At 42.6% G+C, this 143,024-nt stretch overlaps 5 protein-coding genes, 1 long non-coding RNA gene and 2 pseudogenes across 9 annotated transcripts in view; 3 read left to right on the top strand and 5 right to left on the bottom strand.

Annotated features, from left to right (window-relative positions):
* Nucleotides 1–8,610, top strand: part of zmym4.1 (zinc finger MYM-type containing 4, tandem duplicate 1) — a 14,156-nt gene extending 5,546 nt beyond the window's left edge. For 2 of the 3 annotated variants that reach the window (XM_030740924.1, XM_030740923.1), the window contains exons 7-27: nt 1–97; nt 207–410; nt 705–864; nt 965–1,080; nt 1,168–1,347; nt 1,638–1,788; nt 1,869–2,041; nt 2,150–2,294; nt 2,914–3,012; nt 3,105–3,142; nt 3,288–3,432; nt 3,732–3,844; nt 4,119–4,344; nt 4,601–4,828; nt 4,999–5,105; nt 5,514–5,691; nt 5,805–5,956; nt 6,189–6,303; nt 6,384–6,632; nt 6,803–6,932; nt 7,229–7,475. The exon at nt 1–97 is cut by the window's left edge and continues 99 nt beyond it. In XM_030740924.1, the coding sequence (XP_030596784.1) occupies nt 1–97; nt 207–410; nt 705–864; nt 965–1,080; nt 1,168–1,347; nt 1,638–1,788; nt 1,869–2,041; nt 2,150–2,294; nt 2,914–3,012; nt 3,105–3,142; nt 3,288–3,432; nt 3,732–3,844; nt 4,119–4,344; nt 4,601–4,828; nt 4,999–5,105; nt 5,514–5,691; nt 5,805–5,956; nt 6,189–6,303; nt 6,384–6,632; nt 6,803–6,932; nt 7,229–7,475 (3,253 nt within the window). Of the gene's footprint in view, nt 98–206; nt 411–704; nt 865–964; nt 1,081–1,167; nt 1,348–1,637; nt 1,789–1,868; nt 2,042–2,149; nt 2,295–2,913; nt 3,013–3,104; nt 3,143–3,287; nt 3,433–3,731; nt 3,845–4,118; nt 4,345–4,600; nt 4,829–4,998; nt 5,106–5,513; nt 5,692–5,804; nt 5,957–6,188; nt 6,304–6,383; nt 6,633–6,802; nt 6,933–7,228 lie in introns of all 3 variants that reach the window. The other variant, XM_030740921.1, reaches the window with a different exon arrangement.
* A 690-nt stretch (nt 8,611–9,300) lies between these two features.
* Nucleotides 9,301–44,174, top strand: LOC115787927 (uncharacterized). Its single transcript, XM_030740728.1, is given in 49 exon segments — nt 9,301–9,384; nt 10,816–10,957; nt 11,511–11,670; nt 11,754–11,946; nt 12,922–12,993; nt 13,543–15,427; nt 15,514–15,591; nt 19,249–19,362; nt 19,613–19,769; nt 20,028–20,220; nt 21,267–23,109; nt 23,248–23,340; nt 24,354–24,920; nt 24,994–25,067; nt 25,167–25,304; nt 25,946–26,106; nt 26,855–27,014; nt 27,355–27,549; nt 28,017–28,173; nt 29,985–30,025; nt 30,109–30,365; nt 30,946–31,126; nt 31,328–31,531; nt 31,740–31,890; nt 32,000–32,070; nt 32,308–32,400; nt 33,356–33,588; nt 33,668–33,848; nt 33,926–34,120; nt 34,328–34,478; nt 34,659–34,774; nt 34,916–35,041; nt 35,411–35,561; nt 35,655–35,827; nt 36,108–36,243; nt 36,671–36,784; nt 36,859–36,896; nt 37,063–37,180; nt 37,351–37,466; nt 37,690–37,891; nt 38,245–38,489; nt 38,580–38,742; nt 39,210–39,361; nt 39,974–40,088; nt 40,158–40,205; nt 40,208–40,405; nt 40,477–40,606; nt 40,926–41,089; nt 44,149–44,174. Coding segments are annotated over 48 exon segments (10,620 nt in total). The 5' UTR covers nt 9,301–9,384; nt 10,816–10,848; the 3' UTR covers nt 44,157–44,174.
* Nucleotides 30,643–35,841, bottom strand: LOC115787934 (uncharacterized). Its single transcript, XR_004020554.1, has 3 exons — nt 35,639–35,841; nt 30,927–31,124; nt 30,643–30,714 (listed from the first exon to the last, which is right to left on the bottom strand). It is a non-coding gene; the product is annotated as an uncharacterized LOC115787934 (long non-coding RNA).
* On the bottom strand, nt 42,173–50,774 carry LOC115788219 (major histocompatibility complex class I-related gene protein-like). Its single transcript, XM_030741165.1, has 7 exons — nt 50,666–50,774; nt 48,174–48,327; nt 47,620–47,927; nt 46,918–47,220; nt 45,017–45,125; nt 43,820–43,837; nt 42,173–42,463 (listed from the first exon to the last, which is right to left on the bottom strand). The coding sequence occupies exons 1-5, from the start codon at nt 50,772–50,774 to the stop codon at nt 45,118–45,120; spliced, it is 882 nt and encodes a 293-aa protein (XP_030597025.1). The 3' UTR covers nt 42,173–42,463; nt 43,820–43,837; nt 45,017–45,117.
* A 23-nt stretch (nt 50,775–50,797) lies between these two features.
* Nucleotides 50,798–53,130, top strand: LOC115787928 (uncharacterized protein K02A2.6-like; annotated as a pseudogene).
* Nucleotides 53,131–74,452: 21,322 nt separating this feature from the next.
* Nucleotides 74,453–125,156, bottom strand: LOC115787933 (H-2 class I histocompatibility antigen, Q9 alpha chain-like). The gene is made up of 8 exons (XM_030740734.1): nt 124,968–125,156; nt 106,431–106,697; nt 105,850–106,128; nt 93,184–93,486; nt 82,571–82,666; nt 75,851–75,868; nt 74,726–74,794; nt 74,453–74,483 (listed from the first exon to the last, which is right to left on the bottom strand). Exons 1-7 carry the CDS (start codon nt 125,020–125,022, stop codon nt 74,748–74,750), a joined length of 1,065 nt encoding a protein of 354 aa, XP_030596594.1. The 5' UTR covers nt 125,023–125,156; the 3' UTR covers nt 74,453–74,483; nt 74,726–74,747.
* Nucleotides 125,157–127,937: 2,781 nt separating this feature from the next.
* LOC115787929 (major histocompatibility complex class I-related gene protein-like) lies at nt 127,938–135,747 on the bottom strand. 2 transcript variants are annotated; one of them, XM_030740729.1, is made up of 7 exons: nt 135,574–135,747; nt 133,547–133,813; nt 132,872–133,150; nt 131,607–131,906; nt 130,748–130,849; nt 130,272–130,316; nt 127,938–129,919 (listed from the first exon to the last, which is right to left on the bottom strand). In XM_030740729.1, the coding sequence occupies exons 1-7, from the start codon at nt 135,641–135,643 to the stop codon at nt 129,831–129,833; spliced, it is 1,152 nt and encodes a 383-aa protein (XP_030596589.1). In that variant the 5' UTR covers nt 135,644–135,747; the 3' UTR covers nt 127,938–129,830. The 2 variants fall into 2 exon arrangements, with proteins under 2 accessions (XP_030596589.1, XP_030596590.1); XM_030740730.1 differs by having other exon boundaries at nt 133,547–133,739; nt 135,574–135,708.
* A 6,063-nt stretch (nt 135,748–141,810) lies between these two features.
* Nucleotides 141,811–143,024, bottom strand: part of LOC115788217 (C-type lectin domain family 10 member A-like) — a 10,953-nt pseudogene continuing 9,739 nt past the window's right edge.

Below are 143,024 nucleotides of genomic sequence, written 5' to 3'. Positions count from 1 at the left end.
GAAAAATGCCTCCAGCTACAGGAAAGCTGCCATCACTGTAAAAGCTCCAGTGGTGACCCCACAGTCACTCTGCAGCATGTGCACTAGATACTGTGTCGTAAGTCAAACAGAACAGGACTGCAACTAACCATTCTCTCCATTATTGAATGTGTGATTATAGAAGAGCGAAGCCTCTTAACCTGTGCCGCTCTTCGCCGTCTCTGCAGAGCAAACACGAGGTGATCCTGGGCGGTTCTGTCCATAAGATGTGCAGCGACGCCTGCTTTAACCGTTTCCGTACGGTGAACAACCTCTCGATGGCGGGCTGCGCCAACTGTGGCTCGTACTGCCACAACAAACCGCTCATGCTGAAGATGGAAGAGGGCAGCAAAACTGTGTGTAATATGGAGTGTTTGGCCAAATACAAAGAGGTACGGAAACAGGCCCCACACATGTAACCTTGATGCTGAAGTCCAATAGGGTGCTCATGCAGAATGCATGTATTTCTTGTGACTCTCTTTTCATTTTATAGAAGATTTTTTTTTTTTTTCCCCACAATTATCAAGATCTTTATAAATGCCTGCAGCGAGTGTCGTAACGTGTGGAAATCAAAACCAGTAAACGATCCTGCCTCCTCCTCCTGCCACTAAAACAGTTAAAGCTGTTTGTGACACGCCTCTCATTCATTCATTCATTCATTCATTCATTCATTCATTCACTTCCAGAAAACCAAGATGGCCAAGATAACCCAGCCATGCACGATGTGTCGCACCACCCACTTACTTGCAGAAATGGTGGACAACAAAAACAGCGATGACTCGGTGGATCTGTTCTGCAGCAGCAGCTGCGTGATGGCGTTCAAAGTCCAAACTGTTAGTTCTTCAGGTACTCGACAGCACGTTCTCGCTGAGGACTAAACCTCGTGCCGTAGGACCGTTTGTTTATTCGTTAATGGTTGTTTATGATACATTTATTGTGTTCGCAGGTGCTCGGATAAACTGTGATAACTGTGGCAAAAACACTGTACCGTCCTACCACCTGGCCATGTCAGATACCTCCATCAGGAACTTCTGCACTCTCCCCTGTGTCATGGCTTTTCAGGTAGTTATCTACAAGCATCTAAAGACAAACTTAAGAAAGATTTTTGGATTTTTGAAGACTCAAATCTGGTGTTTTCCTGTGCTGTAGGAAAAGTTTAAGCAGTCACAGAAGCAGGTGAACGTTTTTACGAAGTTGCCGGTGGGATCGACTCAGATCCAGGCCGTCAGTACGACGCAGCCGCAGCAAGGCGTCAAAGCGTCGCAGAAACTGAGCTGCCTCCAGTGCTCCCGTGTCATCACTTTTAAACCTGAGCTCGTCCAGCTTAAGGTAACTTTGTGTGTATTTTGCAGCTTTAACCTACAGTGTTTAATGGAAACAACTTTAAGATGAGTAGAAAGTTTTGCATCTACACATCAGGCCCGGTGGCACGTCTACAATGATCCTGTGGCTCTTAATTGAAGGTCACAACAGTTCACATGAGCACCTGAAATGTTTTTGTCCTTACTGGGAAAGATTGTGAATATCACTGAGACTGTCAGCATTACCACAGAAAATGGCTAAACGTTAAAAACAGATGTCGTGCGTTCTCAGGATTTGTGCCGTCTGTGTGTGTGCAGGATAAGATCGTTTTTCTGTGCAGTGTGGACTGTTCCCACGAGTTCAAGAAAGCCAACAACGTGATGAGCGTGTGCGAGTACTGCATGATCGAGAAGATCACCAGAGACGTGAAGAGGGTCAACAACAAAGACTGTTACTTCTGCAGCGATGGTGAGGAGGCGCGGACGCAGCAGCTGGAAGGACCCGAGTTAGCTCTGAAATCTGTATTTAAGGCTTTCCTGTCTCTGCAGGCTGTAAACTCCTGTTCAGACACGACCTGAGTAAAAACTGGGGGAAACACTGTCACTCCTGCTCTTACTGCCACTGTGTCTCCAAGAAGCTGGTGACGGCGCAGTACGGAGGCTCCACGGAGGAGTTCTGCTCCGATGATTGCAGGTCCAAGTACACCATGCTCTTCTGCCACGTAAGCAAACCTCAGTAAAGTTATTAAAATCATAGGTGCGCTAAAGTGGCCATCTGTGTGATCTTGATCTCCTCCAACTAAACACGTTGTTTGTTTTTTGTTACTCAGGTTGCAAAGTGCGACACCTGCGGGCGGAAAGGGAAGCTAAAGCAGAGCCTCCCCATGCTCGGGGAAGTCAAACACTTCTGCGACCTCAGCTGTCTGCTGCAGTTCTGCTGCGAGAAAGTGGCCACGCAGGGGGAAGTCGTGAAAGGTGTGTTTTTATCCCTGTTTGAATTTTTATTAAATCAGTGTTGTCAGCTTTGAGTTGTGGTGAGTTTGTGGTTAGCACCGTCGCCTCACTGGTTTGAATGTCATGCCAGGTGGAGCGTTTTATGTGTCGAATTTGCATGTTCTCGTATCTGTGGGTTTCCTGCTGCTGTTCTACATGAACGTTTGGGTAAATCTGGCTGTAGGTGTGGATGTGAGTGTGTGTGGCTCCGTGTTAGCGAATAGCGTTTTTATTGTCACTGATAAAAAACAATGCAAGAACAATCTTATCCCTATGATGGAGGGGCAACCCCCCCCCCGCGCAGCCCTAAAAAAAAAAGAAACTGTAGTAGATCAAAGTACTACTTTCCACTTTGCTTGGGTGGGTCACATACAGCCCAGTTTGGTGCAGCAGAACAAAGCCTATCAGGCCTGATTGGACCCTTTGGCGGGCCGGTTCTGGCCCCTGGACTGCATGTTTGACACCACTGTTTCAGAACCAGCTGTGGCTGTTTGTTGTGCATTTACGTCACAAAGATCAAGGATGTGTCACTCGGAGTATTTTTGGAAAGTTTGGCGTAACTTCCTACTGAGACATTTTAAAGTTGTTGTTTTGCTTTCAGCCAGTGCAGGAGAGGCCACGCCCATCATCGCCAACGTCATCTCGCTTGCCGGCACGCCAAAAGGAAAACCTAACACTTCTGACAGAAGCACCCAACAAAGTATGAAACAAACGCAAACGCACACACGAGGGATTAAAAAAGAAAAGATTTCGGACTCTTAATCAGCAGCTTCATGTTTTTTTTTTCTGCAGGCACAGCATCAAACTTTCAGTCAAAGAATTCTGGACATGTAAGTTAGTATTTTTGTTTTAATACACACAAACTGAGTGAAAGCAGTGTCCTCGATGCCCTCATATGATCAGTAGTCCCTATAGTGTTACGGATTATTAATTTTGGAGTTGTTATAGATCTTTTTTTATTTTTCTGTCCTTCAGATGAGCATTCAGACTGAAACGGTGAAGACTCATCCTCCTCCACCTGCCAAAATACTGAAGAACAAGGCTCTGCTCTGCAGGCCGCTGGTGCAGAACAAAGGGGTCTCCTGCAAAACGCAGACGGTCGACGTGGAGGCACAGACGGGTAAAAGAAGCACCCAGACAGTTTCTGCAGGGACTCCTCTGCTTTACAGCGTTTTTTAAAAAAACTGCAGTAATATGATAGACGAGCACGCCACCTGCAGGTTGTTTCTGCACGTGTTCCACAGTTATTAATAAATTCTAATCAGTGGATATTTTTGCAATGTGTGTATCAGGGCTTGTCTTCTTATTCTTACTTTATTAGCCACTGATCTGTACAGTTATTAGTTACAGTTTGCTCTTTAAAAAGATCTGCCCTGAAACCTAAAATCTGTGCCAACGTTTCCTTCTTTCTCTCCGTAGACGAAATCTTCCCAAAAATGATGATCCTGCCTGTTCCTGTGCCGGTCTACCTGCCTGTACCGATGAACATGTACAGCCAGTGTACCCCGAAGCCCGTGGGCCTGCCGCTGCCTGTACGTCTATCACTGCCATCCACCTCAGGACCTGGATAATTGTTTTTAATTTCTTATAAATATAAAACATGCAACTCACATCATACATGCTTACCCATGAGCTGCAGTCTTACTGTCCTGATTCAGACAGGATGTTCAGACTATGGGGGGGGGCTCTGATTTTAAAGTATCCTCTCATGAACACTTTTCAAAATAAAACTGGAGCCGTTAATCTGGAGCTTTTCTGTCTTTACCGACTTCCCGCTCATGAGCTGCTGCTTCCGTTCTTCCTCAGCTTCCCGTGCCGATGTTCCTTCCTGTGACGATGAACAGCGCTGAGCGCATTGTGGAGACCATCCAGGAGATCAAGCAGAAGATCCCGTCTGATCCGTACGAGGCGGAGCTCATCCTCATGGCGGAGATGGTGGCCGAAGACGACGAGAATAACGACGAGCAGGAGACGCAGAAAGAGGAAAAAGTGAAGAAAGTGGCTGAAAAGCAGGACGCAGCGGTCACAGATGGTGAGAGAAAAGATATAACGAAGCCAGGAGCGTCCTGCTGTGATCCATCATATTACAGCATCAACAGAAGATGGTGTTAAACAGCAGGATAATAATATTCCAGTCTCTATAAATATAGTTTTTTCTCCAGAAACAAGTTGACCACAATCATTTGTCAGCCGCATCATTTTTATTTCCCATACAAACATTTTTGCTTGTTTTTTGATATTATTAAATTTATGCTGTGCTAACAGTTCCTCTGATGGTTGTCCTGCAGATCACGTCAGTAACTACAGCGACGACTTGGACACAGAGGAGCTGGCCACCTTCCTCAACACCTGGGAGGACGCCTCCTGTGACGCAGGGACCCTTTCACTGAGTAAAGGCTACGCCAGCGAGAAGCTCAACTCTGTTTTAGACGTTTCTGTGGGCACGCCCAGCGAGCCTGAGCCCGCACCACTTCCCGGCCCACCTCCCATGGACATCGAAGCTGACTTCACTGTTGGTGAGCTCATAAACACACATGCATGAAGATTATTTTTGAGTTTATCTGCACTGATGCCTTTAGTTCGAGGCTGCGGTGTTGCATAAGCATCTTATGACACTGTAACCCCTTCAGAGATCTGCTGCGGGCTTTTGCACCCTCTCTTATGCTCGATGTGGTGTCATTGCTAGAAACTCTGGAAAGAATGGCCCGACAAAGAGAGCAGTCCACCAAGTCCCCGAGCCCTCCGCCTGCTCCAGTGCGACGACAAGCTCACAGGAAAGCCAGAGAAAAACGGGTAACTGTCTCAGAGAGAGAGACTTTATTAGCAAACAGATGGCGCTGAGACACGCCTGGCCCCAAACGGGGAACATAGTAACAGCCAGTCATTGTTGCACTGAGTTAAAGGCTTCCAGCTGTTCATATTGTCATGATGCTGTGAAACTGTAGACTTTTGTAGGAGTGAAAAAAGGAGTTTGAACAGATTTTGCTGCAGATTGTCAAAGTTTTGAATCATTTATTTTTAAATTGGATTAAATTATGGATTCTTTTTAAGAGCAGGGGCTTAAAAATAACCAGCGAGGTTTGATCTGAGAAGGCTGCAGAACTTTGAGACTTGCTATTTTATTGCAGCTGAAAACATGAGGCCTTAAACATCCCGATCATATCCATAATAGAGCCTCTTTTCCTCTTCATGTTATCAAAGGGTCGTAAGCCGCAGCGGCAGTCTAAGGCTGCTGAAACATCTTCTGCAAAGGCTGCTTCCAAAAAGGCCGCAGAGGTAGAGATCCCAAAACTGAAGAGCGAATATGGAGTTGATGCCTGGAAGCGATGGATCCAGTGGAGACAAACTCAGCCCAACCTGGAGAATCCACGCTTCGGCTGTAAGTGAATGAGAAACACTAAAGCAGACCACATTTCGTGTCTCTGTTGTGACTGTCTCGTTAAAATCTCTTTTAACCGCTGATTATTTGGACCTCTTGAATCTCGATCTCAGCGCGTCCTCTGGAGCTGAAGGAGGATCTTCTTCGCTGCACCACCGCTGAGCTCAGCTACGGCCTCTGCTGCTTCATCGCCGAGGTTAAACGACCCAACGGAGAGCCGTACTCCCCTGACACCGTGTTTTACCTCTGCCTTGGCATCCAGCAGGCAAGACGTTTTTCTCATGTAACACGTAAACCTAACAGGTTAACAGGTGGGACCTCCATGGCTGGGTTAGGATCTGTGGTTGTAGCTGTCCACGCTCTTCAACCATGATGGAAATCTGCATATTTATACCGATTTTCTAGCATTTGCTAAAATAACACGACAAACGTGATAAAGTAGAGCATCGGCTTTACTTTTCGGGGACACTGTAACCTTTTTGTTTCTTTCTCTGTAGTATTTGTTTCAGAATGGCCGTGTGGAGAACATATTCATGGACCGCTTCTACAGCAAGTTCTCCATTGAGTTCACCAACTTGCTGCGAGGTTTCAAACCTTCGATCACAGCCAGCGGTGAGTTCTGCACCACTTTTGTCAGTTTTACACAAATCCACGTTTCTGCAGCTCTACAGCGGGCCCCTCTCCCTCTGCAGGCTACATCCACTCCCGTGTGGAGGAGGAGTTTCTGTGGGACTGCAAACAGCTGGGGGCGTACTCCCCCATCGTGCTCCTCAACACGCTGCTCTTCTTCTGCTGCAAGTACTTCGGCTTCACCAAGGTGGAGCAGCACCGCCAGCTGTCCTTTGCTCACGTCATGCGCTGCACCAAAACCAACCCGAACAACACCAAGACCACCTTCCTGCGCTTCTACCCGCCGCTGTCTGGAGCCGAGGCGGAGTCAGGTACCAACATGGCAGACGGTTCAAATCTAATGCACAGAAAAAGTTAAATTAAAAACATTAAGTTTAATATATTAGAAGGTATTTGTTCACTTATTGTATTAAGCTGCTTTAACTGGGTTCATATTGAAAATGAGGGGTGGGGGGGGGGTGTCCGTATGTGTCCTCTTTAGATCCAGAGGGTGTTCCATCGAAGAAGCGCAAAGAGGAGGAGAGTAAGGAGGACATCCTGGAGATGATGGAGAACACGGAGAACCCTCTACGCTGTCCAGTGAGACTCTACGAGTTCTACCTGTCCAAGTGGTGAGTGTTGTTTAAACACAGTTATGATCGCGATTGATCTGTGGATGATTCACTGTGATATGAACGTCTGCATGATAATCTCGCTCTCCCTTCACCACAAAAAAATCCCTGACTGGTTATTTTATGTCATGCTCAGTTTAATCAGGCAGCTTGATTTTAAACTTTCTGTGTGGAGCCTGCGTGTTCCCTGCTGCATGTTCCCCCCTGCGTGTTCTCCCTGTGTGTTCCCCTGCACCTGTGTTATCATTACTGCAGCGCACTGATCTAACTCCTTGTTCTCCGTGTCTTGCATCCAGCTCGGAGTCCGTTAAGCAGCGCACCAACATGTTCTACCTTCACCCTGAACGCTGCTGCGTCCCCAACAGTCCTCTGTGGTTCTCCTCCACCGCTCTGGACGACAGCACCATGGAAGCCATGCTCACCCGCATCCTCATCGTCAGGGAGCTGCATCTCGACACGAGGAAGGACGAACGGAAGCCGCAGGAGACGTCTGACGACCCGCCGTTTATACCCGAGGAGGAGGAGGGGGAGGATTCAGACTGAACGCGAAGTGACCTTTTACCGGTGTTGCAGCTAGCGATGTAAACGTCTGTAAATTAACGGGAATGGTCACTGAATACAGACAGGAAAACTTCACATTCATAACTGCAGAGTCACATTTCCTTAAAGGCACGTCGAACAGAACTTCAGACTCACAGCGTTTATTGAGGCGGGGCTGAGATGCTGGACTCAGCTCAGCGTTCAGACTGTTTACTGCTCAGCAGGGCACACAGCTGCCCTCCTGTGTTATGTGGTTGTCTCTTCTGGAAAATACTACTTTTATTTCCTTCCATGTGTTATGATTCCTGGCCTTTCTGTGCACACTGGACTTCCAAGTTTTTATAAAGCTAGCCATCCATCTTGGAGTGAAGGAGGGCCCCCCCCAGTAGAGAGCTGCAGACTTTTAGTTTCACTACAGTTAGACCCCAGAAGAATTAACACATCAGTGTTGTAGAAAAAATCACTAAGTCGTTAGAATATTTCTCTCAGTACTTTTGCACACCTTGTGGATTTTTGCAGCCCCACTTTCAGAATTTTAAATGATTCCGGGAAATTGATTATGCCAAAGTTTAACATGGATTTTACCTGATATCATGATTTGAGTTTTTTCTTCCAGATTGCTGTTCAGGTTATAATGCTAAAAGTTGAAGATTTACACAGATCACACTTGTGTTTTGTTTGATAATCCACAGATATTTTAAATGTTTGGTCACTTTTTAGCTAAAGTACAGAATCAAACATTTATGTCTTTCCCCACTGCTGAAACACGGGGCGTGGGAATCATGATTGGGGCCCGACCAAAGGTATTAAAGATGTTTTTGACTCGACTGAATTACATTTTAAGAAAAATTAGAGATTTAAATGTTATTTAGCTGCTACCCCTCTTGTGGCTTTCATGAAATCTGAAAAAAGGGAAACCTACAACTCTAAAATTTTAAACTAATTTTGGGATTCTGTTTCATACTAAAAAAAACCCTGAAAAACTGTGTTTTTGCATAATAAGCCCTGTTGAGAGCAGTTAAAGCTGCCCCTTTGTGTATGTCTCGGTCATTTTAACCTGCTTAGAGAATGGCTGCCAAGGATCTCTGAGGGTTTTCTATTATATGTTCATTTTGAATAAAAAAAACACTTCAAAACACTGTTGCTTGCTTTGGAGACTCTACAGTTGCACCCATGTCTGCCTTTCAGTCTAATGGGATCTGTAAGCTGTTTTAATTTGAACCCAAACCGTGATCCTTCAGCCTAACAGAGTAGTTGTGTTGCTGAAACCTAACCAGGGTGAATCTGCCTCCCTGTCACATCAACCCTGCATGCTCTCCATCACTACATCCATGAATCTTCTCCTGCCTGCCTGCAGCTCCATCTTCAGCATCCTCTGTCCAACACATCCATTATCCCTCCACTGAACTTGTCCTAACCATCTCAGCTTTGTCTCCAAACTTCTCAGCCTGAGCCGTCTCTGTGATGGACTCCTAATCCTGTTCTCTTCTAATCAACCAAACTTAAGTGAAATTAATACTCCTCTGGCTGAGAAACTGGGTGCAAATTCTGAGATAAGATGAAACTTCACAGAGTCACATGTTTCAGTGGCTCCAGAGTGTTTGGTTTGTTTTAGGCGGATTATGGGGACGCTCGTTGGCACCGACCCCGTTCCTTCCTGCCATGGCCTCGTAAACGACGGTCCTCCGCTGCTCCTGGTGGCCGAGGCGATCGCGACTGCTGATTCGCTGCTACTGCAGTCAATCACAAACGTTGCAGCCGCCGATTGGCCGGAGATGCCACCGCTCCTCCCAGATCGCGCCGCTTCATTGTCACGTGATCTCTCGCAGACGGAACGGAGGAAAGATGGCCGCTTCTGTGTTAGCTGCTCTTGCAGCTCTTCTCGGTTTTTCTTGGAGACACTGAAGCGGAGGTAACTGTTACTTGGCGTGAAAGCGATGCACATCGTGAATTACATGTAGCTAGGTCAAAAGCAGCGGGTAAAGAGTCAGCAAACCACTGCTACTCTACTCCTCACCTGCTAGTTAATATAAGGATGCTAGCAAGATTTGTGCAACTTCATCATGTAAACATGAGCCAGATGTAGAACAAACTTAGAAATTGACTGAGCAAACTGGGGAAAACTTCCACATACAGAGCTGCAATGTTATTTAATTACTAAATTACTATTAAAGTACAAGTTTAAGGTCCTTGTAATGTCTATAAAACTGACTTTGTGTCACTTTTTTCATCCTGCTGTATGCATAACTATGCAGCCCATTACATGTAGTAATGTAGAATAGTTAGCAATAGCATGCATTAATTTACACTACAGATTTTTATCTGTGCTCAGAAGACATGAACAGCTCGTACAGTACGATGGTCTGTTGTACATTTATCTATGCAAACAGCCCCAGATAACATATTAGGATCTACTTTCATACAAGCAGAAACTTTTAAGTTTGCAGATTTCCTGCTTTTCCTTCTAATAATTCACATTTATTGTAAACTTTTTGGGGTATTGGTTTGACAAAGCAGTGTTATTGTGTTATTCCACTACTTTCAGATTTATTTTTAACTTTTTACAGCTCCATAATTATGAAAATAGTAATTTATTACAGCCCTGCATGAAATAGGTTTTAATTACCTCAACCAAACATAAACTCTGGGTTTTATATCAGTGTACTGAAAATAGTAAAATGATTATCTATCCGAGAACTTTAGATGCATTTCCCTGCATGCATTCTTTTAATTACATATTTTTAACCTAGGGTTTGTTTTTTGAGTGTTTATGCAATCTTGTACCTTCATTTACAGTTAATTCACAGCTTAATTAATAAAATAGACATTTGAGTGCACAAATACTACACTGAATTTTGGAAAAGGTGTGCTTCAGGTACACATTTATTACAGCTGAGAATTTGTGTCGAACATATTGGCAGTAAGTACATTAAAGGGATGAGTGTAATGCATGTGACAAGGAGTCAGTCCACACAAGGGGCTTGCTTAAAAAATGTATTGAACACAAATTAATGAAGACACAGATATAAATCTGGATTGATGCCAGGTGGAGTCGAGGACAGAGGGACCGAGCAGTTTGTCAGGGTAGCTTTTATAGCCTGGAAGGCCCAGGTGAGCTGCAGTAGCTGACGACCCTCCCATGTGAGTCAGTTTTCAGTCAGAGCAGGATCAGACTTCCTTTGAGACAGTTGGAGGAGCGTAGCATTCTTTATTTATTTTAGCATCTCAGGTGTGTTTTGGTGTATATTCACACTGGAAACACACCTCGACGTCCCATGCTGTGCTGCTCTTTAATGAGAAATTTGAATATTTAAATAAAAATGACCCTAAGTTGTCTTTACAGAATTCCTGTGCTCAGCAGATTTTTCCAGCCGTCATGGAAAACCGGCACAAGCGAGTAAATCCTAAGCAAGATGCCCTGGTGCACATCGTGACTTGCAGAGACAAGCCCTTCCTGGAAGAACGGTTTATAGACTCATTTAAAGGTTTGTGGCACTTTTGTGAGATCGGGCTTTACACTGAAACAGTTTGGTGACAGATTAACGGTGGTCCCATTCACGTGTGTGTGTGTGTGTGTGTGTGTGTGTGTGTGTGTGTGTGTGTGTGTGTGTGTGTGTGTGTGTGGGGTGGTGGTGGTGGTGGTGGTGGTGGTGGTGGTTTGTGTGTGTGTGTGTGGGGGGGGCTCAGACTTTCAGAACATATATTTCTGATCTTAAGGAATAACATGAGATGTATTCAGAAGTTATCCACAGTGTATATATTCTGAGGTAAATATATGAATATTCCAGTAGAAAAACATGTTTGTGAAGTTTTGAATTTGGCAGCAAATCTCAGCCACTGATGGCCTGAAAAAACTTGGTTCCACTTTTGATGGATGGATTTGAAAGGATGACGTATCACTGAATTATTGATTGTCTCTAAATCTGAAAATGTTCTTCTGTATTCGTCACAGTCATGCAAATTACCACTACAGTGTAACAGTTTATGGAGAAATTGTTGAACCACCAAGTTTTTCTGTTCTTTTCCCCTTTTTTTTAGGAAGGGGCTTGTTTACAAACAAAACCATCAAACCGTCGGCCTTTGTGGTCGAGTATCGTGGGAAGATCTTTCCTCACAAAGACAGGAGGTCTGAGAAGAGATGCAGTGATGCTTTGAATGGTTTCTTGTATGAGTTTTCATGGAATGGAGAGCAGTGGTGGTGAGAGTTATGTTTATTTTATGTTTTCTGTATAAGTGGACTGTTTACCTGCAGCTTTTAAAAGTTCATTGTTGTACGTGCAGTGTTGATGCTTCAAAAGAGGACAAGACCCTTGGAAGACTCGTGAATGATGATCACATCAGTCCAAACTGTGAAATGAAGAAGATTGTTTATGAGGGGAAGCCACACTTGTGCCTGTTTGCAGTGGAAGAAATACCTCAGGGCGAGGAGATCACTTACAACTACGGCGACTCCTCCTACCCGTGGCGCTCCAAGGTGAGTTTATATTAAAGTAGTATTTGATTTTTATACACCACTCACTCACTTCCTGTGAACTCACTAGTCTTACCTGCACTGTTCTCCCTTAGGAATAATTGGACATTGCTTGGATGTTGTAGTTAGCTGGAAGGCTGAAGAGCCTTTTAGTGTTCGATGTTTCTGAATCAGACATTTATGTTTTTAATATCCCTCCATCAGGTCCAGGAAATTTTCACATGTATAAAAATAGCTTTCCCTTACAAACCTGTTACTAACAGTGTTTTCACACCTGTTTAAACAGTTTAAATTAAACCCGGGCTTGTTTCCCCCGTGGCACCTTTGTTCGTCTGTGTACTCTGTTGCAGACTAAAACGACTGCAGCAGGGCTCTTCAGAAGAGCTGGTCGGTCTCACTTTGGTTCCTAATGAACCTCAGAGCTGTTTGTTTGGAACTAGCAGTCCAAATGTGGGGAGAGCTTGTAGCAGCCAGCTATAAAATTAATGTAAATGTCATCTGCTAGTGCAGAACAAAACACCTGAGTTGCTCCCTCCACAAATACATCCAGCCCATAGGTGGGATGAACTTTCTGGTGAGGTTTGTAGTCACAGCTTTTGCTTTGCTTGGTGTTTGAAAAGAAACCAAACCAACCTAATCAGGACCAGATGGGTGTGAAAAAGCCTTTAGAGTGTAGCTTTCATTCATTAAAAAAATGCATTATGAAATCTAAACAGACTTGAAAGAAGAGTATATGTTAGAAAGCAGCATTCCAGCATAAAGTAAGAATGAAAAATAAAGATCTAAATTTTGTTTTATTTGGTTTCATATTTTTTTATTCTTCCTAAGACTGTATTTAAAAAAAAAAAAATGTTATAATTGTGAAAACTCAGTAATCAAGCCAGCACCTGAGCATCACCAGATTTACAGTTTGTTATGCAATAATTTTCAAATATTAATGTTTTTTATGCCTTTTTTTGTCTTATGTAACGTTCACAGAAGTCACACGATGGATCAGGTACTTTAAAGAGAAAGTTTCATCCAACTTCATCAACACCGAAGAAAAAAAAGGTACATAAATCAGTATATTTTTTTAGCCTTTCATAATACTCTTCACTATATTTGACAGTACTGCAGTATCAGCAGTATCTGCACACTACACCTCTAAAACTCTAGGATGAAAGCTTGTAGGTTTACTGTGCTGCTTTGTTTCTTTAGCCAGATGCAGTCGTCAGATAAACACTTGAATGGTTTGAACAGTATTTCTCACTGCATACAATTTTAGACAGCAATTAAAAAAAGGAAGTATATTCAACATTTTAAATATTCTCCTGAAAAGTTGCCTCATTATTGCCTTTATTTTTATTTTTATAAGCGCAGTTCACCACTGATAATAGGACTGTTTAGCAGAAATTTCCCCTCAGATGAAGTGCAAGCGACCTTTCATTTGAATCCTTAACAGCTCTGAAAATGCATTAAACAGTTCATTTTATTATTTGATGACATGGTTGCAAAGCAGCAGATTGCCTGATTTTATAAGGATATAAATACATTTACATACAACATGTTTGTTAGTAAACCAGATGTGGTGTGTCAAAAAGCTCTTATTTGTATCTTCAGGTTGAGGACTCCTGCTCTGATGATGACAGCGAACTACCCGGACCGAGTCATGGCGGTGACCGCTCTGTCGATCTCAGCAGCCAGCAGGATATCAGAGACAGCTCGTCATGTACAGAGTTGGATTCTCAGGAGACGACAGAAACCTCAATGTTCCAGTTGAACGATGCCTCATCCGTCCAAGAGGATGCCAAGCCCGGTTCGAGTTCTGAAGATCACGACTCGGACAGAGATGACAGATTCACCGAGGTTAAACTAAAAGGCAAAATACCGTCTTTCACAAATAAAAATTACTGTTATGTTTGTGGGAAAGGCATGAAGAAAATTGCTCGTCACTTATTAAAGCACATTGACGAAGAGCCTGAAATCGCCGAAGTCTTCGATTTACCCAAAAACTCAGCAGAACGTAAAAGTCTGTTGGCCAAATTACGAAACAGAGGAAACTACACACATAATCAAGAGGTGCTGAGGAGTAACACCGGAGCGCTAAAAGTGAGAAGACGGTTATCCCGTAGTGATGTGACGGTTAAAAAATTTGGGCACTGCCTCTACTGTAAAATAATGCTTTACAGCAGAGACATGAGTAGGCACGTAGCAAAGTGTGCTAAACAAGCATTAAGTGCTGCAACACGAGGCGAGACGAGCATCTTGGGGGAGATCACAGAGTCAAAGTTCCTGGACAAGTTTCCTTCTGAAGTCCGGGAGATGCTTTCAAGCATGAAGCAGGATGAGATTACGTTCTTAATTCAACACGATTACCTTCTCGTGAAGATGGCCCAGAGCCTGATGGAGAACTGTGGAAATAATTCAAGTAACCACGAGCGTATAAGACAGAAGCTAAGACAAATGGGAAGGCTACTTTTAAAGCTGCATGAAGTGGCAATAATAAGTTTTGAAGCTGCACTCAAACCCAGAAACTTCGACAAAGTCGTCGCCGCCGTCAGAGACCTCGCCAGTTTTGATGAAAACAAACAGAAGTACAACAAACCAAGTCTCGCCTCGTTTTTTGGAAGTTCTCTGAAAAAATTAGCAAACCTTGTCGTCATGCAGGGCGACAGCAATAAGACGGCTGTGAGAGACGCTAACACATTCATAACACTGTGTGGAAACGAGTGGAAGGAAACACCCTCTCACAAAGCCGCATCATCATCATCGTTGAGTGGGAGCAAAGTACACGGCCCCTCCACGATACCATTCACGCGTGACATACAGGCTTTCTACACGCACCTGGAAAAAACTTCTGCTTCTGCCATTGAGAGCATGAAGATGTATGAAAGCCCTCAGGTGTACAATGCGCTTTGCAAAGTGATACTTGCACAGGTGTCGGTCTTAAACAAATGCGCACCTGAAGTTTCAAAAGTGACTCTAAAGTCGTTCCAGGAGCGGGACGAGACCACCCAAGTGCTGTCCAAGCACTTCATCAGGATAAATATTCTGGGCAAGGCCGGCCAGAACATTGCTGTTTTATTGACGTCTCAGCTCATCAGTGCATTAACGCTGCTGGTGAGCAAGAGGGCGGCGTGCGGCGTACACAAAGACAATCCTTTCTTGTTTGCAAAGCCAGACGGTTCTTCTACAAGCCTCTACCATGGAGGGCACTGCATCCGGGCTTACTCAGGACTCTGTTCTGCACAGAACCCAGAGCACCTCACGCTGGTGCATTTTCACAAGCACATTGCAAGAATTTTCCAGATTCTGTATCTGGAGAACGACGAGCTCGATCACCTTGCCAAACTGCTGGGTCGTGACATCCAGAAAGACAGGGACTATTACCGGCAGCCAGAAGCAGCTGTTGAACTTGCAAAGATTGCTAAACTGCTTCTCGCAATGGAAAAAGGCTCTCTTGAAAGATTTGAAGGGAACTCTCTGGATGAGATCGAGATCGAAGGTTTGTGTCCAGTGTAATGCATACATTAGCACATGTCAGCCTGTCAGGGATGAATGAATAATTGATGTTTGTTTTGATCATGCAAGATGAACTGGAGCCAGATATGGAGCAGGGTAACCCTGAGGTGGACTGTGAAGAGTCCGATTTTCTCCCTCAGCAGAGTGGTATGTATCCATTAACATGTTTAACTGGTATTATGTTTTTGGGTTGTCCAAATTCTTGTGAACATGGTGAATCTAAAAAGTCTTAAGACTTTTATGAGGACTCAAAGGTGAATTTGATTTTGTCTGTCAGGGTCAAAGAGTCCATATGTTAAATGTGAAAATAAACTTTAAACAAATGTAGGTTACGGTAAACAAAGGATAACATTAAGTAAGATAGTAAGATAGTGTTTATTTGTCACATGCACAGTTATACACAGTACAATGCACAGTGAAATGTATTTTGTACCTGCAACCATATATACACACACATATAAATAAGAAGAATAAAAATAAAAAAAAGTAATTCACACTATACACTATACTCTATATACTATACACTATACACACTTTTATAAATTATAATATTTACATTGTGCAATAATGGTCCAGTTAGGGCTCAGAGTTGAGCAGACGGATGGCTTGTGGGTAAAAACTCTTCTTCAACCTTTCAGTCTTAGTCCTCAGGCAGCGGTAACGCTGGCCTGATGGGAGCAGGGAGAAGAGAGAGTGTCCAGGGTGGCTGGGCTGTTTTAGGATCTTCATGGCCCTCAGCCTGCACTGCTTGGTGTAAATGTCCTGCAGGTTGGGGAGGGTGGTTCTGATGGTCCGTTCAGCTGAACGAACCACCCTTTTTAGGGCCATGAAGTCCTGCTTGGTGCAGTTTCCCATCCAGGTGGTGATGCTCCCACGCATGATGCTCTCGATGGTGCAGGTGTAAAAGTTCCTGAGCACCTTGAGTGGGAGCTTGAAGTCTCTCAGCCGCCTGAGGAGGTAGAGACGCTGTCTGGCCTTCTTCACAGTGATGTTTATGTGATGAGTCCAGGACAGGTCCTGTGAGATGGTCACTCCCAGGTATTTGAAAGTGTCCACTCTTTCCACCTCAGCACCACTGATGACAAGTGGATGGTAGTCCCTCTGCTGCTTCCTGCTGAAGTCCACGATCAGTTCCTTTGTTTTGCTGACGTTGAGCAGGAGGTGGTTCTCCTGGCACCAGTTCTCCAGGCGGGAGACCTCTCTCCTGTAGGCTGTCTCCTCATTGTGAGAGATTAGTCCCACAACAGCAGTGTCGTCAGCAAACTTGATGATGACGTTGGACTCTGACGTGGCCTCGCAGTCATGGGTGTACAGTGAGTACAGCAGAGGGCTGAGCACACAGCCTTGGGGGGATCCAGTGTTGAGGGTGAGGGAGGATGAGGTGAGGTGACCCACTCGTACCACCTGTGGTCTGCTGGTCAGGAAGCTGTGAACCCACCTGCACAGGGATGGGCCCAGGCCCAGGTCCAGCAGCTTAGAGACCAGCCTTGAGGGAACTATGGTGTTGAATGCTGAGCTGTAATCTACAAACAGCACTCTCACATAGTTCCCCTTACCAGTGTCTATGTGCGAAAGGGTCTTGTGGAGAAGGAAGGATATGGCGTCATCTGTGGATCTGTCTGGCCGGTATGCAAACTGTAGTGGGTCGAGGGTGGTGGGCAGTGAGGAGGTGATGAATGTCTTGATGAGTCTCTCAAAACACTTCATCACCACAGAGGTGAGCGCTATGGGCCTGAAGTCATTGGGGCTGCTGGGGTGTGGTTTCTTTGGGACAGGGACTATGATGGACTTTTTAAAGCAGGTGGGAATCACACACAGTTTCAGTGAGAGGTTGAATATCAGTGTAAACACAGGTGCCAGCTGGTCAGCGCAGGTCTTAAGGACACGTCCACTAATACCGTCTGGTCCAGCCGCTTTCCTGGTGTTTACACGTCTAAACGCCCTCCTCACGTCGTGCTCCGTCACAGTGAGTGTCTCCGCCCCTCCGGCCGGGAGCGCAGCGGGCTGTTGGCTTCCCGACTCAAAGCGCGCAAAGAAGATGTTGAGTTCATCAGCCAGAGAAGCGTCGGCACTCACCGGGTGTGTGTGTGGTGCTTTGTAGTCCGTGATGGTGCGTAGTCCCTGCCACAGTCCCCTGGAGTCAGACTGTTGTAGTTGCTGTTCCAGTCTGCGGCCGTAGCGATGTTTAGCCTCTTTCACCGCTCTGCGGACGTTGTATGATGCAACCTTGTAGTCCTCCATGTTCCCAGAGGCGAGGACGGAGTTGTAGGCAACGGTGCGGGACCTCAGGGCGTCGCGGACAGATTTATCCACCCACGGCTTCTGGTTGGGAAAAGTCCTGATAGTCCTCCTAAGTGAAGTGTCTTCAACAACTTTCCCAATAAATCCCACAACAGTTTCCGTAAACTCCTCGATGTCTCCGCCCGCGCTGCTGCGAAACATGTCCCAGTCGGTTGAATCCAACGCACCCTGCAGAGCGGCCTCTGTTTGATCAGACCACCGTGTCACTTCTCTCACAGCAGGGGGTTCCTGCCTGAGCCGTTGGTTGTATTATGCATGAGAAGGACAGAGGTGTGGTCAGACTTCCCAAAAGGCGGAAGAGGCTTTGCTTTGTAGCCATCTTTGAATGGAGAATAGCAGTGGTCTAGGGTCCTCTCTCCTCTGGTGGGGCAGTCGATGTGTTGAATAAACTCCGGTATCAGCTTTTTCAAGTTTGCACTGTTAAAGTCCCCGGCTACGATGAGAGCCGCATCACGCTGGTTAGCCTGATAGGTGGAAATAGCCTCATGTAGCTCGGATAGTGCAGTGTGTGTGTCCGCCTGAGGTGGAATATAGACGGCGCTGAAGATGACCGAAGTGAACTCGCGGGGCAGGTAGTGGGGACGGCATTTCAGGGTTAGGAGCTCCAGGTTAGGTGAACATGATTGTTTCAGAAGGACAACATTCCTACTGTCACACCAGTTGTTATTAATCATTAGGCACACACCTCCTCCTCTTGATTTTCCAGACTCACTCGTTCTGTCCGTGCGATGAACACTGAAGAACTCCGACGGCTGTACGGCGTGGTCCGGTATGAGGGGGGTCAGCCATGTCTCCGTGAGACAGATGATGTTGCAGTCCCTTATGTCCCTCTGAAACTGTATCCTGGCCTTAAACTTATATTTATTTTGATATAAGTTCAATGATCTTTTTAATACCACTTAAAATCAAATTTAAGGCCATATTTGCAACAAAAATACACATTAAATGTGAAAATGTTCTCTAACCAAATAATAACATTAATATTTCATAATCTACAGAAAGATAAATTTGAATATAAGAATGTACAGATGTGTTAATTAATGCAAGTGGAAAACAAAAATATTGTTTATTATGATATTGATATGAAGCCTCTTTCTCATGCCTGATTGGCTTAGCCTAATCATGTGATCATATTGTGCTGTGTGATTGGATATACCTACATATTATTGACTGAAATAGAGAAAGTGGGATTCCCCATATCTGTCAGCTGACCTCAGTCCCTGAACAGCTGATAGTGAGAAGCTTCCAGGTAAAGATCCAGTCTGTTTATAGGAGCATCAGTTCCAGGCTGCAGCCTCATTGATTAGCCTGTGATGCTGACTTCTGATTGGCTGAGCATCGTCTAACATGTTGGTCAGGGATGACTCATGAACATAAATAGTACAGACTGTGACTCATCGCTGAGCAATATTAAAGCCATAGCTACTGCTCAGCAGTATTGCTCAAATGTAAACAACACGGTTTGTGTGAGAACAATCTTAGTTTTGTTTTTGGACTTTTCAGCTGATGTGGAACAGCGAGGCGGAAAGCTAACTCCCGAGCAGGATGCACTGCAGCACATAAAGGCTTGCAAGGACAAACCTTTCCTGAAGGAAAAGTTTATCGACTCCAGTAAAGGTTGGTGATGCACCCTCTGTGTCCCTGTTATGGTAGTTTTTGAAAACTGGCTTGTAGAGTCAGCTCCTGTGGACACTTGATAGAAGACATTAATATTAAAGTGTTGAATGATTTAGCAGCATTAACTGTATGAAACTGTAGGTCTCAATATATAAATGGAAGACATCAGAAAACCTGAGTTACCAGAACCCAGAAGATTAAATGTAAAATTTCAACGTCACACATGTGAGTTTTATTTTCATATTTACAGGGAGAGGCATGTTCACCAGTGAGGCCATTGAGCCGTCCACCTTTGTTGTTGAGTATCGGGGAAACATCTCCACTCGCAAAGAAACCCAGGAAAAGACACATAGAGACACCTTAAAGGACTTTCTGTTTGACTTCACCTGGAACGGCACAAACTGGCGGTGAGCTTTCTGCCTCTTTTCTGTTCTTCAGGGTTCTTCATAGAACGCCTCAGTGTGTCCTGATAGACTCTGATATCAAGCCAGGTTCAGTTTTTTTATCTTTATTTTCTGCATGAAGCATGTTTTTCTTTGACATCAGTTAAGTAAGAAGGTTAAGCGGGGATATTTTACCAAGTCACTGAACATGTGTCAGCACCTTTCGCCCCAGTCATTGTGATGACAGCGGTTGAAGGTTCATTGTGAGCATTTGTCCTGCAGCGTTGATGCTTCTGCAGAGGATGGGACCCTTGGCAGGCTGGTGAATGACGATCACACGAGTCCCAACTGCAAGATGAAGAAAATTGTTCATGAGGGGACGCCACATCTGTGCCTGTTTGCACTGAAGAAAATATGTCCGGGCGAGGAGATTACTTACAACTATGGACGGTCCTCCTACACGTGGAGATCAACAGTAGGTTTATTTTGTGAAATGTACCTTTTGTGTCTACCTCTGTTTATATATGAGGAAATATTCTGACATCTAGAACAGAAATTTAATAACCTTGAGTTGAATGAGTGTGTCTTAACAAAGTGTCAGCAATTACTGAAGGTTTTGTATATTTTGTTGTAGGATTTCAACGGGTTACACTGTTGTACTGGATACTTTTAGACATATTTAAATACCAACAGCAGGAGGTTTATAAGATGATGCTGTCAGGAGGTCCTGAAAAAATGTTTCTTTTTGACTTTTTGAAAACGAGGCACCAGAAACATCAGAAATGCAGACTGCAGCATCTTTCACAGCGGATAAAAGAGTCACTGTTAAACTGATTTTTCATGTTAAGCACCAACACCATAGACCTGACTGTCACTTTATGATGTTTCCAAAAAAATGGTTGCAGCCAGTGTTTTAATTTCTAATAAATAATTTTTTTCGTGTAGCTGAAAATATGGCAAAAAAATAAGAGATTAATAAACACTAGATGAATGCATTGCACTTTGTCCATTTATAGATATAAAAATGACAACAGGGTGCAGCTTCTTTATAAAACAGGTTTCCATCAGTGATTTTTAGCAGCACAGTCTCTTCTGCAAACCTGCTTATAATGACCCTGCTCTCTGTGAATGAAAACACACTAAATGCACGGTCATCTTATCAGTTATAAATTGATTTTCTGTCTCAAAATGCATTGTGTACAATGCATTTGTGCAGTGTTGCAGGCGGTGAAGACGGAGTGATTTGGTGTCTCTCGTCAATAACTATGATTCAAGTTTAAAGTTGTGGTGAAGCATTAAAAGCATTTAAAACCCATCCAAACCAAATTTTAGGTCTTATATGTCTGCCAGAGGTGAGGGAGTACTCGCCCTTAGAGCCTGAGACGTGCACATATTTGCATCATTCCATAAAAAAGTGGAGGGGTGAACTAAACTAAAAAGAGAGAACACAGGAGTCTGGACCATCTAATAAGTGTTAAGTAGTCTGTATACTTCATAAATTAGCTTTTTTCTTAATTACAGGTTGAGGACTCAGCTGAGGAATTCAGCTCTGCAGAATGCTTCTCCGATGAAGATTATGTCTGTGCAGGTGAACCGAGTAGCGATGACAGTTTTACCGACAACGATGACAAGAAACATCAGAAATTTAGAGAGAATGCAGATTCTTCCAAACAGTCCGATGATGCGTCCGACTCCGACGAGTCTGACTCCGATCCAAAGTCTAAAAAAACTTCCTTCACTAACAAAAATTACTGCTACATTTGCGGGAGACCTCAAACTAAAATTTCTCGCCACCTTTTCACGCATAGAACGGAAGTCCCCGAAATTGCCGAAGTGTACGCGATGCGCAGAAACAGCAAGGAACGCAAAAAGCAACTGGAGCTGTTGCGAAACAGAGGAAATTTCAAACACAATCAGGGGGTCTTGAAGGATCGCCAAGGAAAACTGAAAGTGGGAAGAAAATCACAGAGTTCCACACTTAAATCATTTGCCACTTGTTTATATTGTAAAGGCCTGTATGATCGTAAATTGGTGTGGCGTCATATGCAGAAGTGTCCGTCAATGGCCTCCGCAAAACTTCCAGAAGGTGTTCAGAGTCAAATCTTAACTTTGGTAGCTGCCACTGGGCTAACCGACCCCGAACAAATCTCATCGGGTGTGAAGACGATGCTAAAAAAAATGAAGAAAGACGATATTTCCTCTGTGGTTTGGGAAGATCCTTACATACTGCAGCTGGCGCAGTGTTTCTACTACATGAACGAGAAGAAACAAAATCAGGGTTACGTCACTCAGAAGCTGAGGCAGATGGCACGGGTCCTGATGGCATTAAGGGAGAAGTCCATAAATAGCTTTGATGAAGCAGCCAAGCCCCAGAACTTCAGCGCCCTCGTGGAAGCTGTCCGGGAGATTGCGGGCGCCAAAGAGGGGACGACGTCCTTCGACAAACCGTCTCTCATTTGGAAACTGGGAAATTCACTGAAGAAGATCGCTGACATTAAATACGCCCGAGCTGTGAAGGAGGATGCTGATAAAGAGGCGATAGAGGAAGCAGAGGCGTTTATTAAGCTGTGCGCAAAAGAGTGGCCCACCCACGGTCAGTTATCAAAAGTGGTCGGCCAGCCAGCCTTAGAGTTTACACGAGAGGTGCTGCTGCTCCACCAGTGTCTGCGCGGGACGACGGCTTCTGCGGTCGAGAGTCTGACTTTGTATGCAGTTACGCCGGTCTACAACGCGCTCATCAGGCCGACTCTCGCGTTCATGTCCTTCTTTAACAAAAATAATCAGGAAGTATCTATGGTAACACTGCAGTCATTCAAGGAAAGGGATTCGACAGAGCTGCAGGAAGAGCCTGCTGCTTCCCAGTCGCAGTTTGAGCAAATTCTGTCCAAGCACACCGTGAAGATCAGTGTTGTCAGCAAGAGTGGAAAGAAGCTAGCGCTTACTTTGACCCCTCAACTGCTCCATGCACTTACACTGCTCGTGGACAAGAGGGACACATGTGGAGTAGTTAAAGATAATCCTTTCCTATTTGCAAAACCTGGTGGCAAACCTTCAGACTTCTACCAGGCAAACTCATGTGTCGGGATGTTTATACGGCGCAGCGGTGCAAAGAACCAGGAAGGCCTCAGGTCTCAGCATTTTCGGAAGCACATTGTGCGGATTTTCCAGATTCTCAGCCTCACGAATGACGAGCTTGTTCAGCTAGCGCAGCTGCTGGGTCGTGACATTCAGACAGACAGGGAGTATTATCAGACGCCAGAGGCAGCTGGCGACATCGCAAAAATCCTAGAGCTGCTGTCAGCAGTGGAGAACGGATCTCTCGACAGATACGAAGGAAAGACTTTCGAGGAAATCGAGATTCCAGGTACGTGACCACATCAAAACTTCGGCAGGACCCTTCGGAGCATTTAGAAATCAGCATTGCCGGCTTTCATTTATCTCTTTTCTTGTTGTGTTCCCGTCACTTGTTGTTCAGCAGAACTTTGTTGTCTTTTCTTTAAAGACAAATTGCAGCCATTTGCAGCGCCCGTCACCCCCGGAAACAGCGATGCTGAGGAAGACAACGAAGGTCCAGAAAGTTCTTGTCAGCAGAGCGGTGTGTAGCACACAACACCCTCCTACTTAACCTGTGAAGTTTGATTATTTTCAGCTGTCTATACTGCTGATAAATCAGTTGGGCATTAGAGAAAGGACAGCAGTTGCGGGTCAATATTATTGGCTAAAATTAACTAGTTGCTGACCAATCAGCCAATGAAATTAAAGGAAAGTTTAACCCCTTAACTGGCCACGGCCCGCTGGCGGACTGTTTGTAGTTCCTTTTATATGGCAGGCTAGACCCTCCCATTTTGATTGACACCTCATTATGCCAGTCATGTAACTGGCCGCACCAAATCACCTGACAAAGCTATGTGATGCCCTCTGAGTATTATTGGCTCTGGGAAACCCATTTCTTAACACAATTGGCCGAATGAGGTGTCAATCAAAATGGGAGGGTCTAGCCTACCATATAAAATGCACTTCATACGGCCCACGGACAAGACGTGGCCAGTTAATAGGCTATGAAATGGGTTGTTCAGAGCCAATAATAACCAGAGGGCGTTATGTAGTTTTTCAGGTGATTTTGGTGCTGCCAGTTAACAGGTTAAAAAGCAAAGAGAAGACACAGAAACGCCCTCCAGCCATGTTACGAGTGTTGATGTTGCTTAGTTCGTCCTCCAGAGGGCAGCATCCCCGTTTGCACACGTTTTGGGGAAATCTGTGTTTCCTGTGTTCGGGGGGAAAAAAGAAAAATCGGAATATCAGATTTTTTTTTAATCACCAAATATCGATATCGGTCTTTAAAATTATAATTTGATCAGGTTCTGATTTTCTAATACTGGGACAAATTCATGCTCCAAAAAATCTGAACTAAGGTGTCAGCATACAAACACACTGCATGTTTTTGTACTAATAAGGTAACGAGACACACACGAGTGTTTGGGATCGGTGTCGTGACGGGTAAATGTGTGTGTTACTAAAGTGAATCATATTTATGTGGAGCCACTCAGTTTGACCTCATTTATGTTTGTTTAAATAGAATAATTAACTCTGTCTTTATCTTTTTAACAGGTAAGAAAAGCAAAAGCGCTTCTGTAAGAAAACGAGGTCAAAGGAAGAGCAGGAAGAAGGAGAGCGAGGAGGAGCAGCCTGAGGCAAATACTGAGAAAAGTGAAGCTGTGAACACAGAGAAAGAAGACAGGACAGAGAAGAGTGCCCCCACCAAACCTGAGGAGAAGCAGCCTCACAGCAACCTAATCGAGCCGAGCATTTCTTTCAGCGACGACGATGAGGACATGAATGTGAATTTCGACATTGACATAGACACTGATGGTGATGACGACAGACCTGAGGACAGTGTTGCAGATGATGACAGACCTGAGGACAGTGTTGCAGATGGCCGCTCTAATAGCTCAGCAGCAAAGCCCGAGGTAACAGGTGAAGACGTCACAGAAGAAGTCAAGAAGAGCACGGAGGACGGTGATGGGAGGAAGAAAGAAGGCTCTCCAAATGAGCACAGTGGTGACGGAGACCTTGAAGAGACCATGGACACAGAGGACCACGTGGACGAGGACTATGATGAAGATGATGGCTGGATGGACGTGGACAGTGATGGTTCTGCTCCCACTTTATGTACAGGTAAATTACTCACAAGGGATCATTTCTGTTAGCTGTGACAGAAACTTTTATTATTTGTACTCGTTACTCACAGAGAAGAAGACCAACCTATCAGTGGCAGCGACTGGGATGAAACGAGTGAAGATAGTAATCCCAAAACTCGATATTGTGAGTCTTCAGTTTCTTCATGTTTGGAAATTACGATATTAAAAGGTCTGAAAAAGCATCTCATGATTCTTTACAAGCTATTTTTTTCTTTACATGTAGCAGAAACTGCGGTATCCCATCCACATTTCTCAGTTATCATCTTTGAGTAACAAGCAGCCGGTGGAAGTTAAGCCCACCTGTGACGACAAGAAGGCTGAAGCTCCTCCCCCACTGACAAACAAGCCGAGCTACGCAAAGGTGGGAAACTCTCCTGACATCCAGCCAATTAGGATTTTTCACTGTAGAGCCATTTTTATGGTAAAATCAGCTGAACTGAGTGCATGAAATCTCTCATCTTGTAAGTACAAGGAGTTTTATTGTAAACAAACAAAGCCTTACAAACTGTATTTCTTTCTTTGCACCTTTGCAAGATGCAGTTTTTTCTTTTTCAAGCTATGATACCATTAAAAGGAATATGAATACGTATGTATCCATGTATCCATGTCCAGTTATGAGAACAGTAATATAGCATTAGTACAGGACAGAAACGTTGTGTCTTGTTTATTTTGCACACTGATTGGCTGCAACATTAAAACAGCCTGCAGAGTGTAGGGTGGGTCTCCCTCGAGCTGTCAGAACAGCTCAGACCCATCAGGGGAGTGGCCACAGGAGCACTAAAGGTGTCCTCAGGTGTGCATCCCGTACGCGCTCCATCAGGTCAGCGAGAGTTCGGAGACGGGGGTCAACATTTCCTCGAGCCGTCGCTGAACAGTTTTTGGGGCTGTAGGTGTCAGAGCCAGAGATAATTAATGTTTTACACAGGAGGGTTTTAATATTAGTGTTTAATATGTTCTTAAAAAAGGTTAATCAAGTCTTTGATTTACCCTCTTTTGTTTCAGGCAGTGCACATGAACTGCTCCCACTGCAGAAAGAGCATGGCGAGGGGACAGACTGCTTACCAGAAGAAGGGCTTTACAGACGTCTTCTGCTCCAAAAACTGTCTGTTTGAGATGTTTCCTCACAACAAACCGGCCACCAAGACCTGCCACTCCTGCCAGAAGTGAGTCTGAACTACAGCACAAGCATTCTTGTATGCAGTAGTCTGCTACAGAAACACATTTATGGTACTGGAACCTTGCTTGGTTCTTCCTCAGTAACGGGCAGCCACTGTTTTACTTTCAATACCAAACAGAGGAGCAGTCGTGGTTAATGAGCTCAAACACTGAAGAACACGTCTGTTGGAGGAGACCGAGACAAGTGCAGACTTTAAATCACTCTTTTATCCACTTGGGGGCAGCATAACCAAACTGTATATGTGCAATATATCAACATTATATAGTTTATAAGTTATAAACTGTATGACATGGAGAACTGTTTAATGAGTAAAGCAGCCACCACATGATTGCTCTCAGTTCAGGCCTGTATTTCATATCATCTTCATGTTTAGCTTCTAAATTTAGTAAAGGATTCATTTTGACCAGCAGGTGACGCTCATTTCCTTCCTGTTTGTGGCAGAGCGGGTAGCACAGAGTCATTTTATGTGAACGACACCACGAGAACGATGAAGGTGGGAAATATGGGTGTGAAGGTCCAGGCAGGCAGTTAAACAGGGAGTTCAGATAAGCTGAGGTGAAGTGCAGATGCAGGTCAGAAGTCAGATATAAACCAGAATGAGTAGCATCCATCCATCCATCCGTCCATCCATCCATCCGTCCGTCCATCCATCCGTCCATCCTTTTCAGGGTCGTGGTACCAAATGTTGTAGGATACATAAGTGTCTGTGTGTTTGTCACCTCCTCTTCACTCAGGGCGATATTGCAGCCTCTGGACCTCATCATGGCTGCTGTGGACACTAAAGGAACCATGAAGGACTTCTGCAGCCCAGCCTGTTTGTGCTCTTTCAAGTATAACTCTGCATCCACCAAAACACCAAAGTCAGTCTGCAACATGTGCGACAACTTCTGCAATGTAAGCAATTTTTTTCCCCATAACTTTACTATATTTGTTAAATATCTTCCCATACCTGCTTCTGCTTTTTGTTATTCATTTGTTTATTTGGTGTTAAGGTTTAATTTTTCTTTCTTATAGTGTTTTTTAATCTGATGATTTGTTGCCTGTTATTGCAAAGGCACATTCATAGTTTCTAATCTAAGAGCTCTGCTGTATTTGTCCACTTTGTTGTGCATTATGTTTTTATTATCCTGTTTTATGGCATTTCACTAATATTAATAACTAAGTAAAAACCTTCAAAGCTAACAGCAGTGTTACTTTTAGCCCATAACCTCACGTCCATTCTCACTGTCTTCAGACCAAATGCGAGCTGACCCTAAACGAGGTCGTCGTCAGGTTTTGCAGCCACACCTGTTTGGATGATTTTTGCAAGAACAACATGAGTGTGTGTGAGAACTGCAGCTGCGCCTGCCGCAGCAGACCGCTCAGTCTGAGGCTGGAGGACGCACCCCGGTCCATCTGCAGTGCAGAGTGTCTGAAGGAGTTCAAAGAGGTACAGAAACACCAGAGAGAGAAAATACAGAGACGAAGGCACAACGTTCAGAATCATCAAGGAAATGATGGTTAATATTAGCAAATCAGGGGTAACATACAGCTGAGTAATATTCAAGTACATGGCCTTCACACTTGTGGTGTTTTATATAAAACTGTATGGACAGCAGCATCTTTGTTGATAGTGTGTTTGTAATGATCAAAGCCTGCCAAATATTTACTAAACATTTAATCCTATAAACATAATAATTAAAATGAGCATAAAAATAATAATAAATCCCATTCAGCCACAAAATCATTGGTGAGGTCCATACTTCATGTTGGTGTGTCAGAAAAAACAAATGAAGCCTAAAAGCCGGATGCTGAATAAGTAAAGTTTTCCTTCCCTGACACTAATGGACTCATCCCAGAACATTCCACTGAGTGATCCATAAAAATCCGACCTTCTCGTGTTCTGTTGTTCTGCAGAAAACCAGGACACTCCAACGCTGCACCATGTGCCTCTCTTCCCGGCCTGTGTCGGACATGATTGACGTGAAGAACGATGAAAACGTGGTGGAACTCTTCTGCAGCCGCCACTGTGTGACCTCTTACAAGCTACGACCCACAGTCCAAACACTCCAAGGTACTGCGCAGAGAGGTTCCGCTTCTTTTTACTCATCGTAGGAGAGACGTGACACTCAAAGGATCCTGAACTGAAGTTCATGGACCGGCAGTGATCGTGGTAACAGGGTAACTTCAAGGGGCAAATAAGCTTTTTAAAACCAAACTATTTAAAGTGTTTTTGCTACATTTGATGGCATTTATTCGTGGTTGTGGCTGCTGTACACTTTGTGCTTTGAAAGTTTTCAGGCTTAAGTAAAATGTTGTGAAATCTTTGGTTGTCGTGAAGTTCATTCCAAGAGCCGTAGTTAGTTTAGGACCGACGCGTCTAAAAGCCAAACAATCATTTTCCAAAGAAATGTCAGATAATCCATCATAACTACTACAAACAGCTCAAAGTGAATTGGCCTTTGAAGCTGCACTCCTCTCTCTTCTTCTTCTTTTGATGCTTCCTGATGTTAGAAGTGGTAACATTGTGGTCACTGTTACACTGTTTCAAACCCACACGAACCAACAGCATCATAGCAGTACAGAGTAACCAGTACAGGCTAAATGCATTTCACACAGTGACTGTATCCAAAGATATGGAAACAATCTCAAGCTGACAAAAGGAGATTTAAAGTTTATTCAGCTGATGGACTCATTTATAGCCAAGACTGCATATAGAGATTCTTCTTTCTGCCGTTAAGGTTTTTAAAATTAATTTAGAGGCAAAATTATCTAAAATACCTTAAAATGATTCTGTGTAGTTCAGAAAGATGACACATACAGATCGTTATAATTTCTACAGATTTAATTATTCCCATGTCAGAGGGATGATTAAAAACAGAATCCTGCAAGTGTGGAGAAAAAAAAAAGGTCAAAGGTAAGTTTTCACAGGTCTCAGGTGCTTCTAAATTAGATGCATTTTCTTAACCGAAAGTCAGGACCTATACAAGCAGAAGTTTTGGCAGTTTGCTGGTCTGGAGCGTTCAGGTGTGTTAACACATTCCAGCAAATTCACCCAGAGGTCAGACCGTGCAGCGCTCAAAGAAAAACTCTGAGCCTCAGACACCACAGGCCTCAGTTAGCATGTTAAAGGTTAAAGTTCACCAAAACCCAAAGAAAGCCTCTTCTCTGGCAGCACGGGTTACATTTGCAAAGTAGCATCTGAACAAACCACGAGACTTCTGGGTCAGCGTCCTCTGGACAGATGAGACCACAGTGGAGATGTTTGTCCATAACGCACGGCAGAAAATTCAGAAAGAGCCAAACACGGCATGATGTGCATAAATAAATGCAATGAAGCAGCACTGTACAGGAGAGTGGACTAGAGGTCCTCCACACTGATGTGAAGGACTGATGAAGTCACACAGAAAACTGTTACTTCTACAAGTTACTGAGCCTCAGCTGTCACAGGACTGCATTTATCAAATCTCATATTTTGTAACAAACCATGATGTTATATGAAAATTTCAAAAGATTGTGATAAGATTATCAAATATTGATTATCTGCTGCAGCTACAAGTCCAAGTTCTGACAGGAAGTGGAGATCTGCGTCTCAGTTGCTTGTTTTAGAGTTTCTTTGACTTTGTTCTTCATCCATGTGCTCCTGCTCCTCCTCCTCCTCCTCCAGTGTGTGAATAAAACACTGTTGTTCATGTGGAGCAGGAAAGCTTGGACAGCACTGTTACTTATTTAATGATGTTTGACTCCTCTGAGATGCAGGTCTTACACCAAATTAAGATGAAATATGATTGTTAAATACTAAATAATGGGCCTTAAAATGTTACTGAGTCATGAACAGTGCCTGTATTTGCAGTAAAACTAATTACGCCTGTTTTCTCCCTTCAGTGAAAACCAGAACAGGCAGCCAGCCAAAGGAGACGAATACTGTGAGTATGCTTTGTGCTGATTTCACCTGCATGGGTTTCATTTATTTCTATTACCTGCACTCTAACTGAGGCTCCTCCCACAGGAGGATGTAAGGGTGCATTTGGCCTTGGCTGCGAATGAAAACGATGAAGCTGCTGTTGCCCTTGAGCCAGACAGCCCGGTGTTTCTCATCATTGCCGACCTGCCCACTTCCTGTTTCAACTGCAAAAAGAAGCTCGTGGAAGGAGAGACGCTTTTCAAGCTGAAGGGCACACAGGAGTGTTTCTGCTCCATGGCGTGCCTCCGTGAAAAGCATCGGGACATCAAATCACCCCTCAAAAAGTGCCACAACTGCTTTCAGTGAGTGCTGTGTTTATTTATTTTATTTTTTATGCTTCATCCAAACAAACGGTGGTGATAAATGCATAAAAACAAACACTGAGCCAAGAAAACAACCCACAACAAAAATGGTTTCCAGCCCAGCATTTTTATTCTTGGACTCTGTTAAAGCAGTAATGCTTAATTCACAGTTCAAAATAATAGGCTGGAGTCCATCCCATCCCCATCCTGCCCCTTTATTCTGCCTGCATGATGCTCCTTGTTCAGAATAGTGCAGGAAACTTCACTGATTGGCTCCTGCTGGCACGTCATTAGGCAGCGACGCATCCTCTGGGTCCCTCGATGATCCTGCTCGTCTGATTGTGGGAAGCTAAAATCGTGGTTGTGATTAAAAGTCTGTTAATTGTGCAGGTATAAGACAATGACCTCATTATTTCAAATATTGGCCATGTCTCATATAAACATCCATCACTGTAACAGTGTCCCTGACAAAATAAAAACTTTGATTTCTTTCATTTCTGGAGCTTCAGAGTTGCTGAAATGTCGTATTTAATGTTTTCCTGGTTGTGAATTTCCTCTCACCCTCATCTTACTTCTGCAGGGTGATCACACGGCCTCAAAACATCATCCTGGCTCCGGTGGATCATTTGGGAACTATGAAGGAGCTGTGCAGCAATGCGTGTCTCTCCTCTGTCACATCCAAGATGAAGAAGGCTGCCAGAAAACTGCCGCCACAGGAGGGCTCGAGTTCACCGTGCAGGATGTGTGGCAGACACAGTTCTGTAAGGAAAAGGAAAATTACTGTTATGGATCAGGGATTGTAACACACTGATCACTACGTTTTTAAGGCGACACTGGAGGCGATTATTTGTGACAATAATAAAACTGCAGCATATCGTCATCCCTTTGATTTAAAATGTGTTGTAGTTATCACATGTATACTATGTGTTTATATAAGTAACGTATTCTCCGTCCATCTGCAGTGCAAGTTCACAGTGACCCTGGATGGCGCGGTCCACAGAGTTTGCAGCGATGCGTGCTTCACGAGCTACTGCAGAGCCACCAACCTGCGTTTGCCTCTGTGTGACGTGTGTGGCGGCGGCTGCTCCAGCAAACACCTCGTGGTGAAGATGGAGGACGGCAGTAAAACCCTCTGCAGTGATGAATGTCTGGTCAAGTTTAAAGAGGTGCAGAAATTAAAAAATATGCTCCTTATCTCCATATTTGAAAGACACTTTGCCAAGGACTGCTTATAATAGACTGAAGGAGCTTTAAGCTGTGAGGTGAAGACCCGACAGCGTTAGGGAGAGAACCCCCAACTTTCAACAATCCTCTGTTAACAAAAGGGTGCAGAGGTAAGGTAATACTTTTTTTTCTCCTTTAATTTTTTTGCAGAAAGTCGATACTCCTCAGCTTTGCCCCATGTGTCAGACGTCTCATCGCCTGTCAGACATGATCGAAGATAAAAACGATGAAAGCAGGCTGGAGTTCTTCTGCAGCAACAGATGTATGATGGTGTACAAGTCCCAGACCTTCACCATGACGGGTATTCAGACCAGTTTATGCTCTTATGTGCACTGCAGTGGTGCCTTTGCTCTGAATATTACAGTTCCTAACAAAAGCAAAACCCCTTTTTCGTACTTGTGTCTTTATAGAAAAGAAAAGCTCTTCCTCTCCAGTTCATGATGTTACAGATGTGAAGCCATCTCTATTAAATCTAGACTGCGTAAGTTTCATATTTAAAACGTCTTCTTTAATACAGGATCTTAAACTCTGATTCAAACAGTCACAGAATGAATGCTTTAAAGATTGATTGATGTGTAACAAGTGTTTCTTCCTGAGGTGGATAACAACCATTCATGTCAGGCTCAGTACTGTGTTAAATCAGATCCCACTTCAGTTAAAGTCGTCACATATAAGTCTTTGTGTAGTTAATCGAAGTCTCTCTTCCCTCCTCATCAAGATCAAAGAAGAGCCCATCGATGAGGGGTACAGCCAGAGTCTCCTGGCCTCAGTTTCTCCTCAGGACATCAAGATTGAGCCGATTGTAGCAAAGGTAGGAGATCATGAACAGATGGCAATAAGCAGCACCATAAGGCTGATGCATGAGACCGTATCCTCTTCGTATAAACGAGTCTTTGGCCATAATTTAAAATAAGACACTGATGAGGCGAGCCAGATTTCCTCAGACAGGTGATTGGACCAGCTGAGGAGTCACTAATACTCAGTATTGATCCTTAGGTGGCAGCAGCAGACCCGGGTCACCATGTTTAAATGTTTCTCAAAGGTGAGATTAGACTCACGCCCAGGTCAGGACAGCTGAGATTTTTTTTTTTTTGACCAAGGGAGCGCTTAACCAATGATTATAATTTCTGTTTTATCTGAGTTTAATAATAATAATTAAAAAATCCATCTCTGAATATCAGTTTGACAGCTTCTATGGTTGGCGAGGTTTGTTGAATCTAAAAATGTGATTTTACTGTAAGATGGAGGTTTGTGTGGAACAAAATGTAATTTCTCTGTATATATGGGGCCAAAATCAGCATATATAAAAACAAAAGGACTCCACAGTTTAATACAGAGTAAGGAGAAACAACCTAAAGCATCGCAGAGCTGTCCCAGATAAACCAGCCCAGTGCTGCGGTGGTCTGTTGTATCAATGCTGCTAAAACCTGACTGAAAGGGATGCTGTTCTCATGGAGTGACTCAGTCTTCTCCAAAGGTTTGGCTAGAAAAGGAAACTCTGGTCTGTAATTGTTGTGGTCAGAAGGACCGAGGCCACAGTTTGGTGAGTGGCTGCAAATATGCTGTCTTTAAGTATTCTGGGATGTAGCCAAAAAACAGAGAAATGTTAAACATTGAAAAGTCTTTCTTGTTCCCCTTTAACTTAACCCATCACAGTGTTGTTGTTTATAGTGAGGAGAAAAACAGAAACAAGAGGCTAAAGCATCTAAATGTCCTGGAGGTCCCCTTCACCATCATGCATCATCTCACTGTTCTGGTTCTGACAGGAGGACTTGAAGATTGGGTCGGTTTTCTCTTTGACTGGAGAATCCAAACCTGCAGAGCCCTCTCTCACCAGCATGGATTTGCCTGCTTCCTGCTCCACCTGCAAAAAGGCCCTGATAGATGGAGAAACTGTTTACCAGAGGAAAAACCACACGGGCATCTTCTGCTCCACTTCCTGCCTTCTGAGGTTTTACCAGAAGAAAGCAGCTGGGAGGACGTGCCATTTCTGTCTGCAGTGAGTCTCAGGCTTTAAACTTATCTGTCCTTCAGCTCCGTTCATCTTCATCCAAACTCATCCCTCCTTGTTCTCTCAGGGTGATTGCACCACCTCAGAACGCCATCCAGGCCGTGGTGGATGATGAGGGGACAAAGAATGATTTCTGTGGCCATACCTGCCTCTCCTCCTTCAACTACAAGAGACACGTCTCCGTCAAAATACCCGTGCTTCCCGTCTCATCGCATTCACAGTGCAGCATGTGCAGCAGATACTGCATCGTAAGAGACGAGGTTTAAATTTAGCTTATTCATTAGCTGGATTTATACGAGCTAAATGAGCTGTTATCTTCCTGTAGAGCAAGCACGAGATCACACAAGACGATGTCATCCACAAGATCTGCAGCGAGCCGTGTTTCCTGCGGTTCTGCAGCATGAACAACATCGCCGTCTGTGCGAACTGTCACTCACACAGCAAAACGCCGCTCACGCTCAAGGTGGAGGAGGGCAGCTGCAAACTCTGCAGTGCAGAGTGTCTGGCTCAGTTGAAGCAGGTTAGAAAGATAAAGTGTTCCTCCTGTCCTGTTACACTGCTGGATACTTTATATTAAACATAATGTTTCAAATGATGAGGTCAGTGCGAGTGATTGTTGGCTGTGTGTGAATCAAGAAAAGAGGATCTCCTCACACCACAGACGTGCACAGACCACAGAGGTGAAACAAGCTGAATTCAGACCTCTTTGATTTTTATGATTGTACAGAAAATAAAACCATCACAGCCATGCAGAATGTGCCACAGCACGATTCCTGCATCCGACATGGTTGAAAACAAGAACAGTGAAAACGAGGTGGAGCTCTTCTGCAGCAGAGGCTGCGTGACGGCGTTCAAGATCCAGGCGGTCAGCACCTCGGGTACTCTGATTACTTTCTTCTTCTGTTTCCCTTTATTTTGTTCTTTTTGGGTCTCAAAAGGTTCAAACTTTGATTGTTTCAAATAATTCTTGTTTTTGAAGCCTGAAGAAAAAAAAACTGTTTTTAACTAGTAAACAGACTTCACCCCCCCCCCCCCCCCCCCTTCCCCCCCCCAAACAGGTGCCTCTCTGAATTGTGACCACTGTGGTACGACTGCAGTACCAACTTGTCACCTCTCCATGTCAGATGCCTCCATCAGAAATTTCTGCACGCTGAAGTGTGCCATGACCTTCAAGGTAACGTCTAATTAGTGCTATTAAAACAAAGCCACCTAAAGGAGCCATACTTTCTTTACAACCTGCTCGAGTCTCCAAGTGTTGTACCAAATGTTTTACAGTATTTATTTATACCTATTTTTTTTCTTTCCTGTTCGACAGGAGAGCCAGAATCAGTCCGGATTCGCTGATAAAACTCAAACCGATCTCCTCAAACCGCCACCGAAGTTGCTTTGCGCCCAGTGTCAACGCAACATATTAACCACACCCAAAGTCATCCAGAGACAGGTGCTCTTTTTATGTGGTTTAAACTGAAGGCTGTTCAATGTTTTCTAAGAAAGCTTTTGAGCTAACAGCTAACAGTTCCTCTTATCAGGAACTGTTAGCTGAGGGGGGAGCTGGGTCAGCTCCACAGTGACCCGAGCCCACTCGCCTCCGCTGGCTCCCTTTTTGTGTTCACTATGTTACCATCTTTTTTGAAATGGCAGCACCTTTGATGGCTGCGTGGCAGACCCTTATCTCCCCTGTTTGTTTGATTTGTTTGTCTTTTCTTGGATCGATGTTCTGGAACATAATTTCGTTGTATGACATAAAATGACAATAAATTCTTCTGATTCCCATTTAAACCTGTGAGCTGACACCTGTGTATATGTGCAGGAAAACATTTATTTTGCCTGCAGCGTGGCCTGTTTTCAAGAATTTAAGAGGGTCAGCGGTGTCACAGCCACGTGTGAATACTGCAGGAATGAAAGAATCATCAAAGACGTCAAGAGAATCAGCAGCAAAGACTGCTGCTTCTGCAGTGACGGTAAGGAGGGCATGTGGAGCTTGTACAGCATGTTTATAGTCCATTTAACATGATTGTGATATTTACAGAAAGCTCACCTTTCTCTCCTCACAGCCTGCAAGACACTCTTCTGTCAAGAGCTGGAAGGGAAGTGGGGTAAACACTGTCGCTCGTGTGCTTACTGCCTCTCGATATCCAAGACTCTGGTGACGGCACCGGGCGACGACGGCGACATCGAGTTCTGCTCTGCAGCCTGCTGCTCGAAGCACAAGATGCTCCTCAGCCATGTAAGCAGAGGCGGAGGCTCACACACTGCTCAGCCTGCAGGTGGAGCACTTCCTGCTACAGAGAATTTGTAGAAAGAAAATGTGTGTGTGCTAAAACCTCCAAGGATTGTTTAGCACACTGCAAATTTTATATACAGCAGCCAGAGTTCCTAAGACACGCACTTTTCTTACATTTAATAGATAAAATAATTAATTACCATAATGATTAGCTCCCTGCCTGTCTCTAAATACTGTAAGCCCGCCTTTAGTGCTTCCTACACCTTTACTCTTCTTCTTTCAGGTGGCAAAATGTGACGCCTGCAGCCACAAAGGGAAACTAAAGCAGAGGCTTCCATTGCTGGGAGAGGTCAAATACTTCTGTGGCATGAAGTGTCTCCTGCACTTCTGCAGTAACAAGGTTCAGATGCTCGATGGAGGTATGCTCGTTTGCTGCGTCATTATGATTATGAGAATCAAACCAGGCGTGTGCTGGATTTAACTTTGACCTTCTCCAGCCTTTAAGCAGCTAACACAAGTTAGGATCTCATTAAGTTTCTGCTGGTGAAGCAGCAGCTCACACTGGAATTCAGTTGAGGTCGTTGGTTGAGGGATCTGACTAGGATGCATAGGTGAGGTGTTTAAGGCACATCCTACTGGGAGGAGGCCCTGAGGCAGACCCAGGAGACAGTGGACAGGTCACATGTCTCGGCGGGCTTCAGAATGCTTCGGTGTACCTGGAAGAGCTGGAGGAGGCGTCTGGGGAGAGGGAGGTCTGGATGAGCGGGGCTCTGCATCAGGAATGTTATAGTTATGAGGTCAGTTACTAATAGCACTGACTGGCTCTCCTCCTCTTCCTGTCCACAGTGTCTTCAGCTCCTGGATCAGCAGCAGAGTCTGCTCCTGTTATTGGGAACGTTATCTCTCTGGCTGATGCTTTGGCCCGGCAGCGCAGCACCTCAGCAGCTTCTCCACAGCTTGGTACACACTCAGTTTATTAACACACATTATTACATTAACACTTTGTAACTGCACACTCACACTTTTGTCCACAGGCTCCATCACTGACATCCAAGCAAAGGTCATTGGACATGTAAGTCTCCACAGATATTCCATTTGAATCAGAGTGCTATATAAACTCACAGTTTAACCTGAATTATGAAAACCTGACGGTCTGTGTTAGAAGTGCAGCCGTGCTGTCTCTCTCATTTTGATGTGACTGTAGTTGAAGGTGTTTCAATGACCTGTCTTTTCTTCAGGTCAGTGTACAGACCGTCCCGAAGGAGCTGAAGAACAAGTCGATCACCTGCACTCCGCTGGTCCATAACAAAGGGGTCTCCTGTACAGAGCAGAGTCTGAGAACAGAGCCACAGAAAGGTGAAGCACACCTGCTCAGACAAATGAGCCTTTATTTTGTGATGGAAGAGAGGTGTAAGCTAACCTTAGTGCATCCTGGAGTTTATCAGCAAACGTCTGCAGTAAAATCTGAACATCTTCCATCTTTTCAGAGTAAAGTTTTGGTGTTGACTTAGTTTTTCTGATGTTAGCAGACAGCTGTGATCCCACAGTCGTGGTCCTGCCTGTCCCAGTGCCCGTTTACGTTCCTGTTCCCATGAACATGTACAGCCAGTACGCTCCACAGCCGCTGGGCCTGCCCTTACCGGTACCTAAAACACCTCTGACCCCTTTGACCCTAAACACATATCAGACCTCCACTGTAAGAGAAACGCTGTCATTCTTCAAATGTACAGATTAGCTTAAATGTTGCTGTGGTTTAGATTATTAAACAGATTATTGAAACAACCACATTAATCATCTGCTGAGTTTAACCTTTTTAAATGAGTCCTGATATCAGCAGCAGAGTCTTAAACCTGTGTTCCCCTCAGCTGCCTGTGCCCGTGGTCCTCCCACATGGATCTGAGCCGACAGTGAAATCCATAAAAGAGAGTTTGCAGCCTGAACAGCTGGAGGGAGAGCTCAACATGAGGCCTGAGACCGAGCAGAGGGACACGGAGGAGAGAGAGGATGGACAGGAGGAGGAACAAGGGACAGAAGAAGAAGAGAGAGCAGAACCTTCATCCCCAAAGGGTAACAAATGCTTTTAATCACATCAAATAGTTACACAGTTATATTTTTGATCAAACAGATCAAACAAACTGAAGCTGCTTTTCTCAATATCACAACAACCATGTCTGCTCCCTCTGCTTGTATCATTGCTTCAGTATCATCAGCCCTCGACATGGATGTCTCAGTCAGTCTGTTACAAAGTTCTTATGTCACCAGAGAGGCTGATTGGGGTCATTTCCTGTATAATTATTTGTGGCATGGATTTTCCATCCTGATTGGTGCACACATTTGTTTTATAAAGACAAAACTCTCCGGTATAGAAACATTGTTTCTCCCTCCTGGTTTTGTCCTGAATTCATCCTCATTATTTTCAGACCACACCAGCAGCTGCAGCAACGACTCGCATACAGACGATCAGGCCGAGGACTTCTTTAACACCAGCGTCGGTCTGCTGAGTCAGCCACAAGACCACAAAACCTCGCCTCCAGTCTCAGGTGAGGACATGCCCAGCAGTCCTCGTTCTGACCTCTCACCTCTTTCAGCTCTGGGGATAAGAGAGACTCCCCAGAGGTCGCCCGTCCCTCCTCCTGATCCTCCCTTGGACAAAGACAGGAACAAGGTAACAAAGCAGATGAGAAGTGGCAGGTTAGACTCTATCTGCTGCTTCTTTTTGGTGTCCTGACTCTTCTTTGTGTCTCATGGTTGTGAGCTGGAGCAGCTTTCAGAGAAAGCAGAGGAGACGACGCCTGAAACCACGAGGTCTGAGGTCACGTCTGCAAAGAAAAACACCCTGAAGAGTCAGTGTGGAGTCGATGCCTGGAAGAGGTGGATCAGATGGAGAGGGTCACACACCAGCCTGGACTCTGTTTCCTGTATGTTTTTTCTTTCTTTGTCTCCAAGCTTTGTTTTTCCCTTTGAATCAAACTCAGAATTCAGGTGGAACAAAAATATATGAGGTGATGCACAGTTTCCTGCCTCGTTCATGGATACAGGAATGTTTGACTGCTTGTAGCGTCTTTGTAAGCTTTACATGTTGGTCTAATTTCACCTGGCTGGATCTCTGTCACCTCAGTGTTTGTGGCGGCTCAGTCTGACCTTCAGTGTGTAGAGACCATTCAGTCAAAGACGTCCTCCCTTTCCTGTGAGAAACTCCCGACTGAAGGAACAGATGAAGCACAGATGTAGCTTCATTATGAGCATTGATTTCCACCCCTGGGATGGTTATGGGGGCAGATGGATGAGATTTGAGTGTAACTTTATTACTTTTTGTATTCTGTCTCATGAAGTCATTGATGTCAAAGCTAACGCACTAAAATTGATCACTCTGTCCGTCTGTTAGCTCATGCTGTGACACTGAAGGAAGACCTCCTTCGCTGCTCTGCGGCTGAACTGAGCGACTGCCTCTGTTGCTTCATCAGGGAGGTGAAGCAATCGGACGGAGAGCCGTACTCCCCCGACAGGCTGCTCTACCTCTGCCTCAGCATTCAGCTGGTAAGACCACAAATAACAGTTTATATATTTATAAAGGGGCACAAAATGCTTTAAATATTAATATTTGGGATATTTATATAAGTTACATGTCAAATGATCATCAAATGCTTGGATGCTGCACTCACACCGGCTTATTTCTCAGCCAACAACAAGATTCAAAGTAGTGTTTATTACCATCCAGCAAGCCTGTGAGGGTCCTGAGGGGCTCCAGGGACTCGGTGCTGCTGTTGGTGGAACTTTGCTGCGATGCTTTGGGTCCACTTGTCTTCTCAGAGGGACGTTTGACTGCAAATCTGTGCAAAGTTTTTCTATGGTCAACAACTTTATTTGTCATTCCAACTATATTAAAATACCAAACTGTTCCTCACAGACACCTGCACGCCCTCCAGTTTGACCTTCAGTTTGGGGTGTGTGTGTATGAATGAGTGTGTGTTTATGAATGAGTGTGTCTGCACCAGCATCAAAACACCACATGAGGGCGTCTCTTCTCTGAGAGAGGTGCATCCATGCTGTTCTGCTGGTCCAGCAGTTTTTCTTTTAATCTGTCACCTGCCTGTGGATCATCGTCACATCCTGTGTTCAGTATTTAATGAGTCATATTTGTTTTTGTAGCATCTGTTTCAGAACGGCCGGCTGGAGAACATCTTCAGTGATCTGATCTATCACAGGTTTTCCTCAGAGTTCACTAAGATCCTCAAACAGTTCAAACCTGCAGCCACAGCTGGCGGTAAGTTCTCCTAAACATCTGTCTGTGAGTCTCTGAGCAGGTCCTTCAGCTCGCTGCTGTGTTCTGCAGGTTGGACCCCCTCCTGTGTGGAGGAGGACTTTCTGTGGGACTGTAAACAGCTGGGGCGTACTCCCCCGTCGTCCTCCTCAACACGCTGCTCTTCTTCTTCTGCAAGTGCTTTGGCTTCACCACGGTGGAGCAGCACCGCCAGCTGTCCTTTGCACACGTCACACTCTGCAGCAGAACCAGCAAGAACAACAGCAAGACCACCTTCCTGCGCTTCCACCCGCCCAGTCCTGCAAACCAGGAAGAGTCCGGTACCAACACGGTCCTTTATTCCATTTTTACTTTATTTAAGTTGTGTTTGTGACTCTTGTGTGTTCTTCAGACACGTACGGCGTCCTGGCAAAGAAACGCAAGAAAAATGAGTCTGAAGAGGATTTCCTAGAGATGGTGGAGAACCTGGAGAACCCTCTCCGATGTCCAGTCAGACTCTACGAGTTCTACCTTTCCAAGTGGTGGGTGTTTCTGTTTGGGGATTTCTGCTTTTTTAGTTGAGCCGTTTTCCTCTGTCAGCTGTTTTTATTCTTCTATGTTGGGATTTTGAAGTCAGAGAATCTAAAATAGTTTGTTCTGATGTCGGTTTCTGTTCTCTTTTATTAACTTTCTTCAGTGCCTCAGTTTTCTGCTCTCATTAGTGTTTCTGACACCTTTCAGCACATTAGGACAGAGCTTAGTTTATAGTTATAAGTGGCTGTTATTTGTATATTCACCAAAAATCCCCCTGTACCCATTCATTCATTCATCCATCCATTCATTCTTGTCCCCATGTTTCAGTCCGGGGTTGGTGAGGCAGCGCAGCGATCTGTTCTACCTGCAGCCCGATCGGAGCTGCGTTCCCAGCAGCCCTCTGTGGTTCCTGCCCACCCCCCTCAATGACACCACCATGGAAGCTGTGATGATGCGAATCCTCGCTGTCCGAGAGCTGCAGGACGGTGCAGGTATGGCCCCGCGGGCACCGGATGACCCGTCATTCACACTCAATCAGGACGACTCGCAATGATTTTTATTTATTTAAATGCACTTTTTGAAGGACTTTTTAAAGATGTGCATCAAGATTAATTAAAAATCTATAAATAGTGTAAAAAATATGAGGAGAATTCATTCCATGAAAGATAAACGAGTGTTTAAAACACTCAAAACGGAGCTGAGAGAGAATCAAGCTGGACCCAGATTCAGCAGCTGTCCACAACATGAATGTAAATAAATCATAAGAGTTTTCATCATGCATACTCAGTAAGTCGCCTCTTATCAGCAGTCTGCTTCAATTGTGGCTGATTTCAGTCAGCAGGCTTCTGTGGTACAAGAACCTCCCAGCAGTATGAGATGTGAGCACAGCAGAGAGCTGAAGCACAGCTGTGCAGATGTCCCGTCTTTATTCGTTCCACATCAGGTCATCAACCACGTGTTGTGTTTTTGTGCCGCTGAAGGTCAGAGTTCAGAGTTGGTCTGATTGTTTTAGGCTTAAAGTCGAGTCTTTATTTTTGTGAAATATTCAGACTGAAGCTGCAGACCAGCCTCAGATCTCTGTTAAACAAACACACTGTTGCTTTAAACTGTTTCTTTTTGCTCCTTTGACTTGTTCAATTTTGTAAAGTTTTTTGTTAATTATTAAAATATTGGAGAAAATAAAGTCTCTGTTATCTTGTTACAATCTGATCACCACCAACAAAGCTGGCTGCTCTGACATCAGGACCTTGAAGCTCTACAGATAAGAGTTTAGAGAGCAGCTGGATGGTGTAGTGGTAACATTACTGTCTTTGAAACAGAAGGTTGGGGGTTCAAATCCCGGCCAGAGGATACATCCAGTACAGATACAGGTCAGTGTTCTAACATGACTAGACTAAAATGCTACGGCAAGGGGGAGCCAGGACGACAGGTCAGGGGTCATAGAGTTTATCATCCCACCAATAATGATGTACAAATAGTCAGTTTATTATATATAAAAAATACAGACATAAAATACATCATTTCCTCTTCAATCCACACATAACAAAGGGAATTCTCCATCCATTTGTGCTTCTTGTTTCAGTGCAACATTTATCCATAAACCTGGAGAGAAAAAAAATAAATTTGGACTGTTCAGCTCCACTGAACAGCTCCACTGTTGTTAGCTCCACTAACAACCTCATCAACACCAAGTATCCTGGTTTCAAGTATCTGCAGGAAGCTGACATTGCTTAATACTGGTTCAACTGGTGAAGCACTTCATTCTGGTTACAGAAGTTTTACATTAAAACATGATAAAATTCTGAAGCTGTTGGTCATTCAGGCTGCAGGACTCGTAAGTTTCTGGACTTCATGGATCTCCACAGCTGCAGGTCACAACACACAGTTAGAGCACATCCTGCTCTGAGCTCTCACTAACAGCTGAAACAGGCCTGAAAAAGACGGTTTAGATTCAAATACAGAAAAACAAGATTTAATGCAGAGTGCCATGGAAATGTATTTGTCCTTTTCTTTTTTGCATGTTTCAGATCATCAAACAAAGTTCAATATAAGACAAAGAACACCAGAGTAAAATGCAGGTTTTAAATGATGATTTCATTAATTAAGGAACAAAATCTATCCAAACCTTCCTCCCCTGTGTGAAAACTAATTACCCCCCCTCGTTAAATCATGAAGTAACTGATTAACCACATTTTTTGTAAAAGTTCAGCCTCACTGCCACATTCAGGCCTGATTACTGTCAGACCTGCTGAATCAGTAAATGCCTTAAATAAGAAGCTGACAGACAAAGTGAAGCAGCCTCAAAGATCTCAGACAGCAGCACATCATCCACCATCTACAGCACTCACTGACATCTATCAGTCTGAGAGGGTTACATTTCTGAGGCTTTGGGACTCCAGAGAACCACGGTGAGTAAGTAGTAAAACTTTATTTATATAGCACATCTCAAGGCAGCTGCACAAAGTGCTTCACAACAGTAAAAAACAGTACAAAGAAAAAACTTTAAGCAAATGCAATAATAAAAAGATGAGTTTTTAACCGTCCTTTAAAGAGACGCCACTGAATCCACCGCTCTCAGGGAGACAAGGAGAGAATTCCACAGATGGGGGGTCCACAGAGGCAAATGCTCTGTCTCCTTTTGTTTCAGTCTCGAAGGATGTATATCCAGCAGACCCTGATCACATGATCTCAATGAGAACCGTTATCCACCCATGGAGAGAACCTGGAACAGTGGGGAACTTTCCCAGCTACCAAAATTCCTCTAAGAGCCTCAAGGACTCATCCAGGAGGTCACAGAAGAACCCAGGAACAACATCTAAAGAGCTGCAGGCCTCACCTGGCTCAGTTAAGGTCAGAGTTCATGATTGAACAATCAGAAAGAGACTGGCAAAGATGGCCTCCATGGGAGGAGAAAAACCACTGCTGACCAACAAGAACACAAAGACTCATTTCACAAGTTCCTCACAGTGATGACAAAGACTCACTTGCCAGTTATCACAAACACTGGATCACAGTTCTGCTGCCGAGGGCACAACCAGCTATTAGGGTTAGGGGGCAGTTACTTTTGCACACAGGGCAGGCAGGTTTTGTATTTACTCAGGTTATTTTTGTCTATTATTTAAAATCTGTTTGTGACAAATATGCAACAAACTAAAATCAGGAAGGAAGCAGAGACTTTTGCACAGCTCTGCAGAGATGAGAGGAAGACAAGTCTAACTTACGAGCTGGGGGCAGTTTGCCTGAAATAAAAAGAAAAAATATAATTTATTAGTTCAAGTTCTACATTTTTACACATTATGTTTGTCATAAAAACAATTTCATGGTTTCTTTTTGTAATCTGGATAAAAGAAAAATCATCAAAACATCAAAAACAACAATGTTTACCCTCTAATATGTTCATAGACGTGCTGTTCATCATTAATTATAGTCAGATAAGGAAAACATTTGTACTGGTTCATTTTGCTAATTGTGCGTTTGTTCTTAAATTAAAATCAGATGAATGAGCAGTTTTTCTAACAGCTGACTGATAAAATCCATTTTTCTTCATAAGGAAACTAATTTGAGGAAAGTTGTTGTAAAAGTGAAGCCGACTGCTGAGGAGAGAGATCAGAGGAAGTCTACGAGCAAAACACCTGAACCAACTGTGTCCAAGACCCGCCCCTCTAATGCAGGTAAAGGTGTGCCATGGCTGTGTTTCCTCAGCAGTTGATAGTTATTAAAAATAAATAAAGTTTGGGCTTCAATAACTGAGTTGGTGGTCAAGGTTCAAGTTAGGAATACAGCAGGAACACCAAACTACAGCTACTTCTGGCTGTTCCCTTAATGCAGTGGTTCTCAAATCCAGGCCTCGTGGCCCAGGTCCTGCAGGTTTTAGATGATGTCCCTGATCCAACACACCTGAATCAAATGGCTGAATACCTCCTCGGTATGCAGTCAGGTTCTCCAGAGTCCTGCTAATGACTTCTATATTTGACTCAGGTGTGTAAAGCAAAGACACATCTAAAACCTGCAGGACACTGGGCCACGAGGCCTGGATTTGAGAACCACTGCCTTAATGACAGGAGGTCAGCACAGAGGTCACCACAGAGGTCAGCTCTGCATGTTTGATTTGGCAGTTTTTACACTGGACGCCCTTTTCTGACTCGACCCCACCGTCACCAACACAGCTCGAGGCTGTTGTTGGGATTTGGTGTATAAATAAAATAAAGTTTCAGCCTCAACATTTCTTGGCTGTTTCATTTGTTTCCACATTCTTACTTATTTAATCCTGTGTGTATTATTATTTATTGTCTGTTGGAACTCTAAATAATGACTGTAATTAATGATCATTATAGTTACATCATTATTATTTGTTTGCAGTGTGCAGCCAAATCCAGGTTAAAATGAACAAACTTATAAATCATGTTTTGGTCTCTCACCTGTTCTCTTTTTTGTAAATAATGGATCCAATCACAGCGACAGCAGCGAGAACGACCACAGCAACAATCACAGGAACAACCACTGGATCAATCACCGAGGGTTAAAAACCTGTAGATCAAACAACAAACAAAAAGTTTAGAAAAACAGAAAATAAAGATGGTAAATGGACTAGTTCTTATATAGCGCTTTTCTACTCAGATATGAGCACTCAAAGCGCTTACACAACACGTTTTACATTTACCCATGCACACCCATTCATACAAGCACTTCCATGATTAATTAATTAAGCTAAGTGCTTTAATTATTTAACATTCACTCATATTCATACTCCGACAGAACGGTCGGAGAGCAACTTGGGGTTAAGTATCTTGCCCAAGGATACATTGGCACGCAGCCTGCAGTAGCCAGGAATTGAACCACTGACCTTCCGATCAGTAGGTGACCTGCTCTACCTACTGAGCTACAGCCACCCCTAAGCTACAGCCACCCCTAAAGAGAAAACAATCCTGTACAACTGAGTCTGTTTATAGTCACTAAATGTTTGAATCATTAATTTCTGTGTTGATCCCAACAATGAAACGTCTGACATTAATTAGACATTGTTAGTCATGTTTTTATGTTTTGTTTCCTGCATGCTTGTTTTCTGTGCCAAATCCTGTTCCTGTCTCCGTGCCTACCTGCTCCCTGTGTGTTGTCTTGTCTCACTGGTGTCCTGTGCACCTGCCCTCCCCAGCTGTTCCCACTTGTCTCATTACCCATGTGTATTTACTGTCTGCATTTTACTTTTGTCATGTTGTCGTTGTTGGCTACCCCTGCTGTGCACCCTTATGTCCAGGTTCATGTTTATGCTTCATGTCTTAGTTTAAGCCCATCCATTCACTCCTGCTTATCCTGTTCAGGGTCATGGATGGGGGGGTTGGAGCCTATCCAGCTGACATAGGGTGAGAGGCAGGGTACACCCTGTACAGGTCGCCAGCCTGTCACAATTTAGAGTGCCCAGTTAACCTAACCCCAGTAACCGCATGTCTTTGGACTGTGGGTGGAAACCCACGCAGAGAGAGAGAGGGAGAGGCCTTGGCCAAGGTGGAATAAAACCCAGGCCTTCCAGATGGTATTCTAACTGTGAGGCAGCAGTGCTAACCACCGTGCTGCCCTTAGTTTAAGCCCGTGTATGTTTATTATTTTGCTCTGAGTTCTGGTAATAAAGCTGAAATCAAGCTGATGCCTGTAAAGAGTGCACTGGGGTCCACACTTTGCCTGCCTGCCACAGCACATTACAAATGACACAGAACATGTGATCAGCTGTTTACTATATAATTCTGTCTTAAAAAAAAAATACTGATAATGCATTTTATTTGTGGGCGCCTTTCAAGACACTCAAGGTCACCTTACAGAATAAACATAAAACAATAAGAACAATAAAACAAAGTAAAACAAATAAAACAAGTACAAAATAAGCAGCAGCAATAAATGAAATCCTTGGTAACCATCATAATTAGATTCCAAATGCTTGTTTAAACAGGTGAGTTTGTACAGGGGATTTAAAGAGGGAGACTATTGATGCCCTTCAAGGATGGTGGGTGTGAGTTCAAAGATGAGCGGCTGTCTAACAGAAGGCTCTAGACCCCATTGTAGACAGACGGACAGGAGGTGTGGAGAGAAGCACGGAAGAAGAGGAACAAAGTGAACGTGATGTCACTGTGGAAAAATTGTGGTGGAAACTTTGGGACAGATGTTATTGGTGTGAAAATAAGTTAGTGTTAGAATTATACTTTGAAAAACAGGGACAGAAACTGACACTAAGGAAACAGCAGTTATCATCCAACACATAAAAACTCATGAGCTGCAGACTGTTACAATAAACTAAGAGTGTGTTTGTCTCCTCTGATCTCAGTCTCACCATAACAGGTTATGATCTCTGGTTCTTCCAGTTTGGTGGTGATGTCCTCGTTCACACCTGAGAGCTGAAACACACAGCTGTACCTGTCCCAGTGCTCAGATCCAACTGCTGAAAGGTCCAGATCAGCACTCATCTGGAAGGTCCCGTCATTGTTGGGGAAGATCTCTCCTTTGTGCACACCTTCATGAAGCTCCTCTCCATCTTTCTTCCAGACCAGCTCGGCTCTGTTGGGATAGAAACCTGTAGCGTGGCAGGTGATGGGAGAGGAGGAAGACCTCTGGAGGAGAGACACTGAGGGAAGAACTGCAGAGAGAGCAAAATGTTACTGCTCATCTTATTTATTATTTTATTTTTATTATTATTGCTGATAAATCTGCAGCAGCAGTAACATAAAGATGAACTATAATAACCAAAATTAAGTTATGCAAATAGTTTAATTTTAAAACTGTATTAGAAATAAAACAATAATCACTTTCTTTCTCCATAATGTACAACAAAAATGATCAAAGATGCCAATAATCAGACCCCCCCCCCCACCCGTTGCTTGTTTAATTTTTATATCACAAGAACAGTTTTACAAAATTATTTTTTCAAACAGACAAAATCATTTTCTTTGACAGTTTTTTAGCTCCAAAATGAGCGTCCTAAAATGAATAAAACATTCCTTCCAGAATCTGAGGAAACAAAATCAAATTATTATACCTGTTCTGTTCAAACTGTGTTGACCGTAGTTCACGTATTTCTTCAGCCAGCCAACACAGTCCTCAGTTAAATATTTTTTTGTCTGCATATTTAAATCATCATCACGATCCCACTTCAGTTTGGTAATGACAGCCTGTTGTTTTAGAGGGATCCATGTTTGTGTGTTTGGATTAAACCATATGAAATCTTCTCCATCATAGCCATACTTAAAATATCCTCTTGTGTATTCATGCTCATCGTTCCACTCACAGCCATAAAACAGCTGGATAACGTGGACACCTGAGAGAGAAAGAGGCAGAATCAGCCAACCATCATGTGAGGTCCATGATGAGACAGTGGAGGTCAAATGTCACTTCATCTCTGTTTATTACTGTGTCTGAGACAGGCCGGCACATAATACAACTTCACATTATACATGATCACAAATGAAGCAAAACATGCGAGCTAACGAATACGGTCCTTTAAAAAGTTCCAGTTCTGACGGATCAGATGGTAGAAACTGCTTTGCAGTTTCAATATTATTATTGATCCTTTGAGCTTCTGTGTCCCAGTACTGTGGATCATCCTCTGTGACTCTGATCATCCAGTCCTGTGTGGGCTCTGCTCTCCTGCTGCTGCTGTCATAGTGAATGATCTGAACATCATTGATCATCCCGACTACCACAAACTCTGAAGATCCAGTGTAGAAATACTGCAGAACATGATTCTCTGTAAAACAATATATTACATTTAAAATCCAAAGTTTCACTTATTTATACATCAGCAACACATGGTAGACTCTAATAAAGTCTATAATGCCAAAATAAACACTCACTAATACATCAATGGTAACTTATTTATAAAAAAGCTTTTTGATCCTGAGGTGCTGAAAATTGTTGAAACACATACAGTAACTTAAACTTCTTACGAATACCTTTATTAGTCCCACAATGGGGAAATTACAGTTAACAGAACACCATCCAAGAGAAATGCAAACAACAGAAACAAACAGAGGGGACAGGTGTCTGAGGTCATGCAGCCGTTTTACCGGCACTACCTTTAGCAGAAAAACAGAAAGAGATATACTGGGATAGGTAGGTTCAAAAAGATCATCTGGTACTGTGTTCATTATGAACACCTTACGAGGTTCCAAAAAAACACCTACGCAAGGCAGCAGCACATTTAAAGCCTGGAGAGCACTAGTGTGATGTATGAACCTAGAGATGTCCTACCAATACTTACCACCAGAGGGGCAGACCGCCACTAGGGCATACAGGGGTTCTGAATGTAACCATAGCAACAGTAGGATAATAAATAAAACGAGTGAACCAGCAAGAAGTTGTCCTCCATGCTCTGTGTGTCGAGTAATAATGTTTACTTAGTGACACTATAAGGGAGCAACATAACATAAATTGGCGACGAGTCGTGTATTTCGGAATACTTTTCATCGACTGGCTGTGAAAGTTAAGTCAGCTTTGTGCAAGTTTTTGGACCGAAATGAACACCCGCGTTTTTGGATAGCTAATGTGCTGATCAACTATGAGCCAACCATCATCGGAGGACCCGAGTGCAGCTAGTGTTACATCTGCGGATACGAGGACATCGAGTGCTTCGAGTTCATCTACGGTGCACGTAATCCCAGAAAGAAGTATGATGGCTGGAATATATGGACATATGGACATTTTCGATGAGTCTGGTGAGCAATGGGCAACGTGTATTGAATGTTTTGAGCATTACGTGGTGGCTAATGACATTCATGAGGCTAAGAAGGTTTCAGTACTGTTCAGTGTGATGGGACCTAAAACGTATGGACTGCTTCGTAGCTTAGTAGCTCCCGTGGCACCTGGCACAATGACTTACAAACAGGCTGTGACTGTGCTTAAAGATCACTTCACACCGAAACCGCTCGTTATAGCCGAGAGGTTCAGGTTCCACAAGCGAAATCAGGGGGAAGGAGAAACGGTAGCACAGTATGTAGCAGTGCTCAAGAAGCTATCGGAACTCTGTGAGTTCGGGGCTTACCTAGAAGACGCTCTGAGGGACAGATTTGTTTGCGGATTGAAATGCGAAGCTGTGCAGAAACGCCTTCTGACTGAGGAAAACCTCACGTTCAAGAAAGCTGTTGAACATGCAGTGTCAGCAGAGACAGCAGCACGCGACGTACAGCAGTTAAGTAATTCCCTGAAAGTAAACGCAGTGTTTTCGCAAGGTGAAAAATGCCGCCGCTGTGGGAAGGGAAATCATAGTGATGATGACTGCTGGTACAAAGACCGCGAATGTCACCAGTGCGGGAGGAAGGGCCACACGAAACGAATGTGCAGGAGTAAATCAAAAAGCAGTCATGAAAGAGAACATAAACACAAAGATATTAAGCCTGAACAGAAAAGCCATGCACACAAACGCAGCGTGAAAGATAGAAAGAAAACGATCCATCACGTCGAGGCGAATGAAAGTGAAAGTGAAGGAACGAAATCGGATAGTGACAGTGACTTGGGACTGTATGCAGTGTCTCAGAAAGGGAAATATTCACGCATATCAGTAGTGCCAACAGTTAACGGAAAGAAAATGGAGATGGAATTGGATACAGGGGCTGCAGTGTCATTGATTCCTTGGGAACTGTACAAACGAAAGCTGCATAAGTTTCCTCTGCAACCCACTGATATCATACTAAAGACATACACAGGAGAGCCTTTGGCACCAGAAGGAGTTGTTAAAGTGCAAGTGGCATTGAACAAGCAACACGCTGTCTTGCCACTGTATGTGGTGAAGGCGGATGCTCCACCATTATTTGGCAGGGAGTGGCTGAGAGCCATTCAACTAAATTGGAGAGACTTAAAGACTGTACATGCAATTGAGTACAGACAGACAGACAGCTTAGAGACAGTGTTAAAGAGACACTCCGCTGTTTTCTCGATAAGTTAGGCACCATGAGAGGAGTGAAAGCCAGGCTCACTCTAAGACCAAACAGTGTACCCAAATTCTGCCCCACCACGCAATGTGCCATATGCTCTTCGACCGCGAGTGGAAGCTGAGCTGACACGCCTCACTGAGCTTGGCGTCATCTCACCTGTGGCGCATAGTGACTGGGCTACGCCAGTGGTGCCCGTGAACAAGAAGGACGGCGCCGTGAGACTCTGCGGGGACTTCAAAGTCACCATCAACCCAGCCCTCTGCATCGACAAGTACCCAATTCCACGTATTGAGGACTTGTTCGCTTCTCTCGCTGGAGGTCAACGCTTCAGTAAACTGGATCTATCTAATGCATATCTACAGATGGAAGTAGAAGAGAGCTCCAAGAAGTTGCTGACCATCTCAACACAGAAAGGACTGTTCTGCTTCAACCGCTTGCCGTTTGGTGTAGCGTCATCGCCCGCCTTGTTCCAGAAGGCAATGGACCAGGTGCTCCTCGGACTGCCACACACTCACTGCTACCTGGACGACATACTGGTCAGTGGTCCTGACAAGCAGACACACCTGAAAACTCTGGATGCAGTACTCAGCAGGCTAGAGGAATACGGCCTGCACCTCAAGCAAGAGAAATGTCTCTTCTTCCAGGAATCCGTGGAATACCTGGGCCACATCATCGATGCTGCTGGGCTCCACAAGTCACCGGAGAAGGTACGTGCCATCGTGGAAGCACCAGCACCAGGCGATGTAAGTAAACTTCGATCTTTCCTAGGAATGCTTAACTATTATGGACGCTTTATCCCTGATCTGGCCACTGTGCTAAAGCCGTTGAATGAACTGCTGAACAAAGAAAAGAAATGGCAGTGGACGTCAGCCTGTGCATCAGCGTTCCAGAAAGCCAAAGCACTCCTGGTATCACAAGAGGTGCTCACACACTACAACCCTGAGTTGCCTCTCCGTCTCACTTGCGATGCTTCACCCTATGGGGTCGGAGCTGTTTTCTCGCATGTCATGCTGGATGGCGATGAAAAACCCATCGCCTATGCATCCAGAACTCTCAGCAAAGCAGAACAAAACTACGCTCAGATTGAGAGGGAGGCGTTAGCGATAGTCTTTGGAGTACGCAAGTTCCACCAGTACCTGTATGGCAATACATTCACGCTACTCACTGACCATCGCCCGCTTACAACCATCTTCAGTCCAGTGAAAAGCACACCATCCATGGCTGCAGCTCGCATGCAACGCTGGGCGCTCATGCTTTCCGCTCACAATTACACCATTGAGTACCGCAAGGGGGCCCTACATGCCAACGCTGATGGACTGTCAAGGTTACCGCTCCCTCATGCCCCCAGTGAGAAACAAGGTGCAGTGGAGGTGTTCTACACGTCACAGTTGGACACATTGCCAGTCAGCAACGCCGAGATCAAGCGTCACACCATGTCGGATTCCACCCTGTCCCGTGTCATGGAAATGGTCACAACTGGTCGTTTTCCAGCTGCAAAGGACGCAGGTGAGCTGTCTCCCTATCTCCAGCGCCGCCATGATCTCACTGTGCAGCACGGATGCCTTATGTGGGGGTTGAGAGTGATTGTGCCACCCAACTGCGCCCCCGGGTGCTGACAGAGCTACACTCAGCACACCCAGGTGTAGTAAGGATGAAGAGCTTAGCTCGTAGCTACGTTTGGTGGCCCAGCATCGACTCCCAGATCGAGCACCAAGCAAAATCATGCCACTCATGTCAACGAGTGCAGAAAGACCCTGGCCTAGCACCCTTACACCCGTGGATGTGGCCATCCAGTCCTTGGGAACGGATACATGTGGACTTTGCAGGTCCATTTGAAGGGCACATGTACCTGGTCATAGTGGACGCACACTCCAAATGGCCCGAGGTGCACATCATGGATAGCACCACATCCAGCAAAACCATCCAAGTGCTTAGGGGACTTTTTAGTCGCTATGGCATTCCACACAGTCTTGTAAGCGACAACGGCCCTCAGTTCTGCTCTGAAGAATTCAGCACGTTTCTGAAAGCCAATGGAGTCAAACACGTTCGCTCAGCACCATACCACCCTGCCTCCAATGGCTTGGCAGAGCGATTTGTGCAAACCTTCAAGCACGCTCTGAAATCTTCCAGAGGAACTACACCAGTGCAGCAGCGTCTGGATACGTTCCTCCTGACCTACCGTAACACCCCCCATGCAACAACCAAGGAAAGCCCTGCAATGCTGTTCATCGGACGCAAGCTGCGTTCTCGACTGGATTTCCTGAAACCAAGTATGGCTGGAACAGTGCACCAGTCACAAGAGGCTCAACAGCAACGACGCCAGCTACACTCTAAACAGAGACAGTTTTAACTTGGTGAGCCAGTGCTCGTGCGTGATTATAGGAGGGGGGAGGATAAGTGGACGCAAGCTGTGGTGATCAAGAAGACCGGACCAGTGTCCTACAAGGTACATGTGGGAACACAAGGGGTCTGGAAGCGTCATGTGGACCAGATGCTGACTCGGCCCGAGTCAGACCCACCAGAGACTGCAGGGAGTTTTCCTGTGAGTTGTCCGCTGTCACTTCCTCAGACAACCACACCTGACCCAAATACACCTCAACAGAAGGAGGATACTGATACAGTGCCACACACCACATGCACCACCAAAAACACCCAAAACACTCAAGACACCACAGTCCACAGAAATGACACACACAGAACATTCAGAGACAACAGGGACTGTACGACGATATCCTGTGAGGATCACACGTCCGCCGGTACGTTACAGGGATCAGTAAACTTAACAACCACAAAAAAAAAAAAAAAAAAAGAGTTGAACAATGTTGACATTCCAAGATGTTGTAAAAAAAAAAAAGAAAAGAAAAAGTTGAAGAATGTTTAAGAATGTTTGCTCTTGTAGAATGTTGTTAAATGGTTCTGAGTTTTGATATTTGAAGTGATTATAAGCCGTGACATAACTCTCCTATTTTCTGGTAATGTTGTGGAGAAGTAAAGAAAGAAATAATCTCATGTAGTTTAAAAGGGGATATAATGTCTTACATTTGTTTCCTAAGAAATGTTTTGTTACTGACAACAAATCTTAGTGGGAGGAGATATGTGATGTATGAACCTAGAGATGTCCTACCAATACTTACCACAGGGGGGCAGACCGCCACTAGGGCATACAGGGGTTCTGAATGTAACCATAGCAACAGTAGGATAATAAACAAATAAGTGAACCAGCAAGAAGTTGTCCTCCATGCTCTGTGTGTCGAGTAATAATGTTTACTTAGTGACACTATAAGGGAGCAACATAACAACTAGGGTGGGTAGGGGAGGGGCTGCCAGCGGAGACGAGCAGGATACTGTGATGGACACACAGCTTCCAGACCAGCAGTTCATGATAATGTTCATGATAAGATGGTACAGTCAGCCTTGGTTGCCAGGATACCAGTTCATACAGGTCACAACACAGGGCGGGGGTGAAGAGCATCTGTTTACAAACATCTCCAGGAGGCGATTTAGACAGACAGCATCCAAGGCCGTCTGGGAGCCAAATTCCAAATACTGCAATTGTTTTGGTTCAGGGCGTCATAACTATTTGCTGACAGACCTTACAGTTTTCTGGTTACCTCTCAGAAATCCAATCATCCAAATTAGGTTCTACTCCACCACGCAGAACAACCGCGGTTGTTCTGTGTTATTCCTCTATTCCTCCTGCCTGACAGCTCCATCTGCAATGTCCTTATCTAATGTACTTGGAATTCCTCCACTGTAAATCTGAAAATCTTCTGATCGGTTAAATAGGCATGTGCCACTGGCAGAGAAATAGCTGCGTCACCTCGAACAGCGCTCCTATGAATACAGTTGAAAAATACCAATAGAATACATTGCTGTACTTGGGATTTTGAAAGCAATTTTCTCAAAAACCGTACAGTTATTTGAGATGAAAGTCAGTCCATATACAGTGGGGGTCAAGGTGAGCAAGAATCAGGCGAAAGCTCTGCGTCACCTCGAACAGTCCTCCTATGAATACACCTCAAAAATGTCACTTTGAGTAAAAAAGTGGAGTATACATGAATTCATTTTTTTTTTTAAAAGATTGAGATGATAAATAATTACACCTTTACAAGCTGAGTATTTAGAGGCTTGACAGTATTTTTTTAATGAAAAATGCATTGCAATGGTGTACATTGAAGGATAACTGTAGAGGCTAATCTATAGTTTCTTTCGATCTTCTGTAATTTCCATTTAACCTCTTCCTTTGAATGACCAATACAGAGCCGGTTTTACGCGTGTGACAACATTCAGCCGCAGCACGGTAAAACTACCGTGTTGCTCCATCGGCCATCTTTATTCTTCTACATCTTCAAATACAACAACATTTTATTCTTCATGGGCCTTAACAACAGAATTGCGCCCTCTGTAGTTCAATCACATAAAATACATCTTCTTAACAGATGTTCTCAAATCCAAATGTTACAAATGAAATACATTTCCCTTTAACTTACTTATACAAATATGAAACACAAAAGGAAACTAATATATGACATAAATCAGTTATAAATTTATAAACTCTACAAAATGGTGCTTACATTCCGGCCCCTAATTGTTCTTGCTGAGGCATGACAATTACCAAAATTACATAAGCAACATTTTCAAACTCTTTTGTTACTGTACCAGTACTCTTAACTGTAAACAACATCATAACACAATGGCTTTAAACAAAAACACATCACTCATCCATTTCCAGTAAAAGACACAATTTGTCCACTGGTCTTTCCAAAACACTGCTTTTTGTCTTAACCAAAACTCTTCTCACATGACCATTTGCATCACAAATTGCCTTTTCAACCTTTCCCATTAACCATGAACCTCTTGGTGCACTATCATCCACTATAAGAACAACATCACCAGGTTTAGGTTTCTTTTCACATTTAACCATTTCTGTCTCTCTTGTAAAAGTGGTAGATACTCTTTGGTCCAACGTTTCCAAAAATATCAGACAAGTATTGGACCTGACGCCATCGTCTTTTTGAGTACAAATCCTCCTTTTGAAATAAACCAGGTGGCAACACAGGTTGTTTTTTCATGAGAAGCAAATGATTTGGGGTTAATGCTTCTATATCATTTGGGTCATTAGAACTCTTGTAATGGGTCTATCATTTATAATAGACTCTACTTCACAAAACAAAGTATGAAGATGCTCATCATTAAGAGTCTGTTGTCTCAGTAGCTGGGTAAGGATTCTTCTGACAGAACGTATCTGCCTTTCCCAAATCCCACCGAAATGAGATCCAGCTGGTGGATTGAATGTCCATGTAACACCTTTCTGCAAAAGTGACTCAGCAATTTTAATCTCATTCCAACCTTTGATTGCCTCGCGCATTTCCTTTTCAGCACCTACTAGGTTTGTACCATTGTCTGAACCTCATAACAGACACTTGACCTCTCCTGGCCACAAACCTTCTAATGCATTAATACAAGAGTCTGCTTAAGTGAGTGAGCGACCTCTAGGTGAATCGCTCTTGTGGTGAGGCATATGTAAACAAAACACCGTATTTTTACATAGCTTCTGCCACATTTAACCTCAAAAGGTCCAAAATAATCTATCCCTACATTTGTGAAAGGGGGTTTGTCGGTTTCAAGTCTGTCTCGTGGCAAGTTTGCCATTCTCTGTTCACCAGGCTTACCTGACAGCTTTTTACACTGTACACATTTTGACAATATTTTCCTGAGAGCTGCATCAGCTTTTGGAATCCAATATTTTTCTCTCAGTTTAGACAGCACAAAATTTCTGCCACTATGACCTGTTTGTTTATGAATATGTCTGAGAATCAATGTGGACACATGGTGGTCCTGATGAAGTATCACAGGGTGTTTCACATTGGATGGTAGAGCAGCCTTATCTAACCTGCCACCAACCCTTAAAATACCATTGTTCAACACCGGATCTAGTTTCACAATGTGACTAGTCCTTTTAACCTTTTGACCCTTCTGTAGAGTAAGATCTCATCTTTGTAACTTTGTTTTTGACAAAACTTAACAATCTCCATCTCTGAATTTTCTAATTCTGTGACTGTTAAATAACCATCTTGTTTGATTTCTGCACTTTCTTAGCCATTTTCTTTTGACATTGAGTATCGCTGGCTGACAAGGATTTGCGTTCACGTGACAGCTCTTGGAGGAGCCGTTTAAATCTCAGCATCCAGGCAAAGGCCTTTTTTAGTCTGTACCAATCTGAGTAGTGACAAATGAGTTGACTGATAGGATCAGTTTGCATGACATCAACATCAACACTCATAACTTTCACTTCTGCATCATCATGAATGTTCAAGGATATTATCGGTGACGCTGGCCAGTGTTTATTGTCCTTTACTAGAAAGTCTGGACCTTGAATCAGGCTTTGTTTGACAGGAAATCACTTGCTTTCATTCCCTTAGATGCGTAGTCAGCAGGGTTTCAACTCAGAGTTTATGTACCTCCACTGACTGACCTTAGAGTGATCTCTGATAAGTGAAACTCGGTTTGCAACAAAAGTCTTAAATCTGACACTGTCATTCGCAATGTATCTCAACACTGTGGTGCTATCAGACCAGAATGTGGATTCCTCAAGTGGCATTCTTAGCTCGTCTCTCATCATTTGTCAATTTTTACAGCTACAGCCGCCGCTGTTAGCTCTAATCTAGGAATAGTGAGTTGCTTCAAAGGCGATACTCGTGATTTGCCAATCAAAAATGAGCAATGAGCTTCACCTCTTTCATTTGTGACACGAAGGTATGCAACAACACCATACCCTCTCTCACTCGCGTCTGCAAAAAGATGCAGTTGTGCAGATGTTACATTTCCAAATCTAAACTGGTTTAAAACACCTGTCCACTGTAAATCCTTGTAGTTTTGTCAAGTCCAACAGCCACTGTTGTGACTTCTTAGCCATGTCAATTGGAATGTCCTCATCCCATGAGAATCTCTTTCCACACAGTTCCTGCAGAATCATTTGGCTGGGAAAATAACTGGGGACAGAAACCCTAACGGATCATAGATTGAAACTCACAAACGACAGAATGCCGCGTTTTGTTTAATTTTGAATGAATCTACAATGAATCAGAATGCACAAAACATTGGGTTTTTCATTGATTTTGATTTTGAACGAGTCTGTTTCAATGCACCAGTTTACTCCTAAGACTCGCTCATCTGGAAGGTTGTCATGACAGAGGTCTAATGCCTTAACTTCAGATGCTCTTTCTGTTTCAGGAATAGAGGCAAGAACAACTCTGCTATTACTATTCCATTTTGTAAGATGAAACCCTCCACTTGCGCATAGTTTTGTTAGCTCCTTCACCATAGCACAGGCCTCATCTTCATTCGACACGGATAAAAGACAATCGTCTACATAAAAGTTATTCTGCACTGCACTAATGGCCATGGGTGACACCTCATCTGAAGCATCCTCTGCTGTTTTCTTTAAAGCAAAGTTGGCACAGCTTGGTGACGATGTTGCACCAAACAAATGCACAGTCATTTTGAACTCCTGTAGTGGTTCATCCAGGTTTCCCTCAGGCCACCAGAGGAATCGAAGCATATCTGTATCCTCGGGCGGGACCTTTACCTGATGATACATCGCCTCAATATCTGACATTAGAGCAATATAGTCATGTCTGAAGCGAGTTAAAACACCAACCAATGTGTTTGTCAAATCAGGACCTTGTAAAAGTTCCTCGTTCAGTGACTTCCCCTGAAACGAGGCAGCACAGTCAAAAACAACGCGGAGCTTTCTTTTCTGTGGATGGTACACGCCATGATGCGGTATGTACCACAGTCTTCCATCATCACGTTCAAGTTGTTCATTTGACACAGGGACAGCATACTTCTTGTCTATTAGTTCAGAAATGAACACTGTGTACTCTTTATGAAAGTCTTTTCTCTTCAGCATTTTTCTTTTGAGGCTTTCTGCTCTCTGCACAACTAACTCACGGTTGTTGGGTAGTTTAACAGACTGATCTTTAAGAGGTAGGCTTATACAATAATGTCCTTCCACCTTTTTAACTGTATCCTTGACAGAGTCCATGAATTTCACATCCTCTCGTGACATTTCATGACGCTCTTCAGAAGCCTTTTCTGGAAAATCGTGGTTAAACTGTTTCACACACAATGTTTCAATCTCAGACATTGATATGCGGTTCACCGAAACACTTTGTTCACTTTCTGAGTCATTTCTTTTCAAAGGACCGTTTATAACCCAACCTAGGATTGTACGGACTGCATATGGACCCTCATCTACGCTGTGAATAATTTCCCAGGGTTCCATTGCCTTGTGAGCGTTTGCTCCTATCAAGAGTCCAACATCTGCATCTATTTCAGTCAGTTCTGCTCTGTGCAGGTGCGGCCACTTAACTAAGTCTGTCTGCATAGGAATGCTCTTTTGAAACTGGAATGTCTTTATGTGTGTACGTATCAGGTAAGTCAATATACACATTTTCTGTTACACCACTTACTTCTAAACCTGAAACAATGTAACTTGGCTGCAACCTTTTCTGACCCATAGTGCGGAGAAGGATTTGAGTTTTCTTTCCTTCTATGCCAAGCTGTCTCATAAGCTTCTCTGAGCAAAAAGTTGCTTGGCTGCCATTGTCCAAAAATGCATAAGTGTCAATTTTCTTGTTGTTTTTCTTGAGCTTAACATGAACTGGCACAATAGCCAAAACTCGACTGCTATTACCGGCCCCAGTAGCACCACATGTGCCACCTGTGATGGGGACAGGGCTGGGAGCTTCAACATCTGAGCTTCCAGTGTCATCATTTGGTTCGTTATTTACTGCTACATCCTCTGTCGTGTCATAGTGGAGCAAACTAGGATGTCTTTTGAAACAGTAGTCACATAGCAATCGTTTCTTGCAGTCTTTACTCAAGTGCCCTTTGCTCAAGCATGAAAAGCAAAGTCCTTTTCCTTTAAGGAACTCTACTCTCTCTTTGTGAGGCAGTTTTCTTATTTTCTGACAGTCGGCAAGTGAGTGATTTCTGTCACAATACACACATGGTCTTTGAAAGGCATTAATCGTCTGACGCACAGTGCCTTTGTTTGCATCTAGCAACCTTTCATTTATTGCAGGTGCCACACTAGTGGCAAACGCACTGCCCTTTGGTCTAAATGTCTTCTCTGGTTTTGAGTATTGCTTGCACTTGTCATCGGTATCTTTAATGTCACCAAATAAAGGATCTGATGCTATCTTAGCTTGTCTGTTCAGGAATTTCACTAAATCTGAAAACCTAGCTCTTCTTCCAGAGTTTTCTTGGATGTCGAAAGCTGAGACTCTCCACATTTCTCTCATCTTATAGGGTAACTTGGAAACTATTACCCTGAGATTTGTGGGGTTGTCTAATTCCTCCAAGTAGTTAATATCTTGCATGGCATTATTACACCCAGTTAGAAACAGTGAGTAACTATGAAGACCTTTGGTATCATCTGCTTTCAACTGAGGCCAACTTACAGCCTTCTTCAGGTAAGCTGTCGCTATTTTGATGTCATTGCCATAATGATAATGTAAAAGTTTCATTGCCTCATGGTAGCCTTTTTGTGGGCTCATGTGTTGGCAACTTCTGACTAAGTCTCTAGGCTCACCTCTTGTGAACTGTTCAAGGTAGTAGATCTTGTCATTATCATTATCTGTCTTGCTACTGATTGTATGTTCAAAGGCTCTAAGGAATGGTTTGAATTCTAAGGGATCACCACTGAAAATGGGAACATCTCTCTGAGGTAAATTTGTGAGTCTTTGTTGCTTAACCAACATCTCTGTAATACTATTCTGTTTCAGCATTACTTCACACAAATTAACCTTTGTGTCCATTTCAACCCTCTGAGAAGGAGTCTCCTGTGCAACTTGGTACTGAGATCCACTTAAGTGAGTGTTCGACTGTCTGTTGACACCAACTGGGGGCAAACCACTAAATGAGTCTGCACGGCGATAAGTTACACTTCTCTTTTCGTTGTCCTCATACTCACATTCCTCCAGTACCTTTATCTTTGCAGTAGAAGCAGCAATTTGAGTTTCAATTTCCAGCTGCTCCTTCCTTGCCTTTAACTGCAGCTCTTCCAACTCCAGAGCTTGTTTCTCCTTTAACTTCTCTGCCTTTGCCATCAGAGAAGCTCTTTCTGCTTGTTCCTTGCGACGTGCAGATGATGATGATGATATGATTGAACCACAGCGGCTGGACCTGACCCTGGACACGCAGGATCCTGGACGCTTCCCTCTTGAATCACCTGTCAAAGACACGCTGTCATCTGGACCCACGTCGTCCTGTTGTTTCTGCCTTGCGCCGATTGTCCACTTCTCAGCATCCATCATAAAATTGCTGAAATGCTCCTTTTTGGGCTGATACCAATATGTCTGATCAGCCTCTTTCTCTTCCTCTGACAGCAGTTGTAGAACATTCTCATTTGTTTGAACAAAGTCACTTATGAGTTTTGAAAACTCATTTAAATGTTCATCAACAATATCTACAGCGTCATCATTTTTCATCATAGCACTTATTTTATTCAGTTTCGCTGTCACCTGAGAAAGCTTTGCTCTTCTTGAACCGATTTGTCTCTGTAAAAGGTCCTCCAGGCCCTTTTCCGTGTATTTCGGCGCCCTCTTTTGGCCGTTTTCAGTACCGCAGACATTTTCTTGCTCTCTGGTTTCTTGCGTCTCGTCATCCGCCATCTTGCCTTGTTTTCTTTTCATTCATCAACAAGAGATCGAATAAAGTAGTCCATGACACAAAGCATGCTTTGCTTTCCAAATAAGTGCCATCTAGTGAAGACTACAACATCCTTGTTGTCTTGTATTTTTCTCTTGGCTCATTTAGGCAAGTTACCAGTTCGTAGCTTGTGATTCCATGACGATCCGTTGTTGTGGTTACGTCGCTGGGCTCGGTCTCGGCTCGTTCTTGCTGAGCGCGGTAGTTTTACTTATTGTAGAGGCTAATCTATAGTTTCTTTCGATCTTCTGTAATTTCCATTTAACCTCTTCCTTTGAATGACCAATACAGAGCCGGTTTTACGCGTGTGACAACATTCAGCCGCAGCACGGTAAAACTACCGTGTTGCTCCATCGGCCATCTTTATTCTTCTACATCTTCAAATACAACAACATTTTATTCTTCATGGGCCTTAACAACAGAATTGCGCCCTCTGTAGTTCAATCACATAAAATACATCTTCTTAACAGATGTTCTCAAATCCAAATGTTACAAATGAAATACATTTCCCTTTAACTTACTTATACAAGTATGAAACACAAAAGGAAACTAATATATGACATAAATCAGTTATAAATTTATAAACTCTACAAAATGGTGCTTACAATAACAACACTTCCGATGTGTTATTTAGGGCGACTGGCAGCCGTACCGTAATATGCGGTATAAATGGGCAACGTAATTCTATGTGCGGCTAGCTTGACTGCGTCTTCGAAAATGAGGGCTCACTTGACCGCGGTGCAGAAACGAGACTCCAACACTCCTCCAGATGTAATCCACTTCGATTCAGCGCTACTGAGTCTGATTGAGTTCGTACTGTTTCTGCATCCCTCATAGGCAGCCTTACTAGGGCCTGAACAGCTGCCCAGAAACCAGGTATCCCCAGGTCCAATTCGGGAAAAATCCTGGTATCAATATAAATGCCACGTCCACACAGTGCAGCCAGGAACGTTATCTTCCATCCCCACGGGAATCCACAACATAACCAGCCGGGTATATAGCAGGGCCAGAGGAAAGAGGGTTACCCTTCTCCCAATCTCCTCGTGATGAGAATTTGATCATCAATAGTGTTGAGAGACCAGCTGACCAGATCCATAATTTAAATTCCAGTTCGGGGACGTGTGAATAGATGCTCTAAGCAGCAAAAAGCAGGGTAGATAGGGAAGGCTGGGGAGAAGAGAAAAATGCATCCGTCTCCACCGAGAGCAGGAAAAAAAAAAAAATCACATAATTTATAAAAATCAGTCTGAGCCGTGTTTTCTAAACAGTTCAGTCTGTAACTTAAACGTAAACAAAGGCCCAACTTAAAACTACACTGGAACCTGCTACATTGTAGCTACGCTGTAACCAGAACCCCCTCTGAACCCCTGCAGTTCAACCTAACTGGCACCACGAAGCTGAAGCTGAAGTTGGTTTCCGATTGCAGCTTCCGATTCGGGAAATGGCTAAAGGGCCATTCCGCTTAATTTTTCGCTACCTTCAGCATCTTTAATCTGCTCTAGTTAAAAATCTACAACACCTACATACTTCAATCCTGGACTAGATTATTCTGCACTAATAGCAGAATACTTTAAACCAAGTGTGTGATTTGTGAAACCTTTATCTGATTTGTGAAACTTCAATAAAGGGCCATTTCAGCACTTTTTTTCCCATCTGGATCACACTAGAACTGAACTCCTCCTTCTCTGAAATTTGCATTATTTTGCTGTTATTTCCACTTTTAACTTTCTGTTTTCTCTAATTTTTTTCATCTTCAGTGTAGCAAGATTTGGTCTTGTGTTCTTTTTATCTCTGATACCAACTGGGATAATGCTTCCAACAAGTTCATGATCTCTTTCTTCTGGTATTAACTTTTTGCTCTTCTTTAACACAGAAAGTACTCCTACATAAGTGCTTCTTTTTCAGTGTCGTGTATCTGCTTAAACCCCCAGTTGGTCATGGTAGATGGCTGTTCACACTGACGATGGGAAGGTTCTTCCAGGTTAAAAGAAGTGTTTGCTCTCTGTTGTTGCTACATGCTTGCTTGCTATAAGGGTTTGCTACAAAGTTAAAGACAAATGCAAATCATTGTCCACTGTGGCTCCATGCTGAACAAAGAGTGAATGTTGCACAGTGATGGTATAGTTACCTTGAAAATGTAGTCTGACTACTGATTACTGATTACTCCTTTAAAAAGTAACTTAGTTACTTTACTGATTACTTCATTTTAGAAGTAACTAAGTTAGATTACAATTACTTTATCCGTTACTTTCAACAGCGGCCGGTGTTGTGCCAAAAAGTGATCGTCTGTGATTCAGATGTTTCTGTGTATTTTTATGTGTAATGTCTTTGCTTATATTGGTAAATAGAGCAAAGACAACATGATTTCTCAAAATGATTTATCAAAATGATTTATGAAGCCCTCTACTACATACTCTGGTAGAGGGCTTTTCAACTTTTTCAGCTGTCCCCCACTTACTGGTTTGTAGCGAAGTCCAGCTTTTGTTGTGTTTGGGTGCTGGGGGGCTCCTGCATTCCCTTACGAAAATCGAGTATGATTAACTATGGTTTTTATGCAGTAATCAAGGTAAAATCATGGTTACGGCATAAAAACCATAGTTAACTATAGTGGATTTTCGTAAGGGTTAGTAGTGGTGCAGCTCTGCTTCGCTCCACCTGTTGCGACTCACTCTGTAAGTTTGACTGCGCCTTGACTCCAGGAGTTTCTCATATTTGACGTAGTGTTTTTGAAGCTACATAGCACTTTGTCGCCAGCACATGGTGCACAACTAACCTTGAAGTTGTCATCTTTAGCTGACACAGACTCACAATAGTGCCTGTATTTCAGCTAGAAAATGCGTATCTCTCTCCTCCCTCCATTGTTTACATTTGTGTCGCTGTGCTGTTATTGTCCTCATGCTGAAAACGGGACTTAACTGTCGCATCAGCCAGACGTCACTCCCCGAGACGCAAGAAGAAGAAAAAAATACATCTTTGTACTGAGGACAACAATAGTAACGCACAGTGACTTGGATGAATAACTTTAATCTGATTACTGGACTGCAAATAGTAACGCGTTAGATTACTCGTTACCAAGAAAAAGTAGTCAGATTAGAGTAACGTGTTACTAAGTAGCGCGTTACTGACATCACTGATGTTGCACGTCCATGACTGGATGCTATCTGCTGGGTTTCCTCAGATAGATAAAGAAACTGCTTGGAACAAATGTGAATAATAATCTGAACTTTACTGGCTTGTTTGATTACTACTATCAATTGAAATGTATGTATTATTAGGTTTAATTGACCTTTTTTTAAGGTAAGGCTTCCTTTAGGTTAGGGGGGGGTTTCAAATCCAGGGCTCCAGGGCCGGTGTCCTGCAACTTTTAAATGTATCTCTGCTTTAACACACCTGAATAAAATAATGAGGTCATTAGCACCTGTTCTTCATGCTCATTGACTTATGAAAAAAGACCAGTAGCGCAACAAAAAACATTTTTCAAAAGAAATCTGTTGTTTGAAAGTCCACTGGTCACAACAAGATAGGTAGAAATAGGTGAAATGAAGCAGGGTCTGAAATAATGAAACATGTTAGCGTAAACCCTTTGTAACCTTTATTAGAATGTAAAGTAAATATTTGTGTTTTTAGAAAACAGTTTTTAACATTACATTTTTGGATGTAACGCAGGCATTCATAAATGCACTGGAAAACACCAGAGCACTAACCAGGGCTGAGGCAGTGGAACAAATTGAACATGGCCAAGTGGAGGAGAGGTAAGAGAATTAAAATGACTGAAGCAATATGACAATCCAAAAATAATCAAGTGATTCATAACTTAATGCCTTTTTGCAGTGAGAGAGGGGAGCTTCTCATGCAACTATGAGCAGAAATATAGAGACGATCAAATCTCTAAAATCAAAGAAAAGCTGTGTGAAATAAAAGTGTTTATAAGTTTGAAGTTTGGCATGTTTATGGTTTTAACTATGGCCTGTCATATAACACACACTTGTCTATTTTGACTTTTCTTTTCATTGTGCTCTAATTATTTGGCCAGTACGATAGAAAAATCTAGTCCAGGTTTGAAGTGTGTAGGTGTTGTAGATGTTTAACTAGAGCAGATTAAAGATGCTGAAGGTAGCGAAAAATTAAGTGGAATGGCCCTTTAGCCATTTCCCGAATCGGAAGCTTCGTCAGTGCACCTCCCTACAAATGTAACTACGCGTACCTAAATTCAGGCCTAATTCAGGCTTATATTTGTATCCATAATTTTATTTGTGTCACCGATAAATACGGAAATGGAAACAAACCCCAACAAACATAAGTTTGTTGGGGTTTGTTGGGGCCCCTGAAAGTGATGGTTCAGTGGCCCCAACAAACTTATTATGTACGTCGAATGAAATGACATTTATCTGTAAAATAACCTTTAAATACACAGCAGATGTACAGTACCGTACACGAGGACCACGATAATAAAAACAGAAGTACTGTCTTTCTGTATGATACACGGACCGAGGCCTTAGTGTGCAGAGTTTTTAAATGTTTTCCACTGTTCAGAGTTTGTGACACCAGCTAAACACCACAATTATCTGTTAGTACAGGTAAGACGGTTTTATGAAGTTCACCTGCAGTCACGCAGACAGCGCAGCAGAGAAGTGTCAGGATCATAACCGTCTTCATTTTTTTCATTTTATACAGAAACGAATATGTCCAATAAATGCTGTAACATCTCCACAATCCAAACTTCTCCTTTGTAACAAAGGAAAAAAAGTGCTTATTTCTTTTCCCTCCGAAAACAGCTTTTTATTTTAATGTCCGTTTACTTCCTTCTTCTGTTTTCTCTTCTGCATCTTCTTCTTCTTGGAGTTTTAACAGCTGTTGGGAAACTAATATGCAGACTTACGTAATTCAGTACCGAGAAACGGCCCAGCGCCCTTCCGCTTCTTCCATTGAATTTTATTGGCGATCGGCAAACAGCGGGACGGTGCCGTGCCGCCACCTACTGGAGTGTGGACTGAAATGTCGCTCCCCCAAAATAAAAAACAAAAACCTCCTACTAAACAAATTAGTTGTTTTATAACATGGAATATGGTCTGATAACGTTCACTTCTTGAGTTCTTTTGAAATAAATTAATTCATTTTCATCTTACTAAGGTTTCGATCACTTGTCTTCTCTCAGCCTCATATTTCTAATAAAACATGTTCTCTGGTCTCATCTTCTCCACCACATTTTCCTGCATGGTGTTTACCTGTTATAAATAATGTGCTATTTAAACCAACGTGTCCAAGTCTGAGTCGTGATCTGACCGTCTCCTCTCTCCTGCTCCTTCCTGTGCTCCTCATTTCTCCTCTATTCCTTTGTATTCCGACCTTTCCCTTTTCCTTCCTTCCACTGCTTTTGCCACCTTTCCTTCATTTTCTGTCTTATGATGCCTTTTATCTGTGTCCTGATGAAAATAAGAACCAGATCCACTGAAAGACTTTTTGTGACTTTCTGCCATTTCATTTCCTCTAACTCCATAATGTGCTGGTTCCCATAAAAAGGTGATCATAAGCTCCTCATACTGACTCTGTAAAGTGTTTGCTGAATCTCTGTCAGAATATCTGCAAACTGGCCAATGATGAACTGAATCTGAAGATATTACTGATCTTAATGTTCTTGTGTCTTCAATCCACTGAGCAGCTAATAGCACTGAAAGCGTTTTTCCTGTGTGTACTGATAACCCCCACTGATCCTTTTGCCTACTTTGACATGAAAATTGGCTGTTTTCTTTGATGCATCTGTATAGATTTGAATAACACTGATCAATATATTCCTGTGCTTTATGTGAGCAATAAAATAAAATCAGCTGCAGCATCAGGAAGTATCCATGGAGATATTGTAGATACTGACTGATGTTGACTTGATCAGATTAAATTCTTTTAATTTCTGACACGCTGTTCACCTAAGAACTCTATAGACTACTCTTATTAATCTTAGTAATGTCTGTCACACACACACACACACACACACACACACACACACACACACACACACACACACACACACACACACAGTGAACCATGCAAAGACATCTGAGAGGGAAATTGTTTCAATTTTATTCATATAGCACCAAATCATAACAAACAGTCTCCTCAGAGTGTTTTATATTGTAAGTAAAGACCCTACAATATACAGAGAAAACACCCAACAGTCAGAACGACCCCTATGAGCAGCAGTTGGTGGGAAGGAAAAACTCCCTTTTGTTGGTCATTCAGGCTTTAGGAAGCATTTGTTCCTGGACTTCAGGGTTCTCCACAGAAACACACGTTAGAGCACATCTGCTCTGAGCTCTCACTAACAGCTGAAACAGGCCTGAAAAGACTGTTTAGATTCAAATACAGAAACAAGATTTAATGTAGAGTGCCATGGAAATATATTTGTCCTTTTCCTGATTTCTTTTTCTTTTCTTTTTTCTTTTTCTTTTTTTACATGTTTCAGATCATCAAACAAATTTTTATATAAGACAAAGAAAACCAGAGTAAAATGCAGGTTTTAAATGATGATTTCATTAATTAAGGAGCAAAATCTATCCAAACCTTCCTGCCCCTGTGTGGAAACACTATTAACCACACTACCCCACCTACCTACCACCACCCCCCCTCGTACCCCCCCTCGTTAAATCATGAAGTAACTGATTAACCACATGTTTTGTAAAAAGTTCAGCCTCACTGCCACATTGAGGCCTGATTACTGTCAGACCTGCTGAATTAGTAAATGCCTTAAATAGAAGCTGACAGACAAAGTGAAGCAGCCTCAAAGATCTCAGACAGCAGCACATCATCCACCATCTAAAGAATCACTGACATCTATCAGTCTGAAAGGGTTACAGAGCATTTCTGAGGCTTTGGGACTCCAGAGAACCACGGTGAGAACCGTTATCCACCCATGGAGAGAACCTGGAACAGTGGGGAACTTTCCAGCTACCAAAATTCCTCTAAGAGCCTCAAGGACTCATCCAGGAGGTCACAGAAGAACCCAGAACAACATCTAAGGAACCAAAACATAACTAACAGGAAGAAACTCAGCTAAACTAAAGAGGCCTGAGGATACAAATCCACTAAAACTAGGAACATAACCCAGAACAGCGTTCCTCCCTCCTGTGTCGAGTCTGCGTTCCCGTCTCTGTGCCTGTCGTTGTTGCCTACCCCTGCTGTGTTGCTTCATGTGGTGTCCCACTATTACTGTCAACTTAACCTCTTTTGCAGTTAAACATTTTTATGCAGCATCCATTGAAGTGTGGGCGTGTCTCATTTGTTTCAAACTAATTGTAGCTAAAATGTGATCAATAAACAGCGTTATTGACTGATGGACAGAAATAACTTGAATTCATTCAGTGAGGATAGTGCCATTTCCTTTATTTCACTCCGATCTCTGAAGACACATAATATTATATTATAAGATGATAATATGGACTTGGTTTCTGTACAAAAGTCCCAATTCTGTAGATCCACCTGTGGTCAGTGCACATCTACCAGCTTTAATGGATATCACATTTTGTTTATGTAGGAGGAGAAAGATCTGATATATTGATGGATAATCAATCACATCTTCTTCTGTCAGAGTGTGATTGGAGCTACAACATTGTAACATTTATGCCAGCTGACTGAACTAACTGAACACATCCTGAAGCCTTCAGCCTGCAGCAGATAGAAGAAGGTGCTGCTGTCGCTGTGGGAGAAGATGCTGCTGCTGCTCCACAGACACAAACAGGTTTGGATGGAGGACTTTATGGAGCCAGAGCTTTTTGTGACATGTGAAACTCTGACATTTCCTAAAACCTGGACTCACAGATGAAGCAGAGATTTATGTCCAGAGATGCAAACAGCAGCTGAAGCAGTTTCCTGCTCGCTGAGTCAAACACAGTTCTCAGTGGTTCCCACACATTTACACTCTTTCTGTGGGGTGAGTGGGACGTATGAGGATGTTTTATAACTCCAGAACTTGAATTTAAGGCTGACTGGTTTCCTCAGTTTGGTTCATCTGAGCTGTAAATAATGATTTTGAGCTTGATTGCCTAAAACTAATGACTGAATTTCTTGAACTATGTTGTTAAAATGTTTAAAATTAATAAAGTTTTTGCCACAGTTTATGACCATTTCCTTTCTGAAGTCATTGTTCAGTGAACATCACACTGATGGGCTGCAACAAGCTCACTTTTTATTGAGGATTTCATTATTTCTGCTTTACGGGATACAAAATGATTTAGAAGATTTCCAGACAGAAACATCAGCTTTGCTTTAATGTAAACATTTATAATCTGATCTAAGATCAGCTTCACTGATAGATGATGGCTCTGTGACAGCCACAGCAGAGTTACTGTTAATATGAACCCACTTTAACTCTTTAACATTTAACTAAAAACAGCCGACGGTGAGTTTCTGCTGCTGTTTGTGTATAAAAACATTTTTGCACCCACTATATTTTAACATATTTGAATGAAATCAACATTTAGTAAAAGATCTAAAAAACATGAGTGTGTGTGAGTGAAATGTTGTGTTCAGTGAGTGCTGCTGTCAGTAATTCAGCTGTCAGAGTATGAGTTCTCTACAGTTGCCAAAATTGATGCCAAACTGAAAATGTATAATTTAGACCTTGTTGTATGGAGAAGAGAAGCAGAAGAAGAAAAATAAATGATCTGAATCCAGTTTTGGCTCCTTCAGCATTTATTTGGACTGAACCTCTTTGTAATGTCTGTGATTCGCCACCAGGTGTCGTCCTTGAATTCGGTTTACCTTGATGAGTCTTTCCTCCACCTGTTGCTGTTCCTGCATGTGCTCAGAGCGGTTTCATTTTTTAGTTTGCAGCAAATTTAGGCCCCCAACACTTGAATTTTTCTACATCAATATCTTCATACCTTTTTACTCGTGGATTTAAAGCATTAAGGAAAGCACACTCGTCTGTGTCTCACTGGTTTGTCAGACTCAGAGTTTCTGTAAAAAGTGTCTCAGAGCTGAACTTGATTTCAAAACTTTTTGAGAACTTTTTCTTTCCGGTTCCTCCAAAGTCATCGACCTGCCTGTGTGCAGTCAGAGGAGATGCTGTGCAGCTGCTAATACAGATCACAGGATCATTATGTTGACCATAAAATATTAATTTACTCAAAGTAAGAAAGTAAAAGTAGCTCTTTGGAGGACGTTTCTACCTGCTATTTTTGTGTAAAGCTAACTGAACCTTATTATATAATATTGTAATAATATAAAATAATACATGAGAACACAAACGTTATTCCATCTAAATTTTAATTCTAATGAATGTACTCAGCTTGAATCACAAACTGTGAAAGGGAATTTAAACACAGCTCTATTCTCTGTGTCCTCCTAGTAGAGGGTGACTGTGTCTCCACCTAAACCCAACATGAGGATACTCAGGGGTTACAGTGGGATTCAGCAGGTGGAGGAACCCTAAGATCAGCTGTAGCGGCTCTTCATGGGGAGAAGAATCACACTTTCTATTGTGAGCTGCAGGTAAATGATGTTGGGTGTGCAGGCTGTGATCAGCTGACCTGCTGCTGCTGCTCTGAGGTTTACTGCTCTGTGTGGATGAACTGAACTCACAAAGATGTAACCCAGTATTTCACAGCTATCTGAGCTGATCTCCATCCCCTACACGACAGCATACAGGCTGTAGAAATGTTGGATTCAGTGATGAATCTCAGCATCAGCAGCTTTGATTCAAACTCATCTCTGCTGCACTGATGTACCTGTAACTCCGACCATGAACACAAAGTGCACCAACACAGAGCTTTACTGTAATACAGTACAAGATATCCTGTTTATTACGTACTAAACTGCAGTAGTTTCATACATCTTTGATAACACAAAGTCAGCATACGTTCAGTTTATTTTCCAGTCTTACCTTTAAATCTAACCTCTCTTCTTCCTCTCCTGTCCTCTTTCTCCATCTCTGAGTGAACTTCTCTCTCTTGCTCTCCCTGAAATACAGCAGCTCTTCTTTTAGCGAGCAGACACACGTGTGACAACTGCACACACTTGTGTGTTTGCTGATATTTGTTGGAGCATTAGAAAACGCGTACCTGCCACACGTTACTCCCTTACGGCCCACTGTAACCCCTGATTATAGCGCTATAAAATGATACATAATTATATGGCTTGTGTATTTAATCCCTTTGATTAAATAAAGGACGGTGATGGAGATACGCCGGTACGATTGTCTCTTATGTGTATTATTCCTCCGTTTAGGCTCAGATCATTTGATTTTGACGGAAATACAAACTTTTCTCAGACGTGTTAAAAAGTAACAAGTCGTTTAGAAAATGTAAGAAGTATAAAGTACAGATACTTGTGTAAAAATGTAGGGAGTAAAAGTAAAAGTAGTCAGAAAAATAAATAGTCAAGTAAAGTACAGGTACCTGAAAAATCTACTTAAGTACAGTAACATCTGTACTTCCTTACTTCCCACCTCTGAGCATGTGGTCTATATGCTATATGTGGATGAATATCATCCACAGTGAAATGAACAAACATGAGGAAAAGCAGCCACTTACTGGCTGATGATATCCATGAAGTCACTACTAAGAAAGGAATACTCGGCTCTACAGAGCTCTGACTCTTTGTCAGCCTGGCTACAGTGCTGCAAACAAACCTGGGATTGTTCTTATTTTCTTCAGTTAATGATGAATAGTAAGATGTCCTAGCTTTTATGGCTAGTGAACTTTTCTCAATTAACGAACGCGCGGGGATTTAGGGTGATTCGGGAAGTATGTTTTGTCCCATCAAATGTCTGTGATTCGCCACCAGGTGGTCGTCCTTGAATTCGGTTTACCTTGATGAGTTTTTCCTCCACCTGTTGCTGTTCCTGCATGTGTTCAGAGCGGTTTCCATTTTTAGGTTGCCAGCAAAGTTAGGCCCCCAAACACTTGAATTTTTCTACATTAATATATTCATACCTTTTACTCCTGGATTTTAAGCATTAAGGAAACACACTCGTCTGTGTCTCCCTGGTTTATCAGTTTCCGTCAAAGTTGTCTCAGAGCTGAACTTGATTTCAAACTTTTTCTTTCCGGTTCCTCAAAGTCATCGACCTGCCTGTGTGCAGTCAGAGGAGATGCTGTGCAGCTGCTAATACAGATCACAGGATCATTATGTTGACATTAAAATATTCACTGGCTGTGTAACCCATGCTTAAAAGCACCAGTTTGTGAGTGAATGAGAAACACTGATATTAAGTATTAATTGATGGTCTCCACCTTCTGCTGGAACTCCGTCACATCTTTCTTCTCTTCTTGATTTTCTGAAGAATTTTTTCCTGACAGCTTCAGGCCTCTCTGCCTCTCACTCCTTCCTGCTTCAGCTGCAGTGGCCTTTATGTTCATCCATGGAGCACAGATAACAGATCCACTGCTGACCCATGCAGCAGAAGATCTTCATCACCTCATTGTGGTGGAGGCAGATGTTTACTGTGAAGTTTCTTGGAGGGTTTGATGAGCTTGTGTTTTTTTTAATGCATTATGATGATCCTGGAGGTGCTGCTCACAGTGAGAGACCACTCAGTGCAAACAGGACTTGATGGCTTTCAGCTTCTTCTAGTACACAAATCACAGGCCACACTTCCACCCTCTGCAGCTCCTCCACTACCTCTGCCAGCATAGTGTTTTTCACCAGAGCAGGCCTTGGGTGAAGGTCTGTCCTGCGCTGAGTTGTTGTAACAAGCAGACCGACATTAAACGCAGTGGTGAACATTTTAACCTGTTAACTGGCCGAACCAAAATCACCTGAAAAAACTACACCTTAATATAAGCGACTTTGGGCTTGTTTTTTTCTGAAGTCGCTTGCAAATCTCGTGAGTCGCGGGTTGTGGTTTTTGGGCTTGTTTTTGAACGTTAAGTTGCTTATTTGGGCTTGACTTTCTTTCCGAGTGAAACTCCTTGATATATAGTTTTTTGCTCTACAATAAAGCAAAAGACGAGTGGTAGGTAGTTTGTCCCTTCCAAGCCCCCTGTTTCCTGTTTATCGCTCCCGCACAAGTTGACCGGGCGCACACTCAAACAAACACTCATAACAGTCCAGATTTAGGAGGCAGCGCAAGAATGAGCTCCAGTAAGCGGGGGAAAATATACAAAAAATATAATAAAGAGTGGGAGAAAGAGAGAGCACTTAAAGAATGGATCCGAGTTCAGATGGGAGACAGGTGTCCGAGAAGTGGGTATGCACTATATGCAATGCATAGGGGCGCCTCACAAGAAGGGGGCGCCAAAGCGATGTGGCGAAATCATTTTTCTAGTCGGCATTTTCTGTATTAACAGCTGTGCATATTATATGATCAATAACAGAAGAACGGTGCTGATTAGGCGCCCCTGTGCTCCTTCACCTCCTCTCCTCCTGTCGCCCCCCTTATACACCAATGCACGCACACATTTTTTTTTTGTTTGTTGATTGATGGACAATAAAAGCCTGTAATAGAAGTCTTGTATTTTATAGTCCATGAATAAGTGAAATCTGCACGCATTAATACAAAACACATTGAGACAAAACAAAGAATGAGCTACACTGCTATAGAACTATACTGTTCAAAAGCGGGCTAGTTTTACACAATGTTGTGGGTTGCCAGTTGGGCTTATTTGGGCTTGTTTTCACAGAGCTGAATGCTTGTTTCTGTCGTGAGATCTGGCAACACTGCCCGTAAACGGAACGGATGCAGTGCATTTTATGTGGCTGTCCTCGATCTCTGAGGGGAGAGAAGCTAGAGATTTGAGGCGCCAGCATAGCACGAACAGTTCAGAAACAATTTGAAATGAGAAAAAAAAGCAATTTATTAACTGAGTACGTTGTGTTTTAGACTGCTTATTGCTAGCGGATTTATTTTGACCCAAAGTGCAGCAGTGACCGGTTCTGAATGACGGCTTTGCAGCAGACACCCGGTCCAACTTTTGCCGGTACTGCGTACCGGCGCAGAATCTTTTACACCGGACCGGCTTGCTTTTCACCCCTGTGTGTGTGTGTGTATATATATATATATATATATATATATATATATATATATATATATATATATATATATATACACGTATGTGTGTGTGTGTGTGTGTGTGTTAGTGTTGAATCTAGTTGAAGATTAATACTCATCTGCAACTAGATAAAATTCTTCCATCATTTTATGACTCATGTATTCATCAGTCATAAAATGATGGAAGAATTTTACAAAACCCAAGAAGTTCCAGTTTGTGGAGGACAGCGAGGGCGGCAGTGCCTTCTTGTTTCAGTGCAACATTGATCCATAAACCTGGAGAAAGAAAAAAATCAATATTTGGACTGCTCAGCTCCACAAACAACATGTTTACAACATCATTACAATATTCCTGGTTTCAAGTATCTGCACGAAACGACATTTGTTTTAACTTTTTCATTTTATTAAACTGGTTTTCTGAAAGCATGTCTCTCTTAATATGATTTAAATATAGTAAAGCACTTCATTCTAGTTTTAAAATGAAACATAAAACATGATAAAATTCTGAAGTAACTCACTTTGTGCAGAGCTGTTGGTAATTCAGTAATAAGGAAGCATTTGTAACTGGGCTTCATGGATCTCCACAGCTGCAGGTCAGAAACACACAGTTAGAGCACATCCTGCTCTGAGCTCTCACTAACAGCTGAAACAGGCCTGAAAAGACTGTTTAGATTCAAATACAGAAACAACATTTAATGTAGAGTGCCATGGAAATGTATTTGCCCTTTTCCTGATTTCTTTCTTTTTCATTTATTTTTTTTTTGCATGTTTCAGATCATCAAACAAATTTCAATATAAGACAAAGAAAACCAGAGTAAAATGCAGGTTTTAAATGATGATTTCATTAATTAAGGAACAAAATCTATCCAAACCTTCCTCCCCTGTGTGAAAACTAATTACCCCCTCGTTAAATCATGAAGTAACTGATTAACCACATTTTTTGTAAAAGTTCAGCCTCACTGCCACATTCAGGCCTGATTACTGTCAGACCTGCTGAATCAGTAAATGCCTTAAATAGAAGCTGACAGACAAAGTGAAGCAGCCTCAAAGATCTCAGACAGCAGCACATCATCCACCATCTAAAGAATCACTGACATCTATCAGTCTGAGAGGGTTACAGAGCATTTCTGAGGCTTTGGGACTCCAGAGAACCACGGTGAGAACCGTTATCCACCCATGGAGAGAACCTGGAACAGTGGGGAACTTTCCAGCTACCAAAATTCCTCTGAGAGCCTCAAGGACTCATCCAGGAGGTCACAGAAGAACCCAGAACAACATCTAAAGAGCTGCAGGCCTCGCTTGGCTCAGTTAAGGTCAGAGTTCATGATTGAACAATCAGAAAGATACTGGGTAAAGATGGCCTCCATGGTAGGAGAAAACCACTGCTGACCAACAAGAACACAAAGACTCGTCTCACAAGTTCCTCCACAGTGATGACAAAGACTCACTGCCAGTTATCACAAACACTGGATCACAGTTCCTGCTGCCGAGGGCGCACAACCAGCTATTAGGGTTAGGGGGCAGTTACTTTTGCACACAGGGCAGGCAGGTTTGGTCAGAGCCTGCTGATGTAATATATCACAGTACAGCAGAGACTTTTGCACAGCTCTAAAGAGATGAGAAGAAGACAAAGTCTAACTTACGAGCTGGGGGCCATTTCTCTGAAATAAAATGAAAAAATATAATTTATTAGTTCAAGTTCTACATTTTTACACATTATGTTTGTCATAAAAACAATTTCATGGTTTCTTTTTGTAATTTGGATAAAAAAAAATCATCAAAACATTAAAAACAACGAGTGTACTCTCTAATATGTTCATAGACGTGCTGTTCATGATTAATTATAGTCAGATTAAGGAAACATTCGTACTGGTTCATTTAGCTAATTGTGTGTTTGTTCTTAAATCAAAATCAGGTGAATGAGCAGTTTTTCTAATAATAACCGAGTTGGTGGTCAAGGTTCAGGTAAAAAGAAAAGATGAGAAGAAAAAGAGAACTCCAGAGATCAGACAACATCTACAGGTGGGCTTTTACCAAGAGGGCAAGTTAGGAGATACAGCAGGAACACCACAATACAGCTACTTCTGGCTGTTTCCTTAAACACAGAGGTCACCACAGAGGTCAGCGCCGCATGTTTGATTTGGCACTTTTTACACTGGACGCCTTTTTCTGACATGACCCCACCGTCACCAACACAGCTCGAGGCTGTTGTTGTGATTTGGTCCCTATTAGTAAATGATTTAATAATTGATCAACATACTGATTTATTCTGCCTTACAGAAACCTGGTTACAGCAGGATGAATATGTTAGTTTAAATGAATCAACACCCCCGTAACTGTCAGAATGCTCGAAGCACAGGTCGAGGAGGAGGAGTAGCTGCAATCTTCAATTCCAGCTTATTAATTAATCACAGACCCAAACAAAGTTTTAATTCTTTGAAAGCCTGACTCTAGTCTTGTCCATCCTAATTGGGAAACTCAAAAACCTCTTTTATTTGTTATTTTCTACCGTCCACCTGGTCCTTACTCAGAGTTTCTGTCTGATTTCTCAGACTTTTTATCTGATTTAGTGCTCAGTTGTGGCTCCTCTGAAAAGGAAAGCTTCAAATAAGAAATGACTGACTCCGTGGTATAATTCGCAAACGCACAGCTTAACCTGTTAACTGGCAAGGGCCCGCCCTCGTCCTCCCAATCACGCCCCTCCAGGTCTCACTGTCATTGCCCACGTGAGCGTTGAAGTCTCCCAGCAAGACTATGGAGTCACCAGATGGAGCACTCTCCAGCACTCCGCCCAGCGACTCCAAAAAGGGTGGGTACTCTGAACTGTCATTCGGTGCATAAGCACAAACAACAGTCAGGACCCATTCCCCAGCACGAAGGCGCAGGGAAACTACCCTCTCGTCCACCGGTGTAAACTCCGACGTACAGGCAGCAAGCCGGGGGAATACCAGTGCAGAGCAGCTACCTAAACTCTGCTCCCAGTGAGGTCGATTATCTCGTCAATAGTTTTACATTCTCACTGCGTACGACTTTGGATGCTGTGGCTCCTCTTAAAAGGAAAGCTTCAAATCAGAAGTGCCTGACTCTGTGGTATAATTCACTAACGCACAGCTTAAAGCAGATAACCCGTAAGCTGGAGAGGGAATGGCGTCTCACTAAATTAGAAGATGCTCATTTAGCCTGGAAAAAGAGTTTGTTGCTCTATAAAAAAGCCCTCCGTAAAGCTAGGACATCTTACTACTCATTAATTGAAGAAAATAAGAACAACCCCAGGTTTGTTTTCAGCACTGTAGCCAGGCTGACAAAGAGTCAGAGCTCTGTAGAGCCGAGTATTCCTTTCACTTTAACTAGTAGTGACTTCATGGATTTCTTTACAAATAAAATTTTAGACATTAGAGAAAAAATTATTCATAACCATCTCAAAGATTTATCTTCATGTTTGGCTGCTTTCAGCACTGCTGGTATTTGTTTAGACTCTTTCGCTCTAATTGATCGTTCAGAGTTAACTTCAATAGTTACTTCTGCAGAGGAACGGTTTATTTGAAGAGTTTCAGTCAGGTTTCAGAATTCATCACAGTACAGAAACAGCATTAGTGAAGGTTACCAATGATCTTCTTTGAGCCTCTGACAGTGGACTCATCTCTGTTCTTGTCCTGTTGGACCTCAGTGCAGCTTTGATACTGTTGACCATAACATTTTATTACAGAGATTAGAGCATACTATAGGTATTTAAGGTAGTGCACTGCAGTGGTTTGAATCATATTTATCTCATAGACTCCAGTTTGTTCATGTAAATGAGGAGTCTTCTTCACACACTAAGGTTAATTATGGAGTTTCACAGGGTTCTGTGCTAGGACCAATTCTATTTACATTATGCATGCTTCCCTTAGGCAGTATTATTAGAAAGCATTGTATCAATTTTCATTGTTATCCAGATGACACTCAGCTTTACCTATCAATGAAGCCAGATGATGCACATCAATTAGTTAAACTGCAGGAATGTCTTAAAGACATTAAGGCCTGGATGACCTCTAATATCCTGCTTCTAAATTCAGATAAAACTGAAATTCTTGTACTCGGCCCCACAAATCTTAGAAACATGGTGTCTAACCAGATACTTACTCTGGATGGCATAACTTTGGCCTCCAGTAACACTGTGAGAAATCTTGGAGTCATTTTTGACCAGGATATGTCCTTCAATGTACATATTAAACAAATATGTAGGACCGCTTTTTTGTATTTGCGCAATATTTCTAAAATTAGAAACATCCTTTCTCAGAGTGATGCTGAAAAGCTAATTCATGCATTTATTACTTCTAGGCTGGACTATTGTAATTCATTATTATCAGGCTGTCCTAAAAGCTCCCTGAAAAGCCTTCAGCTGATCCAAAATGCTGCAGCTAGAGTACTGACAAGGACTACCCTTTCTGTGGGGCTATGGAATTGTCAATCAGCCGTGAACAAGGTGGACTTTATCTCAGCTCATGCTAATAATTTATCTCTACAAATACTGGCTCTGACTTAAACTTGGATCAAGCCTGAAAATACTGCTACTCCGGCAGCTCTCTCTAATAACTACTCTTCCAGCCACACATCTCGTCCATCCGGACTCTCAGGGGACAGACTTGCTAATTGCTAATGGCTTACAATACACTACTTTACTGTCGTCAACTTCATATACCTCATTTGAATACCATGCCGTATTGGTTAGCGCTCCAGTTAAACTTGGTATTATTGTCATCTATCGTCCTCCTGGACATCTGGGTGAATTCATAAATGAACTAGACATGTTACTCTCCTCCATTCCAAAGAAGGAGTGTCCCATGCTCATTCTAGGTGACATGAACGTTCACCTTGACAGCCCTGGCTCTACTGACTTTAAATCTCTTATGCACTCTTTTGATTTAGAGCTAGTCCCCAGTCCTCCAACTCATAAAGCCGGTAAAAACCTGGACTTAATTTTCACACGTCATTGTGATACAGAATCACTAAAGGTCACTCCGCTTCATCTCTCAGATCACTTTTTTATTCAGTTCAGTATCCGCATTTCTAGAAAACCTATTGCTGTTCCAGCTATGGTCACTTTCCGTCACAATCTCAGAAACCTCTCTGTAGATCAGTACTCATCACTGGTTGCCACTACTATGCCTTCATTAGGCTCATTCTCCTCTCTCAGCATGAACACTGCCACAGATACACTCTGCTCCACACTGAGCTCCTGTTTGGACAGTTTCTGTCCTTTGAGATCTCGTACCATCCACACTAGCAAGCCACAGCCGTGGCTAAAAAATGAGTCCCTCCGGAAGCTACGTTCCAAACTCCGGGCTGCTGAAAGGAAATGGCATAAAAAGGGCATCATGTCCGACTTATCTAACTATCAGCTTCTTTTGGCTTCCTTCTCAGAACACCTCACAATTGCCAAAACTGAATTTTACAAGGAGAAATTCAGCTCGCTGACAGATTCTTGAAGATTATTCACAGCATTCAGATCACTGTTGAATGCTCCACCTCCTCCTCTGTCTACATGTCTTACAGCTGAAAAATTCACCTCTTTCTTTTCTGGGAAAGTGGTGGCCATCAGCAGTCAGTTCACAGATCTACCCATTGTCTCTGCTTCATCATTCGAGGAAAGTACATTCACTTCATTTCTCCTCTCTCTGAGAAAGAAGCACTGGCCCTCCTAACACGTAGCCGTCCTACTACATGTCCTCTGGATCCGATTCCCACTGACCTTCTACAAACCATCGCAACTACAATTATTCCAGTCATTGCGCATGTAATTAATACTTCCCTATCCACCGGTGAATTTCCGCTTACTTTCAAACAGGCCCAGGTGACACCTCTACTTAAAAAACCTTCTCTCGACCCTGCCCTGGTCGACAACTATCGACCGGTCTCACTACTACCTTTCCTTTCTAAATGCATAGAAAGGGCAGTGTATAACCAGATCTTAGGCTTTCTCTCCCAGAATAACTACCTTGACCAAAACCAATCCGGTTTTAAAAAGGGACACTCCACTGAGACGGCGCTGCTGTCTGTGACCGAAGTCTTAAAAACTGCCAGAGCTGCTGGACAGTCCTCAGCCCTCATTCTGCTGGACTTGTCAGCAGCCTTTGATAGTCAATCATGACCGACTCCTAACTACACTCTCCAATATGGGTATCTCAGATACACCACTATCATGGTTCAGATCTTACCTTGCTGAATGCTCTTTCAAAGTGTCATGGCTAGGACAGTTGTCTTTATCATGTCCACTGACCACTGGAGTGCCCCAAGGCTCAGTACTGGGACCCCTCCTCTTTTCCATCTATACCACCTCTTTGGGCCCAGTTATTTCCTCTCATGGGTTCTCCTACCATTGCTTTGCCGATGATACTCAGCTCTACCTATCATTCCCGCCGGATGACTCTACGATCTTAGCACAGATATCTCATTGTCTCTCAGATATATCCTCATGGATGAAGTCACACCATCTTCAACTTAATCTTACTAAAACTGAACTACTGGTGTTTCCTGCAAAACAGTCGGTCCAACGCAACTTCACCGTAACAATCGATTCTCTCTCACTTTCTCCGGCAAAGGTTGCCAGGAATCTGGGAGTGATGTTTGACGACCAGCTATCATTTACACACCAAGTGGCCTCTGTTGCTCGATCCTGTCGCTTTGCGCTATATAACATCGGACAAATTAGACCGTTTCTAACGCAACATGCTGCTCAGCTCTTGGTGCAGGCTGTGGTCATCTCGCGCCTTGATTATTGTAATGCAGTGCTAATGGGCCTTCCAGCCTGTGCTATTAAGCCATTACAGATGATCCAGAATGCAGCAGCACGTCTGGTCTTCAATCTTCCAAAACGGGCACATCACCCCACTGCTCATTGAGCTTCATTGGCTTCCGGTTGCTGCTCGCATCAAATATAAAGCCTGCACGATTGCCTATAAGGTAATGACAGAACAGGCACCCCACTACTTGCACTTGCTCCTAAAGGCCTATGTTCCATCTCGGTCTTTGCGCTCCTCCACTGAATGTCGCCTTGCCTTACCCAGCATCCACCCAAAGCAATTCAGACTGTTCTGCTCCATAGTTCCCAGATCGTGGAACAAGCTACCTACCTCCACCAGAGCAGCGGAGTCCGTCGCCGTTTTTAAAAAAACTCCTAAAAACTGAGCTTTTTGGAGAATACCTGCACTAACTAAGACAATTACTTTGATGTGTATAGACATACATTTTTAATGTGCCATTGTTTTTTAATGTTTAACTCTTTTAATGTTTTATTTTGTTTTGGCTTTTAGTATTATTGTTTCATCATCGTAAGTCGCTTTGGATAAAGGCGTCTGCTAAATGTAATGTAATAAAGCAGAAAGAGAGAGCAGATTTCTCCCATATTGGCTTCTCTTCATTGGCTCCCTGTTAAATCTAGAATAGAATTTAAAATCCTTCTCCTCACCTACAAGATCTTGAATAATCAGGCCCCATCTTATCTCAAAGACCTCATAGTACCATATCACCCCAACAGAGCACTTTGCTCTCAGACTGCTGGCTTACTTGTGGCTCCTAGGATACTTAAGAGTAGAATGGGAGGCAGAGCCTTCAGCTTTCAGGCCCCTCTTCTGTGGAACCAGCTCCCAGCTTGGATTCAGGAGACAGACACCCTCTCTATTTTTAAGATTAGGCTTAAAACTTTCCTTTATGATCAAGCTTATAGTTAGGGCTGGATCAGGTGACCCTGAACCCTCCCTTAGTTATGCTGCTATAGGCCTAGGCTGCTGGGGGGTTCCCATAATGCACTGTTTCTTTTCATTCACCTTATTTACTTTGTTTATACTCCACTTTGCATTTAATCATTAATTTGTTATTAATCTCTGGCTCTCTTCCACAGCATGTCTTTTGTCTTTTCTCTCCCCTCAGCAGATGACTGCCCCTCCCTGAGCCTGGTTCTGATGGAGGTTTCTTCTTGTTAAAGGGAGTTTTTCCTTCTCACTGTCACCAAGTGCTGCTCATAGGGGGTCGTTTTGACTGTTGGGTTTTCTCTGTATTATTGTAGGGTCTTTACCCACAATACAATGTTGTGATTTGGTGCTATATAAATAAAATTGAACTGAATTTATTTGGTGTATAAATAAAATAAAGCTAAAGTTTCCTAAACATTTCTTGGCTGTTTCATTTGTTTCCACATTCTTACTTATTTAATCCTGTGTGTATTATTATGTATTGTCTGTTGTAACTCTAAATAATGACTGTAATTAAATGATCATTATAGTTACCATCATTATTATTTGTTTGCAGTGTGCAGACAAATCCAGGTTAAAATGAATGTTGTATTCAGTTTGAAGAAACTTATAAATCATGTTTTGGTCTCTCACCTGTTCTCTTTTTGTAAATAATGAATCCAATCACAGCGACAGCAGCGAGAACGACCACAGCAACAACCACAGGGATGATCATGGAGAGAGAACCTCCTGTAGATCAAACAACAAACATAAAGATTAGAAAAAGAGAAAATAAAGAGAAAACAATCCTGTACAATTGAGTCTGTTTATAGTCACTAAATGTTTGAATCACTAATTTCTGTTATGATCCTGAGTCTGCTGATCCAGTGTTTTGGTTTTGAGCTTTGGCTCCTGTTTGTGTTGTTGTTTATTGTGGTTTCACACATTTGGGTTTTGTTTCCCTTTAAGAGATTCTTTTATTGACATGTTTTCTGTTTTTGCTGTTCTGGGTTATGTTCCCAGTGTTAGTGTATTTGTATCCTCAGGCCTCTTTAGTTTATCTGAGTTTTATTCCTGTTAGGGCCTAAGCACGAACTGTGCGAAGGCCCTACTGTAATTGCGCCATTTCTTCTTATTATTATTCAGACGAATTTCTGATGAATGAATCGCTATTTTGAAGGCTTTAACATGCTGAAAAACTCATAAAACTTTGAAGGCACGTCAGGCAGGTGTGAAATTTACGTATTTTAATGGTTTCAGGCACGGGCCATCCAAAATGGTTCTATAGCGCTCCCTAAAGTAGAACCCCACCGCTGTGTTCACGTACATGTATGAAATTTGCTGCAGATATGTAGCATGTCCAGACGCACAAAAACTCCTCTTTGAGCCATGCCGTAAAACCAACAGGAAGTCCGTCATTTTTAATTAAACATGCAAATTTGACAATTTCAACCCCTCAGACTTTTTCTAATATCTCAGAGGTTTTGGATGTTACCAACTTCATATTTGTTTTGTTTAATCTACACACCAAGTGTAATCTAAATTTTTGCCAGGGGGTGTGGCTGTGACACCACTGTGAATTTCGATCATTCGCCATGAAATTTTGATTGGTTCTCATTCATACCTACATAAACCAATCTGGATCAAACTTCTTCAGTAGGCTGAGGGTCCGCCCCTGAACATTTACTGTAAGTAACAGCGCCACCTAGTAAGAACAGGAAATGTCATATTTTACATTTTGAGGTACAGCTTCAAGGTGGTTGAGCAGAACCATCTCAAATTTCCCCTTAAGGAGTTGGTCTTACACTGTTTTCAAAACTGTGAGTTTTTGGCAAAGTTCGATGTTTCGCCATGAAGACAAAAATGGTAGTAACTCAAAGCCACATTGCCCAATCTGCGCCAAACTTCAGTGGTTTGATAAGCCTCCTGCCCTGAACACATTGATATGCATAAAGTCCCTAAACATTGGAGCGCCACCTAGTGGGACCTGGAAATATCATTAAATACCATGTTTTTTGCATAGCCCCAGAGCTACATTTTATCTACATATCTGACATTGTGCAGGCTCATTTTAATATGTGCAAAAAAGTCTCTTGGACCCATACCCGAAACTCTACAGGAAGTCAGCCATCTTCAAATTAAGGTGTCAATTTTTGCCATTTTCAGGTCTGCTAATTGAATCATCTCCTCCTAGGGCATTTGACCCTGCGAGACCAAAATGGCTCCAGATTATCTACCAAGTAGTCCATCAAAAGTTATCCATAGTTTTATAGAATACCTAACAATGTTGCCATAACAATCCTCTGAATTTAGGAATTCAATCATATACCGCAGGACAACAAATTGTCACATCTCAAACATACATTGTCCAATCTGTCCCAAACTTCACATGATTCATGAGAGTGTGAATGAGTCTGGACATAACCATCTACTAGTTTTGTATTACACTCATAAAGCCACCTAATGGCAACAGTAAATTGGCAGTACACTGATAATCATCATCCTATGATCATCACAATTTCAATGATGGGTGCAGGCATTACATACAGCATCATGACACTTTAATTACTGAGTCCACCTAGTGGACGCGGGAGATGTTCAGCAGCCAGACGATGCAACGAACGGTAGCCTGCTGGGCTGACAGCATCCAGGTTAGCCTGCGACTCTCCCGTGAGTGACAACCTCCGAGTGCTGCACGGCTCGAGCACACCACAGATCAACGCGTGCCGGGTGTGAGGGCCCGATCATTGCCGTTTGCGGCTTTAATTATGTTTTGTTTCCCAGCGTTCCTCCCCCCATGTGTCAAGTCTGAGTTCCTGTCTCTGTGCCAACCTGTCATGTTTGCTTTGCCCTGTATTGTTTAATGTTAGAATATCAAATTTAAACGAAAACACTGTGGGATGAGACTGTTAGCTATGTTCAACCCTCCTCCTTTATCTGGGCCACTGTTGCGAACCAGTGTTGCCAGATCTTGCGACAGAAACAAGCAACCAGCTCTATGAAAACAAGCCCAAAAGAAGCCCAACTGGCAACCCACAACATTGTGTAAAACTGAGGCCGCTTTTAAACAGTACAGCTCTACAGTAGCATAGCTCACTTCTTTGTTTTGTCTCATTGTGTTTTGAAGCAGTAAAACCCATGGTTCTTAGCCTCATAGAAGCGAAGGGTGCACAGTTTTTATGTGTGTGTGTGTGTGTGTGTGTGTGTGTGTGTGTGTTTGTGTGTGCTTCTTTGTATTAGCATGTTGAATTGAATCAGCATGGTGAGCACATATTTCACACTTACAAAATCTGGGGAATGCCTTTGGTACTTCTCCAGAAGGAGGGGAGGTGAAGGAGCACAGGGGTGATTAATCAGCGCCGTTCCTCTGTTACTGATCATTTCATATGCACAGCTATTAAATACAGAAAATGCGACTAGAGAAATAATTTTGCCGCATCGTTTTGGCGCCCCTATGCATTGCATATAGTGTATATCCACTTTTAGCGCCACTGTCTCCCATTTGAGCTCAGATCCATTCTGTAAGTGTGCTCTCTTTTTCCCGCTCTTTATTATATATTTTTTCCCTATATTTTCCCCGCTTACTGGAGCTCATTCTTGCGCTGCCTCCTCACTCTGGGCTGTTATGAGTGTTTGTTTGGGTGTGCGCCTGGTCAACTTGTGCAGGAGCGATAAACAGGAAACGGGGGCTTGGAGGGGACAAACTACCTACCACGCGTCTTTTGCTTTATTATAGGGCGCCGAGAGATAATAAAGGCGTTTCACTCGGAAAGAAAGTCAAGCCCAAATAACCAACTCCACATTCAAAAACAAGCCCAAAAAACCGCAACCCGCGACTGCAAGTGATTCTAGAAAAAAACAAGCCCAATGTCGCTTATAATAAGCGGACTTGGCAACACTGTTGCCAACTTGTGTAAGAAAACTCGCTGTCGCCTGTCTTAAAGGTTGATAAAGGGCGAAGCAAGGACCGGGGATGGGAGCGGAGGGAGCGGGTAGGTAGGCTCGGTGTTTAAGTGAGGTCCGGGGGTTGGAGGGTGGATTCGAAGTGAGGTCTGGGCGATGCCAAAGTGTACAAAGGGACACAGTAAGAAGGCTTTATGTACGCAAAACACGGCGACAGCGGAGGATTTCACTGTCGATAGTCGCTTTATGGAACCCCTCCCCCCCCCCGCTAAATTGGCAACACTGAGCCCAACCGAGGCCCAGTTGTTTTTACAGGATTGTTCCCGCTGTCGGCACTAACCTCGCGACAACTACCACCCAGGCTACTGCAGGTGGCATTTCTCGGGAGGCTAGTGACAATTCAGTTTGGAGCGGCACAGGAATACGTTTTTAAAGTATTGTGTTAAAATATGGGAAATTTACGGGAAAATAATAATACGGGAAGACGGTAGGACAGAGGGGTAAAATACGGGAGTTTCGCGGCCAAAAGGGGAGACTTGGCAGGTATGAAAGTATGTTACAGTCACTGCTCACAACTTAGCATGGAGCTCACCTGTGTGGGGCCTCGGATAATACGCTGAACCGGTCTACCAAAATGCGGGTTTCTGATCAGATGAAGGTGTGTATTTTCTGTGATTTTTTTTTTTGATGTAATGTGGGGGGGAAATCCCCCTGGACAGCCTCTTTTTCAATTTTTTTTTCATATAAAATGTTGTTAAATAAGGCTACATTACATGCAAATATATAAGTGTAATGAAACACAACTTCCGCACAAGTTATTGCACAATTAACCTAGTAAATGATATACTGTATGATCTACCACATGACAGTAGCACCTAATCTGTTTGTGTAGAGTGTGCAATAAGGAACTAAATAAGGTGAGAACTTAATGTAACTCTTAAAGCTGCAGTATGTAACTTTCATAAAAATCAGTTTGTTTTTTACATATTTGTTAAAATTGTCACCATGTTGTGACCCGACAGCAGCAGCTTTGAATTGCAGAACTGTTCTTGCTGCAGGGACTCTCTTTCTAAACCCTGGGGCCATTTTTACCTAAAGAGGAAAAACCCTCAGGAATGTAATTAATCATGGAGTTTCCTGATTTTATTGCTTTTTTATAAAAATCTGTTGACAAAAACTTGGGACAAACTTTAAGTGACCACAAATTTATAGTAAATGTTAGTGTTGTAGTCAAGACCACCTAACCCGAGACCGAGACAAGACCAAGACCAAGACCAGAGTGTATCGAGACCGAGACAAGACCAAGACTTTTTAGGGTCCAAGATCGAGTCAAGACCAAGACCGAGGGAGGGTGAGACAGAGACAAGACCAAGACCAGTGCCTGACGCTACATGACCCAATAAAATGTGAAGCATGATCAAAATCACTTCTCAAATTGATCTGAAAGATCCACACTCCAATAAAGTCATCCTGATATTAAACACTCAGAGCTGAAATAAATATAACCATCTTTATTTAATACTCCTGGTGACTTCCATCATTTATCACAGAATGTAAAACAATTATTCATAGTTCATCACAATAGTCTTAACTTTTCTCTGCCTTTCATAAACAATACATAAAGTTATGTTGTTTTTAAACCAACAGTCTTTGTAAAAATGGGTGCTTTTTCAAAACCACATAGCTAAATGTGTAAAACTGAAAAAATGGCAAACACTCATCGACAGTAAGAACTAAAGCCTTTAATCTTATACAGATTAAAGCTGCAGGATGTAACTTTTATAAAAAATCTGGTTTTTACATATTTGTTAAAACTGTCACCATGTCACGACAGTATGAGACCGATAATCTGCGAAAAAAATGGAGGTCCTCCACCTCCTCCCTGAACCGCTCCTAGTCAAAAACAACCAATCAGAGCCAGGAGGAGCACTGTCAATCACTCCCCATGTATGCTGCTCAATGTAGTTGTGTGCGACACTTCAAGATTTGGTATCGATCCTATGCCAAGTAAACACAGGGCCATTATCACCGATACTGATACCAATACTTTTTAATAATTATGAAGAATTTCCATGAAGTTTAACTGGTTTGAGATTTTTTTTTCCTTTGGATCATTAATTAGTTAAAACCCAGGATAGAATTGGGCAAAGTTTATATGTAAGTAGAAAATACTTTATCAAAATAAAAGTTACTGTTTTGAAACAACAGAACATTAACAAAACAATTTTCCCCATACATTGATGTCTGGAAGTGTACAAAATCATTACTCAAGAACAAATGCAAACTTTTATCCAGGTAGATCGTTCAGAAAGTATAATAAAAAAATGTCCATTCACTAATTTTCTACAAATTTAAATTTAAATTTGCTTTAAATGTTTCATAGCAAATTCCTTTTTTTTCCCCAAATAAAATATGTTATGCGTCACGTGACAGTATAACAAAACACTGTGGGGAGGGGAGGAGCAAAGTGTGCCTGCTCTGTGCTGTGACAGGAGCGACACTTATGGGCTCGACACACGGGGAGCGACAAACGACAGCGACGAATGGGTCGCATCGCCACTGGGGTGAAACCGAACACACGGGACGCGATAGCGATGGCAGCTTTGCGAATCGCGCTCTTACGTCACTCGTCTCCAAGAAATGTGATTGGTTATGAAACTGGAGGGATTTAGACATTTTCAAAAGACAACCTCGCGTTCATCCTATATTAGCACAAAAGTCCTCTCTATCCGTCTGTTTAACGTTAGTCTTGCACCAACACGTTCTCATACAGCTGCCTTTTATGTGTAACTCGATAATCACTGCGTGAAGTGTCATATAATATAGGAAAGTCAAACACAGCTAAAACGATGCTTTCCTTCGTGCTGAAAGTGGTTGCAGACTGCAGCGTGTAGCATACTCTCCGCTCATTGGTCAGTCAATGAAACTCTTGCTGATTGGTTTAGTGCCACGCGACAGCGACAAAAGTAGAACATTTTCCAACTTTCTTGTGTCGCGTCGCCTGGTCATGTGTGCATGTCTACGTGTACAAGCTCGAAATTTCACATGCACGAATGTCGCCGGTCGCTTAGCTGGAGGAGGGCAAGCGATTGTCGCCTCATCGCACAAGCTCCATAGGAAATGAATGGAGAGCGAGCGACGTCGCTCCCCGTGTGTCGAGCCCCTTAGACAGTCAGCTCGCATCTTTGATGAAACCACAGCACTGCATACAGGAGAGAAACTGAAGCCAAAGTATCAATCTCATTACACTGATATTGATCAATACCAATACCAACGTTGGCATCCATATTATCAATATTAGGATCGATCTGCCCACCACTAGCTCAATGTACTAAAGGCGGAGAAACAACTTACTTCTCTGCCGTTACCATTGGTGGTGGCCATGGTAACTTCACGGTTCTAGCAAGAAATATTTCTCACCCTAGCGCTAATGCTAATGCTAATTAGTAAGCTAATGCTAACCGCTAAATGCTGCTCACACTTGTTAATTGAGTAATGGGGCCTAAGACGTAACTGGAAAGCAGTAATCAGTTTTTTTGGACATGTAGTTACATTTCTCGAGGTGCATGTCAGGTTTGGTTCAGAGAGGATTTTCAGTTATACACAAACGATCAATGCAGAACTCTAAATCAGGCCTTATTAGATCGATAGAATGAAAATTTTTGCATATAATTCAGAAAAGTTACATTTATATATCAAGCATTTAATGTGTCCCAGAGTGCCGTTTCCTTCCACTGTGTTTGCAGAAATCACATAAAAAAATACACAACAAAAACATAATCCAGATTTTTTAACAATCAGCTGCTAAAAGCATTTCCTACATTTGAATATCAGCCACCATGTTGTGAGCATAAACTATCACGTTTTTAATGCAACAATAGGAAGTGACATCTTGCTGGGAACTGTAGTCTTATTCTTGAAGGCCTCTCATAGCTCTACTGGTGCTGAAAACTAATGTTTGACTATGGCTTTCTGAATACAAGTAGGGCTGCAACTAGGGCTGTCAATTAATCAAGTAATTGGATGAGAAATAATTTTTCATGTTAACAATTCATCAGCATATTTTAACTTCCGTACAGCAGATGTTTCTCTGAACGATTGCTAGTGCTAATGGCAGCCCCCCTTTCCCCAGTACACTGTGGTTATAGGTCTGTTCTGGTGGCTACAGCTGACATCCTCTGCACAACACACGCGCACATTCAAACACGCGCACTCACAGCACAGAGAAGTGGGGGTGTGGAAAAACATCTCAGCATCCACTCGTGTTAAAGGATCTTTTTTTTTTTCCAAATGACGGAAATCTGTTACAGCGATGGAGAACTAATGTGGAGGAAATGCTCCGCTTACACGGAGACACCTGAGCTGCAGAGTTGAAACGAAACATCAAAGCAACAAATTTGTGTCGAGGATTTTTAATAATTGAATTGAGTTACTCCAAGAAATATTTCAGCCCTAAAACTTGCATTCAATTTTTAGTTTGTGTATCAAATTAATGAAGGTTGGTATTTACCTTTCATGCTGGGATTATTTGTTGAATCGGAAGCCTGAAATTTTCCTTTGATCTTCATTTTCCCTCTTACTTCTCTTCGTGTTCATGCCGGTTGTTATTTCGATTTATGCAGCGCACGCATGACCATAGTGAGATCAAAGTACACATTGTGAATGAAACTGTCCGTGCTCTGTGGTAGATTACAAACTGAGGTGAAATGATACAGGCATAAGCAGCGATAATAGCAGCGACCTAGCAGGGGCGGAGTCTCTTTTGAGAGGCAGAGGAGCGCAATCTTTGTTGGATTTGAATCCGTACGTTTTGTATCCAATAAAAGCAAAGATGTTACCAAATAAATTGGACAATATTCTGTCAATTCAGTGATATTCCCACCTGTTTCCTCTTCCCTCATCAGTCCTCCTTTGTATTTAAGTCCAGTGTTTTCAGTGCCTGTTGTCGTCTATGTCTCCTGCTGTGTGTCCTGGTCTGCTTTCGAATTAAGTCTGGTATTTTTTCGTATTGAGTTTTGCCACTAGCTCTGCCTAGTCCGGCTTTTTGTTCAGCACCTGTAATAAAGTAGAATTACCTTTTACCTTTGCCTGGCGTGTCCTGCATTGGGGTCCTCCTTCCTGCCTGCCACACAGATGTTTCATGACAATAATTGCCTGGCTTTTCTGACCTCTGACCTCTCTGCAGTGTTGCTCTCCTGATCCATGCTGCCTTATATCAGACAGCCCGCAGTGTGCACTCAACATTTTATACTGTGCTTAATTGTTACATTTAGTGTTGATGTGTGTGTGTGTGTGTGTGTGTGACAGAGATGAGTATGGGACACTTTTGAAAATATGAAACAAATGGGTGGCAACCCTAACTGGGGTCCACACTTTGCCTGCCTGCCACAGCAAGTTACAAATGACACAGAACATCTGATCAGCCTTTTACTATATAATTCTGTCTTCTTCCAAAACTGTCCATTAGTTACATAAATACAAAGATTATAATTAACAATGGACACACATGAACATGGCTGAATATAATGAGGAAAACAACAAGATTTTGTCTGTAGAGCACTAAAAAAAAGTGAATACAGCTGAGTTTACATGTAACATTTGACAGAAAGTTCATGTTTGCACAGTCACGATCACTAAGGAAAAATTATGGTGGAAACTTTGGGACAGATGTTATTGGTCTAAACTAGGGATGGCATGATACTACTTTTTTAGGTCCGATACTGATATCGATATTTTACATTCTGCCGATACCGATACAAATCTGATCTTTTAAAAACAAAACAAAAAAAAAGAACAATTTATTTCAAATGCCTGGATACATTTTACATAAGTCAACAGTCTCTCACACAACAAAATCAAAATCTTTTAGTTGTCCCACGTACACGACTAAGAACCAGGGAGGGGCAGAGCTTTTCAGGCAGTGGTGCCAAAGCTCTGGAACTGTTTACCACTCCAGCACCATTTAGATGACTCTTAAAAAAACAGTTGAAAACTTTTCTGTTTGACCAGGCTTTCTGTTGACTTTATTTTATTATTATTTGTTTTAATATGGTAATGTTAATATGTTTTTAAAATGGTGTTTTATCTTTTGTTTTTTTTTGATATTATGTTTTAATTATTGTACAGCACTTTGTGACTTTTTGTCTGTGAAAAGCACTAAATAAATAAACTTTACTTACTTACAACAATCGCTCTATCACCTGAATCCTGTTGCTCTTATGTAAGAAGCTGATGCATTGGCTTATGGTATGCTGCAAATTTCAGTGTGGCTGCAACTATCGCTTAATTTAGTAATCGGGTATTCTATCAATTATTCCATCAATTACCCGAGTAACTGGATAAGAAATACTTTTTTCACATTAACAGTTCATCTGCATATTTTACCTTCCGTACTGCAGTTTTTCCCTGTGTGAAACAAACAGGGTGGATGGAGCAGCTACAAAGTTCTCTTTTCTTCACTTACTCATCAGGTGGTTGATGAAGGACCTCCAGCTGTTTCCCAGTAAAGGTTTAATGGCAGTTACAGGGAAAAAAGCTTTCTTCGGCTCCATCTGAGCTCACCGGCTCCGCCTCTTTGCACTTGTGCAGACAGACTGCAGGTTATCAGTGTTTATGTTGAAAAACTGGGGGCTGTAATCTTGTAATGCTTTATATTCACAAGCATTCTCCTCAATACGTTTCTATTGCAGGTCAATATTTAGACACTAATCAGGGATTAAAGTATAAAAACTATTTTGACGGGGAAGGGGTCCTTCCGGTACCGTTCGGTCACCAGAGCTAATAGCGGCGCTCGCTAGCAGTATGTCCGGGAGCTGAAGTAGAGAAAAACCCTAACCCTAACCCTAACAGCTGAAATTCTCAGCACAGCGAGCACAACACACAAACACGCATAGAGCAGTGGAGGCATGGAAAAACATGTCAGCGATGATCCACTCAGTGTTAAAGGGAATCCGTCGCAGCGACGGAAAACTGAGGGGCGTTATTTCCTGATCCCCACTCCATTCCAGTAGCTGGTGGTAATGCAGCTTTAAGCTGTTTTGGTCAACCACAAACCCACAAGAAGAAGAAGACTACGGAGAACTTTAATGCAGCTAATGTGGGTTGGATCGGATTGGATTACATTTTTTATTTCTTTCCGATATCCGATCCAGTAATTTAGGCCAGGATCAGACCGATACTGAATATCGGATTGGCACATCCCTAGTTTGAACCTAAGTTAGTGTTAGAATTATGCTCTGAAAAACAGGGACATAAACTGACACTAAGGAAAAAGAAGTTATCATCCAACACATTAAAAACTCATGAGCTGCAGGACTGTTACAATAAACTAAGGGTGTGTTTGTCTCCTGTGATCTCAGTCTCACCTTCATTGCTCCTGATTCCTGCTTTGTCCAGTTTGGTGATGATGTCCTCCCTCACACCTGAGAGCTGAAACACACAGCTGTACCTGTCCCAGTCCTCATGTGTGACTGCTGAAAAGTCCAGATCAACACTCATCTGGAAGGTCCCGTCATTGTTGGGGAGGATCTCTCCTTTGTGCACACCTTCATAAAGCTCCTCACCATTTTTCTTCCAGACCAGCTCAGCTCTGTTGGGATAGAAACCTGTAGCGTGGCAGGTGACGGGAGAGGAGGAAGACCTCTGGAGGAGAGACACTGAGGGAAGGACTGCAGAGAGAGCAAAATGTTACTGCTTATCTTATTTTATTTTATTATTGTTGATAAATCTGCAGCAGCAGTAACATAAAGATGAACTATAATAACTATTCCATCCATCCATTCTCTCCCGCTTATCCGGGGCTGGTTCGCGGGGGCAGGAGCCTAAGCAAAGAAGCCCAGGCTTCCCTCTCCCCAGCCACCTCCTCCAGCTCATCTGGAGGGACCCCAAGGCGTTCCCGGGCCAGCCGAGAGATATAATCCCTCCAGCGTGTCCTGGGTCTACCACGGGGCCTCCTCCTGGTGGGACATGCCCGGAACACCTCATCCAAGAGGCGGCCAGGAGGCATCCTAATCAGATGCTTGAGCCACCTCAACTGGCTCCTTTTGATGTGGAGGAGCAGCGGTTCTACTCTGAGCCCCTCCCGGTTGGCCGCACTCCTCACCTTATCTCTAAGGGAGAGGCCAGCCACCCTTCGAAGGAAACTCATTTCTGCTGCTTGTATTCGCAATCTTATTCTTTCGGTCACTACCCAAAGCTCGTGACCATAGGTGAGGGTAGGAACTTAGATCGACCGGTAAATCGAGAGCTTAGCTTTTAAACTAAGCTCCCTCTTCACCACGACAGACCGGTGCAGCATCCGCATCACTGTAGAAGCAGCCCCGATCCGTCTGTCGATCTCCCGTTCCCTTCTCCCATCACACGTGCACAAGACCCCGAGATACTTGAACTCCTCCACTTGGGGCAAGACCTTGTTCCTGAGCCGGAGAGGGCACTCCACCCTTTTCCGGCTGAGGACCATGGCCTCAGACTTAGAGGTGCTGATTCTCATGCTGGCCGCTTCACACTCTGCTGCGAACCCTTCCACTGCGAGCTGGAGGCCACCCCCCGATTCAATTCAATTCAATTTCAATACAATTTCAATTCAATTCAATTTTATTTATATAGCGCCAAATCACAACAAAGAGTCGCCTCAAGGCGCTTTGTATTGTAGGTAAAGACCCTACAATAATACAGAGAAAACCCAACAGTCAAAAACGACCCCCTATGAGCAGCACTTGATGACAGTGGGAAGGAAAAACTCCCTTTACAGGAAGAAAACTCCAGCAGAACCAGGCTCAGGGAGGGGCAGTCATCTGCCGGGACCGGTTGGGCTGAGGGGAGAGAAAAGACATGCTGTGGAAGAGAGCCAAAGATTAATAACAATTAATGATTAAATGCAGAGTGGAGTATAAACAAAGTAAATAAGGTGAATAAAAAGAAACAGTCTATTGTGGGAACCCCCCCAACAGCCTAGGCCTATAGCAGCTTATAGTTAGGGCTGGTTCAGGGTCACCTGATCCAGCCCTAACTATAAGCTTGATCAAAGAGGAAATTTTTAAGCCTAGTCTTAAAAATAGAGAGGGTGTCTGTCTCCCGAATCCAAGCTGGAAGCTGGATCCACAGAAGAGTGGCCTGAAAGCTGAAGGCTCTGCCTCCCATTCTACTCTTAAGTATCCTAGGAACCACAGGTAAGCCAGCAGTCTGAGAGCGAAGTGCTCTGTTGGGGTGATATGGTACTATGAGGTCTTTGAGATAAGATGGGGCCTGATTATTCAAGACCTTGTATGTGAGGAGAAGGATTTTAAATTCTATTCTAGATTTAACAGGGAGCCAATGAAGAGAAGCCAATATGGGAGAAATCTGCTCTCTCTTTCTAGTCCCTGTCAGTACTCTAGCTGCAGCATTTTGGATCAGCTGAAGGCTTTTCAGGGAGCTTTTAGGACAGCCTGATAATAACGAATTACAATAGTCCAGCCTAGAAGTAATAAATGCATGGATTAGCTTTTCAGCATCACTCTGAGAAAGGATGTTTCTAATTTTAGAAATATTGCGCAAATACAAAAAAGCGGTCCTACATATTTGTTTAATATGTGCATTGAAGGACATATCCTGGTCAAAAATGACTCCAAGATTTCTCACAGTGTTACTGGAGGTCAAAGTAATGCCATCCAGAGTAAGTATCTGGTTAGACACCATGTTTCTAAGATTTGTGGGGCCGAGTACAAGAATTTCAGTTTTATCTGAATTTAGAAGCAGGAAATTAGAGGTCATCCAGGCCTTAATGTCTTTAAGACATTCCTGCAGTTTAACTAATTGATGTGCGTCATCTGGCTTCATTGATAGGTAAAGCTGAGTGTCATCTGCATAACAATGAAAATTGATGCAATGCTTTCTAATAATACTGCCTAAGGGAAGCATGTAAAGAAATATCTGTTTACTTCGAGTGTTTCTTTTCCTCATTTGCAGCCGCTTACTAACAATCATGAATTAGGATACAGGCCTAATGTGTGAAGAAAGTATCATCAAATAGATTACTTTAACATATTTCGCTTTTAAAATGGAGTTGAGTAAAATGTATATTTTTTAGGCTGTAAGGATTGGCTAGTTTTTCAAAAGACGATTCACAACGAACCTATTTTAACCCTTAGACACGGCGTTATAAATTTGCTGTTGCCAGAATGGCAATGACCAAGTCGTAGTGCATTATTCAAGGCCCTGTGTTATGTCATATTATAGTGTAGTACGGTAGTTAACTTTTCAATGACTATTACAGCGTTCCACTGGTGGAGATATAGTGCAACAGATGTCGCCACGACAGCGCAGATGGCTGAGCCTTTATCAATGCTGTGTGGAGATGAACCGTATTGTTTTCCACCAGCAATTGTAAAATAGCTTGGTATAATTCCATGAACAATACAGGAATATTCGAATTATATTTGTTAAGGGAGTGTTGAGGAACGATACAACACCGCATAGCTCGAGCACTTGAATGCCGAGATGTAGGTTTTATTGCATTAATCAAGCCAACGTTGTCCCCTACTGGGCATAACAGGACATAGCTGGAAAGCTACCTCTACAATATCAGAATAGGTTAAGCCCGACACAGGCTACAGAAGGCCTAATTAAAATAAAAAAACAAAAAACCTTTTTACCGGGATTCCCGGGAAATGGCTCATCTTTTCCCAGGATATGATTCATGTCATTTTCGGGAAAAATATTAAACCCTACTGAGGTCCAACAGGACAAGAACAGAGATGAGTCCACTGTCAGAGGCTGTAAGAAGATCATTTGTAACCTTCACTAATGCTGTTTCTGTACTGTGATGAATTCTGAAACCTGACTGAAACTCTTCAAATAAACCGTTCCTCTGCAGATGATCAGTTAGCAGAAGCCAACAGAATCGCATCATCTGAAAAGAGCAGAGATGAGACTCTGAGGCCACCCAGGAAGAAGCCTTCTGTCACCTGGCTAAACCTAGAAATTCTGTCCATAAAAATTATGAACAGAATCGGTGACAAAGGGCAGCCCTGACGGAGTCCAACACCCACAGGAAACGAATCCGACTTATTACCGGCTATACGGACCAAGCTCTCACTGCAGTTGTACAAAGACTGAATGGCCTGCAACAACGGGCCAGACACCCCATACTCCCGCAGGACCTCCCAAAGGACACCTCGAGGGACACGTCGAATGCCTTCTCCAAGTCCACAAAGCACATGTAGACTGGTTGGGCAAACTCCCATGCACACTCGAATATCCTTGAGAGGATAAAGAGCTGGTCCAGCGTTCCGCGACTAGGATGGAAACCGCATTGTTCCTCCTGGATCCGAGGTTTGACTAACGGATGGACCCTCCTTTCCAGCACCCTGGCATAGACCTTACCGGGGAGGCTGAGGAGTGTGATCCCCCGAAAGTTGGAGCACACCCTCTGGTCTCCCTTCTTAAAGATGGGGACCACCACCCTGGTCTGCCAATCCAATGGCACTGCCCCAGATCTCCACACGATGTTGCAGAGGCTTGTCAACCAAGACAGCCCTACAACATCCAGAGCCTTCAGGAACTCAGGGCGAATCTCGTCCACCCCAGGGGCCTTGCCACCAAGGAGTTGTTTAACTGCCTCAGTGACCTCACCCCCAGTGATGGTCAAGTCATCTCCCTCGTCTCCAGACTCTGCTTCCACTACAGAAGGCATGTCAGTGGGATTCAGGAGGTCCTCGAAGTATTCCTTCCACCGTCCGACTATAGCCTCAGTTGAAGTCAGCAGCACCCCACCCGCACTGCTTTCCCCTCCTGAGTCACCTGATGGTTTGCCAGAATCGCTTCGATGCCGTCCGAAAGTCTTGTTCCATAGCCTCACCAAACTCCTCCCACACCCAAGTTTTTGCTTCGGCCACTGCCTGAGCTGCATTACCGCTTGGTCTGCCGATACCTGTCAGCTGCCTCCGGAGTCCCACAGGCTAACCAAGCCCGATGGGACTCTTTCTTCAGCTTAATGGTTCCCTTCACCTCCGGTGACCACCATCTGGTTCGGGGGTTACCACCACCACAGGCACCAACCACCTTGCAGCCACAGCTCTGAGCAGCAGCCTCAACAATGGAGGTGTGGAACATGGTCCATTCGGACTCAATGTCCTCAGGCTCCCTCAGAATGCTGTAGAAGTTCTGCCAGAGGTGGGAGTTGCTTTCTTCCTGCTCTTGACGGAGACGGTCGCATTCTATCTCTCTCCCTGCCCTCCCTGTCTCTCCTGCTTGCTGCTTGCTGTGAGAGCGTCTCTTACACACTGTCCGAATAAGAATAAGATTGAGAGCAACATGGATCTGGCAAACTGGGCCCTCAACACCATTGATCGAATTTTTTCCACTATGAGATCGGGGAAAGGGGAGCCTGTGTGTCCGAGTGGAACAGACCCGGTTGGATACGTGATCGATTCTTGGAGCTCGTGGAGACCTGTGTGCTTCTCAGCCCTCGAGGTTGAAGACATGGAAGACGTCTACATATTCGGCTATTTGGTAGCGGTATCTCTTCTGTTTGGGCTCGGAGGATACCTGATTTACCGGTAAATCAAGAAAATCTGGGCGGCAGTTCGACATCTGCAGAGGCTGCCGACCCAGGTGGATGGGCTGTCCAGGGCCGTACAAACTCAGACTCAAAGCCTGTTGGACCTGAGCCGTAAAGCTGGTGAGTAGCCCAGCTGAGAACGTGCTCGCAGGCGAGAGGGGTTCGATCTGGAGATAAAGTTCGGTTCTGCACGGTGAGGACGGTAATTAATGAATTTGGAATATTGGATTACTGAATGGGTTCCCCAGTGAGACTGAAGGCTGTTGGAAAAAAACAAGCAGCCTGTTCCAAAACAACATCTGCATTATCAGGAATTTGGCTCCCTAGCCGGCCTTGGCTGGCAATCATATCTCTCCAGGCCTATGTGTGATGGTCGCTCTCCCCCTCAGCCCTCACTGTGATTTGTGAAGCTGGATCTGGTGTACCACGGCTGCTGATGAATTTCCATCACTATCAGTGAACTGTTGTGGCTAGGAGCTGGCATCTGGGCTCCACAATGCCCCCACCCTCTCGTCTCCGTCTGCATCCCCTCCTGACCTGACCTTACCCACCATATTGCTATCCTGGCTTTAAATGTGCAAATATGCTTTTGCTGAGGTGTTTTTTGGAACCTCGTACGGTGTTTATAATGAATACAGTACGAGATGATTTTTTTTAACCTACCTATCCCAGTGTATCTCTTTCTGTTCTTCTGCTAAAGGTAGTGCTGCGAGTCAGCTGCATGACCTCAGGACACCTGTCCCCCCTGTTTGTTCTGTTTTTTTTTGTATTTCTTGGATGGGTGTTCTGGAACGCAAATTTCATTATATGTTTTCATTATATGTTTACATATATATGACAATAAAGTCTTCTTGATTGAAGATCTCCCGGACTGGGGCTTCTGCCAGGCATTCCCAGCACACCCTCACAATACGTTTTGGTGTGCCAGGTCTGTCCAGCATCTTCCCCCGCCACCTGATCCAACTCACCACCAGGTGGTGATCAGTTGACAACTCAGCGCCTCTCTTCACCTGAGTGTCCAGAACATACGGCCGCAGATCTGATGATACGATTACAAAATCGATCATCGACCTGCGACCTAGGGTGTCCTGGTGCCATGTGCACTTATGGACATCCTTATGTTCGAACATGGTTTTTGTTATGGACAAACTGTGGCTTGCACAGTAGTCCAATAACAAAACACCATTCAGGTTCAGATCAGGCAGGCCGTTCCTCCCAATCACGCCCCTCCAGGTCTCACTGTCATTGCCCACGTGAGCGTTGAAGTCTCCCAGCAAGACTATGGAGTCACCAGATGGAGCACTCTCCAGCACTCCGCCCAGCGACTCCAAAAAGGGTGGGTACTCTGAACTGTCATTCGGCGCATAAGCACAAACAACAGTCAGGACGCAGCAGGAAGGCGCAGGGAAACTACCCTCTCGTCCACCGGTGTAAACTCCGACGTACAGGCAGCAAGCCGGGGGGATACCAGTGCAGAGCAGCTACCTAAACTCTGCTCCCAGTGAGGTCGATTATCTCGTCAATAGTTTTACATCCTCACTGCGTACGACTTTGGATGCTGTGGCTCCTCTTAAAAGGAAAGCTTCAAATCAGAAGTGCCTGACTCTGTGGTATAATTCACTAACGCACAGCTTAAAGCAGATAACCCGTAAGCTGGAGAGAGAATGGCGTCTCACTAAATTAGAAGATGCTCATTTAGCCTGGAAAAAGAGTTTGTTGCTCTATAAAAAAGCCCTCCGTAAAGCTAGGACATCTTACTACTCATCATTAATTGAAGAAAATAAGAACAACCCCAGGTTTGTTTTCAGCACTGTAGCCAGGCTGACAAAGAGTCAGAGCTCTGTAGAGCTGGGTATTCCTTTCACTTTAACTAGTAGTGACTTCATGGATTTCTTTACATATAAAATTTTAGACATTAGAAAAAAATTATTCATAACATCTCAAAGATTTATCTTCATGTTCGGCTGCTTTCAGCACTGCTGGTATTTGTTTAGACTCTTTGGCTCCAGTTGATCTTTCTGAGTTAACTTCAATAGTTACTTCCTCCAAACCAGCAACATGTTTATTAGATCCCATTCCTACTAGAATGTTCAAAGAAGTCTTTCCAATTATTGATGCTTCAATCCTAAAAATGATCAATCTGTCTTTATTAGTTGGCTATGTACCACAGGCCTTCAAGGTGGCTGTAATTAAACCTCTACTTAAAAAGCCATCACTTGACCCAGCTGTCTTAGCTAATTATAGGCCAATATCCAACCTTCCTTTTCTCTCAAAGATCCTTGAAAGAGTAGTTGTAAAACAGCTAACTGATCATCTGCAGAGGAACGGTTTATTTGAAGAGTTTCAGTCAGGTTTCAGAATTCATCACAGTACAGAAACAGCATTAGTGAAGGTTACAAATGATCTTCTTACAGCCTCTGACAGTGGACTCATCTCTGTTCTTGTCCTGTTGGACCTCAGTGCAGCTTTTGATACTGTTGACCATAACATTTTATTACAGAGATTAGAGCATACTATAGGTATTAAAGGTACTGCACTGCAGTGGTTTGAATCATATCTATCTAATAGACTCCAATTTGTTCATGTAAATGGGGAGTCTTCTTCACACACTAAGGTCAATTATGGAGTTCCACAGGGTTCTGTGTTAGGACCAATTCTATTTACACTGTACATGCAGTATTATTAGAAAGCATTGCATCAATTTTCATTGTTATGCAGATGACACTCAGCTTTACCTATCAATGAAGCCAGATGACGCACATCAATTAGTTAAACTGCAGGAATGTCTTAAAGACATTAAGGCCTGGATGACCTCTAATTTCCTGCTTCTAAATTCAGATAAATCTGAAATTCTTGTACTCGGCTCCACAAATCTTAGAAACATGGTGTCTAACCAGATACTTACTCTGGATGGCATTACTTTGATTTCCAGTAACACTGTGAGAAATCTTGGAGTCATTTTTGACCAGGATATGTCCTTCAATGCACATATTAAACAAATATGTAGGACCGCTTTTTTGCATTTGCGCAATATTTCTAAAATTAGAAACATCCTTTCTCAGATATGTCTGTGTAGATTCTCAGTTATCCAGGTCATAGTAGTCTCTGGAGCTTGAAAAAGGCGACTGGACTTCTTTTTGTTTCTTGAAGACGTTTCACCTCTCATCCGAAAGGCTTCTTCAGTCGCCTTTTTCAAGCTCCAGAGACTACTATGACCTGGATAACTGAGAATCTACACAGACATATTGCCTTGCACTTTGGGAGGAACACCCTTCAATTGGTGCGGGAGTATGAAAGGGACTCAAGAAAGCTAGCGGACTATAGGAACCACCTTCGTTTCAACTTGAGATGCAGACAGTCCAGACTGGTTCCCAAGAGTTTGCACCTTGGGTCCACAGTAAAAGGACATAGAGCTGACCAAATTCTATGGAGAGCACAGAACCACCTTTTAAGTGAAAGGATAAGACAGGTCCATTTCACCATAGATGCACTCCAGAACAAAATCCACCAGACTCAGCAGAAACTCTCATCACTCTTACCTCACACCATCGGAGAAGAAGTTTCTACATTTGTGGACAAAGCCCAGCTCGCACAACACATCAAAGGCAAGGAAAGACAACTACGTAAATTTCAAACTCTGCAAACCAAGGCATACCATTCATCTGTTAACAAACAGGACGACACGATAAACAATGGAAACCAAGGAAAGTGGGTGAAGAACCTATCAGACAGGGTCCTCACCAAACCAGAAGAAAATGTGCTAGCCAAAGGACTCAACTTTGCCATAGCCCCACAACAGCTTCCTATAGTAGACCTCATCACAGCAACAGAAACCGCTATAAGAAATAACAAACTTTCTCATCCTGTAGCAGAACAGATCAGGATGAAAGTTTCAGCCACTCTCTCTAGTGCAAGACTTCCTCCATCCAACCTCACCATTCAGGAGAGGAAGGCCATCACAGCCCTAAGCAAGGATCAAAACATCACCATACTGCCAGCCGACAAGGGGAGGTGCACGGTTGTGCTGAATTCATCGGATTACCACAACAAAATTACTACACTCCTTAGTGACAACAATACTTATGAGGTCTTGAGACGTGATCCCACAAGCAACTACAAGAAAAAAGTTGTTTGCTGCCTGCAACAACTTGAAAAGGAAAAAGCAATTGACCGCCCCACTTACTACCGCCTGTACCCTGGAGAAGCCACTCCATGCATTTATGGACTCCCAAAGATCCACAAAGAAGGAGTCCCACTTCGACCCATTATCAGCAGTATAAACTCGGTCACCTACAACATTTCCAAACACCTCGCCACCATCTTATCACCGCTTGTTGGCATCACACCCCACCACATTGAAAACTCTACAGATTTTACTAACAAGGTCCAGAATCTTGTACTGGATCCAGATGAAACCATGGTGTCCTTTGATGTGGTTTCACTTTTCACTTGCATACCTACAACTGAGGCAGTGGAGACCGTCAGAAGACGACTACAGGAAGACGATTCCTTACTGAACAGAACCAGCTTCACCCCAGATCAGATTTGTGCACTTTTAGATCTCTGCCTTACCACAACATATTTTAAATACAATGATGGATTCTACAGACAGAAGCATGGATGTGCCATGGGCTCCCCAGTGTCTCCCATTGTAGCCAACCTTTACATGGAGGAAGTGGAAAGTAAAGCTCTTGGTTCTTTCAAAGGGAAGGCACCTAGCCACTGGTACAGATATGTAGATGACACCTGGGTCAAAATCAAAACCCGAGAAGTAGAAGCCTTCACTCGTCACATTAACTCAGTGGATAAATACATACGTTTTACCAGGGAGGACACCAGAGATAACAAGTTACCATTCCTGGACTGTGCGGTGCTTATCGAGGAAGATGGAAGCCTCAACATTGAAGTTTACCGGAAGCCCACACACACAGACCAGTATCTCCTCTTTGACTCCCACCACCCTCTGGAACACAAACTTGGGGTGATCAGGACCCTACAACACCGTGCGGAAAGTGTTCCCTCTAAGGCAGAAGGGAAGCATAAGGAACACACACACATTAAGAAAGCCCTCAAAACATGCGGTTACCCCAACTGGGCCTTCATCAAATCAGCTAAGATGCACAGGAATGAAGGCCAAACACAAACTACAGAGAATGGGAAGGACAAGAGGAACAACATTGTCATCCCATATGTGTCAGGCTTGTCAGAGAAACTCAGAAGAATTTTCTCCAAGCATGACATCTCAGTATACTTCAAACCAAGTCACACCCTAAGACAAAAACTGGTTCATCCCAAGGACAAACCCGCCAAACACAAGATCAGCGATGTAGTGTATGCTGTTCAGTGCAGTGAAGAGTGCTCGGACCTCTACATTGGTGAAACCAAACAGCCTCTTCACAAACGAATGGCACAACATAGAAGAGCCACCTCGACAGGACAAGATTCAGCAGTACATCTGCATCTGAAGGAAAAAGGGCACTCTTTTGAGGATGCCAATGTCCACATTTTGGACAGGGAAAACAGATGGTTTGAAAGAGGAGTGAAAGAAGCCATCTATGTCCACTGTGAACAACCATCATTGAACAGAGGAGGTGGATTACGTCACCAACTTTCCCCCGCTTACAGTGCTGTCCTGAGCTCCCTTCCCAGACGTCTCAACCCCCATTCACACCTTTGTTCCAGTGACCTCAATAGGCCACAGGAAACAATGGAGCGGAGTCCTAAATTGGTTTCAACTGAAACCACTGATTAAATATGACCCACGCCCCCTTCACACCTGGGCACATGTGTTCAAGCACATGATCAATAGAGGGTCATAACCACCTCCAGGGGACTACGCCCACAGGGGTTTAAATACCTGGGTCTCTCCACCATTTGGTTGAGAACTGAAGAAGCCTTTCGGATGAGAGGTGAAACGTCTTCAAGAAACAAAAAGAAGTCCAGTCGCCTTTTTCAAGCTCCAGAGACTATCCTTTCTCAGAGTGATGCTGAAAAGCTAATTCATGCATTTATTACTTCTAGGCTGGACTATTGTAATTCGTTATTATCAGGCTGTCCTAAAAGCTCCCTGAAAAGCCTTCAGCTGATCCAAAATGCTGCAGCTAGAGTACTGACAGGGACTAGAAAGAGAGAGCAGATTTCTCCCATATTGGCTTCTCTTCATTGGCTCCCTGTTAAATCTAGAATAGAATTTAAAATCCTTCTCCTCACCTACAAGGTCTTGAATAATCAGGCCCCATCTTATCTCAAAGACCTCATAGTCCCGTATCACCCCAACAGAGCACTTCACTCTCAGACTGCTGGCTTACTTGTGGTTCCTAGGATACTTAAGAGTAGAATGGGAGGCAGAGCCTTCAGCTTTCAGGCCACTCTTCTGTGGATCCAGCTCCCAGCTTGGATTCAGGAGACAGACACCCTCTCTATTTTTAAGATTAGGCTTAAAACTTTCCTTTTTGATCAAGCTTATAGTTAGGGCTGGATCAGGTGACCCTGAACCAGTCCTTAGTTATGCTGCTATAGGCCTAGGCTGCTGGGGGATGTTCCCACAATAGACTGTTTCTTTTTATTCACCTTATTTACTTTGTTTATACTCCACTCTGCATTTAATCATTAATTGTTATTAATCTCTGGCTCTCTTCCACAGCATGTCTTTTTGCTCCCCTCAGCCCAACCGGTCGCGGCAGATGACTGCCCCTCCCTGAGCCTGGTTCTGCTGGAGGTTTCTTCCTGTTAAAGGGAGTTTTTCCTTCCCACTGTCACCCAGTGCTGCTCATAGGGGGTCGTTTTTGACTGTTGGGTTTTCTCTGTATTATTGTAGAGTCTTTACCCGCAATACAAAGCGCCTTGAGGCGACTGATTGTTGTGATTTGGCGCTATATAAATAAAATTGAATTGAATTGAATTGAATACAAGAATACCCACCCCAGCTCGCCGCCTCTCACCGAGGGCAACTCCAGACTGGAACAGAGTCCAGCCCTTCTCCAAGAGACTGGTTCCAGAGCCCAGGCCATGCGTTGAGGTGAGCCCAACTATATCTAGCTGGTATCTCTCAACCTCACGCACTAGCTTAGGCTCCTTCCCCACCAGAGAGGTGACATTCCATGTCCCAATAGCCGGGGATCGGTCCGCCAGGGCCTTCGCCCTCGGCCACCGTCCGACACACACTGCACCCGACCCCTACGAAACTAAAACTAACTAAAATTAAGTTATGCAAATAGTTTGTTTTATTTCTAATACAGTTTTAAAATTAATCACTTTCTTTCTCCATAATGTACAACAAAAATGATCAAAGATGCCAATAATCAGACCCCCCCCCATTGCTTTTTTAATTTTTCTATCACAAGAACAGTTTTACAAAATTAGTGTCTAACTTATTTTTTCAACCACAGACAAAATCATTTTCTTTGACAGTTTTTTAGCTCCAAAATGAGCGTCCTAAAATGAATAAAACATTCCTTCCAGAATCTGAGGAAACAAAATCAAATTTTTATACCTGTTCTCTTCAAACTGTGTCGACCATAGTTCACGTATTTCTTCAGCCAGCCAACACAGACCTCAGTTAAATATTTTTTTGTCTGCATATTTAAATCATCATCATGATCCCACTTCAGTTTGGTTCTGACAGCCTGTTCTTTTGGAGCGATCCATGTTTGTGTCTTCAGATCAAATACTATGAAATCTTCTCCATCATAGCCATACTGAAGAAATCCTCTAATATCTTCGTACTCATCATCCCACTCACAGCCATAAAACAGCTGGACAACGTGGACACCTGAGAGAAAAAGAGGCAGAATCAGCCAACCATCATGTGAGGTCCATGATGAGACAGTGGAGGTCAAATGTCACTTCATCTCTGTTAATTACTGTGTCTGAGACAGGCCGGCACATAATACAACTTCACATTATACACGATCACAAATGAAGCAAAACATGCGAGCTAACGAATATGGTCCTTTAAAAAGTTCCAGTTCTGACAGATCAGATGGTAGAAAAAGAAAAACTGTGGTGATGGATACAGATGAGTGATGGGTGATGGACAACAAAGAATATGAAAATAATTAATCTTAAACAAACCTCCAGTTTGGCTGAAGCGCTGCTTCGCAGTTTCAATATCGTCTCTGAACGTTTGCTGGGTGTTATTGAACCCTTGAATCTCTGTGGCCCAGTACTGTGGATCGTCCTCTGTGGCTTTTTTTATCCAGTCCTGTGTGGGCTCTGCTCTCCGGCTGCTGCTGTCATAGTGAATGATTGGAACGTCATTGATCATCCCGACTACCACAAACTCTGGGAACTCTGGGATCCCAGAAGATCCAGTGTAGAAATACTGCAGAAAGTGAGTCACTGTAAAACAATTAATATATTACATTTTAATAACATCCAGTGTTTAACTTATTTTTACATCAGCAACACATGGTAGACTCTAATAAAGTCTATAATGCCAAAATAAACACTCACTAATACATCAATGGTAACTTATTTATAAAAAGGCTTTTTAATCCTGAGGTGCTGAAAATCACTGAAACACATACAGTAACTTAATCATCACATTCATTTATGAAAATCAGTCTGAGCCGTGTTTTCTAAACAGTTCAGTCTGTAACGTAAACATAAACAAAGGCCCAACTTAAAACTAGAGTGGAACCTGCTACATTGTAGCTACGCTGTAACCAGAAACCCCTCCGAACCCCTGCAGCTCAACCTAACGTGCACTTCCCTACAAATGTAACTAAGAGTGAGGACCCAGGAGCAGGGCTGCTCGATAAATTAATAAATACAAATGCAATACTAGTTATCATGACTAACAATACTAGGAAGAAACTGCTTTATTTACTGTTTAATCGGAGAGGTCTAAATTGTCCCAATCTTAAGTGGTACTACTGGGCTGCACAACTGAGCTCTATTATGTTCTATTTTTCAAACAAAGAGAATCCACACTGGGTGGAAATGAGTCCCATAATTTAAAACTAGCACTTCCCACATTTATGCACTCTGACACAGTAAGAAACCTGCAGAAACAAGTTAAGAATCCCATTCTGAGGCACATGACAGAAATTTAATCCAAAATGGCCATAATGGGTTTGTTGCACCAGGAAGAGCAGATGCAGTATTTAAAACATGGGCATCCTGTCATGGTCCCCGCCCTCTCCGGGCTAGCGTTCCCCAGTATTGTTGTTCTTCTTTGTGCAGGTATTGTTTCCGGGGCAGGCTCGGTGTTTTCTCCACCTTCTTACCAGCCTCTTCCGGCAATGAGTTGCACACCTGATGGCAATTGCTAATCACTCACCTGCTCTTCCTGAATGCTCACCTGACAAGTAGGGACAGTGTAGATCATTCAGATGAATGATTGTGCATTTTGCAATGTGTGTACTATATTGGATGCCGTACTTGTAGCAGCGCGGGCTCCACCTATTGGTTTTTCCAGATGCAGACACGTTGTGAAGCTGTCGCTTTCAGGCTGCCATTAAAAACCGCTGTTAACTAAGTCAAATCTCCTCACTCATTTCGACATGGTGTCAAAAGATGTTTGGATCTGCAGTGCGTGAGTCCGTTTTTTTCCTTCTTTTTTTTTTGCCAAACATTGAAAGACTCGCAGCTTGCTAACTATGGCGGAGGGATTTCGCAGACCCGACCCGCTCCGTTTTGAAGGAGACAACGCTGAGAACTGGCGTATTTTTGAGAGGGAATATAACATCTTCATTAAAGCAGCACATGCGAATAAACCTGCTAAGACAAAAGCGTACAGAAGCCATTGAATGGGTGCATTCCCCTGGCGTTTGGGTGCATTCCCCTACAAAAAATACAAAAAATAGAATGTATAAAAATATATACATACATACCTACATTGGTGCATCTGTACATTGTAAGAAAGTAAATGCGTGTATACATATAATAATGAAGATGATGAATATTGCACTTGGTGAATGAATATTGCACTAGTGAATGAATACTGGATATTATCAATATAGGAGTGATAGATATTGTTCAGTATGAATAATATAATATTGCACAGAGATGTGGGTATTGCACAGTTACGGTGGGTGAGTGTGTGAGTTCAGGGTGGTGATTGCTCTGGCGAAGAAACTGTTCTTGAGTCTGTTTGTTCTGGCTTTGATGCACCTGTAGCGCCTGCCAGAGGGCAGCAGGTCAAACAGGTCAAAGCCAGGGTGTGAGCTGTCCTTGATGATGTTCCTGGCTCTGCTGATGCAGCGGGAGGTGTAGATGTCCATCAGGGAGGGGAGAGGGCAGCCAACGATTCTTTGTGCTGTCTTGACTACCCTCTGAAGCCTGACCCTGTCTGCCTCAGTGCAGCTGCCGTACCATACTGTGATATAGTACGTCAGCAGGCTCTCAATGGATGAGCGGTAGAAGGGCAGCAGCAGGTTTGAGTCCAAGTTGTTCTTCCTGAGGACCCTCAGGAAGTGAAGTCGCTGCTGAGCCTTCTTGATAACAGCTGTGATGTTATCTGACCAAGAGAGATCAGCAGAGATGAGGACACCGAGAAACCTGAAGGTGTGGACCCTCTCCACACGCTCGCAGTTGATGTAGAGGGGAGCTGGGTCAGTCCTGTGCTTCCTGAAGTCGATGATGATCTCTTTGGTTTTCATGGTGTTCAGTACCAGGTTGTTCTCTGAACACCAGGCTGTCAACTTCAGGACCTCCTCTCTGTAAGCTGCCTCATCTCCCTTTGAGATGAGTCCGACCACTGTGGTGTCGTCAGCAAATTTGACGATGAGGTTGTTATTGTGGGCCGGACTGCAGTCATGGGTGTAGAGGCAGTACAGGAGGGGGCTCAGCACACAGCCCTGTGGGGAGCCAGTGCTCAGTGTGCGGGTGGAGGAGAGATGGGGGCCAAGTCTCACAGTCTGGGGCTGGTTGGTTAAGAAGTCCTTGATCCAGGAACATGTGAGAGGGGGGAGGCCCAGGGTGTGCAGTTTGGTGGTGAGAATGTCCGGGATGATTGTGTTGAACGCTGAGCTGTAATCCACAAAGAGCATGCGAGCGTAGCTCTGCTGCTGCTCCAAGTGGCTCAACACAGAGTGGAGAGCTACAGCGATGGCGTCCTCTGTGGATCTGTTTGCACAATATGCAAACTGATGGGTGTCGAAAGTGGGGGGCAGATGGTCTTTGATGTGCTGGAGAACCAGCCTCTCAAAGCACTTCATGATTACCGGTGTGAGGGCCACAGGGCGGTAATCATTTAGGCTGGTGACAGATGACCTTTTGGGCACGGGGATGATTGTGGCTGTTTTTAGGCACTGTTTCTCATTCACCTTATTTACTTTGTTTATACTCCATTCTGCATTTAATCATTAATTGATATTAATCTCTGGCTCTCTTCCACAGCATGTCTTTCTCTCCCCTCAGCCCAACCGGTCGCGGCAGATGACTGCCCCTCCCTGAGCCTGGTTCTGCTGGAGGTTTCTTCCTGTTAAAAGGGAGTTTTTCCTTTCCACTGTCGCCAAGTGCTGCTCATAGGGGGTCGTTTTGACTGTTGGGTTTTCTCTGTATTATTGTAGGGTCTTTACCCACAATACAAAGCGCCTTGAGGCGACAGTTTGTTGTGATTTGGCGCTATATAAATAAAATTGAATTGAATTGAATTGAATTGAATTGAATTTTAGGCAGGGGGGGATGACTGCTTGGGCCAGGGAGAAGTTGAAAATCCTGGTGAGAATCAGGGTGAGCTGGTGGGCACACGCTCTGATCACCTTGCCAGGTACTCCGTCTGGTCCGGCAGCCTTCCTGGGGTTCACTGCCAGGAGCACGCGCCGTACCTCATGCTCCTGGACAGTGAGTGGGGTGCAGCCTGGGGGGGGCAGGACTGGAGCAGATGGGTGGTCCTGAGGCATCTCAAAGCGAGCAAAGAAACAGTTAAGTTCCTCTGCTAGTGACACACTCAGGTCTCCTGCAGTCACATCACAGCCTCTGAAGTTTGTGATGTTCTGAATGCCCTGCCACACCTCCCGTGTGTTATTGCTGGACAGATGGGGCTCTATTCTCCTCCTGTAGTCCGTTTTGGCTTTTTTAATTCCTCTTTTCAGGTCAGCTCGAGCAGCACTGTACAGAGCTCTGTCGCCTGACCTGAAGGCAGCATCACGGGTTTTGAGGAGTGAACGGACCTGGCTGTTCATCCAGGGTTTCTGGTTAGGGAAAACCCGGATGTTTTTGCTAACAGTCACATTTCCGATACAGAACTTAATGTAGTCCAGTACCGTCCCTGTGAATGTTTCTAGGTCCTCGTGTTCGAATAAGTCCCAGTCTGTGTACGCAAAGCAGTCCTGTAGGTCGGAGAGTGCGTTTTCAGGCCAGGTTGTAATGGTTTTTACAGTAGGCCTGGCTTTCCGTCTGAGGGGGGTGTATGCTGGGGTGAGCAGCAGGGAAAGATGGTCGGACTGGCCGAGGTGGGGGAGGGGTTTGGCTCTGTAAGCGTGCTTAATGTATGAGTAAACATGGTCAAGAGTGTTCTCCCCTCTTGTGGAACATTTGACATGTTGGTGGAATTTCGGGAGTACAGTCTTTAAGTTGGCCTTGTTAAAGTCTCCCGCGATAATAAGAACACCGTCGGGGTGGACCCGCTGCTGTTCGTTAATGGCGTTCAGCAGGAGAGAGAGCGCCATGCTAACGTTAGCATCGGGAGCTATATACACAGCTGTGACGATCACTACTGTTAGCTCTCTGGGTAGAAAAAAAGGCCGACATCTTACAGACATGTACTCGAGGTCTGGGGAACAATGTTTGTCTATGATTGTTCCGTTGTTACACCAGTCCTCATGCACGTAAATACAGAGACCCCCTCCCCTGCTCTTACCGGAGTCCTTGGTCCGATCTCCACATAGCAGAGTGCGGCCTGCTAGCTGCACGCTAGCATCGGGAATGTGGGGGTTTAGCCAGGTCTCGGTGATAATCATTACACAGCAGTCACGAACATAGCGATTTACAGCCAGCTCTAACTCTAGGTTGTCCGTTTTATTTACCATGGACCTGGCGTTGGAGAGATACAGGCTTGGCAGAGGAGGCCTGTGTGGTTGGCATTTCAGCTTCAGCATAAAGCCGGACCTGCAGCTCCGCTTCTGCTTCCTCTCCCTCCGCCGTCGGTGGCACCTTCCAGACCCGATAACAATCCACGGAGCACCCGGCGGTCTCGCTATTGCGTCTGGGATGTTATGAGTGTAGTGAAAATCACTCGATACTGATATCTTGTGCCGGTAGCCAATGTCCACAAGATCCTGGCGTGTGTAGCAGTTGTTTGCAGAGACAAATGCACCAAAACTAACAAATATGAAATACAAAAAGTACAAAAAGTACAAAAAAGAGCACTGAAAGGAAGAGCCGTGAGCCGCTGCGTCTGTGCGCGCCGCCATCTTGATCAGGAACCTTGATTTGTAAGCCAGATCGAAAGTATAAAGGCTGAACTGTACGTTGATATGTTCTTGTGTTGAAAAAAAAAGAGTAGTAAGTAGTAATGTGTTTATGCTTTCAGTTTTCATCCCCATTGTGTCCAAGCTTAAAAAAAGTGTGGGGTGGGGGGCAGATTTGAAGTGTTAGGGATTATTTTTTACTCAGTGAATCCAGTAAATTAATTAATAAACAGTGGATCAACCAAATAATAAACAATTAAATAATACATTAGACAGAGAGCAACAGATCAGAAAGTACTAACTTCTCTGTTTCAGTGCACCTAATCTTGAGGACCAGCCACCGAACGTACAATTAGAACATTACCAACGTCACCATGTTCTGTCACTAATCTGGACAAGATTTCTCTGTATTGATTAAATTAGAACATCAGGAAGAAGATGTGCTGACTGTGATGACTGAGAGGAATCTGAGTCATGAAAACCAGCTGGAATGAGCCTGGATGACGAAGGTCAACTCATAGCACCCAGAGATTGTTTATGCTTAGATAATGACGAGCTGTATAAAAATGTTTTGGTTAGACAGGAACACGGGCTCAGAGGGAGAGAGTGCACACTCTTACTCTGAGCCCCCACATGGCCATGTGTACTTTTTCTGATCCTTTAATATATTAAATGTTTTACTTTTTTAATTAAAGTGTTTCAGGTGTCTTCCTTCACAAAAAACCTGTTTACCTGACTGATGGTGACCCCGACGTGATAAAGAACTGATAACAGGTAATGACAGGTGATTTGTGAAGGAGGATGATTGGCAAAAGAGGACAAAGGGGAATATTTTCTCCAGGACTCAGCTTGAAACTTGAACTCCTCAAAACACTCACAGGGGTGCCTCATAAATAAGGTAAGCAGAAACCTGTGGTTTTTAAATAACCGAATTCTGCAGAATTGGACGTTGAAATTTTTTGTGAGTGAGGAGGAGGAAATGTCACGAGAGAATGGTAAATGGTAAATGGACTAGCTCTTATATAGCGCTTTTCTACTCAGTATGAGCACTCAAAGCGCTATTAGAACAAATTTTAGAGGATCTGTTAAACTGCTTAAAGCTTGAAAATATTAAAGTGTCAGAAAAACAAAAAGGGATTGACTTTAAAAAATGAATAAAAAGATAATGGGTAAAAGAAATAAAATAAGTGAAGTGATAAGAGTTGAAATGAGTGAAAAAAGGATTGTGAGAGATGAAGGAAACGTAAAACTGCCCTATAGCAATAGACTATTGATCAAATTTATTTAATAAAACCAAGAAGTGTGTGTGGCTGGAAAATGTTCTAATGAATAGAGATAACTCCTTATATCCACAGCAACAGTAGTGTGACAATTGGCATTATACCATGAGAGACATATAAAATAGTAATAATTTTGCAAAAATTACTGAATGTTGTCAATTTATCTGTCGGCTTACCAGAGGCGGATTTCTGGATAGACACTTGCGTTGGCCTACGGGCAGAGGCTCATAGCTGCCTAAGACAGTAAAATATTGGCTTTCTTGTAGCGTACACTAAAGTAGTTTCATTGAGATAAAATAAGGATTTGACTGGGTCAACTCTCATGGAACACGTTGGCAGTAAATAAAAATTGTAACAAAAGTGTTGTGTGAATAAAATAGAGACTAAGAAATTGGCATGAAATTGTTAGTAAAAGTTGCAACTAAAAGTGTGAATGAAGATGCCTCTATGTGTGTATATGTGTGTGTGTATATGTGTGTATCTGTGTGTGTGGGAACAAGTGGGCTGATACTGCAGTGAAAAAAAAGGGATGACATACTAAAGAAACCGGTAAAACAAAATTAAGGGTGCATAAAGTGCAGAGGACAAATATCAAGGTTGCAGTAAATGTAAAAAAAAAAAGGAGGAGACGTCCCCCGCTAATTTATTAGATAAAGCAAAAGCTTAAATAAATTCTTGGTTTTAAATTATGCACCTGGAAAACAAAAGAAAACAAAATCTGGGAAAAACTCTAGAGCTGATTCACATAGGAAAAGGAAACCGTTTCTGTTGCTATCTGTCTGTGTGTATCTGAGTCAGTGTGTGTGTGTGTGTGTGTGTGTGTGTGTGTGTGTGTGTGTGTGTGTGTGTGTGTGTGTGTGTGTGTGTGTGTGTGTGTGAGCAGAGAAAGAAAACAACTGGAGTGAGTGTGAGTGTGTGTGGCTCAGAGACAGACACAGAGAGAAAGAGAAAATGGAAAATTGTTGTAAAGTTTAACATCTGGAGTGTGTTTGTGCAAATGTGTGTGCGTCTCTCTCAGCATTTGGTGTGTGTGTGTGTCTGTCACTACAGCATTGGTGCGTGTGTGCGTGTGAATCTAAGTTTGTGTGTGTCAGAGAGACACAGCTTGTGTGCGTGTGAGTGAGAAAAAATGAGTTATGAGTGAAATAAGTTGTTTTGTTTAATGTTTTGTTTTCAATTTTTTGTTGTTTTCCCTTTTTTTGCTTTTGTTTGTTTGTTTATTTGTTTTTGGTATGGATAGTAGAGTTAGGGAGTGAGGGTCAAGAGCTCTCAGGGATAAGGTTTATCCCTGATACAAAGTGAGTATTGCTACCATTGAAGGATTTAAAAAAAAAAAAAGAAAGGGACAGGACAGTCAGGAGTTCATTATTTTTAGAGAATATCATATATTTATTTTATTTTATTTAAAAAAAATGCATTCTCAGTTTTATTTTTATTCCTTTTTCTCTCTTGATTTTTTGGTTGTCTAGGACTTTGCTTAGTTCTCTTGTTCCCCTGGGGAGCAAAAATATTTTTATTTCACTCCCTTTCTTTTCTTTTCTTTTCTTTTCTTTTTGCACATTCTTAGAGAGTGGTTTGATAAATAATCCTGAATATCTTGGGAAAATTTGGGGAGGGGATAAACCCCTTAGAAACACTGAGAAGCAGATATATTTGTTTCATTTATTGTTTTATTTTACTTATTTTGTTTTGATTTTACTCTTTAATTTTATTTCTTTTATTTTAAAGGGGAGCACACTCGTGGGTCCCTGACTCTATCTGATTAGAGACAATTAGTGGAGAAAAGCTAAACTTAATTGACTTTCCTAAAATAAAAGCCAATACAGCAGACAAATGCCTTGATCATCACAAATTATGTCAAATTGTTGTTAAATTTCAAGAAAAATTTCCATGAGGAGCACAGTATTGGTGAAACCTTAAAAAGAAAAGTTACACAAATCAGTCTGTGTGAATATTTTGTGACACACTTGAATCAAAGCAAAACAAAGTGCCAAACCTTGAGCTGCCGCTCTGTTACAATGCAAAACATGTAGGATAAAATAAAATCATCTGATTTTCTCTTTTGTGCATTTACATTTGTTTATTTGGTAGATTTGTTTAAAGCTAACGTTATAAGAGAAAAGCAGAGAACATTTAAATTTTGAATGTATGAACAATCTGATATTAAATTAAGCATTAAAGAAAAAAATCCCAAAAGCTAATGATATAAAACTGAGTATGCCCTTTAGATAAATAAGCTAAATTAAGGTTAATTAGTGAGACAAAACAGAGTTTATGTCTCAAAGGAGGGATATAAACTAGGAGAAGAGTAAAGATTTAACTAATAAAGATTTCTTAGTTTCATTGTAACAGGAGCCTGAACAACAACACTGGGGCTGCAGGAGACTGGATCAGGTACCAATAAAGAAACTGGTGCAGATCGAGGTGTTCAAGATCACACCAAGCTCTCCTGAGCAGACTAACAGACTCTAAAGACTCAGGAAAAAGGCTCCTGGTTCCACATGACCCTCAGTAAGAAGGCCCAACTTCAGACGAACAGGTGAACTGTAAGTTTCTTGACCTCTGTGTAAAGTCTGAGACCAGGAGGAGAGTCATCAACAGGGGTTCTCTTCGACATGGGGAGCATTAGGCCTTAAGCACGCTCAGTCACAGGCTCTCAGTGAAGAACCAAAACACATTAGTGGTCAAAGGTCAAGGAACTGCAAGAAAATAACAACTGACTGCAATGTTTCAATTCCAGTCTGAACATTCTCAGTAGTCTGACTCATAATTTGTTTGGATAATTTATCATTGGAAAGCCACAGGAATATAATCTGCTTTGTTTCTTATAACACTAATTATTGTTTTTTCTTGACATGAGGTCTAAGGAGGGACACGTCCTGATTTCAGTTAGATGTGTGAGTATGACCTCTGACCAGAGAATTACCACAACATTTCAGACTCACCTGAATAATTTTGACTGACTGCACTACATGGTGTTATATTCAGAGCAAGACCAATAAAGATACACAAATTACACAGAGTACAAAATAAATAAATGGAGTCATGACAGTAAAATAATCAAGGTTTCTCTCACTAACACTAAAACTGTGTCATTCCTAAATAGAAAGCAGATTGTTTGTATATGATGTAAGACAGAATTAAGTCCAATTAGTTTTCCCTTTCTTTTTAGCAATTAAGATAACAATAATATCTGTAATTTTGGCAAGTTTTCCATTACAATAACATTGAATAACATGCTTAATGAAACTCAAATTCTAATGCTGTCATTGAAAGATAACCAAATAATAAGAGAATGAGGACAAATATCATTTGCAATGAATATTGTTTTTATTGTTTTTATTTTATTTTTAATCAATTTTAACAAAAAAAAAAAAGAGAAAATAAATGGCTAAATTCTGAAATGTGAAATATAAGGTTTGGGGGCCAGAATTGGCCAGTAAAGTCTTAAACCTGGGTGTTTCTGGAGACCAAAAGGAGGGAGCTACCCTAAAATTGTATAATTTTTAAGTGAAAAGTAAAGAACAGATTCAAAACTGGCTCCTTTCCTCCCTGCTGAATTCCCATAGGCAATGTACTGTTGGATCTTGGTATCACAATTTTATATGTTTTTTTTCTTTATGTTTGCTTCTACCTTTAGTCTTTAGTGTTTTTGTTTTCATTTTATTCCATGGGTATAACACATGTACCCATGTGCAAAATTAAACTATAGGATTCTAGGATGACTAATCATAGACTGTGTGAGCTTTAGCATATATTGATATTTTTCCTGGTTTCTGACCTAAATCTGTATTAAGTGTTGATTTCAGAGCATTAATTCCTTTTTATTTTTTATCTGAATAAATTGAATCATTTCGAGAATAGAGAAATTTAGACTGGGTTAAACTAATCAAGAGATCTTTAATATGAAGACACTGAATAATAGATCTTTCAAACATAAACTTCTGCTGTTAAATATGTCTCTTGGCAAATTGTAGTGTGTACATTTTAATTTGATAGTCTTTGAGTCAGGGAGTTATATTTAGTGGGTAAAATTAATAAATAAAACTATGTTGAACAGTTAGACCTGATCAGACCGCAGGTTCTATTCATATTTGAATTTTGACCCCAAAGACCTGCAGTTCAAGACTCAACTTTTCAAACTAAAGACAGCAGGAAAAATCAGTACAACTTAATACAACTGGACTAGTTTTCAAAGATACCAGTAACTGCTCCCCGCTATGTCCTGATAAGGAAATGTGCCTTTTACAGGGAATGTTTTGCCTCGGACTAGAACCCCTGTCCGTCACACTGTGGATGGGAACATCTCAGTGTGATGGCCTGTTATCGGAGTATAACTGGCATTAAAAATCCCTGGTTTGCCAAACAGAGGACTGACGTGTGGAGGATGGGAGTCTTGGGAAAATGGGATGGTGTCTGAATTAGTCCAGGTTGTAATAAAACAATCAGCCTGAAAGGCTTCTTTATGCCTAAGACTTCCTGTTGGAGTTCCTAACAAATTTAAGGTACAGCAGCAGAGTTTGTGTCACTGTATGCCTTTGGGTCATAATTAAACAAAACTTAGATTGGGTTAATTATAATATTAAATCAGGAATGTTGATTAACCTTACAGAGGCTGACTGAAAAACTGGAACATCATTAACAGCAGAATAAAATAACAGATGTTACTTGTGTGGTTTACTCAGTCTAAATAATATTTAACCACAGCAGTTCAATTCTCCAGAGCACTGTCAAAATTAGTAGAGAACTCAAATAAATAAATAAATCCTGTATCTTTAATGATGGGAAAATGTTTTGGGAATCAGATGGACAAATTCAAACTTTCCCTATTTTCCTAAGGAATTGATCACCTGGGAAAAGACATAGAAAAGGGGGGTTTGAACCTGTAATGACAGGATCAGTTATTCAGTAAATAAATACTAATTGATGAAAGTGTGATAATAAATATTTGTTTCATGTGATGTGCTCTAAACAGATATATTCTGAGGTTATGTTTTATGATCTTGTGTCTCGTGCTTTAGTCCACTTGTTTGGCATTTCTGTTTGTTTGGTCTTACTTTATAGAAAAGGAGGTGAATTTAGGAAATAAGAGTGCTAATAATAATAATGCTTTAGAATGCTTTTTATATGTTTTTCCATTCTTTACTGAAAAAGAGAGCTGGTCTCTCCCTCTGTCTGTCTCTAACAAATGTGTGTGTGTGTGACCTTGTTGAAGCATAAACACTGATTACAAAAGTCAGAGGCTCACAGAAATATCATGAGAGCAATTCTGGTTTGTAGTGACTTGTTGTGCTTTAAATATATTATATTCATGCCATTTTTGTTTGTTTTCATGTTGTTTTTAGTGTTAATCAATAGGTTAATAACCATAGGGGTGTTAAATTTTTTCACACCTGAATGGTGTGAAAAAGGAGGGAGTTGTTAGGGATTATTTTTTACTCAGTGAATAAAGGACAAATGTTTAAAGGTAAACTCCAGTAAATTGATTAATAAACAGTGGATCAACCAAATAATAAACAATTAAATAACACATTAGACAGAGAGCAACTGATCAGAAAGTTCTAACTTCTCTGTTTCAGTGCACCTAATCTTGAGGACCAGCCATCGAACGTACAATTAGAACATTACCAACGTCACCATGTTCTGTCATTAATCTGGACAAGATTTCTCTGTATTGATTAAATTAGAACATCAGGAAGAAGATGTGCCTATAAGATAAGATAAGATAAGATAAGATAAGATAAAACTTTAATAATCCCACGAAGGGGAAATTTGTGCATTACAGCAGCTCAATACAGAGAAAAAATGAAAAGGATGAGTAAGAACAAATAACTAAACTAAAAACTAAAATTCAATAGAATAAAATAAAATAGCAAAAAACTATACACATATACATAAGCACTATATACATAAATATATATATCAGTGTCAATACCCACATTTACATATACACACACGTCAAAACACTATATAAAGATATCAAAATATTATATACATTTGTAGCCGGTAAGGTACACAGCATACACGGTATGCATTATATGGGTGAGTGTAATAAATAAAATGTATCTGGACTATATGGATAAAGTGATGGCAGTGGAGGTAAAGTGTCCAAGTGACTCAAGACATTATGATGTGTTATACAGTCTAACTACTGTTGGGATGAATGACCTGCGAAAGCGCTCCTTCCTGCAGCGAGGATGTTTCAGTCTCTGACTGAAGGAGCTGCTCAGCTCACCCACGGTCTCATGAAGAGGGTGATGGGGGTTGTCCATGATGGATGTCAGCTTTGCTAACATCCTCCTCTCACCCACCACCATCACAGACTCTAGAGGACATCCCAACACAGAGCTAGACCTCCGCACCAGTTTGTCGATCCTGCTCCTGTCCCTTTCGGTGCATCCACCCCCCCAGCAGGCCACTGCATAGAAAAGGGCAGATGCTACCACTGAGTCATAAAAAGTCTTTAACAGAGTCCTGCAGACACCAAAGGACCTCAGTCTCCTCAGCAGGTGGAGTCGACCCTTCTTATACAGGACGTCTGTGTTTGTAGTCCAGTCCAACTTGTTATTGAGATGAACACCCAGGTATTTGTAGGAGACCACTGTCTCAATGTCCTTTCCCTGGATGTTCACCAGTGCTGTAGGGGGTGGCTTCCTCCTGAAGTCTATAACCATCTCCTTCGTCTTGCTGGCGTTGATTTGGAGTGAGTTGTTCTCACACCAGCCGACAAAGTCACTGATGACCCCCCTGTATTCCTGGTCGTTCCCATCTGATACGCATCCGATGATGGCCGTATCATCTGATAACTTCTGTAGGTGGCAATGGTCTGAATTGTACCTGAAATCTGAGGTGTACAGACTGAACAGGAAGGGTGAGAGGACCGTGCCCTGTGGCGCCCCCGTGCTGCAGACTACTACATCAGACACACAGTCATGGCACCTCACATACTGTGGTCTGTTGGTGAGGTAGTTGATGATCCATGCCGTCAGCTGCTTGTCCACTCCGGCTCCCTCCATCTTCCCTCTCAACAGTGCAGGCTGGATGGTGTTGAAAGCACTGGAGAAGTCAAAGAACATGACCCTCACAGTGTTCCCTGCCTGCTCTAGGTGAGAGAGGGATCTGTGCAGCAGGTAGATGACGGCATCGTCCACCCCGATGCCAGGCTGGTAGGCGAACTGCAGGGGGTCCAGCGCTGAGCTCACCAGTGGGCGGAGGTGGTGCAGGATGAGCCTCTCCATGGTCTTCATCAGGTGAGAAGTCAAGGCCACAGGTCTGTAGTGGTTGGACTCCCTGGGATGTGTGATCTTTGGCACTGGAACTATGCAGGAAGTCTTCCACAGTTCAGGAACCCTCTCCAGATTCAGGCTCAGGTTGAAGATGTGCAGGACCACCTGACAGAGCTAGTCTGCACAATCCCTGAGCAGTCTGGAGCTGATTCCATCTGGACCCGCTGCCTTCCTGATCTTCGTCTTCCTGAGCTGACTTCTCACCTGATCAGATGTGAGGTGGATGTGAGGCTGGGTTGGGGTGGTTGATGGGGCTGGCTCCGCTGTGGGTGAGGGTGAGGAGAGCGCAGGCAATGATGGCATTGCACCAGGAGAGAGGGGGGTCAGCATAGGGAAGGGGGCAGATGGGAGCTGAGGGGTGGGGGAGGTGGTCAACGACCCAGAGTCAAATCTATTGAAAAACAGATTCAAGTTGTTAGCCCACCCCCGGTCAGCAGACACTGTGGCTCCTCCATTGTCCTCGAAGTGGCCAGAGATTTTTTTCATGTTTCTCCAGACTTCTCGGACTTTGTTATGTTGGAGCTGTTCCTCCATCTTCCTCCTGAAGCTCTCTTTGCCTCTCCGGATCTTGTATTTTACATCCTTTTGCACTCTCCTCAGTTCCTCCTTGTCTCCAGATCTGAAGGCCCTCTTCTTCTCGTTCAGCAGGGCCTTCAGCTCTGGGGTCACCCACGGTTTATTGTTGGAGAAGCACCGTACCTTCTTGGTTGGCACAGTGTTTTCCACACAGAAGTTCATGTAGTCTGTGATGCAGTGGGTGAGGGCGTCGATGTCCTCACTGTGAGGCCTGCAGAGTTCCTGCCAGTCTGTACATTCAAAACAGTCTCTCAGGGCCTCACTGCAGTCCTCAGACCACAGTCTTATTGTCTTCTTGGTGGGGGGTTTCCTCTTCACAATGGGGGTGTAGGTGGGGTGAAGAATGACCAGGTTGTGGTCTGAGTGGCCGAGCGGGGGTAGAGGTGATGAGCTGTAAGCCTCCTTTGTGTTAGCAAACAGCAGGTCTAGAGTTTTATTGAGTTTTATTGGGTGAAGTTAGGGAGAGTGGAAGAAGGTGAGGCATGGTTGAAGTCCCCAGAGATGATAATCAGGGACTGCGGATGTGCCGTCTGTAACTGAGAGACGGTGGTGTGGATGTCCTCACAGGCTGCTGTAGCGTCGGCCGACGGCGGGATGTAAACAATTAACACAATAACGTGAAAACTCCCGGGCCAGGTGGTATGGCCGAACGCTAACTGATAACAGTTCAATGTCTTTGGTACAGCGCTGCTCCTTCACAGTGATGTGTCCTGGGTTACACCATCTCTCATTAACATACATCGCCAGTCCCCCACCTCTCCTCTTACCACTCTCCCTCATGCTCCGGTCCGCTCTCACCAGCTGAAAGCCCTCCAATGTTACTACGGAGTCCGGTGTGTGGTCCGTGAGCCAAGTCTCCGTGAACAGCAGGAGGCTGCTCTGCTGGTACTCCCACTGCAGTCTGGTTAGCGCCGTCAGCTCTTCCATCTTGTTGGGTAAAGATCTTACGTTGCCCATGAGAATAGATGGAATGCTCGGTTTGTACCGTCTCCTCCTCTCCCGGTACTTCGCTCCAGCTCTGCATCCCCTCCTCCGACGCCGTAATTCCTTCGGAATCTCGGGTCGCTCCTCCGGGAGTACGCTCCTGTTGCACAGGGCTAACAGCTGATCCCGGCTGTAAACAATAGAGTGGCTCACCGGTTTTCCAGATGAAGTGGTGAAAAGTCCCAAAAAGAGTATAAGGAATGCCACTACTCTAATGAAACTTCGCAGGTCCATGACGGGTTTGATATCTAATATAACTACGAAACTAAGAGTCTGAAAGAAAAACTAAAAACACAAGAAAAACACACAAGAAAGGGAAGTAACCTGGGAGCTGCAGTAACAGGCTGCCTACCGTGGCGCCATCTTGGAAGAAAACTATGACTGAGTGGAATCTGAGTCATGAAAACCAGCTGGAATGAGCCTGGATGACGAAGGTCAACTCATAGCACCCAGAGATTGTTTATGCTTAGATAATGACGAGCTGTATAAAAATGTTTTGGTTAGACAGGAACACGGGCTCAGAGGGAGAGAGTGCACACTCTTACTCTGAGCCCCCACATGGCCATGTGTACTTTTTCTGATCCTTTAATATATTAAATGTTTTACTTTTTTAATTAAAGTGTTTCAGGTGTCTTCCTTCACAAAAAACCTGTTTACCTGACAGAAGTTATTTTAGGTACCAAGTTATGGTGATGCCTTGTATTTTTAAAGAAAAAGTGAGTCATATTTACCAGTGTGTTTCTAATGTAATTCTGGGTACAAAGCTGTACAATGTTTAATCAATAAGTTTATCATTACCTGCTAATTTTGTGCAAGATTGTTTATGTTAAGATACCTATGTTTGCACTGCCAGTAAGTTCGATTATTTTATTTGAATCGTGCTATCATCTGAGCACAGGTAGCTAGAGATGGTGAGGCAAAAAGAAAGCTCTCCGGGGCACAAAACAGAAAATGTGTCCGCATACACCTCAGAAAGTATATAGCAGCGCCCCTGTGTAATACGGCAGAAAACTTTATGTTGAGATGACAGAGTCACGCCCTTCTGCCGCTTTTGTCATGCGTTCTTGGTTCGAGACCAGCCGAGTTGAACCCATTTTTCAGCCGAGCACCAAATGCGTTCGCGGTGAAATAACTGCTGAACGGTTCAAATACTGGCACCCTGTTGGTAGAAAAGCGTATTATTGTTTGTGTGCAGAGCAGAGCCCGACTGTACGAGTGAGCAAGAAGTTACGAGTCAAAGAGAGAGCCTCGTCTGGCCAACAGAGTGCTGGAAGTGAGTTCCCCCTGCTTACATTCGGATCTAACCTACAAACTCACCTTCTGATTTGTGCAAATAAAAGCTTTAAACTTTTAACAGTTGCTCCCACAGTTGGGTCCTTCATTTCCCATGACACATCCAGAGGACTTAAAACCATTAATGACCTCTATCTTCCAGAGTCTGATGTCACACACAACTTTTAATATATTCAAATGAGAAGTTTGTAAAAGCAAATCTGAGCAGTCTTAACAAATGTCCCCTTTCACTGTTGGAAAAAGCGAAAAATAACTTAACCTTGTAATGTCCTCCAGATTTCCTTACACGCATTGTCCTCTGTGGTCAAAATTACCCCACTTGGCTTGACTGTCATTTTTTGACCCCATATTACAACAGATGTTTTTAAATTAAATAAAAATGCAAAATTCAATCAAATTGCTTAAAATTGATTCTAATCATAAAGCGCATAGTATCGAACAGCCCCTCTTATTTTCAAATCATTGGATGAATGCAAAACATATTTTGATAGCAATAGATTTCATTTGGGGTAAAAAAAACAAACAGGACATTATGAGGGTTAAGAAAAGGCATCATCAGATTTCTATAACATGTTGATATCAAACTCATCAGAGAATTCAAAATATAAATTAATGTCCTGGAATGAGGATTTGACACAAATTTTTAGTGAGCAAGAGTGGGAAAAACATGTGCTAAAGTTCACACAATGTCTATAAATAGTTGTCTTAGAGTCCTACAATTTAAATGGTAAAAACACAGCAGACATGTACAAAGTGTGTCTCCATAGGAACATTAATTCACTGCATGTGGGAATGCAGGCAGATAAAAATATTTTGGGAGGAGGTAAAGAACATAACTGAAAATAATTCCTAAACAGATTATAGTAGACCCAAAATGATTTCTGATGGTTCTATATGCAGAGAAGCAGAATTATAGCAAAGCTTAATGTGCATTTATAGACCTCAGTGTACTGACTGCAACAAAGTGTCCAGCTTTGACCTGCAGAAACATCAGCAGATTCAGCACCACCCAGCGGTTAAAGCAGATGTTATCTCGCTCGGCACTTGAAACAATAAAATATATTCATAAATCCAAGCAACAACTGTTTGAGAAGATTTGGAGACTTTTATTAATTTTATAAGGGATGTGGCCCTAACAGATGAAACGGTGGACTATTGAGAATAGTCCACCGTTAGTATGGGGTGGCTGTAGCTCAGTACGTAGAGCAGGTCACCTACTGATCGGAAGGTCAGCGGTTCGATTCCTGGCTACTCCAGGCTACATGCCAATGTATTCTTGGGCAAGATACTTAACCCCAAGTTGCTCTCCGACCATCCTGTCGGAGTATGAATGTGTGTGAATGCTAGTTAATTAAAAGCACTTAGCTTAGTATAAACATGGAAGTGCTTGTATGAATGTGAGTGCATGGGTAAATGTAAACATGTTGTGTAAGCGCTTTGAGTGCTCTGACTGAGTAGAAAAGCGCTATATAAGAGCTAGTCCATTTACCAATGGACACCCTGTGGTTCCATGGTTCAGGAAATATATGGACCCACACTTTTTCTGGGAGCAGATTCTAGTATTCTAGGCCAAGCTGAAAAAGTGAATTACCTTCAGTAAGAGAAGCTTTGATTACTTTGCGTTATCATTACTTTTTTCTTTTTTGTGTGTTTGTTGTTTTGTTGGAATACAGATACCATGTAGTACAATCAAGCAACAAAATCAAAATTAAAGTCCCGGTGTTTTACATGCGGTGCAGGCCGACAGAAACAAATAAAATACAGAGATTTTTCCCTCCTAGCCCGGTAACACAATTACCTGTTAGTACAGTAAGGACGGTTTATTATGCTCACCTGCAGTCACACAGACAGAGTAGCAGAGAAGTATCAGGAGTCTAACTGTCCTCATTCTTTGCCATAATCCAAACGTCTCTCCTTTGAAACAAAGGAAAAAAGTGCTTATTTCTTTTCCCTTCAAAAACAGCTTTTTATTTTAATGTCCGTTTACTTCCTTTTTCCATTTTCAGCTTCACTTCCTTGTTCTTCTTCTTGTTTTAATGGCTGTTAACAAACCAGGGCCGTTTGTGGATTTCTGTAGTTGCGCACTGAGAAACTGCCCAGCTCTCTTCCACTTCCTCTTCTTCCTTTTAATTTTATTGGTGAGACAGTGCAGCGCTGCTGCAAACTGGTATGCAGTGTGGACTTAAATGTAACTCCCCCCCAAAAAAACAATAAAAACCTCCCACTAAACAAATTAGTCTGTTTTTAAAAAATGGAATATGGCCTGATAGAAACATGTTCTTTGGTCTCATCTTCTCCACCACATTTTCCTGCATGGTGTTTACCTGTTATAAATAATGTGCTATTTAAACCAATGTGTCCAAGTCTGAGTCGTGATCTGACCGTCTCCTCTCTCCTGCTCCTCATTTCTCCTGTGTTCAGGGGTGCAGCTATATACTTTCTGAGGTGTATGGGGAGATTATGTTTCATGGACAGTTGTGCAAATGACATCAGTGTGATGTCAGAAAAAACATCTTTCAGCATTATAATCCCCCTATCCCTCCATACATTGAAACCCCTATCAGATGACGTACCAAACGCCAGGCTTTAACTGTGTTAAGTATAACAGGATTGCTGGTACTCAGCCTCACATCATTCATCCTTTCAATACCCAACCAGTAAACCCGTCAGGCCCAGGAGCCTTCCCACTTTTTAACTTCTTGATAGCATTTACAACTTCTTCTCTGGAAATGGGTGCATTAAGAATAGTTTGTTCTGCTGTAATGGTGGGTAGCTTAATGTGTGAGAAAAAGTACTCCATTAGGTTATGTGCATCTATTGACTGTCCCGATGAATATAAGTCATGATAAAATTGCTTAAAGATGGAATTTATTTGAATGCTATCATGTACCGATGTCCCTTTATCATCACAAATGACAGCGAATAAATGGCAATCTGCTCTTTTCCTCGTAAGTTAAGCCAAATACCTCCCTGGTTTATCGCCATGTTCATAAGATCTCTGTCTCACAAATTTAAGTTTAGTCTCCTCTTGTTGTGTGAGTAGGCTGTTAAGAGCAGACTTAACTGCAGAAATTTCCCTTAACGGCCGAGCAGACAGGGACTCGATATATGCTTTCTCTTTTGCTTTGAGTTCCTTGCTAAGCTCTTGTTGTTTTCTTAGCTTTTGCTTCCTTTTATTGGCCGAAAATGAAATTATCATACCCCTGACATATGCCTTACTAGTTTCCCACTGTAGGCAGTGGTCAGAAATAAGAATACTACCAACCGAGCAGGACAAAACTACAGTCTACTCACCAATATAAGCAAAGACATCATACATAAAAAAAACACAGTAAAACATTGGAAGTCATTTTATTTTTTTCTGAAATGAATTTGGCACAACACCGACAGCTGGATAAGATCAAGTTCCCAGAGATTAACAAAGAAAATGTTCAGCTTGTTTGGCTCCACATGTTTGTGTGAGCAGATTTTCACTGTTCTGAACTTCAACAAGAACTGCTGAGATCCAGATTGAGTGACTCCACCTATGTGACATTTTACACACATCTAACACTGCTCTGGAGCCACACCTGCCCTGTGTACCTGTGAGCCCTTCACATTAGTGTCAGTAGCTTACCTGTCGCTCTGCTATCAGAAATACACAGTAGCATTTTTTAAATTTCAGTTGGAAATTCAGAGCTTTATGCTCTACATTTGGTTACTTTGTGTTTGTTTGCTGCATGGAAATGAAAGTATTAACAATATTTATATGCATCTATTATTTTTTGAAGTAATGCCAACAAGGACTGTTGGCTCTTGGGCATCAGGCAATAATAACACAGGAAAGACCAAGGAGATCATTGTGGACTTTAGGAGGTCCAGGAAGACGGACCACACCCCCCTCTCCTCATAGATGGAGAGACAGTGGAGCGAGTGGAGAACATCAAGTTCCTGGGCCTCCACATCACATCTGACCTCTTCTGGTCTACCAACTCATCCCACCTGGTGAAGAAGGCACAACAAAGGCTCTTCTTCCTCAGGAAACAGAAAAGGGCTGGATTCTCCTCTCAGCTGCTCCTGAATTTCTACCGGGCCACAATTGAAAGCATGCTCTGCCTTAATGTGACGGTGTGGTTTGGCAGCTGCACGGCACTGGAGAGGAAACAACTGGCCCGGGTGGTAAGAACAGCACAGGGCATTGTGGGCTGCCCCCTCCCAGACCTTGACTCTGTATATGCAAGCCGGGTCAAAAAGAGAGCAAGAGCCATCGTCAAGGACCCCAGCCATCCGGGCCACAGACTGTTTGCACCACTTCCATCAGGAAAGCGGTACAGGAGCATACGGACTCCCACCAACAGACTGAAGAACAGTTTCTTCCCCAACGCTGTCAGAGCCATCAACCCCCCCCCCCCCCCCCCCCCCCCCCCGCGCCCCCCACAGCACCACACACAAACCTCACACACCTAATCTCACTTGCAGTCACTCACACCCAGACACCTACCCTACCAGCAACACTCACCCCCCCCCCACTACAGCCACACACTGCACTCACACTCTCACACTCCGCCTCCCCCCCGCCACACACCTACTCCCCTCTGCAGTTGCACACATAATCACTTAATAAGGGGAGGCTGGAAATTACTTCCTTCCTGCAACTATTCTGCACATCTTATTTTATTTTATTTTATTCTAACTTATTGTGTATTGTTTACTATTGTTTCTGTTTATGCATAGTGTATTTATGTCTTTTTTTTTAACGGAAGCTGCAATGGTAATTTCGCTGAGCATTCAGTGACAATAAAGCAATCTAATCTAAACCTGTTTTTTTAATACCTTATTTATACACTACAGCAAAATATCCATCTTTCAATTATAGATTTGATTAATTCCGAAACTCATGTTGGTGCTTATTAAAAATCAGTAATCGTAAAGTGCACATAAATCAGGAGCAAGCAAAAAGTTGCTGGTTCAATTCCAAATGGAGACACAACTCCCCTTTAATTTTGGATCATGTGAAGGAAAACTCTCCCAAATCAAACCTGCAGAGCTACAGGCTGCAATAAAGGAGAGCTGAAAGTAGCATTAAAAGTGAATCATGATAATATTCACACTCAGACCCCCCACTGTGATAAATAAACACATCATTACTACAGACATAATCTTTCTTCTTCAGGGCCTGCAGGCACCTACATTATAAAGTTATACAAATTAATCTGAGAAATTTCACATAGAAAAATATTCATGACATCACTCATTTATTTCTATGACAAAAGTAAATATTTGGTTTATTTGTGTTGTGAGGGGTCTTTTGTACATGTTGTGTCTTGGCTGGAATAAAAAAAAAAAAGTCTTCTTCCATTTCAAAACAGAAACAGTTTATTCTCTGTTTCTGCTGTTCAGATAAAGATTCAGCATTCATCAATGAGGCGTGTTTAGAAAATTCAAAGTGTTAAAACTAGAAAATTAAGGCTTTTTTAAAAAAAAGCATTTGTCAGTGTGTGTTTTTTTTTATTTTGTGAATATATTAAAGAATCAGATGAATTGTGTTTACACAGCAATCGGTTGAGGGTCTTCCAAACAGCTGCCTGTGCTCCCCTCCACAGAAGAGCGAAATCTCTAGCTAGACATACAGTTTTATACTACAAGCACCATCAATTCAACAACAGTTGGAGAGAGCCGTGGTTTAGACTTGGCCTTCTCAGATTGGTTCGTCCATGGTTGGTTCCAGCATCGTGGCACAAGCTTCTCCAATCAGCAATAAAAGCTCCGCTTAAAAAAAAACACACCTGCCTTCCTCCCTCACATGTTCCTAATCATGACATGGCAGCTTTATTCTCTTTAGGGAGCAGTGGCCCCCACACACCCTTCCCTCCTTAGACACAGATGTTCATGTTTTGTCAAAACCTTTGAGGATAAGTTAAACATATCTCCCAAAGGCCGTGAAGTTAGTCTGGAGACCACTGGTCTCCCATCTGTCTGCTCTCTGTCTAATATATTTATTTAATTGTCCATTATTTGCTTCAGCCGCTGCTTATTAATTAATTTCCTGGAGTTTACTTTTAAACATTTGCCATTTTATTCGTTGAATAAAAAATAAACCCCAACACACTGATACAGCACCAAGATGACTGCATGTACGTTGCTGCAGTTTAAACCCTCTTTGGTACAATTAGACTAAAGAAAGAAGAAACCACAACACTCAGCTTGAAGGCTGAAATACAAAACTCAACATGAGCCTTCACACAAACACAAGGACAGTTTTCTGAACCACTGGGCCACGACTATCTCCACACAAACGTCACCAGTTATACAATTTAAAATCCCTGCATGGAAGCCATAATTGTGGCAGCACTCTGTTTCTTACAACACAAGAAACAGCAGGTGAGGAGATGTTCACTGTCATAATGATTAGTTCAGTTAGAAATAGTAGCAGGTCTGTCTTATTACATCTAAATCTTGGTCAAAGGCTGCTTTCAGCATCTCTGTTGTTCCCTCTGAGGAGGCTTCATTGAGATAAAACTGTAACCTGGAAACAGTGAACTGCAGGAAGAAGCATCATGTGTAACATGAAGGTGATGGCAGGTTTATACCTGAAGTCTCAGCTGCTGAGTCAGAGCAGCTGAACGGTGCAGAAATGTTTCAAGAACTCAAAATGTCTCAAAGTAGAAAGTTGCAAAAGCACAAGATGATGATAAAAACATGCTGTATCACACAAAGCTACATTGGGTGTACTATAGAGACTCTACCATGTGTGACAGTTACAGTTGGTAAATCTGAGGAAGTTGAACCTGAGGAAGTTGTTGAACCTGAGGAGAACAAATACAAAATAATTACCAATGATCAAGGAAACAATGAGTCTGATCTGTTGATGTCAGTGTTAAATGCAGACAGGAGGAGTTTCTGTATTTAACAACATGAACACAAACACAGGACGAGGATCACTGTGTTTATCAGCTGCTTTGATTCAATACCTGAAAGTGTGAAAACCTTTGTCAACTTTGATAGGAACACAAATTTAAAATAAAGCCATTACATCTGCAGTTATTAAGAAGAAGAAGAAACAGCCTTTATTGTCCCACAGAGGGGAAATTTAGGTTTATGGGATATAAGAAAAATACTCCAATCCAATTACATTATGCACATCAGACAGACACATACCTGTCAGGCTCTGTGATTCTGCAGACTTAGGTGGAGTCTTCTTATCTACAAAAAAATAATGAAAAATGAAAAGATGAAAAATTCAGCACCCAGCTGAGCTGCTCTTTAGTGATGCTGACATTAATTTATGAACACATTGCTTACAGTCTGCATTGTTAGCATGCATTTAATTTCAGAGTCTCTGATTCTGCTCAGAATGTAAACTGTACTTATAATGTTGAGGAGACTCAGCTGTAAAAACAATGAAACTCATGTCAGTGGTCACAGCTGTAATAGAAGAACACTGACCCCTCCAGCCCTCACTCCAACTGCTTTACAGTCCTCTCTGTTACTTTACCTGCTCTCACTATGATAATACTGTTATATTATAATGACACTGTACTGTTACTGTACGAGGACCTGAAGCTTGTTTCAGTTTGAAATCTGAACAAAGAATCAAAAACTAAAATCATGTTTGGATATTTTGGTCGTCTCACCAGATTTAATTTTGTAAATAATGAATCCGATCACACATCCAATGAAGACAATGAAGGCTGCAGTGGAGATGACAATGGTGATGAGATGTGCTGCTGCCGAGGCTAAAAGCAAACAAAAAACAAACAACTTGTTTAGAAACTCAGTAAATAACAGATCATTTATTTAAAATGACGTCTTATTTAAAAGAACATTCAAATTTTTTGTTCTTTGACTGACAAAAATGATGAATTTGGATTTACCCCTCTAGAAAACAAAGATAAAATTGACATTTTCTTACTGTTACATGAACCTCTCACACTTTTTGACCTGTACATGTTTTTCAAGTCAGATTCACCCCCCCTAATTTTTTTTTCCTAAATCTAATAGAACACCTCTGGGACATGATGCTTCGGTCCTTCTGACACCACCAGGTTGGACATCAGACTGTCCAGGAGCTCACTGATGCCCTGGTCCAGATCTGGGAGAAGATCCTCCAGGACACCATCTATCGTCTCATTAGGAGCCGACGTTGTCAGGTCACAAGCATGTGGGGGCCACACAAACTACTGAGCACCGTTTTGATTTTCATCTTTGAACTTAGCCTCTGCAGGTTGAGCATTTTCATTTCCATCAAACGATGTGGCCTCCTTTCATTCCTAACACATTACTCGGTCCATACCAGTGTGGATATCCAGCAGGATTTTCTCCCCATTGAGATCTGATGTGTTTTCAAAGTGTTCTTTTAATTTTTTTGAGTATATAATTTATTTGAGTGTATATTATCAGCTTCAACACAAAATAATAAGAGAAATTTGTATTAACAAAAGCTATTAATCACAGTGGGTTTGCCATCTTCAACACCTCAGGTTTAAATCTTACCTTCATTGGTCCTGATCTTTGCTTTGTCCAGTTTGGTGATGATTTCATTCACACCAGAGAGCTGAAACACACAGTCATACCTCCTCCAGTCTTCAGGTGGAACAGAACTAATATTTAGGTCAATGCTCATCTGGAAGGTCTCATCATTGTTGGGAAGGATCTCTCCTTTGACCACACCTTCATGGAGTTCCTCTCCATCTCTCCTCCAGACCATTTTGGTTTCGTCAGGATAGAAACCTGTAGCGTGGCAGGTGATGTCAGAGGAGGGAGTCTTCTGGAGCAGAGACACTGAGGGAGGAACTGAAAAGCAAAGAGAAACACAGTTTATTGCTTTTATTATAAGTAAAAACTGCATGTTGTCATGGTCCTGGTTCTGTACCCAGTGTTTTGTGTGTTCTGATCTTTCAAGTTTATTTTTAAATATCTTCAGTTTGTTTGATTTCGTGTATTGTTTCAGAGCGTTTGTTGTATCTCTTTTATAGGTTGAGTTTATTTATAGTAATCCTGCAGTTTGAGTTCTAATAGTTTTATCTAGTTTCTGTTTGTGGTTATAGGTGTTGGTGCTGCATTCCTTCTTTGACTTTATCCTGCCTTCCCTGTGTTTAGTTAAGTCTCTGTCACCTGTTAGTGTTCCCTGTTTAGCTACTTCATGTATTATTTTGATAGTCTTGTGCTCTTGTGCCTGAGTTTTACTTTCTTGTCTCATTTAATTAGTTTCAGCTGTGTCCACTTCCCTTGATTGGCTTGTGTATATTTAAGGCCTGCGTTTGTCACAGCTCTTCGTTGTGTCATAGTATTTTTGCATTCTGTTGTTCTTCCAGTTTGAGTTTGTTGGCTTGTGTTTTTGGCTGCTGTTCCGACTTTCTGCTTTCTCAAATAAAGCTTTGTTTTTGTTAAATCTGTTTTCAAGTCTGTGTAAGGGGTCCACATCCACACTTTGCTTGACAAATGCTAATATTTCCATTTCTGTCTGATGTAATGCAGTTTAAATGGCTTACATACACAGATTACTATAAGACAAATGTAAAGTACTGGAAAACATTACAGAGATGAGTAAAGATATAAGAAAAGACATGAGAGTGAGAGACAAGTTATGAAGGGATGTGTCAAAGATGATGGAAAGGTAAACAAAGAAATCATGACAGACAAAAAGCGATGAAGTGAGAGTGATAGAGGGAGACATAGAGATGAAGAAAAAAGAAACTAAACAGTGTTTGTTTTAATGCCACATTACTTAAACACAAAATCTGGTCATGTGATTTTACCTGTTCTCTTCAGAGAGCTCCTCCCATAGTCCACATACTTCTTCAGGTACTGAGGACAGTCCTTGGTGAGGTACTTCTTTGTGTGCTCCAACTTAGCTGTTTCATGGTTCCACCTGACTTTAGTCTGATGTGCTTTCTGCTGTGCAGTGACCCATGAATTTGTCCCGATGTCCCAAACTAATAAGTCTTCTCCATCATAGCCAAATTTTTGATAAACAAAAACATCACCAGTCTGATCATTCCAGGTACAGCCGTACATGTACTGTAAGGTGAGGGTATCTAACAGAGAGACAGAATACAATAAATGAGATCACAGCACATTCAGCTAATAATGCATCACATCTTTCCACAAAGAACCGCTGATCCACAATTTATCTTTTTTCTTTTAAGGTGTGTGTGTGTGTGTGTGTGTGTGTGTGTGTGTGTGTGTGTGTGTGTGTGTGTGTTTAGTAATGATAAAATGTTTGTCTGAACTTCAAAACTGTTGTCAATTGATATTCTCCTGGTATTATTATTAGTGCTACTGCACATTTATTTTGAGATAAGGAAACAGTAGAGCTACTCTGTTTAAACCTTTAAACCTGTTTTCCTCTCCTTTCAGTCAGGTTTAATAACCCAGCAGTAGCAGTCAGAGGAAGTTTTACAGTCTTGTTACTGATAAAAAGTAAAACAAACCTTCAGTATGGTTCAAGTGCTTCTTTATCATTTCAGTGTTGTCTCTGAACCACTGCTGCTGGTCCACACAGACTTCAGTCTGACTCTCCCAGTACTGTGGATCCTCTTCTGTGATGCTCTTCATCCACTCCTGTTTGGTCACTTTTTTGTTGGTGATGCTGTCCCAGTGATTTATCTGAACATCATCAACCATCTGAAGAGTAAAAAATTCTGGGTTGTTCATTCTTCCATAAAACGCAGTGTGGTAATACTTTAGTGAGTAATTCTCTGTAAAAAAAAAAAAGAAAAAAGAAAAGAATGTAATGGTTTCTCCTGCCAGTTTTGTCCAAAACTTCTTATTCAGATTTTTTTATTTGTAAAATAAAGTTTCTTTTGCATCCTGCATTTGGCTCCTCTCTCCAGCAATGTCTAACAGATTTACTGCAGATTTTTTCATATTTATATATATATATATATATATATATATATATATATATATATATATATATATATATATATATATATATATATATATATATATATATATATATATATATATTAACACGTTAATTTCGATTAATTAATTACGAGGAAAATAACGAATTAAAATTTTTAACGCATTTTAATCGCACTTTGCACCGTGGAACGTTTCTCAGTGCACGAGTTCCCGGCATACAGATTATATCGACGCACGATGTCAAAAATTCAGGGGCCGCATCCTTCGAAGGACCCGGCCCACGTACTGTAGCCCACGAAGACCGCAAAGACCGGAAGTGAGCGGCTAGCCTTCATATCAGCGTCACCTGCCCTCACCTCTGCGTAGCTCATGTCGCCTAGCAACCGTGTGTGAAGCACAGCTGTGTAAAAGCAGCTGATTAAACGGAGAACGAACTTTTTCTCCTTTTTGTGGTTTAATTTTCATAATAAGCTGTTAAAACAAGCGTGACACATAACAACATCAAGGAATACAGCTGAGAGAATGATTAATTTCCAACTAGATTAAGTGAGACATTAATGTTGAATAAAACTATCCAGTTATGATGCTTAACTTTAATTTCAGGAGTTTGCTTATCACAGGAGCACTTCCACCCTTCATTGGTCTGTGTAGTAGACTGGTGGGAAAATACACAACATTTTGAAGTTTAAGCTTATGTATATTGATTCATTCATCAACTAAACTTAAATTAATATTTATCATGTCAAATATTGAAATGCGATTAATTCCGATTAATTAATTACAAAGCTGCTAATTAATTAGATTATTTTTTTAATCGAGTCCCAGCCCTAATATATATATATATATATATATATATATATATATATATATATATATATATATATATATATATATATATATATATATATATATGAGGTTGGGATAGTATATTGGGTTCCCTATGATAACAATTTTATACCAAGCAAGAATGACCACAGATTTAAAACCTGGGAAGACAGAGGAATAACTGCTATTTGTATTGTAATGTATCATTAGCCAGTACGGCCCCTCAGGATCCCGTTTTCATTCTCAGAATAATGGCATGTATTGATTAATAATGATATTTTAATGTTTGTTACTTTTATGGTGTTTAAAAAAAACAACAACACCGGTTGGCGATTTTTTTTTTTTTTTTAATTGGCGTAAATAAGCTTCCATCAGTACTAGAGACGTGAACGCCGACGGTCCTTCTGTTTATACACTCAACAAAAATATAAACAGTTTTTCTATTTCATCTCATAACTAATCAACAGTGTAGTACTATAATTTGTGTATACACTTAGTATAATTTCAGGCTTCAACAGCAGCCAGTGTTTCAGATTTTATATATATATAAATACATACAAATATACATATAGCGCTCAGTATCTAGCGTGTCTGCATCTGCGGCGCAGAGAAGTCTGTGGGATGTTGGCTATTCCTCCCGGAGTGCATGGGCATGTTAAGATAGGTCACCATAACCTTTTGGGTTTGTGGGCGTATATTTTTGCTGTGTATATATTGTAGGCCATGAAAACGACACAGCTTTGATTGACAAAAATGTTTAACTCACCTCCCGCCGCGACACGTATTTCCACGAGAAAAAGAAACAGAAAAGGCTTCATTAAAAAGCCAAAAGCCATTTGATAAACTAACAGCTACATTTTATTTATCGCGTATCTCCTCCGAGCTCCAGGCTGGAGCTGAAGATGAAACGAGGAAGGAAAAAAAACCAAAACAAAACAAAAAAAAAAAACAGTTCAGTTTTACTATCAAGTCTGCATCTGAGCCAATGAGAAGTCCTGAATGCCAGCGTCACTTATATCTGGGCTCAACAGAGTCAAGGAGGTTATTAATGAAAGTGAAAGTAAAGTCTGCTTAATTTACCAGCATTAGATTCAATTTTGAAGCATATTTAATAACTTATGGCATCACTGTTACATCACACTGATCTGGATGAAGCTGCTGACACGTAACACACTGTGGATGGAAAATGTCTGAATGAAGTGAGGGTCCTACTCCATCAATAGATTTCATTTTTACTGTATGATTATTTAAAAAATTAAATGGTCATAAACTGAACTGTCATGAACTGCAGCAAAAACAGTTTTTATGCAATAACAAACTGACCTGAGGTCAGCTCCCCCCAGGATCTGCTGCTGTCTCAAACTCTAACACACAGTAAACTCAGTCTGAGCTGTTTCTCCATATTTTTATCTTCACTTTCTGTCTCTATAAAAATATTTTTATAAATACAGTATATAAATATATAAAAATATGGTGGTTAGTCTTCCTGTTTAAATTAGAAAACAAAACCCACCTCAACTGCAAGAAACCCCACAGAGTTATACTTATTAAACAGTGAAATATGCACAATACTACTCCTGCCAGGTTTCTAGAAGTTACAGTGTAACTTCTAGTGCACTGTTAAACCTAATGAGTTAGTTCAACTCAAATTATTTGAGGAAACCAAATTGTTCAAGTTCATGAAATCAAACATTTAAAGCATGAAAAAAATTACTCATTATGAGTAAAAGTAACTCAGATATTTTGTGTTAAGGCAGCTTGAATGAATAAAGCCAAAAATGCTCTGATTTGATTAAAAGGAAACATAACATGACTGCCATTTTTTTTCCTTTGTGTGTGTGTGTGCGGGGGGCATTTTGGCAGATTGTTAATAATTATCTGCATACATATTTGGTATGTGATCATTTAAAAACTGAAATAGAAGCAACAATTGAAAGACGTAAAATGAAGTGGTGTTTACATTTTTTCAATCATACAGTATAATGTAAACTCCAAGAAAATGAGTCAGTGGAGCTGAATGGAAATATATTACCACAACTTTAAACACTCAAAACAACTGAGTTAGAACTTCAACAATTCATTTTTAATTACATTAAATTTATGGGAACGAGTGACTCCAACTTTTTCAGCAGATTAAGTTAAATAAACTTACTTCTTTTATTAAGATATACTAGTAAAAGAGGTGATGGAAAATAATCCAAACTTGTGACCTCTAAAGGATTGTAAAAGGCAACTGATTTAGATCCTCAATCTCCCCAGGTTGTCCGGCCAGAACAGATGAGAGAAGACGTCAGTTACACTCATGCCACTCTTTATTCCTTTGGGATGAGGGTTATGCTTATAATGATGTTTATGTTTATAGTGAAGTTTATGGTTTAGTCTCATGGACGCATAAACATTGAGGATACAAAACCCATGACTGTCCCGGCAAGATAGTCCTCCACTGAGGTGAAAATAGTAACTATTTTAGCAACTATTTGAAGGTACTGGTCCAACTAAAGGAGAGCGAACAGTGAGCTCCGAAGCGAAGTCCTGTTCCGACGTGAGGAGGAAACTATTATGGGATGGGCTGCGAGAAAACAACTATTATGGGATGGTGATGCGTTCAATGAGTCAAATGAGTAAATCAGGAAACCTTGTTAACAATACTGTTAGGTTTTACAGTGTGGATTGCTTTGGGCCCACTCACAAATGCACAGCTCAGATGGTCCAACAGTTCTATAACAAACAACAAACAACAAAAGAAAATAGATCATCTTTACTCAAAGTCAGAACAGTAAAACATGAAATAACCCAACATTGCAAATACCACAAATAGCAAGGAAAACCAATGTCCCTCAGCCCCTGCTGTCCTGTCTTTTTCTGACCTGTGTTGGACTGATCTCCCTGACCTAGCTGCTGATGAACTCTACAGCCACAGTGGGGTGGTTGGGAGGGACAGGGCACTGTATTTCCAACTCAGGCCAGTATGTCCTGTCGCTTGTTTGTGTCTATTGTCGAGTGAATGGGCGTCTAGTGTGAGCTGGCTGCCCTCTGCCGTGGGTGCGGTGGCACCAGTCTCAGGTGCTGCAGTGCACCGGGATGCTGTCACCACAACCCTGGGCTCACCTCCCCCTGCCCTGTGCTGGGGTGTGGGAGGTCGGGGTGCCTATTGAGCCAGTGGACAGCTGGCTCTCTTCTTCCAGGTTGCCTTTTCTCTTCCTTCTCTTGTTTAGAAACATCACAACCTTATTACATCATCACTTGATGTCGACTTCCTTTCTTTCACAGTGCGTTTTATGAGGGCGATCTATTCGCAAAAACACAACGCGTCTGGTGTGTATGTAGGTTACACGACAGGTTCGCATCTGAAAGATTTGGAATTTCGTGTCGTTTTTACGCAACACATCCAGTGTGAAATGGCCTTAAAGGCCTTAGGTGGAGCATTTTTACGGACTAAGCTAACATGAGTGGCACTTCATAACATACACATTCCCGCTGTTCTGGGCATGTGTATGTTGTGAAATAATGTTATGATGAGCTTTGTTATTTGGGTATAAAGGGCCCGGTCATTTGCTCTGCCCCCGGCCTGGTTCTGATTTGTTAAGCTAGTGGTCAGGTGGTTCCTTGGGGACTGGGCTGGCAGCGTCTTGGGGTCGCTGTTGGCCCTGGGGTGGTTTCCACTCGCCCCATCTTCAGAGGGTGGGTAGCAATGGATGAATGTGTGTCTTTGAGTATTTGTCACAATCTTCGTGAGTATGGGTGGGTGAGTGAATGTGTGTGTACGGTATATATATATATTTTTTTTTTTCTTCAGCTCTCAGCGGAGATGGACGCACTTTTCTTCTCTCCCCAGCCCTTCCTTTTTCCCCTGCTTTGCTGCTTTAGAGCCTCTCTTCACACAACTTCTAAACTGGAATTTATAATTATGGATCTGGTCAGCTGGTCTCTCAACACCATTGTTTTGATCAAATTTTCACCATGAGGAGATTGGGGGAAGGAGACCCCTATTCCCTCTTATTAATTGACATTCCAGCTGGCTACATTATAGTTCCTGTGTGGTGTGGAAGATGACGTGCCTGGCCATATTGTCAATGGAATACACACACATTTGGCTTATTGACACTGGGGTTTCTCCGAATTGGACCTGGAGATACCTGGCTTGTAGTTGCAATTCAGGAAGTCTAGGCAGCTGTCTGGCCTTGGTAAGGCTGCTTATGACGGGAATGCAGTAAGGGTACAGACTCAAACTCAGACTCTGTATATCTGGAGCTGATTCTGAGGGGTAAGATCTTGGAGATGTATGCATCTGTTTCTGCATGGCGAAGGAATGAACCAAGAAGATTTGGATGAATTGGATTTTTTCGCCACAGAGAGGTGCCAGTAAGACTGAAGGCTGTCAACAAATTAATCAGTACAGTCTGTACCAAAACAAGTCGTACAATCAGGAATTTGGCTCCCTGGCATTCTTGGACTGCCGCTTATCAAATTGTCTCCTGGATGTTTGTAAACAGATGCTCTACCCCCCCCCCCCCCCCCCCCCCCCCCCCCCCCCCCCGCCGTCCTGTCTTCTTCTGACCTGTGTTGGACTGATCTCCCTGACCTAGCTGCTGATGAACTCTACATCTTACCAGAACTGTTAGCTGAGGAGGGAGTTTGAGTCAGCCCCACAGTAGCCTTGCCTCCCGGCGGCTCCCTGCTGGTTGCCTCCTCCCCCCCTGCCCCCCTGGGGTAATGAAGTGTCAATCAAAATGGGAGGGCCTAGCCTTCCATATAAAATGCACTACATACCGGACAGAACATGGCCAGTTAAAAGGTAGCGACATGGGTTTTCTAGAGCCAGTAATAACCAGAGGGTGAAGTTTTTTCAGGTGATTTTGGTTTGGCCAGTTAACAGGTTAAAACGTTCACCGCTACGCTTAATGTCAGTGTGCTCGTTTTAAAATATCCCAATTAAACGCAAAGAGAGATTCACTAATTGTGTTTCATGTTATTCTGCTCAAGTTCAACAACACAGCACAGATTGAAAACACTGCTTATGACCAGAGATTTCATTTACATTGTCAACTGATTCTAATTTCTGCCTTATCCAGGCAGGCAATAGTACACACACACACATATTATATATATATATATATATATATATATATATATATATATATATATATATATATATATATATATATATATATATATTAGGGGTGGGACTTTAACGCGTTAATTTCGATTAATTATTTACGGGGAAATTAACGCGTTAAAAATTTTAACGCATTTTAATCGCACTTTGCACCGTGGAACGTTTCTCAGTGCGCGAGTTCCCGGCATACAGATTATATCGACGCACAATGTCCAAATTAGGGGCCGCATCCTTCGAAGGACCCGGCCCACGTCTTTCGCAGCCCACGAACACCACAAAGGCCGGAAGTGAGCGGCTATCCTTCATATCAGCTGCTGTCACCTCTGTGTAGTTCATGTCGCCTAGCAACCGTGAGTGCGAAGCACAGCTGTGTAAAAACAGCTGGTTAAACGGAGAACGAACTTTTTCTCCTTTTTGTGGTTTAATTTTAAGTCTTTAATTCAAAATAAGCTGTTAAAACAAGCATAACAACATCAAGGAATACAGCTGAGTGAATGATTAACTTCCAACTAGATTAAGTGAGACATTAATGTTGAATAAAACTATCCAGTTATGATGCTTAACTTTAATTTCAGGAGTTTACTTATCACAGGAGCACTTCCACCCTTCATTGGTCTGTGTAGTAGACTGGTGGGAAAATGAACAAAATTTTGAAGTTTAAGCTTATGTATATTGATTTATTCATCAACCAAACTTAAATTAATATTTATCATGTCAAATATTGAAATGCGATTAAAATGCGATTAATTTCGATTAATTAATTACAAAGCTTGTAATTAATTCGATTAATTTTTTTAATCGAGTCCCACCCCTAATATATATATATATATATATATATATATATATATATATATATATATGTGTGTGTGTTTTGTCATAGTACCGGCAAGAATTTAAAACTACTTTCACCCCTGATTGTCATATACTATCATAAATAATAGATTGACATTTTTTACAATAGAGCATTTCCAAATGGTAGTGGAAGAAAAGCCTGAATATAAAATCCCTAAAAATGCAAATGAAAACTGGCTGTTATATTGAAATGACCTAATTTGTGGGGCCTGTGGGATGTAATACTGTACGACGTCTTGACGTTTCAACTTTTTTCTCGAAATTTCGACTTTATTCTCGAAATGCACAATTTAATTTTTTTTTCTCAGTGTGGCCCTAATACTCCTTCGTAGGACTGTCATTCTCTTCCGTTCAGACTGAATGGCATTCTTTGTCTACACTGCTTTCCTGGTATGACAATGGAGGACGTACGTACACAACTCAGACAAACGCAAATGCGCTGCCCCATAAGCTGTCGTGTACTAGCGGTGCTCACGTCAGTATACGGGGTCGAAAATCCCTCTTTTCGTGCAGTGTCTGCAGTTCTTCCTCAGTGTCTCTCCTCCAGAGGTCTTCCTCCTCTCCCATCACCTGCCACGTTACAGGTTTCTATCCCAACAGAGCCGAGATGTTCTGGAAGAAAGATGGGGAGGAGCTTCATGAAGGTGTGCACAAAGGAGAGATCCGCCCCAACAATGACGGAACCTTCCAGATGAGTGTTGATCTGTGTCTTTCAGCCGTTGCATCTTATAAAGGTTGGATCAAAGGTATCCCATAATTTCCAGGAAATTGTTTTTGTAAATTCTTAAGTTATGAATAAAAGTAAGAAAAACAGACATTGTTGACATTGGTGTTTTAGTGCATAATAGATTAATAAGAAAACATACACAATATTTAGTCACATTTATTTCATTATATACAGTAATTTTACAGAACTGTATTTTTCCATTAAACATTTCCAAAAGTTTTAAATGTCTATAGCATTAACTTTATAAAAATAGCCTCATTGTCTCCTCTACTCTCATTGTTTTTTTGTTTTTTATGGTGAACTGAATTTTAAGCACATAGAGCCACTGCTGGTTTCTCACAAATACTTCTTTGAGGTGCTTTGCAGGATTTATCAAACCAATAAATAGGTGATGTCCTTGCACAGTCCTCTCCATCAGGATCTTCGTTGTCCAATCATCTGGCTCATGAACGAACCAAAATGTCAAACTAAAAGATGAAGAACAGAAAGAACAGTAACAGTAAAAGCTGTTAAATTTGATTCAGAAAATTAATACATGTTTTTCATTGTTTTTACATGACACTATTACATATGATTAAATTTGGTCTCTCCCACTGTGTTTTTAACAACAAATAACTTTTTATTGTCACATACACATGCATGTAGTGAAATTAGTATGGGATTATGTGATTGTTGGGGTTCATAAACATCCATCCATCCATCCATTCTCTCCCGCTTATCCGGGGCCGGGTCGCGGGGGCAGTAGCATAAGCAAAGAAGCCCAGGCTTCCCTCTCCTCAGCCACCTCCTCCAGCTCATCCGGAGGGACCCCAAGGTGTTCCCAGGCCAGCCGAGAGATATAATCCCTCCAGCGTGTCCTGGGTCTACCACGGGGCCTCCTCCCGGTGGGACATGCCCGGAACACCTCACCCAGGAGGCGGCCAGGAGGCATCCTAATCAGATGCCCGAGCCACCTCAACTGGCTCCTTTCGATGTGGAGGAGCAGTGGCTCTACTCTGAGCCCCTCCCGGATAGCTGCACTCCTCACCTTATCTCTAAGGGAGAGGCCAGCCACCCTTCGAAGGAAACTCATTTCTGCTGCTTGTATTCGCGATCTTATTCTTTCGGTCACTACCCAGAGCTCGTGACCATAGGTGAGGGTAGGAACGTAGATCGACCGGTAAATCGAGAGCTTCGCTGTTACACTAAATGGTAAATGGTAAATGGACTAGTTCTTATATAGCGCTTTTCTACTCAGATATGAGCACTCAAAGCGCTTATACAACACGTTTTACATTTACCCATGCACACCCATTCATACAAGCACTTCCATGATTAATTAATTAAGCTAAGTGCTTTAATTATTTAACATTCACTCAGATTCATACTCCGACAGAACGGTCGGAGAGCAACTTGGGGTTAAGTATCTTGCCCAAGGATACATTGGCATGTAGCCTGGAGTAGCCAGGAATCGAACCGCTGACCTTCCAATCAGTAGGTGACCTGCTCTACCTACTGAGCTACAGCCACCCACTAAGCTCCC

Source organism: Archocentrus centrarchus, chromosome 11 (genome assembly GCF_007364275.1).
Source record: "Archocentrus centrarchus isolate MPI-CPG fArcCen1 chromosome 11, fArcCen1, whole genome shotgun sequence".
NCBI classification, from domain to species: domain Eukaryota; kingdom Metazoa; phylum Chordata; class Actinopteri; order Cichliformes; family Cichlidae; genus Archocentrus; species Archocentrus centrarchus.
This window is presented reverse-complemented; position numbering and strand designations above follow the sequence as displayed.

What these genes read in the sequence shown, in the direction of transcription:
- LOC115788219 (XM_030741165.1), bottom strand. Translation starts at nt 50,774, where the DNA reads ATGCAGAGGGCTGGGTTGATGGTGACTTTGAAGTCCCCGCAGAGTCTC. An exon ending in CCAGTCACTATGCGCCACAG is followed by an intron (nt 48,328 to 50,665) that starts GTGAGATGACGC and finishes ATTGTTTTACAG; the next exon opens with AGAATCATGTTCTGCAGTAT. An exon ending in GTCACAGAGGATGATCCACA is followed by an intron (nt 47,928 to 48,173) that starts GTACTGGGACAC and finishes CTCACATGATGG; the next exon opens with TTGGCTGATTCTGCCTCTTT.
- LOC115787933 (XM_030740734.1), bottom strand. Translation starts at nt 125,022, where the DNA reads ATGAGGACAGTTAGACTCCTGATACTTCTCTGCTACTCTGTCTGTGTG. An exon ending in CTCTGTCTGTGTGACTGCAG is followed by an intron (nt 106,698 to 124,967) that starts GTGAGCATAATA and finishes ATTGTTTTACAG; the next exon opens with TGACTCACTTTCTGCAGTAT. An exon ending in AGGAATCAGGAGCAATGAAG is followed by an intron (nt 82,667 to 93,183) that starts GTGAGACTGAGA and finishes TTTGATCTACAG; the next exon opens with GAGGTTCTCTCTCCATGATC.
- LOC115787929 (XM_030740729.1), bottom strand. Translation starts at nt 135,643, where the DNA reads ATGGCTTTTGGCTTTTTAATGAAGCCTTTTCTGTTTCTTTTTCTCGTG. An exon ending in GAGCTCTCTGAAGAGAACAG is followed by an intron (nt 131,907 to 132,871) that starts GTAAAATCACAT and finishes TTTGCTTTTCAG; the next exon opens with TTCCTCCCTCAGTGTCTCTG. An exon ending in TATTTACAAAATTAAATCTG is followed by an intron (nt 130,317 to 130,747) that starts GTGAGACGACCA and finishes ATTTTTTTGTAG; the next exon opens with ATAAGAAGACTCCACCTAAG.